This window comes from Stigmatopora nigra, chromosome 5 (assembly GCF_051989575.1).
Source record: "Stigmatopora nigra isolate UIUO_SnigA chromosome 5, RoL_Snig_1.1, whole genome shotgun sequence".
Taxonomy (NCBI): domain Eukaryota; kingdom Metazoa; phylum Chordata; class Actinopteri; order Syngnathiformes; family Syngnathidae; genus Stigmatopora; species Stigmatopora nigra.
The window spans coordinates 9,548,689-9,661,535 of NC_135512.1; the positions used below are offsets into that span (position 1 = coordinate 9,548,689).

The window sequence follows — 112,847 nt, forward strand, 5'->3', positions numbered from 1 at the left end:
TGCAATTTTATTACATTGTTTTTGGAACAATCAAACCTGACATTAAATAGATAAAATAATCCATAGAAAATATTTTTCTGTGGTTTTCAACATTAGAAGGATTTGAAGCAATGATTGATAGTGTTTTACTGACGGGGTCATAATGTCTGTAGGTACCAAATATATTCCTTCTGAAAGAAAATACTTTTTCATCATTGTAATTCTGCATTTGTGTCATGCCTAGAATGGAGCTGTCTTAAATATAAAACCCTGCCTATGCATTCATGCCATGTCACAGTTCAGCTTGTCTGTAGCTTTACAATAACATTCGGGGTCATTTGTGGTCTTACAGTTGCGGTTTGACTGATGTCCCCAGTAAATTCGACTGTTTTTCTTAGATCAATTTAGGAGGAAAATGAATTCACTTTTGTTCCCAGTAGGATTCAGCATTGAGCCCATTATTCATTTTTGTTACAAACTCATTGGCCTTCACTTGTGCCGTTGATTCATTTCAAGTACAAGTGAGAGATGGTAATTATTTTCCCTAATATTTATGTATCAATATCTAGTTACTGCAGTTTGTCTCTTGCTTAAACACAAAACTGTCATAGAGAAAATCTCTTAAAGTGTACAGGTTTGGCCAAATGGAAAGTGTTCCATGTACAAATATTAAGGAGACTTAAGTCCTTCCGACCTTAACATCTCATGGTCTGTCATTGATTGACAGAGAAGGAAACTTCCTTCCTGAGAGGTCATTGATTGCTTTGCTCTCCACACCACCAGCTAATCCTCTTTGTGTTGCACTCTCATCAGCAAAAGGCCTGTTTCTCACCGCAGTTCACCTCTTGACTTTCGCAGAACCAAACCCGTCGCACCACTCAACTCAGCCAACTAGACACAGTAATTCACTTTTAGTGAGTTGTATACATTGTGAACATGAACCATATCCTCTAGTTTACTTGCAAAAAAAGTTCAAGTTATACTATCAATTCCTTTAATATGGCTGGCTCTTTGGGGCGATTGTGCTCCTATCATGAAGGTCCACTGGAGATTGATTAGACTAGTACAAACTAATTTCTGGTGAAATCTATTACCATTTGTGCTTAAGTGTTTTTTTTTAAGCATGGAATGGGACCATAGAAGACGCAAAATGCAAATTGCAAAATTTACATTGAAAACAAGACGACTAACAACATATGTGGTTGGGCTCTTCATTACGTAGAACACAATGTTTTTCTATAAAATATAATATCCAGCTCTTACACCAACCAGGAGATTTTATGAATCGCAATATAATGTTGAAAACCAGACAACACCATAATTTGGAAAATCTGGAGGTCACTTTATCATGTTTTTTTCCTCCGTATAATCAACTCCGATGAAATGATGTTTTCCATCCAATTCTGCCTGTTTACTTGTGCAGTTAATCATGCGTGTTCTGCTTGCAAAAAAAAAATTGGCCCTTTAGCGCAAAATGTGCTGCAGCCAAGAATATATGTACATTTTTTAATCTGCCTAATCTAATGTTGTGGTTATTGAATTTTATTTGATAGACAGGTTTGAATGCTACACAAGGATCCATTAAAAAGTCTAATGTGTTTCGGGATCAGCAGTTGGAGCTTTACAGAAATCAAAACACCTCGCACAAATATGCTCACTTTTTTTAAATACAAGTTGGATTATAAGAGAATTGATTTTCAACATTCCTGTGTACAAGTCGCTTGATCATTAGAAGTAATTCCTATCCAAGTCACAATGTGCAGGTTCACTTTAGCACCCAACTGAATGATCGTGTGTGTGTGTGAAAGACCTTAAAATAATGTGTAAGTTTAAAAATACAAAGAGCAGAGTAGAAAATTCATCTGGGAGAAAAAGTTAATTATTCGATGCTCTAACTACATGGAAAAGCATTAAAGTAGATCTATGTTATTTTAAAGAAAATGGTCCCCCAGTTTTTAGAGTGGGCGACTCTTCATTCGGATCAGTCTTGCGTGTAATTGCTCGCAGTTTGGACAACGTGACTGTGACAGAGCACAGAAGTGTTGCCGTGCCGACGCCATAGTTCTTCACCAGGACTTAACAAATTTGAACAAAGGTGAAAAAACCAATGGTTGGCTTTGCTTCTATGGGCAGCTACCACAGCTGTTTCTAATCGTTACTTGGAATTTGGAGTGAAGTGATGTTTACATAACTTGCAGCATATATCAGCGACACAAGGAAAAGTTGTTTTGTAAAAAATAAGAAAGAGAAAGAAAAACCAAAGAGGAGGAAAAAAAGCAGTAAAAGGATATTTTACTTTGGCACATATTGTGTAGAAACGGCTAGAGATGTTGCCAGAGAAATTCCAACAGTCATAACAAGGTTTTATGACAAGGCCTCAAAAGCCCTCCTCACTTGATCATTTCCAGTGCGAGTATTGCTATGGAGGATGTGTTTTGAGTTCGTATTTGTGACAGATCAAAGCGCGCAAACACAGTGATTGTAATCTTTTGGCAGGAGTAACTCGAGCTCTCATTTACACTAACAAAGTCACAAAAAAATGAGGCCATCAGCTACACTCTAAATGTTGAAATCGAAGCTCAAAGTGATGATAATAAATAGGACATTTGTTCTGCTAGGCTTTCTGGATGACAAGCCTCTATCCCAAAGATACGTGAGGAAAATGAGTAACAAGTGTAGGTCACCACCAGCCCATGAACAATGTGCTTGAAAAAACTAAGATCTCAAAACTCGTCCCTCTTATTAATCTTTATGTCATGAGGGGCCATTATTTTGTTATAGGATTGATAGCCAGATTAATTTAAGTGTAGTAATACCTTCGTATTTTGGTTGTTTTGTTGAAGAATATCTACATGCGTCACCACCTCTGCTCATTACGTTCTTAGCATGTACTGCCAAGTGAGTCTTCTGCTCCGCAGGGTGCTGGGTCTGCACTATTACACTCAGAGGCTAGTGAAATGTCAGAATTAGTTATAGCCACAAACCCAAAGTCAGTGCATGGTCATAATTTCTGGAAGCTCTGGCGATCGGATAATGACTTGACGGATGTGTACTATTTTTGGTGTCAAACCGGTTTGCCAACAGTCCGATCTGAAAAGTAGATTAAATAAATACAGCACTCTATAATTTCTGGCAAATGTATTTTTGAAGGATTTTTTTACAGCTTATCTGACTTAGTTTACTGTTAGTATTTGACGGGGGAACCCTTCCAGAGTTGTGTACTTGGTGCATGCCAAGCTGATTTATAAGAGTAATAAATCAGAGCACAGAAAATTAGAGGAATGAAGAGAAAATATAGAGGTCATGGGCTGAATTGTAATGAGCTACTTTTCAAGGCTGTATGTGCTCAAATAAAATTGATCAAAAGTGACGACGTTGCTTCAGTTGCATATTGAAACTTTTTATGCATGACTCGTCTTAAAATTGTTTTTTTCTGCTCTTTTACAGACATTTTTTCCACTTGAGCACAGAACACAGTAGAAGTGCTGTATTGTGGATTCATCTAAACCTCTTGACAAACATCTACGGTTTGGGTAATCATTTCTATTCAAGCATCCATTTTCTGTCATTGAACTTCCATAATAAGACTAAATATAGGGGTGGGGGTTGACTTATGTATTTTATGTTTTCTCTCTCATTATTTGGATTAGCACACATTTAAGAACAATAATTGGGTGTGGCATTTCATTTTCTCCACCTAAGATAGCAAAATGATACAGCTCTGTGTAAATTTCATCATGGAAACCTGACATAGTATTGTTTTGGCAGGATAGTGTGCATGAATGCCGAGTAGATTTTCAGAATGAACACTCCGTTGCAGAAAGTGCCCATGGATGGAACTATCACTGTGATTAAATGTAATGATTGGGGCTGGAAATGGATGTTTGGGGCCTTGTACAGAGGATGAGGACCACGCCAGCCCAATCTAGAGGGGCCACCCGACGTATGCGGGCCAAAACCGGCTTGTGTAATCTTCCCCATGTGTAGTATGCTCGGCCATATCCCATGGGGCACTGCACACACAGGAGGCCACTTGAAAGCCTATCTGAAAGTAGCAGCAATCAGAGTCAGAACAAGCACACAGGGGAGTAATCTGTTCCAGCTTTTGGAGCGTGCCAGGGTTCGGTGGTAACACGGATAGTATGTGTTGAGGCGGACAGAAGGAGTGGCTTATGGTTTCATTTGGGCAAGGTCATGGTTAGTCAGATGGCAAAAGCTTGAATACCCTCACACATACAAAAGTCCCACATTCCTAAAAGATGTGTAATTGAAAGCAGTCTGTGGTACATCTTTTGAAACCTATTGAGGAATTGAGTTGCAGGTAATTTTTGCACCAATTAAAAATAACAATGTGCAGTGACAACTTGCAAATTGTCCTGCCCAAGCAGTGTTGATTCATTTTCAGGCTATAATTGTTCGGAAAACAGTTTATAAATTTTAAAATGGGATTCAGTTAATAGAGCAATAATAAATTTGAATATTTTGTTCATAAAAAAAACAACTGAGTAGTGACTTTACAACCGCCTCAGCAAGATTGGACACTTCACATCAGTGTCATGACATCCCCACTTGTACAAGTTGATGGAGACGAAAGAAATGGGTGGAAGGGAAAAAAAGTAGGAATAATCAGTAGGCGATGACCCAGAGGAGGTCATGCTGAGCCTTTGGGAGTTGACTAATGAAAAGTCCAATCAGCACAGCAGAGGACAAGAAGAGGGAGCCCCAGGCTGCAGTGGAGCAATACTGGTGGCACCAAGGAAAAGATAATGAATGCATAAAAGAAGACAATAAGTTTGTCACAAATCAAGAAATGTAAGTTTTGCTTCTTGATGCATTCGTTTTTTAAAACCGATTTATGAGTGTAAATCTCAGATGATTTCCAAGGGATTTTTGCCCCGGCAAATATGCCATTTGAATTCCCTTGTTAACTGACTCCCTTCATCCTTAGGTTTTCGTCTAGTCTGGGGACTCAAAAGTAGCTTTCTTCCGTTCATGAAACTGTTTCAAAATATCACTGGGCTACTTACTGCCTCATAAATCTGTCTGCATCAGAGCAGCTGGAAAACATATCATGTTCAGGAAGAACAGTCTCCTTCAAACTCAGGACTATCCTACTGTATTTGATATGTACAATAAATTATCTCTAACTACCAGTATCACATTTTGTTTTTTCATGTAGCTGTGGTTTGACCATCATTCAAGAACAGCAACTTATAATATTTATAGCCAAATTATTGCAAATGTCTCATTGTACGACCTGTCAGTCGACATAAGGCAACTTAACTCAAACTCCATTCATGCAATCAGATTATTGTCGAGCTAACGAATTGATGGACAAATTATAGGAATAAAATAATGTATTAAGAAATAAGAATGAATCCATGGCTTGACTTCATTTCAATTTAACACACTCTAAAGACAGTTAAGTGTTGTGTTGATACGCACGGCAATTTTGCACAGGTTGTGGTATTCTTTGTTCTGGGATCCATGCATGTTTGCCATTCTTATGCCTTTGTTAAGTCATTGGGTTTCTGAGGAATGCACCGCTCAAGGCAACCACTACTCAACTGTGAGCTCTATCTTTCACTCGGCTGCTCTCTGTCGAAGGGCTGGTGTTGGTATTGATTAGAGCAGCGTCTTTTTGTCTTATGCCAGCATTTTCCACAGCTCCTTGTGAGTGCAGAGGAAGTGGTAAGACTAAGGGAAATGTATGAATATGCTGAATGAATGCAGACGACAGATCAAGCAATTCCCAGGATGCACTGCCAAACAGCCTGCCAGCCAGGAAGACATGCAGCTTCCCTCTCAAAGCCACATGGTTGGCATCGAGTCAAGCCTATTGCCTCTGCCCTTTGCAGTTTTAACTACTCCTGGCTACTGATTTACTTGGACCCACCCTACAGTGTCATTTGACTTGATGCCCGAGCGTACATGATGGTAGTAAGCAATGGCAAAACATCTGTAACAATAAAGGCAAGTTAATATGGTCATCTTGGGACTGGTAACATCTGGAGAGACATTTGGAACTGTCAGGACTCCGTTACCTAGTCATTTTTCATCTTCAATTATTCTCCCAATTTCCTGACTCTTTTTGATTATAATTATCTACATTTTTTACCCACTAAGTGTCAAAGCATTGCATACCAGATCTTAATGTATATTTTTCTTCTTTTGCATCATTCCTCAATTTTCCAACCATCTGTTTCTTGTGTTATTGCTTTCCCCCCCACCCATTTAGAAACATCATATATGTATATATATCTATAGCACCCCATGAACCTTGTGAGGAGAAGCAGCTCGTAAAATGAAATAATGAATGGACACATGCACACACCCGACACATACATATACGCGTGTGTCGGTGTACGTGTGTGTGTGTTGATTCATTAATTCATTTTTTGAGCTGCTCATCCTCACAAGGTTCGTGGGGGGCTGGAATGTATCCCATCCAATTTTGGACTGCAGGCGGAGGAAACCCTGAATTGGATGACAGCCAACCGCAGGGCACAAGAAGAAGAAAAAAAAACATTCACTCTCACACTTTTCACGAGAGACAAGTCAGAGTGTTCAAAAAACCTTCCATGCATGTATTTTGAGATGTGGGAGGAAACCCAAGTACCTGGAGAAAAATCCATGCAGGCATGGGCATACATGCACAATTCACACAGCAAGGAACCAGGGATTGAACAGAACTGTGAGGTTAACGTATCATCAGCGAGTGTGTGTGTCTGTGTAACATTTGTATTAGCACTTATGAGTCTATGGGATTTAATATGGAAGCAAAATACACATAACAAGGGGACTCAATGAAAAGAAGATCACGGACAATAACATTTATGATTAATCACTTTCAAATAACAGGAATGGATGCCACGAAGCAAAAATAGTCAGGTTAGCACCAAAGAAGATGGTGTTCCGTGTGCATGGGTTACGATTATGGTCATCTGAAAAACACCCTCAAGTCTTGGATGACAGATGGTGAATGCCCACAGTATATTCTACTTTAAAAACACTGCCCGAGGCAAGAGTTTTACACACACTTTGTTCACAAACCACAGATGCAGAATAACCAATATTTAAAAAGAACTTGCTGACAGCGCTCAATGAATAACATGGTGTGTTTGACATGGTAATGCTTTTGATCTTCCCTTTGCCAATGCTTTTTTCCACTAGTGCTGGTTTGTTTGTCAACATAACAGAAAACGTAAAAATTAAAGGTTAGCCCAAAGAACACATGATTGGGTTTCAGTAATAAAATTAGTGTAAAAATCAAGATCATAATCAAAAACAGCAGCCATTGCAAGGCATTCTGTCCAGATGACTTCATTACCTTATTTTGTTCCTATAAATGGAACGGAGCAACAGTACTACTCTGACGGTCTGCAGATTGTGTCAAAATACTAGGACTGAATGAAAATTGACCTGTAAATTTGTTCTTTGCTTCAGCTTTTTCATCTTATTACAGACTGGTGCAGAGTCTGCTCAATTCTAGGCTCACTTGTGAACAAAAGAATACTTGAGATCATTCATGTGGACAGAATTGTGAGAAATTCATGATTCCCCCTCAGGATCATGGTATCAGACCTGGAACTGTTAATTCTCATTTCAACAGCTTTGCAGAATGTGGCCTGATTAGACCAGCAGAACCTCATGATAAACAAACAGTAGAGACACTATACTACGTTGCACAGATTGAAACCTCAATGCCTCAGGTAAGGTTCAAAATAATATAGATAAAAGTTATGAATTCACTGTTCTGTAACATAACCATCGCTTTGCGACCTTGAGCAAAAGTAACTGAAGAGACAAAGGATGAATGGAAACTGTTGTTTGAAAAAAGCTTTGATATTGCTCAATACAATAATTTCTGATGGGGTTGTCTAGGAGACGTTTCATGTCAAGAATGTCAAGACTCTTGTGTTTTTATTGAGTGAAGCCGATCACTGCTAGAGCCAAAAGGTCAATGTGATCCTACTCCTAAAAAGGCTGTATATTCAGCATGACTATGGTGCAAACAAGTAGACTTTTATGCAAAGCTGTCATGTTAATTCGAAGTGTGTCCAATTTTAAGGGAAAAAAATTACACATGAAACAAAATGTGGTTAATTTGCTATGTTTTACCTCTCTTTGTTTTTCATAAGTATGTGTTTTTTTCTTATTTCATGGCCTAAGGCCTTGCAGAATGAAAAGTAAAGTACATGGCTTTGATAAAAGTTTTTAAAGGGAATAACTCTTAAAGAAAAAATCAACCAAAGTTTTGTTAAATGGGTGGGATTGACTGCAAAACAGTCATCAGCAAGAGTAATAAATTACATTTTAGGAGTGGGCAAGAGTTAACTGTGCTTGATTTTTAGAGCATTAGAATTGACCTGGGGGAAAAAATGGGAGATTTGTCAATCTAAAGTAGAGCGTAACACTTAAATTGGATTTAATTGCGCGATCTAAGGCCTAGTAATTAGCAGAAGAGATCTTATTCCACAGGACTCCACTTAATTAGCCGATTCAATTAAAAGACACTTGTACTATACACATATTTCAGCTACAAATGACTCACTCACTCTCTCTCTAATTACATGATTAATACACTCAATCCAGGGAATAATTAAAAAAGCCAATTTATTCCAGTAAATAGAATTTGGTGAAAACAATCAAATAACCGTAAACAATCACATGGGCACACTGGGGTGGGTTCTGACTGAGGTCATTAGATGTGGAGCTATCCATCAAAGTGGCAAAAAAGATAAAAACAATGCTATTTCTGTCACAGAGAGAGCGAGACAGAGAAAGTAAAAAAAATAGCATCAGGCTATTTCAATAATATTTGAATATGTATCATATATTAGGTATGTATAAGTGTATATGAACATCGCAAACGATTACAATGCTTTATTTTCATGGTTCATACTAAAACCATGTTATGGTAGGACCTCGCTCATTCCAAAACACACCCATGTGCAGTAAAATGATCCTATCAATAACATTGGTAATTAACCATGTAAGGACAAAGACAGAATGAGAACCAGCCGTTTTGGTGACCCTGCTGTGACCTTCTTCAAACCTCAACATGGCATCATGCTTCAGTCGCCCTTAGGCGAGTGAGATAGACTTGCTTCTCTTTCCACAGGCTAACAAGCATCAGTCAAAATCCCATAGTGGCATGTGCTTGATTAGACCTTTGTTGTAACAAGAGGTGATCTGAGACTGAATTGTTTGACATAATAGAGGGAGCAAAGCGAGCGATACAGAGAGAAACCGAGAGAGCAAGACCAAAAGAGAGGGAGGGAGATCGGTAAAAAGAAGATAACCAACAAATACTGGGTCTTCCAGTTTGTAATATCTATCAAGAAAAGGCAAAATAAATTCTGAAAAAAGTTGTGAAGATAAGTGTTACAGATAATCGATGAATGGATGATGAAATTACAGATGAAACAAATATCGACAAAAACATTAGGACATCTGGCCAATGCAGTCCAGCTGGAACATATGGCATTCCCCAATCTGTTCCCATAACGTTTCAGCCACAGAATTGTGCAAAATGTCTTTGTCATACGAGAGAAATACTCTACATTGTATTCAGTGTCATCTGTCTGCATTTTTCCCTGCCAATATTTCAGTGTGTGTACACAGTTAAAAGGAGTACAGTTTAGTTTGGATGATATCCAAATTTCACATGATCTTAAAAATGGTCTCACATCATTTCCTCTAGTCTCAATTGGAAGATGCCCAATGGAAGACATCACGTACTAAACTTTCGACTTGTTCCATGAGGGGCCGGCAAAGTGAATCAACTATTGCCATTTAACTCGGTCCTTTGTACCAACCTTCCCTACACCAGCTATTTTCATATCTTCCCTCACTACATACATGTATCATCTCATCATCACCACTGTTATTAATTGATATACATGTATCCTTAAAATAGTACAATTGATGTCTACTCGTAAATCGTACAATCAAATATATACTGTATTTTATAGTACCTACCTAAAATTGCAACAGAGAGTAAGAGTGTAAAACATACAATACAAAGACTAAAAATATTGTTAAATTATTCTGAAAAGAGATGTGAAGGAGTCTTTTGAAAAATCCAAATATAATTATCAGCAATTTTAGGACAATCATCAGTCATCTCATCTCTTATAAAAAGTTAAACCGATAATAAATTGATGTGAATTAAACTATACCTCAAGAACTTATCATCCAAAAACTACAGCCTCGTGTGTATGAGTGTGTGAATAATTGGGCCCGAGGTGCAATTTTCAACATTATTTTTAGACAAGATAACTCTGCTCGTCAAATTTCCCTAGTTGTTCACTCCCAAATGACATTCTTTATTCAGCTGACTCTCCTCTGAACTTCCTCCATCTTCTCAAGAGAGCAAAACTCAAGAGAAGTCAATGGACAATCGCCTCACTTTGATTTGCATGGTATTAGATGGAGAGAGTTTTTGGGTACTGAAGTGTCTTTTGAAAAGTTCAGTGAAATTGCAATGCCCTGCATCCACCAATTAGTCCCCTTAGCATAATTTTCACCCGATCTGAAATAAATTTGAGGGAAGAATCTGAAACATAACAATTAGTATAATTTGGCATTCAAAATCCACCCCAGGGCTTAATATCTAGCCACCAACTTGACATTGATTTATGATGTATCAATTGTGAGAATGAATTCACGTCTAATTCGGGGTTTTTTCTCCAATCTTTTTGAGTTGTGGCACACTTATTCCATTGAAAAGTTTTTAAGGCCCACCACCATATGAAAATCTTACAATTTAAAACTATATAGCCTATATCTCAAGGTTTCATCAATAAATAAATCAAATAATATATAGTTTACATGTTAACTGAGAAATATCTATGTGTTTCTAATACTGGTGCAGACAAGTGTGACAAAGACAGTTTGATTTCAAATGAGTTGTAAGTTTGTGGCAAACATATTTAAGTAAAGATATAAGGATTATTAGAGTCTGAATTACTGCAATTTAGTTCTGGTCTTTTGTATGTAGCAGATGTTACATGGTTTCCATAAAAAAGGATTTGAAACACAAGGTGCAGTTATTTCTTATGCATAGTGTCTTGATCACTGGATGGTTAGACAAAGGCTTTGATGCAGATGGATTGGATCTTAGCTGATTTAAAGGCGCAATAATGGTGCTCATGGTTAACAGATGTAATGTAGCTTCCTAAAGTGGATCTGATACAATTGAAGTTAGCATTCTTTTTTTTTTTGATATGTAAAACTAAGAGCATTATGCAAAGTAAAAGAAGTTCTAAAGAGATTTGAACACTTTGATTTTAAGGCCAAAAATGTATTCATGAAAATACATAAACGAATATTGTGTTTTGGACACCTCAGTAAATTTGTCATTTATCAAATTTAATTAAATAAATGTTCATGCAGTATGACTGAAAGAAGCAGGGTCAAAGGTTATTGCATAAGTTTTTAAATGCCTTTTCTCATTGGAAATAGGTGGTCTGCATATTTGTGGTTCCCTCGAGGGAAAGAAAAAAACTAACATTAACTAACCACACTAAAGAGTCTATGAATTTTAAGATGAACATATTATTGTCTACACACATGGTTCCCCTCCCTGACTGCAGGGTGATTTACAATGAAATCCAAAGTTCATCCTAAAATGATCTGTCAAGAACATAGACGATGGGAATATTTACATTAAATCCCACTGGGTATGAACCGGAGAAAAGAGGTGGGATTTTTTTTTTCTCATTGTCTGTGGTGTGTTCTCCAAACTGTCGGCACATTTTTCTTTTAGCCCTTCCTTTCTGCATCACCTCCATCCTCGACTCTACAGGGTCGACGTGTTATGAGAAAATGTAGTCACTGGGAAGTGTCACATCTGCATGGGGGAGACTGAGTATGCAAAGACGTGGGAGCGAGGGTTTTAGGGAGTCAGAAGATCTGTAATTTAATCTAAAACTCTGGAGAGGACTGTTATGGCTCACTCCCTGGGATGGGGCAGAATTCTGATCTAATTCAAAGTAAGGGGGATGGGGAAACACTGAGGGGAGATGATGACATTGCCACCACACAAACACAGTAGTAGGAATTCTAATCTAGATAAAATATACTATTCCTATGGTTCTTTATGCTATGCTCCCCCCCCCCCCCAAGTTATGTTTTTTAAACAAGGCCTCTATCAAAACTTGAATACATTTAAAAATTCTAACAATAATATTTCAAGCTACCCAATGGTCTAGTGGTAAATTCGCCTGACTTTGGTGCATGCAGTTTTCGGTCGATTCCCACTCTGTAGCTGTGTGATTGTGAGTGCGATTGGTTGTCTCTATGTGTGCCCTACGACTTCCTAGTGACCAGTCTAGGGTATAGTTCACATTTCGCCCAAAGTAAGCTGGAATAGGCAGCATATAATATACTATGTGAATGCCATACAATGCCAATTTAGGTAAAACCCTGATATTCCTTCATTCAACATACATTTTGGGGTCATACTGTAAACACTTAACCTACAACAGTCCTCAGATATTTTTCTTTTTATATTTCAGGACAGTTTTTCCCCCAAATGGAATGGTGAATGTACTCTATCATAAAATGGTTCCCTTTAAGTAAAGTTTTTCACTTCAGTATAATCAAACCTAATATGACTAAATAATATACTTTTGGTAGTTTTTGGTACGATTTATTCATTCTTTCAGCTTTGACTTTTTTTTACACATCTAGCCATCTTTAACATCTAGCCATGAAAATATGTGGCTTTCCTTGTATGTTGTAGGTGAATATACAATATACAGTTTTTACAACAATAGACTAGCAGTGTGTGTGTGTGTGTGTGTGTGTGTGTGTGTGTGTGTGTGTGTGTGTGTGTGTGTGTGTGTGAGAGAGAGAGAGAGAGAGAGAGAGAGCAAATGCATCCTTGAGTAATGAGCATTTGTTTTTTGATGGGCAAACTAAATTGATATCTCCTTTATATAAGAGCAATTTGAGGCTGAAAGCAACATTTTTGCAAGTAAGGCAACGCCAAAAGATCACATTTTGAGGGTCCTCTGACTTTGTGCATTGCAATTAAATCTGGTTCCACTTCTATACATCTGCAAAACACATTTCTTCAAACAAGGCCAAAAGATGAAAGGAGGTTAGGCACAGTATCAAATTTTGCAATGGGTTTAAGGCCTGGATTCAGAAAATTCATGAAATAAACATGCAAAAAATGCATCAATGTAATCATAACCCATGCTTACATACCATCTATTTTGTAGTTTATTTTGGTCAAAGCCATTGCAGAGCTGGATCTGGCTGTGGCTTGGTACACTGATAGGTCTCCAACTAATCAGCACATTGACAATCATTTGGTCACATTCACAGCTGTGTCTAATTTAGTCACAGCTTGTGCCCTAAAGTTGAGTAAAGAACAAAATAAATAAATAAATGAACACAGCACTCATCTGATATTAAAACAGTGTTGAAACTAAACATTACAATAGCTTAATAAATTATTGATTCATCTGTTTATTGTTTTTGAAATTGTAATTTATTTATTTTTATTTCATATTAAACAGACAGTACAAAAAATGCATTTCCAAAACACTAATGCAGTTTGGTATATCTTGTGAAGCTTTTCTGATGGCCCACAAAATTATTAAAATATTTCCTGTTTGGCCCACAAAATTATTAAAATATTTCCTGTTGAAAGGCTGTTTTTCATGGTTTTGACAAGGTATTTAATGATTATTTATTTGTTTGCTGTTATTTGTGAAGATTTAAATCTCACTATACTAGTATAATGACAATACAAGCATTCATTTCAATTCAATAAAAGAGGTCGAGTTTCAACAATAAGTGGCGGCCCGGGGGCAAAATCTGGCCCGCTGCATCATTTTGTGCGGCGTGAGAAAGTAAATGGGGAGTGCTGACTTTCTGCTTGAGGATCAAATTAAAATGAAGAATATAGATGTATATTAAAATGCCTGATTTCCTCCTTTTAAATCAATAATTGTCATTTTTTAATATATATTAGTTCTGCTACATATTCTAAACATATTTTGGAACTATGACCAGCCGATCGCAGGGCACAAGTAGATGGACATCCATGCACACTCACACCCATACCTAGGGGCAATTTAGAGTGTCCAATCAGCCTACCATGCATGTTTTTGGAATGTGGGAGGAAACCAGAGTACCTGGAGGTAACCCACGCAGGCCTGGGGAGAACATGCAAACTGCACACAGATGAACATGACCTGGATTTGAACCTAGGACCCCAGAGCTGTGAGGCGGACACGCTAACCACTCGTTCCACCGGGCGCCCGTTGTTGCAAAATAAATTAAGTAATGTTTGAGTTTGTGCTCACCTCCCTTTTTTTCCACTGTCTCGAGGGCATTGACAACAATGTGTTGGAAAAGCGGCCGCACCCCTAAACAGTTTAATTTTTTCCTCGTGCCTATAGGTCTTGTTGCAGATGATTATAATATTAAATCATAACACTGAGAAAAGACCACTAACACATCCTTTAAATATTAATTCATTCACACAGAAGGGTCGTATCGGTCTCTGGGGACCAGGCGTGTCACATCTTGAATTGGTTGCCAGCCAATCGTTGGGCACAACCATTCAAACATAAACCTAGGGGAAATTTAGAGTGCTTAACTAGCCTATCAACCATTTTTTGTACCAAGAGAAAAGCCACACAGAGAGATCACGCAAACTCTGTAAGAGGCGGACGTACTAACCACTCCTTGAAATGCATCTAGAAATTATTATCTTTCTATAAAGTGATGGCACACACACCAAAAAAGCATATTCATTGTTGTCTTGCCTCAGATGTCCATGTAGAAAGTTTATGCAACTATCATACCCTTTTGTGACTTAACTTTTGCGTCACTTTTGGAGATTCACATGCTGTAGATCAGTGGTTCCTAACTTTTCTCACCAATTATTTTATTTCTCTCGCAGCCTGGGGGTGGGGTGTTGATGGAAGAGTAGAGTGAACGATGGCCAAAGGCAGACCATGGCCCAAATGGGAATGTATTCTTTTGTCATTATTGCACAAGAAAGCCATTACTTTTATTATTTGGATTGTGTTTCAGAGGAAAAACGCAACATGACGGCAAATCAAAGTCCAAGCACGAATGTATTTGTTTTTCATTGTTGCACATAAAGGTGTTCATTATTTCAAGGAAGAGGGCCACATTAAAAGGGTTAAGTTTTGTGAGAACGTGCTGTGAAGCCAATTTCAAGAATGTATTTATTGTGGAATGGCCCAAGTGGCAAACACAATGAATGCATTACCATAATGCAAGCTGCACACTCTTATAGCTCGCTTGAAAACGCCTTTTCCCTAATGCACACGGCACCATCGGCATTGCATCATCCCAACAGTGTGCCGATGGTTCCCGAGGGCCTATTCAACTCATGCCAAGTGCTGTTGGCACTGATAAGAAAACTGTTTCTCAATTGCAAGTTAAAACATGAGAATTGTCTTAGAAGTATCAGTGGCATGCAGATTTTACTTTTAATTGTGCAACTTGTTCATTCCATGGTTAAATAAACCTGTCAAGAGTTTTTCCCCCTTTTTTATCCATTTGCTTACATTTGAAATATCATCAAATTTTATAATGTGTTACCTCATTTGATTAGAAACCATCAAAAAAGCAGTTTGCTGACTACAATGAGTTAAGACACTCACTGCATAGACAGTGACGCTATGCAATGACGTGGTGTGTTTCTGCTGATGTTGGCAGAAAAATGTCGAGCATAGGTGTATGCTTGTTTGTGGAGTTTGACATAATCTTGTGGAAGCCGTAGAGGGCAAAAAATGGTGTTCTGTTAAGATCAAAGTGTGTGCGTGTTTAAATATTTAAAGTGGACAAAGATGCAACAGATATGGTCAACTCTACAATGTCTTCCCAGGGGGACCTTGAATTTGTCCCCTCACTCAATCTTCTTAAGGGATTTGGATGTCATCACCCACACTGATGGGATATTGGGACTGTTATGGCTGTCAGCCTGGACACACACTATGTAGGAGGGTGTGTGATTTCTACAGGTGCAAGGAGCTGTGGCTCCACCCCTGTGACCAAGCCCTGCCCAGGCCAACACAGCTGTGACTACTTCCCCATCAGCCCCCCTCCAATCAATGGGTTGCATAGGGGGACTTGAGATAAGTTTAGACACCCCAAGGTATACATATAGTTTGTGCATTTAGACACGTAGATATTCCCCTGTCATATATCCAAGAAGATGGAGACGTGCTGCATCTGTATGGATGTTTAATTTAAAACACAGAGCTCTTTACATGTTTAGGAAATTAAAACAAAGCTTTTAGAGTCGTCAGCAATTTTTTTCTAAACCATGGCTTATTTTTTATGTCTATTTCTTTCGTTCTGTGATTATACAGTAAGAACTGAGAGTCTCTAAAGTATTATTTGTGTGTCTGCAGGTTTGTAGACAAGCATCAAGGCTAAGCCTCCCAAAGCACAAAATGACAGCCACTGATTAAGCCACAGTGTACAGAGAAACAGGCCTCATCATCATTGGTGTGTACTTTAAGATTTTCTTTACTTGCTTTTTAAGCTCTCCCCTGTTCCTTTGTCAATATTCACGTGACGCATCTCAATATAAAGCTTCATTTACATCCTCGGTCCAGAAGCTCTAAACAAAAAATATATATATTATGGTTACTCGTTAAGACAATTTTTTTTCAGAGCCAAAGGTAAATTTGATTTAGTCCTACTACTCAATTGAATCATCATTCGTTATCATAAAAAAAATCCATCACATCACAATATTTCCTCATAATAAAGTACAAGAGATATGGTTTACATATTTTAAATACTTATTCAGAAAGCAGCTGGTTGTCTTGTATCCTTATCTGTGTTGTGAATGCCAATTTTCTGTGGCATGAAAAAACGCGGATGCCAGGTGTGGTCAGGTCAAATTCATCTCGCATATTTCCCCCGATCCCTGGCCCTAACACACGCACACACACACACACATTATCCCTATCTTTTTTTCATAGTATGTATAAATTAGCCACAAACTCATTCCATCACCAACTCTAATGACTTAAGCTTGAGTCGCCATCCTTCTCATTAGCTACAACTCGGATTTGTGGATGCAGTAAACACCACTAGTCATTAAACACTGTAAACAGCAGACATGGAATGGCAAATAAGACCAATAAAAGAGCTTGAAGTGTGCCAATAAGCCTATTTAATTACTTTAGCTTCCTGCATGGATGTCTCCAACAAATCATCAGACCCATAGGACTAATTTGTACAAAGACAACAATTTAAGCCATAGAGTATATCGAAAGAATAAAATGTCATCTCAACAAGTGCAATTGTACTCTATCGTAATTTAGGATGCTCAGCAATTACAATGGTTGTCAGATTAATAATTTATCTCTCTTTTATGTTTCCAGCCAATAAACAAAAACATTCAAAAACATGCTTTTGGAAGATTATGTATTTGGGATTTCTAATGAAGTATATGAATTACACATGTAAAATGGTCCAAATATTCACTGTCTTTGCCTAACAGCTTGCTCTGATCTTTTTGCTTTTTTAAAAAATGTATTACATGAAGGGCTATCTATCAAGACAGAATGAATGAATAAGTCAATTAATTAAAAAATAGACCATAAAATGGTGATGAGAAAGCCCAAAAGAGATTGAAATGTAAGTAAATAATTAACAACGACCAAGAGTGGGAATTATACATGAAGGAAATATGGATTTAATAATGAATCTACAGTGTAAGCATTAGCCATTTTAAATAAATTCTCAATCTTTAACCGTGAATTTAGCCTGCAGGCTTCTTTGAGAAAATTAACACAACAGTAAGCTGCAGTACTTTAACAGGTGAAGTTTTTATTGGAAGCATGAAGCAGCAATAGAAGATGCAACACACTCCTTTACCGAAAACTACCGTGCAGGCTCACTTTTGAATTGACTTCAATATATATTTGAGGACTTAAAAATATAATGGTGGTATTTTGCAGTTAAAAGTATATCCAAAAACATTCACAATGGCAAAAAGAAGCTGAAAAGAGGTCAACAAACTGGGAAGTACATCAAAGCAGAAAATGACTATCAAAAGAATTGCACAATAAACAACAATAATAATAATAAATAAATGACAATAACTGTAGCTTCTCTTCTAGACATGTCTATCTGGAACATTTGGGTATTTTTTTTTAACTCGTTGAACATGAGAAGAGTGGCTTAATATATATATTTGCCTGCATGGTTTCAATAAAGCATCAGTCAACGAAATAAATCAAAAGTTTTCTTCAGAGATATAGGCTTACTATGGGGTGAAAAATGACCTAGGCTATAAAATATGTTCAAAGTTAGGGAAGGACAATGGGCTAATGTTCCAGAATTTTCCATCACATCACCCACTAAAAGACCTGCCCTGCCTCTTAAAGAACTGGGTGACATACTGCCAAGGCTTATGATTTTTTTATGTATTTATTTATTTATTTTAGAATTTGTTCTACTCCATATCTACTTACTGTAAAGCAAAGGTTAGTGAGAAGTCATTTTTACCCCAATGAATTTGAAATATAAGTATGTAAACATCTGTCTGTAATATTATATGTGATTGAATGTTACTTCCAAGCCATCTCTATATTCAATCATTTCAAGTGACATTATTGAAGTGTTTTAGTGTGTGATCTTGTTCTGATTAAACTATTTATATAGGCAATTCCAAACATTTCTAAGTAGGACACCAACTAATCAAGATTTTTAATAATTGATCTCCAGCTCACTCTCTTCCATGTGAAGGATTGCACTTTGGTTATTTTGCTTGACAAAGCAACCAATAATAGATCAAATAATGTTGTTATGGGAAATAGAAGCTGATGAAAACTGATTGCGGTTATTTTGCACAATTGACAAAAACTATGGTAAATAAAAAATGACTTGAGAATAAAATGTGGTTTTAAGCAAACGTAAAATATTTTCGTGGTGTCAGAATGATGTTGCCTTAATTCGGTCATTGACGGCATGGCATGCAGGAAGTTCAGCCAGACTATTTAACTTGGAACATTGAAGCCTTATAAAATGGCTGGATTACTCGAGGAAACGGTTCGCCTCACCTAGGTCCTCATAAATTTTCACTTTCTTTTCTTCACATTTTAACCACATACTGTGGAGATTAAATTTAGAGGAGAAAACTGTTACTTAATTCAGTAGTTTGTATTTTTAATGCCCGTCATGCATACGATACTGAAAACTGACAACGCAAGCCAGTACTTTTACTGTCAAAATGTCTGTCTTTTTCCTGCATTGCCAACATAGCACCTTTTCCACTTCTAGATGTTTCCTGTATCCAGACTGTAAAATATGAGTAGCATTTTAAAATCCATAACTGTGGCATAAACCACTGGTGATATGATGAAATAAACAAAGACATCCAATTGGGAAAAAAATACTTCTGTTTCAACATACATCAGGTAAGTGAATCTAACATTTTGTGAAAAGAGCACTTGTGTGAGCCTGATAGGCAATTAATTGTGACTAGCACAAAGTTCAAGGACATTTTGTTGTTGTTTTTTCCCCTGTCTTTTTCCAATCGAGAAGCTCAGTTGAAAGCACACCCAGGGGGGTATTTATAGTAAATGTTGTCCTGAGTCATAAGACAAACAAGCTATCTCCCTAAGGAAAAAAAATGCTGCTATACTGAAATTAAATGGGATAGCATATGGCGAAAGATGGAGAGTTTAAAGCTCAGACCATTTCTGAGTCAAACTTCAATTTGTTGATTGACAGGTGGCCATTGTTTGACCTTATGATCTTGTTAGGAAGAGAGAGAACCAAATGATTTGAAAGCGGGAAACAAAACTAAAAAAATCCATTATAGAAAGGTTAAAGAACACAAATTTCATAGAGTGCTTTTTAAATTTCAGAGTTTGGCCCTATTTCTTTAAATTGCACTTTGGCCTAAGGAAATGTAAAGGATTAGTTAAACTCAGGAAGAAAGCAGGTATTTTTTCCCCCTGGTGACATCACACAAACTGTCCAAGGACACAGATGTGTTTGTAGCCTCATATAAAAAAGAATATTGCACAACATGCAAATACCAACCTTTTAGTTTTGAATTCCCAAACAAATAAAAAAAGATAAATATATTTACAAAGCTACAAAAACATTTCTGGGACGAATTAATTCTATAAGTAGAGCTAACACAGTATATACGTTTTAAGGGAATTAGAAAACAAACATTTCAAAGAACAATAGCTAAGAATTGAAATATGTAGAAAGTAATAACTGCTAAACTCGGATTCCACTAGTTTATGACAAATACATTTTGGAATGCGACCTGTACGACAGCGAGAATAAACCTTTTCTCTACAATAAAATCCCTTTTGATGAGCAGAAACCACAGCCGGGTTCGTGACAGTTCACGTTCCAAAACCACAAAAACTGAGTCCAATGAAAAAGAATGCATAACAATGCAAGGAACAGTTCCCAAGCATTTTTTTTTACAAATGATTCCAAACCATTGCACTCTCTTTGGTCTAAGCAGAACTTTGTTCAGCTGAGAGGAGTGGTAGAAACCAAGTGCACCAGGCGATAGGGGATTCCAGTTTCATGTGGTAACCATAAAACTTGTGCTAAGTACCATAAAATATTTTGCACTGAGTTTCACCCGCAAATTTTTCTGTGAAATGCTTAGCAAGGGACATTTACAAACGTTCTACGGCTGTGTGCATAAGGGGGTTGTTAGAAGTCAGTTTGTGTGATTGTGATATATTGTGATTATTCAAGACACTACTGGGATGCAATGCAAACTCAGGAAAACTGTGAAGTATGTCAAGAGTACACTATTAGATGATCCACTTATACAAAGTCTGGCATAAAAACACATGCATTCAAAATAAATAGAAAACATTGACAGTAGCACTGTCTTGAAAGTGCCTCACTTGATCTTCAATGCAACTCATCGAATAAACAACAAGGTCACATAGGATAATCTAATCACTCGCTTATCATATTTCCTTGCCAGAGGTTCATGCACAGATTATTGATTCCTGTGTGAAAATCAGAAAATCAATGTATATACTGCTTGTTGACATATTCCTAAGTGCATTAAATACCCAGGTAACCCCTTACAAGTATGATATAATTATTGCATGTACTGTGAGATGATTCCATATTTGTTCCTGGCAATGCTCTGAGTCCTAAACTTAGCCAAAACCTTCTTAAAAACATGTATGTGATGCTTTGTTTTGGCTTGGTAAAATCTGATGAAAAATAACCATCTGTTTTGAAGTTTAAATTTGATATGATCAAGTTATAAAATTGATCTCTCTTGATGATTTAAACATATGTGCACCACTACAATCATATTTAAGTATGTTTTGCCAATAAATCACAACATTAATCTGTACGAACTCTAACCATATGCGGACCAGCTACTTTGAAAATCTTTTGGACACAGTTCACCTGTATATAATATTTTTGTTTTGACCGAGGTAGACATATAACACAGTGCACATAACATTAAAGTTAAAAAAATGTTGGGAATTCATTTCACATGTTTCATCAAGATTGTTTGTTAGTTTGAAAGGTTTTCATGTACATATTTTTCTTTAGTTGGCCAGCAAAAGTTAGACCGTCACGATAAAGGTGGTGTCAACTTTTGTGGTACCCTAAAACACACATGTAAGCTTTTGTTTCCATGATGCAGCAGATGCCAAGACTGTGGGAGAGTGTAGCTTCATTGTGCTACAGAGCCAGCCATGACACTTTTTTTTCAGCTTGGTCAGTCTGTTGTGGCCTCTGAAGCCAGGTCCCTAGGGCCTGGCGGTGAAATAGTAATATGGACCATCTGACACCTGTCAAAACAGCCCTGTTAGTTGAGCGTCAAGCCCTGTCAGTTTGGAGAAGAAATTGCTATGCAGCCCTCTCAATTCCCCTCTTTTCTAGACTTCCCTCACTTCGTCCCGCTCCTCTTCATCCATCCTGCGTTGGCTCCATCTGCATTACTTTCACATTGTCATGTCACATATTCTCTTCTTATTTCAGCCCATCTATCTCCATTTCCCCTTTCTTCAAACTCCGACAATCATGTATCTTCATCTTTTTCATCCTTTGAATGAAGTGAAAATGAACACAATTTTCACTTATTCATCTTTCATGCCTTTATTAATGCTGAAGTGTGAATTTCTGCTTATTTTATTGCAATCATATTGGCTTTCTTCACATTGCATCTCTCAATCTCAACATTTGTTGTAGATATATATATTTTTTTAAGTGATTCAACTCTGTTAATCAATGAACAGTCCTGTGGGTTTTCTTCAGGTAGTCTGGTTTCCACCTAGATCACAAAGTAGGCTGGTTGAAGCTCTAAATTGCCCCTAGTTTTGAGTGTGCATGTGTGTATGTGCATATATAGAGAGAGGTATGAGTGAGGGTGTGCATGTGTGTGTGCAAAGTCCAGATTCTCGGAAAATTAGTTTTGTCTCATGCTTTTCTTTAACTTGCCTCAGAGTGAATTTTACCTGACATTTTTCTCCGCCTCTATTGATCCAAAGATGCACAAGAAAACAAAAAAAAAAAGAGTGTAGCGAGTATGTCTTGGCATGGTTTATGTCAGTTCAGTCCAATTTAATTACACTATTCTCAGGACTATTTGTTTCGAATGTAAATCTCTCTCACTTTCCTTGTGTAGAACAGGAAACATCCGTTTGTTTTGTGACTGAAGGCTTTATGGATGATCTGGTAGACTTTTTTTTAATTAGATATGGATAAATCAATAGAAGAATCACATCCTCGTATGTATTTAGGACTAACCATAAAACTCTATCGATCACATAAGTTTCAACTGTCCACTTTGTTGTAAATGTGTGTCTGCGTATGCGTCATTGTATGTGTGTGTGAGGGTGAGGTTGGGGTTGTGGGGGGTATGCTAACTTCTAACGGGGTGATGACTTGGTGCAATTCTTTGTATTTATCCCTCTACGCAAACCTGCACCTAGTGAGTACATAATTTATCTGCCTTCAGTCAGTCACAGTCATTTTTCAGACATGGAACTGACTTTTAGATATTTAATATAACTACTTTGTCCATTTAAATGGCACAGTAGGACCACCAATGGACTGTAGTAAAATGCTTCTAGTAGTATAGAATCATCATTATGTGCAATGAATCTTGTCAGAGTGAAATGTCCTTTGTCCTTTCTAAAGTAGTCTTCTTCCAGGCATGTGGTGACGACTATAGCCAACAATACAAAGGAGAGCTTCTGGATATGAATTTCAGCAAATTCAATATTTCGACAAATTCCACCACCAAGGAGTAATACAAGTATTATTGACCTTCTATTGTTTGACCTACACTGTCTTTGAGAAAAATGTTATGGATTCCTCTGCTGATCGTTACTTACATGAGGCCTGCAAAGGAGGGTTTCTGTCACAAATTCAAATTTTGCCCAACGGATGAGTACTGTTTCTCTCTTCTTTTCCCTATACTGTTTATCGTGACATATAAGTCCCAATTAATTCTGCAAATATTTTAACATGGATCGATGGATGGTGCTAGACCAACATTTATCAGATGAATTAACTAAGATTTTTCTTTATGTTGTATTGGGTCCATTGAGACATCAGCATTCACACAAACATGTTTAGAAAAAAACACTAGAACTTTTTCTTGCCTTTGACTAACACATTAAACAGTGTATAGATAATCCAAGCACAGTAAAAGAAATATTACTTTGCCAACTTTGGCAGAATGCTCCTTCATTATAAGGAGTTGAAACAGAACACGATAAAGGAAGAGGATTTCTGCTCTGGAGACCTCCATACTTCAGTTGCCAACCATCATGGCTAATTAAGGGTATGGAAACCTTTGGTCTCAGTACCAGTCCGATGCTCCTTCTTACCATCACAAGTCCTGCTATCTTAAAAGCCATGGGGCTATATGGTGGTTGGGTGTCACTAGACAACTGTGTATAGCATTCTGAGGGCTTCACTGTTATGAAAGCAACTGAGCTTCATCTTTTTATCTTTTCCAGCAACAGGGTCTGGTGGTCACACAAATTAAGGGCCAATTAAGGCAGTTAAAAGACAGTGTGCTCCAAGTTGAATACTGAAAGTGCAATACTCTGGAGCGTTAAATCATTTTTTAAAAACCATTACATTGGCTGACTATCTCTTCTCTACTTTACTGACTGAAATATAAAGAACAATTGATATAAAAAAATAGCCTGGTCATCCATCCTCGATATTCCATTCATTTCTCCCAATTTCCGAACCGATTTATCCTCATTAAGGTCATGGGGGTGCTGGAGCCTATTCCATCTGACCCTGAATTGGTGGCCAGCCAATCGCAGGGCATAAGGAGACGGACAACCATGGACAGTCACACCCACTTTAGAGTGTCCAATCAGCCTACCGCGCATGATTTTTTAAATGTGGGAGGAAACCGAAGTTATTCCATCCATAGCATTATTATTTTTGCATTGTGTTTATATGATCTCATTCATAAACCCTGTAAAATAGACTTTATCTTAAGAACATACATGATAAATGGAAGAGGAATTGTGTTCCTGCAAATTTCTATCAATGGATGAAGAAATTTAAAAAGAAAATCAAGACCAATCAGTCTTACTTTGTGACCATCATGGGCTAGTAAGACAATTTCACATCAAGATTTATAGATTACACTTTAATTTGTAAGGGTTAGGGAAAATATAGAGAACAATGAAACACTTAAACACAGAGAACAAACAAACACATTGTTTGAATCAGTGTAGCTATCAGTTATTTGGAGATGGGCCTGAAGCCTCTAGGGAGTAACAGCATTGGGTAATTTGTTTGTTTATTAGTTTGTGTAACACAATCTTCCTGATGGCAGTGATCCTATTTACTGTGAATCAAACTATGCCTTCAAAGAAGCCAGCTACAACTGTGTATCAGAATACATTCATACTAATGAAATTGACTTTTTGAAAAAGATCTGGCCTCTTAGTTAATGTTTGCTAAGTCGACAAGATTTGTGATTAAATTGGCACAAGCGATTGCAGGCGGATGCAAACTAGTGTTTCAATTTTGGAGGAATACCAACAACAAGCCAGACCACAGAGGATGGCTGAGAACAACAAGGCCAATTTTCTGTCGTGGCGGAAGAGAAAGGAGATACTCTCTGATTAAATGGCATTAGATGACACGTGAAGCCCTGTCTTTTTTGGTCGATGTTTACCAAACTACCCTTTGTGAACTATCGTTTGTAGTGAAGCTAAAAAGAAAAGCCTATCCTATCCTTTACCTCTACTTGCCTTTTGTAAAATTCTCAAAACATTGATGGCATCAAGCATTGGATGCACCCTTCACCAGCAATAAAAACCTCAAAGTGCCGGCCGGTTGAAAATGGCTAATATGGATGGAGCCTTACTCATCTATAAAATCCAGTTGTTGAAACGCCTGGCAGGATTTGCAGCTGTGGTGTCTAACATTCAATGCACTTGAGATGTCCCACATTTTATGATTTATCTTCAATCGTTTTTTTTTTTTTTTAGGCACTAAAGTTTTTCTCTTGACGATTAGTTACTATTTACCTGAAAATGGGTTGTCATTTCACTAAGTGGAGTTTTTGGAACACTAACACAAAGCAAAGAGTGAATTTACATTTCACTTTCTTCTGATTTGTTGAATCTTCTTTGGTGTCTTCTTTTTTTTTTCTTCAGGGGTTGATGGTAGTTGGCAAGCCAACCTAATGGTGTGTTACCGCCTCCTTCTACTTGTCTAATTAGCAAGCATCAACTGTGAAATAACCTAAAGTACAAAATAGCTTTTGCTATATTTACTTGGACTTGACTCACAAATGAATATTCATAGAAGAAATATGGGCACTTCATGGCATGTTATTTTTTCTCTTTGAAATGTATCCGTCTCAAAATGGCAAAAGAGTTAAGTTAGTCCAGGTAATAGTTTTTCAACTGTTTTCTATTGAAATGAAATTAATCGCATAATAAAATTATTTTTAAATAAAACAAATGTTACATATTATATAAAGTTTGGTGGTGCCCCAGAATTCTTCGGAACAGCTAATTGGGATTATCACAACATTCCTAGTGGTTGGATTTGATGCAGTTCTGCATGAGAGTTTATCGAGAAAGTTGCTTTCCGTTTGTCCAAATCTATATAGTGAACACACATTTTGCATGTTCCTCACCTGCAAACTTCACTAGACATCTGAACTAAACTTGAATGATGCCTTTAAAGGAATAAATAAGAGAGAATTATTGTGATTCATAGGTTAGAATATAAATAATTCAAAGGGTGTGATGAAAAACTGCAGAGCGGTATCCTTAAACAGGTAACCTCTAACCCCCGGTGATATTTTATTGATTGGAATTTCACAGTGAATGTGGCACTGACCATAAATTAGCACCAGTTGATTTGCAGCCCTGATCCTGTTTTAGAATGAAATTGACACATGCTAAATAACAACAGAGCAAAGAGTGCTACCTGGGAATGGCCAACATACTATATTAATATTCAAGTGGCAAAGGGGAGATTCTCTGATGCAATTTTGGTATTTTTAATGTAGTCATATTTGCAGCGCTTGGAATAAATATGTTATGTATGTATGTATGTTTTATAAGTATGCCATTGGAGACATTTGACTTGTCCAACACTGTGGTTAAGAGTGATTAGGTGGAATTGAAAACTTCTAGTTTTTTTTCAAACTTATTCACCAACAGGAAAATGGCATACAAACAATGTTGTACTGGTGTAATCAGTAAAGTGTTGGGTCAGTCTGAAAGATACCATACTATAACAATTTTCTGGGACGTCAAGACAGCAAGTAGATCTTCCAGTATGTTCCACAACACCCCTCCCTGTCTGTATCACATGCCTATCCATCTCATTGACAGCTCAGTGGCGTCAAGAGCTGGGGTATGTGACATAGCTGACACGAAAGCGTACCCTACACATTTACACACATTACACATTTCTGAAGTTCCAAGATGCCCCCAAAAAGCACATCTGGAGGAGGGGGTTTGGTGTGGAAGGGAATGAGGGCAGAACTTGATCTGTGTCCACATCTTGGGGGGTCGTAAAGGGAAGAAGGAAGAGGGAGGGAGGACTTTCACTGCAGCAAATCTTTTCCATATATGTCTGTGTTATAGACTGTATGTTAGAACGTTGGTTTGGTTTCACTAGATCTGCATGGTTATGATTACCACATAGGTATTGAGTCCAAACCAATTTGTATGCAGTGGAGTGTAAATATGTTTGTTGGGGTTGTGCCATGATTTAACTCCTGTTTCCTGCATAGTGGCTAGGGATGTGTATTCACTCATCTGCAGAGCACCAGGCATTAATTAGGGGCATGCCTCAGTATATAGAAAACGGGATACTGTATATCAATATCTTTGGCTGTGGCTGCCGTTATGTTGTAATATTTAAAAAGAAAATATCCATATGTGTTCCATTCTGAATAATTTCAATTACAGGATGCAATAGTTTTGAGGAACAGCCTCTATAAAGAGTGTAGTGCGTAAGTTATATAAGGGTACCCAACAGTCCTATTCATGTTTTCGGAGACAGTCTAAAACCTATCTCTTAAATAAATGTTAGATATAGAAATAAACAAAACACATTTGAATTCCACTGCCATAGCACAGATAACAGCGCGAAAGGCAGTGTTGTAGCAGATTGTGGGAATCTTTTATCCATTCATTCATTATTCCTGCAGCTTATATTCACAAGGGACCATATCGTAGTTAACTATGGATATAGGCGCCGGTAACCGACTTGGTAGCCAGCCAATCCCAGCACACAAGAGGGAGACAACAATTCACGCTCATACTCATACCCACGGGCAATTTAGAGTGTCCAACCAGCCTACCATGCATGTCTTTGTGATGTGGGAGGATTGCTCTTTTTTTAGAGGTTTGTTGTATCACATGGAATGCAATTCATCAACAAATTCCACAGAGTTTTTCATCAAGTCTAACACATTTTTTTGGCTTGGTACAAATAGGGCCAAAAGGTTTTGCACAAAATTGCACGCAATGTTGTGTTTGTCCTATAAAGAGTGTGGATTTATCAACTTGTCCAACTTGGTTTGTTCCTCACTAAAGCTGGGGAGCTTTCAGGTCAAGGCACTAGGGGTGACGGCATTTGTTTTCTTTTTAAGATACATTTTTTTTAGGGACTGTTGATGTAAATATTCATGTGTGTGGGTTGTGGTGAAACCTAAAACAACTTGTGAAGCCTCATCTATCCACGTCGTGGGGAGGCTACTGCAACATGTGAGCTTCTTTGACTTGACTTGTTGATGAAAATTGCAGATGGAGCTAAGCTGACATGGTTGCCACTCCCTATTTTGCTGCTCATCCTGCAGTGAAAGGCCACTCACACAAAATGCAAAGCCCTTGGAGAAACAAAATGACAAATGTTTCTATCCGCCCACCCTTTCCTCTCAGGAGCTCTAGTGACAGGCTGAAGTGTTTAAGCCAGCACTTTTCTAAAACAATGGTAACTTCTCATAGCTCATCTCTCAGTCACCCGAATGTTATTTGAGCCATTGTTACCGTGCATTTTAAGTCAAGCCACTTTTATCATAGTGTTCCCTCAGTCTCAAAAAAGGTATTTTAAAAAAGATCTGTTGCCTACTGTGAATATTAGCTAAAAGTGTTCACCTATGACTAGTAATAATTATTATCATTATTGCAATATACATAGCTGACTTTAATTCCAAACATTAACTACAACTGCAGACCTAAACAAAAGTATGTTCTACCAAAAAATGTTCATTCAACACAACCTTTCATTTACAAGGCTAAATAAAATGGTTCCGAACAGCATTGTATTTGAGGATCCATCTTTCTCACTTGACAGCTTCTTTTTTTCTTGTCTCGATTGCAAGCACATTATGCTGTTGGCACAGGATGGTGATGACGGAATGGGAGAGATCTTTAATAGATTTGTCTGGGACGACACAATGGAGGGGGAATCGTTGTTAACATTATAACATATCGATCGCTTCGACTCCATTTCTCAGGGTCTTGTCAGACAGTACCCATTATTCAAAGCAGTCACGACAGACGCACACAAACACACACACCGAAGCACATTGACAGTATCTGACATCACGTTTCATGATCATGTTTTCTAAATAACTTGTTTGTTTCCTCTGTCTCTGTGATTTGGTAGCCATTACTTTTGCTCACCTGCTTCAACAGGTGCTCCTAGTGTGAAAAATTTTATGGCTCCCTCCTTGAGCTGGCTTCATGTGTAGGCTTCTAGCCTGAATGCCAGAAGTGGCTGGAGCTTTTCTGGTGTAGCTATTTAAAGCGGTGTGTCCTAGTGAATCAGTGGCCCAGCATACCTTTGTGTGAGCCTTTGTATGTTTATGAGGGAACGATCTCAGAGAATTATGAGGCAAACAACAGCATTGGACACCTATGAACATTTATAGTTTTAGTCATTGGAAGCTCTCTGTAAATAGTGGAGAAAGATATAACTACACAGTGTATAGTCTTATGTTGATGTGACATTTATATCATACAAAAGTCTCACTGAAAGCTATGCAAGAGGCTGTTAAACAGCAGTCGGTATTTAAAGTCAAATTTCCAGCTCAAAACATTATACGTGAGTTCCTGTTATGTACATACAAAATGTATCCTCCCTACAGTTGGCCACTTGTCGTGAATGTTTTGGGCTGTGATTAGGTAAATTTTACATGCTGTGAAAAATAGTTAGTTTCCGGATTATGTCTTTTATTTTATAATAGTTTATGAAAAGCCCCTAAGTGGGATGCATTGGTCTAATCAGCCTATCATGCATGTTTTTGAAATGTGGCAGGAAAACGGAGTACCCGAAGGAAACCCACGCAGGATTTTTCTTTTATTCATTACAATGTAATGTCCTATATTGCTGTCCTTTTATTTTGCTACAGCCAGCTACCAGCAGTGGATCCATCATGTCTGGTGAATCCAATTGACTTGACCTTTACTGTCTCAGCCCATTTAGTGACCCGGCGATGAATAGTGAGCAAAATGTCCAGGGTCAGGAGAGACACTGTCTGTTCCCCACCACAATCATAGTGCAAGGTTGTCTATAATCTTCCAAGTGAATCCTGTCTTTTCTCTTCTACTGATTTCCCATGTTGAATGATGTTATGGCAAATTAAGGATGAGGCTAGATACTTAAATATCAATTTTCCAAATGGTCACACGACATTTGGAGGTTATACAACTCCTGTTCTTCTCAAGAAATGGGAAATATCACAGCACCATTAGTCAGGAAGGGCTATTCTGCATTCCAACATATAGTCCCAAAATATATGGTTTGCATAGAGCCGAAATTGCCAAAAGACATTTAATGTAATTGTAATTTAATACATAAAATTATTAGTTCTGTTTGAAGAGGATACAGTATAAGATCCCAGAATGTGGCACTGTGTAGTACTGAAGCTTCTGCATGTTCAAGGGACCCAGATAAATGTTGTTTATGTGAATTTAACAACAAAGAGAATCATGCAACAGGCATTTAGACATTTTTTCATGCATTATTTATTTAGTTGCACTCTACACCAGTGAAGTGAAAATGATACTACATAACCGGTACAACAACAAAGCACTGCAAACTCCCAAAAAATGTTGACCAAAGCTCACTGCTTGGTTCTAATTGGGTTGTATTGAATTCTACCTTTCCAATCTATCAGCTTCACTGCACACAGGAGGCTGCTGTTGTCCTTGAACTAGAGGGGGTGGGTGTCTCAAGAAATTAATTTGTTGTCTGATTTCCAGGCTACCCAACCCTGCCAGTGGCCTTGACCCTGCACGATATGTGGTGAATTTTAATCAGGGGTAAAGCTCCTGTTAAATAATGGTAAGGGTTTGCACGTGAGCATGTGGCATAAATGTCTGCCAAGACATGAAGGACAGTGAGTGAGTGCCCTCCATCTCATCCCGATGCTGCCAGGTCTGACTGTACCATTAAAGTCACCTCAGGGTATACTTTAATGATTTCGATAGATTGATCTTTACTGAGCTACAACCTATAGTCCTTTTTATTTGTAAAATAAACCAAATAAGTGCAAAACACAGTTTGACACCTGAGTCGGTAACCGAAAGTGATGCATGTGTAAATGGAGCATTTTTGGATGCAGAGCCCTCATCTGTGTAGTTTCATAGTTAGAGTGTGCAGGGTGTTATTATGTTGTTTGATCCTAATATTGCACTGAAAACTGGTTTCAACAAGTGACAAATGATGTGTTTTCAATCAAGATCTGTTGACAATAATACAGCTTCAACTATTGGTTGTACAGGTCACCAATTTTAATTAAATATACAAAATTGTGGAATATAACAGTACAATGTAATTAAATCTGGAATAATTATTTAAACAAAAGAAGCTAGGTGCATAAATTTGGTTATCCCAAGAGAAATCTAAACTCAACATTTAGTAGTTCCCCTTCTTGCCAAATATACCAGCCTTTAAATTCTACAATTACCAACAAGGGTCTGAATTCTGGAACAATTTCTCTTCACAAAACATCTTGTTCATCCTTTATGTCAAAATTGATTATGTCAATCGTGGACAGCCCATTTCAAATCACACCAAAGGTATTCAATAATATTCATTTTTTGTGACTTTTTTAATATTGTTTCTTAGTATCAGATATATTTCTCATTTCTGATACTAACTGAAATCCATGTGTAATTTAACTTTAACAAGATTACAAGCACCTGCATGACACACAACCCCACAGCATGATGGAAGCCCACCATATGTTATTGGGGGTAGCACGTGTTTATTTTGGAATGCTGTGTTCCTCATCCTCTATGCAGACCACCCCTTTTTATGTCTATTTCATAAATGCTCTGTACCTTATTTCAAAATTAAACTTGCCTGTCCAAATGTACCTTAGCATTACCACAAATGAGTGTCAGAGGAATGCATGTGGCATTACTCTTCCTTATAGCACCTCCTTCTGCAAAGTGCGCTGAATAGTTAAACCAAGTAAAATGACACCATCTTCCACTGGTGGTAGGTAGGTCTTTAGAGTTAGTCTGCGGGGAAGTTTTTGCTTCGTCTGTCACTCCGGACCTTAACTAAAGCTGTGCTTATTGTTTCTCATTCAAACACAACTTAAGCTTGCTTTTTCCATCGTTCCGATAAATAATAATGTTCGAAGATCTCTGTTTTTAGGTAAAAAAGCAGTTAATGTATATATGCAAAACTTTCGACCACAAGGGTCGGATGGGGTGCTGTACTCTATTCCAGTCTAATGTTGGCAGTCCGTGTGGGACACCCCAAAACATTCTCACTCATTAGTAACAAACTTCACACAGAAAGAGCCCGTACTGAACCCATGCTCTCAGAGCAGTGATTAGGATATCAAAGTCATATTGCAAAATATATGGAAACACCTGATAAATTATCCCTTACGCTTACAGTCTGATTGTAATGTCCAACAAACTCCATTTTTTTCCTTTTTCCATCCGTTCAGTTGAGCCTCCCTCCCCTAAACACTACATCGGAGCTGTGCTTGAGTGAAGCATTATAATAGCTCAAGGAAATGGCCCTTCTTGAGAAACTTTCAGGGAGCTGTCGAATGGGGAAGATTAATGCCTGCCCAGTCTCTCTCCAGGGGACTGGGACCCCCCTTTCTTCCCTCACTTACCCTTTTCTTTTACCCCCACAAATCCCCCCAAAAAAACCTTACACCATCCCCTCACAGCCAACAATGATATGTCTCATGTAAACGCAAGCTCCTGTGGCTGAATGGCTCTAAATGCCAGTTTATTCTCACTTCTGTGGCAGAAAATGGCTATTTGGCTATTTTCTCTTGGGACAACAAATTTCTTTGAGGACAAAGGAGCATTGAGAGGCTCATTATGATCTGTTCAGGGTGCATATATTCTCCCACTGGACATGATGGTGCACACAAACGTTTAGATTTCACATCGTCCTGGATGTCAGTTTAAAGAAAACAAGCATCCTGTGATTGTCTTACACAGGTATCTCATTTGTGAGCTTCCATGTTTTATTATACAAAGATAATGAATTTAGATACCCTCCCATAAATTACTCAATTATTGCATTTCAACAAAACTTTACTTTTTGCTATTAGTAATGGTGACATGGAGGCCTCATCTCATTTTCCTGGATTGGCATTCCCTTTATGCTTCTCTTATCATATCTCTCCTTCTTTCCTTTGTCTCCATTATTCCATCAATCCTCAAACTGTCAGCCTCTTGTCAATTCTACCTGAATACTAAATTGTACTAGACACTTGAACTGTTTCATTCCTTGGGCTCAATTTCTGCTTGCACTCCTCTCTACTCTAGAGCTTCTTTAAGAAGAGAGAAAACATGGGAATTGAGTTTGCATGGCAACACACAGTAAAATAGTAGAATGTACACGTTTTACATGTCATCACTATTTACCTTAAAAATGTGAAAATGATGCTGACATGCATGTTTTTCAAGGGTCATAGTGCATGCAGTGGTTTAATGTGGTATATCAGTCATGAAATGGTATACCTTGTGTTAATCTAGTAAGTGAGACGTTTTATCACAACTTCAGAAATGAGAACCAAGTCTTTAATTTGAGGAATTGCACATAGATTGCAACCATTCATTCATCTTCTGAACCATTTATCCTCACAAAGTGGTGCTGGAGCCTATCCTGACTAACATATACAGTCAAATGCATTTACTGTAAGGTTAGTATGAGAGGTCATCTATGGCTAACCAAATCTCAGCTTGCTATCACCATAACTAACATGTTCGATAACAAGATGGCATTGTAAGAGGTGCTAGACAACAACTGAATCAGCCACAATCAGTTCATTATTTATCCTAATAATAGTAGTGTAAGTCAGACTGTTTTGACCAAAAAAAAGAGTGAGGATACATATTTAACCCCTAAAACACTAGCCATTGTTCTGACCTTGTGTCATCCTGTGAGTCAGGTAATGATCCAGGATGGTTGGGCTAACTGCATATTATTTTTTGCCATTTTCAAAAGTAAAATTGTAGGCATAACAGAGGTGTAATGCCTTAAGTGTGTAATGAGCCCTGTCCTGCTGTACAGCTGTTAAGAAGATGGGAAGATGTTCAACTACTCAAACATTCCTTTACATTCACTTTCTCACTAGTACTACTCCCTACTTTCCCCTTATTCTACAGTTTTCATAACCGCATGGGAAGTCTCAGTGGGATATCCTCTCTCTCAGCTCAGTTGTGGTTTCAGCCATACTCCTTTGGGGATGTGGAGGGGGTGCTTACTTATGTTTGAAGTTTTTTAATCAGAATATATAATGATTCAGCAAAAATAGAGAAGATGTAGCCATATGAGTTTTGCATGACACGGACCACCAAGAAGGATCATGCATACCGCATAATGCCTAACCCCCAGAAGTGTGGGTGCAAAGTTTGTTAACTTAGACAAGCATTTAAATCATTTACATAACCAAAGCAGCATAAACATCTGTGCTATTTGTGTGGCATCACTTTATAAATCCACACATCCCTTTGGTTAAATGCACTGTAAGAGAATTGGACCCTTGGGCGACTTGAGGGTTTTCAGCTGTAGACCCTGTGACTAAAGAAAGCAGACTGATACCATCCTTACTGAGATATTACGAGCCACAAAATTTTTTCTAGCCTAATTTGCTGCTGTACATTTCTGTTGGAGCAGTTGCAGTGACTGTGCAACAGGGATGACAGAGCTAATTACCCAACACGGAAAATGTACACGATGAAACGAAAAGTATCATGTTTTGGTGGATACAGCGATGAAACAGACAGCCGGTGGCACTGACCTCAATATCACACTGTATTTATTCGCCAGCGCCTTTGAGCTGATTTTATGCCACAGGGGCTCGTCTGCATTTCTGTGTTCCTGCTGTTTCTCTACTCTGCAAACACCGACTTGATACAAATAGCACATTCCTATATAGTGGTATGGAATATGCTTGCCCATAATATGGAATGTGAAAAACTATGGCATTAGGGCTTCTTGGAGTAATGATGGAGAATATGATTACATTATATTATATTTTACATTATGGTACACTGGTAGAACATTCTAAATTGTCTCTAGGTAAAAAAGTGAATGATTGTTTGTCTCCGTGTGCCCTGTGTTTGGCTGGCTACCAATTCAGATTGTGCCCTGTCTACTGCGAACAGTTAGCCAGAATCGGCTCTAGCACCCCCTCTATGCTTGTGAGTATAAGCAGAATGGAAAATGAATGAATATCATTATAATATTGATTCAAATAAACTGAGTCTTGGCTTTGAATTTACAATTTGATGATGGTTTCAGTAGAAACTAATAGCAGTTTCTCGCTGATATGTTTTTGAAAGGCATTGTTTCCACTGAGAAACATATTTAAGATTTAATCCATGTCCTACATTTTTCCCCTTAAAACTTTTACTTTGGAGAATTATAAAATACCCTCTCCTTTTAGGATCAACAAAGGTTCTCAGACATCTTTCTGATTGTTCCTCCCACGGATAAAGCAATTAAGCTTGTTGTGCTTCTTCTAGCTGTTCCATATTGTTATCTATAGCAGCTAAGCCTGAGCTCCCCAACACAGCTGTGCTCCCGTTAGCCTGCGGGGTCACAGCTTACCTCTCCTTGTGACCGGTGGGGTTCACAGGGGAGAGGTCAAAAGATCAAGTCCATTTTCAGAGCAGCCACAGTTTTGGAAGATAAGTGTGGTTAATACATTGATAGGATTATGATGCTAATAATCAAGCTGTTGTGTTGCTCTAAAAACATTACATGGCATTTTTCCCCAATTTATAGTATGTATTTAAAAATAAAATCAGCTTGAGGTTTATATTTAAACTTTATTGTCACCCTTCCGAGACCAATAGATTATATTGTATAAGCATTTGAGGAATGTTAAACTTCCTATTTAATAATAGTATTAATATTTAGAATACAAAATCATTTAAAATTGTATATGAAAACTAACTGTAGTGAAGTACATCGCAGTATTGTGAATTTTGTGCCTTACAGGTGCAAAGAAAGAGGAAAAAATGCATCTTTTCTGTTCAAAGAAATAAACCATAACATGCCAGAGTCCTCATATTGTTTAGATACAAATCAATTACTATGTGGGCACAATTTCAAATCATTTATATTATTCTGGGGAAACCAGAAATGTGTAAGAGAATACCCTTCTGAAAGAAATGTGACAATTACGGGCATAATGTTTATTCTCTATCATCCACATTTGGTTTGCGCATTTTACTTGATGGACTATAAAGCTTTCCAGCAACAGCTGTGAACATTAAATTGGTGTCAAAAAGGACACTTTGAACGGCAATTGCCTGTGAGAACATCCTGGTGTAAACATTATTTTCACAGACTAGGTGTAATAGGGTTCAAATACTCCCACACGCAAAGAAATTGTCAAAGAAAGTAATACATGTTGGACAATTTGCTGTGTGGAATTTGATTCTTATTTTATTTTCCTAACTTTTAGTTCTTCTTCATATAATACTACCTCCCATCAGCTTTTGTCTGCTTTTGTTTTACTTTTCCTCCGGAAATTAGTTCTAAATTTATTAGAGATAAAGGTTTCTTTGAAGTAAATTGCGTGTTATTGAAATTAATGTTTTTCCTGGTAACGTGCAATATCATCTGTTTCCGTAGCCTCTGCGATATTTTTGTATTTCCAGTTTGGGCATGTGTGACTCCTTAATGCCAAACAAAAATGGAGGACTCAATTATTCAGTAAAAAAACATGAAAAAATATATATACTACACGTATAAAATTACGGCTTTAAAAAATTTTGATAAAGAAGAATAATCTAATTAATCCAAATCCAGTATCTCACTGATACACCCATCATGAGATGAACAATCCCGAAACTCAGCACAAATAAATGTATAAATTAATAAATATACCACATTCTTACTAACAAACCTAAAAAAAATAAGTAAATGACAAATACAATCTCACTTTTGCCAACACATCCTATGATAGGTGTTAGGGTTATTCTGGGAAACTATTATAAAGGTCATTAAAGGAGAAGATCATCTCACTTTAAATAAAAATGGAGCAATGACTGACTGTGGATGTCCCAAGGGCAGATGATAATGTATTGGCAATAATGAGGTTAGTTTATGAAAAATGCATTGAGGTTAAGTAAAGTGGGATCAGACGCAAAGGTTCAAACTGTCACCTCAGGCTGAACACATTCTGTTGCTGAGTGAACACATGAGAACACACAGATACTCGTTCGTATCTGCCATACTGCTCCTCTTTCTGTCATCTCGTCACTTCCAGCAATCTCAGAGGGGGCGTTATTGCCTCTGTACACCAAATCCAAACACACACTCACTAATCTCTTTTCTGCATTGATCATCACTTGCCGCAACTTTCCACAAAATAAGAAGAGCACACACCACCTGTCCCCATTCCACACTGAATGGGCCGCTGGGTCCACCACCTCCCTACTAGCCGCCAAAAGGGGCTTCCAGGATGTTACTCAGAAAGGGTGGCAATGAGCTTTATCTGTGTCAGGAATAAAGTGTTAACGAGGTTGTGTCTGATCCTTTGAAATGCAAAGTATAATATTATGATGTAAGGGTAGTAATGTATTTTTTTCTTACTTTCAAATCTACATGTTGGTGTGAACATTTTTAAGGATTACTATAGCAGCTCCAGTCATGGGATTGTTCTTAGTCTTGGCGGCCTGGAGGAATGGCATGACTTTGAAGTGAGTGTGTACACACTTTCATAAGCACTTGTACAGAATCTCAAAGAAGAAATTCATTACTAAAATGTCACTCTTTTATGCTAAACACTGTATGAAGAGTTCTTAAATGTAGGACTTGTTCACCTCCATTATTTCTTGCCTCATGTTCATCTATTTTTTTCAAATTCCAAGTCTTCTCCACTGTATGACAAAATATTGTGGAACTGTTGAAAAACTTACCATTGTTGACTGATTTTACAAGGGAAAAAAGTGTCTGGAATGCATAGCCTTGATGTGAGAAATAAGCACAAATGGCTTGGTGTTGCAGATTTTACAATAGCAGACATCTTTTGTACTGTGAACCAGACTGAGAGAGTGAGTGTGTGTGTGGCCCTTTTAAAACTTTGGCGACAGATGACCCAGGAAGTGTTAGGTGCTTGGTCAAAAGGGCATCCTGTGTGAGGCATTCTCAAAGGGTCATTGGCCAAGGTGTTTATGAATGGTCCCAATGAAGAAAATCTAGGAGAAAAAAAAACATCTGAGCATTATTAAAATGAAAGTTTCTATTCTATATCTTTTTTTTTCACTCACAATGCTAGCAGTTTGAAGCAATCCTGTCAGGAATGTTTATTAATTTTCTCGTAAAATGTTTGTTTGTGTTTTTCTAATGTTGAAGCTGTTTTTTGAATATCTGGTGTCCCAAGATGCATTTTGCAGTACAGTGAATTCAACCAGACCACCAAAATGCATGTATTTGAATCTTTTAGAGGCATAAAAAGAAGTCTTGTAGCCTAAACCAGAGCCGCCTTAAAAAATGAATTATGAATAACTGCAAAGAAAATAAGCCCATCTCCAATCCTTGCATATCTGCTGAAAAAGCACTAGTTTTATGCATGGGGAATCAAAATGTATGTTAATTTGTATCTCTTCTTATAGAGGCCTGTAAGAAAAAATTGTTTTGCATGTCAATAACAAATCCACACTGAGCTTTCTTCATTCAGACATTTATATCTATAGCTGGCATTTCATTTGTTGTTTTCATCTACTCTACCTGGGTTTTTTTTTTTTTTTGCATTTGACTGATGTGTATTCTAAATTGAAGTGGTTTCATCATTGGAATGGATGGGAATTTTACATACATAAAACCTCTCCATGGTATTGGCTTCTGAATATCCTAAATGACATATGCCTTTATTGATTTTAACGGCTGTGTATAATATAATTAAATGTATACAATTTAAAGCAATAGGTGAAGAAATGTTGAAAAGTCATTCACAACAATAGGCAAGCATCTTAACATTCCTTTAACAGTGGCATGTTTGTTACCTCAGATCGTCCTCTACCTTAAGGAAGGAGAAACTGTTTTTCTCATTTGTAGTTTGACACACGATTGAGAGGAGAAAGTATGATCACTCCTACCAGGCACATCACATAATAATTTTACATAACATAAGATAATTTTAGGAATTTACTTTGCGTAGATACAATTTATAAATAGGCCCCCTGTTGAGGTAGTTGTTCAATCACCTGACTTTGTTGCGGGAACGAATAGGCGGTATGATTGTCAGTCTGAATGGTCACCTGTCATTCTATGTGCCCTTCGGCTGACTGGCGACCAGTCTTGGGTGTAGTCTGCCTTTCGTCCGAAGTCAGCTGGGATAGGCTCCAACCCTTACGAGAATCTGCAGTACGGATGATGAATGAATGAAAATGTAAGAAGATACATTTGAACCTTTTCAAGGACAGAGACCATTACAGTGGTAGTGAGAGAGGGAAACTAATACTAAAGACACCAATTAATGGCGGTTGACATTCAATGTACTTCAACTGGGAGAGGCTGGAACCGACGATTCAATTGAACTAAAGAGTTCAACAATTGCGATGTCAATGATTCAGCAGGTTCATTGCACACTTCAAGTATTTATGATTATTTGTTCTTGTGACAATGATGCTGCGAATCTTGTAGGCTTTGCCTCATGCGTAAGACCAGAGATCTACCCTGTGATACAACGTAAACATCCTCTTTGGTAGTAAAGTAAAAATCCACAAAATTGTTATTGCCATGTCCACAAGGACACACCCTTGCTGTATTGGTACGTCAATCTTGCCACAGACTGGTCTATATAATTTGAAAATGCGCAGTAAAGCCTGTGCTGCCATAAAAATACAATTGAGCACAATTTTGTGCTTAAGCAAATTACATAATTTTGACCCATATTTTTTTTTTTATAATCTAAGTGTATGAAATCATTTTTACTACTTTATCCGACATTAACACGGCCTGACCACTCTAGTTTTTATTTTGGTATTTCTGGTTTGCTTTGCGTATTTATTATTGACTGTGGTTCCTTGTAGTTGTACTGCATTCACATATACTATATTTCCCATGCTTATTGGACTCAAATAGACATTTGGATGAACTTCAAGTCAGATCGGAGGATATCCAATTTAATGTTTTTTTTTCCCTCTCTCTTCCTCTCTCTCTCTCTCACTCTCTCACTCTCTCTCTCTTTCCATAATATTATGGTGCATGGATGTATTGCAGCACTTTAAAGAAAAAAGAATTGGAACCATTTCACATGAACCATGCAATGCAATTCCTGGGTAAATGCAAGCTCACCACAAAGTATAAACATTAAAGTGGTCAATGTTAAATTATCTTCAAATTGTGTTTGGTTAGGGTTATTCAGACATAGGAGAAGCTGCAACAATCTGTGACCGAAAGCTACATGATTCTATTATGATGCCCTTCTACTAATGATGTAATTTAAGAACCCTATTTTTTTCTAAGACCACAACAAACATTTGAGGAATTATAAACAATGCTGGAAACTGATATCTCATTTCAATTATCATTTTTCAACAAGTCATACAATGTGAACAGTTGATGTTCACTGCTGTTCCCTAAAAAAATGTCACAGTTTGGCTCCAGAATACACAAGGTTATTCACAAAACTACAAGTGCAAGTACCAAAAGGCGTGGAAAAAAAAGACACAATGTGACAAAGTAAAACTCTTGTACTACATTTAAGGAGGAAAGACAGACTCAGTCTACTTTTTAAGGTGACTTAAAAAAAATACTGACTAGGACTGAAAACAAGTAGAGAAGGAAATACAAAGAAAGTGATATGTCACTTATAAATGCTGCAATTGAATATAAAGTCAGCAAAATGTTAGGGAAAGTACCAAAATGTCACTCATGTATTGAAATGAGTTTGGAGCGTAAAAAAATGCCTTCCAGCATATCATATCATCACATGCATTACTAAACTGATGAGTAACATATGATCACATGGGAAAATAAAATAAATACATGTAAAAAGCAAAACCGCTATTTAGTTAAAGAAACAATCCACCGCATTGCAGTCAAATCAACCGCCTTAGAATGATTATGCGGGAGATAAGAATGTTAGGAAAGTAAGAGACATGAAAGCGTAAATAGTGGAACATGAGAATAGAATCCCCTAACAATCTACTGGCTGGCTGCCCTAGTATTGAATCCAGTGTGTGTTTGATATTTAGTTTATACATGGGCCATACATCTGGCCTGACATCCCATTTTGTCTTAAAAAAAATATATATACATTTATATATATTTTGTGCCTGCCCAAAATCATTAAAAAACAGGCTTTTCTTATAGATAAAACATTAATAAAAGGTTGGAAGACATAGGATTGAAGCTTATGGTGTAAAACCTCGTTTATTTATTCCACATTTGATGCATCAAAGGCTATATGCCACACCTTTACCCCTATGGCTTTGAGAGAACACCTTACCATTTGCCAGATTACCTCCCCCACTGTAATTCTAGTATGTTCTACAGAGGGTCAATGGGACTCTAAAACAATAAAATCAGCATTCTTTTCTTCAAGCATTCCCCATCTCCCGAGTCGTATTAGCTAATTGACCTTTCCTCTTTTGGCCAATTTAATTCCACCTAATTTTGTGCCTTCAACAACTCCAATGTTCTGCTGGAAACATGAGAAAAAGACTTCCTCCTAAAGAATGCTCTGAAAAAAAGCTAAATACTGGTAATTATGGATTGGCTGGGATAACGCTCTAACACTTACATACTACAGTACAGACTATTTTTTTTTTTATTCTGCACACACTTTTATTAGCTGACATTTGTTCAACCAACTCTGTTTATAAAACCATTTATTTCCTAACTAATATTTATCAGTCAATACATACTCTACCCTAATTGTGAACAATTCCAGCCTTTCCCAGTTAATTTTCTGAGTGCACTAGGACTCATTGCCAGCTATTTACAGAAAGCATATATACAAAATACCCTTTATTCATCACAGTCATGTATTATACATTAAATACTTTTCGGTAGAAAATATTGTTTGGATATTAAATAAAATTTGTCACCAATCCAGGAACTTTTCTGGCACATTTTATGTCTAATTATTTTTTCTTTGTCCAAGGAAGCGTAACAAATTCCAACAACTCCAGAAAAAAACAATTTTAATTCATTTATTTCATAGCCATTGATAATCAAGTGTGACGGACTAGAGCATAAATTTTGGAGAGGAAATAAGAAACACCATGTACCTTTATTCTTGTCCTTCAGGGCTTGTAAAATGACACACAAGCACACTGAGAGAAGAAAGCGACATTACCTTCCTCACAGCACGTGTTTCACTGCAGGAAAGGATGTGGCCTTTCCTTTTCAGGAAGGAACACATTTGTGACCCGAGATGATTCATGACAGTGTTAGTCAAGGGATTCTGCTGTTTACTTTTGAACAACAATTGTGGTTTAGGGTTATTTGGCTATGTTTTGTTTTGCATTGGTTTTACATACAGATGCAACCAACTTTCATATGCTGCCTTCAGCTGAAATTATCGGGGCTAATTTAGGTTCCTGAAATGGAATGTTTCATTTGAAGCTAATCTTAAACATCTGATTGTCAATCAATTTCTTTGTACTTAACTATGACCTATACACATGTTATATTGTCCTAATCAAGGTGTTTAAGTAGAAATGATTGAATAAGATATAATTTCTTAGTTAACACTACTGTTTACTTCCCTTTACAAAGCTCTCACCACCTGCAGGTCTTCATCAATATAATACAAATAGATTTTTCTATAATATAATACATTTGAGTGAGGAATTTGGGATAAAAGTACAATTTCCTGAAGAAATATCATTGGGATTACTCTCAGTAGCATTCAGAGTAACATTCCAATGTTTTTAGGATGTTTGGATGTGAGCCAGAGGCCCAATAAAAAATAAAAATAAATTCCCACATTTCATTTCTTTGTTTGAAACCTTTAAAAAATAGTTTTAGCCGACCAACAGTCCAGTGATTATGATCTGCTAGTCCCTAATGGTCAGTTGAGGAAGTGGAAACAATGAAGTTGCAAACTGTGAGCCTCTTCTATCTTGAGCAGTTATGTCCATTATTTGGCTATGCTATCTTCTAAACTTTAAGTCCAAACACCAATGTCTTTCCTCAAATAAACCAACAGACTGCCTTAAAACACAAAGCCCCACCCTAGGCATTCATCCCTTGACTCCTAACCAGTCATCCAGACCTCTGACTTTTCTTTTAAACAACGTAAAAAAGGCCCATGATGAATTAAGAAGAAGCTGGAAAGAGACGGAAGGAAGGATGTTTAAAGCTTCCTGAGCGGCAGCTGACAGAAGACACATTGTCAGTAGGGTGTGAAATTCCTGCTGAGATGGGACCTCTATCTGCTAAATGGCTTAAAGCACAAAAAGTGGAGGAACCGCGTCACTCTGTCTGCTTATACTTGCCCCTTGAGTCTCCTTGTCATGCCCTGGAAGAGCAAAGATGCTTTTTTCCCTCCCTATTGATGTGTATACTGGCAACCAACATTAATAAAACTAGCTTACAAAATTGCAAAGAAAACACCTACCTTTTCTTATATCACCTTAAAAGTTTTGCAAGATTTGACCTCAATTGGCCACGACAGATGAAGTAATCCATTAATTGTCTCAGCATTTTAGATGGATTTAAAGTTTGGTAAATGTATGCAATATTATGAAGGGCTACATACAGCATATTGTATAATAATATATAATATTGAGAATTCGCTACATACAGAGTATGCTTCATTGTAGTTTATCCTTAGGAACAAGGAGAAACTATGCCCTTTTTGACCGGGTCATAATACTCTATTTGACCTAACCTCAAATTTGATGACACATTTCTCCAATTAAAGCCCAGTAATTAGTTTAGTACATTACACAGTTCAGAGGTGGGACAATTCTTTGCCTGGAGCTGGCCACCCCCATCTCAGATGGATATATGCATGCAAATCTGTTTGTTTCCTCAACTGTGAATTCAATTTACAATTTTACTTTTTAATCTAGAGCACCTTTGCCGCCAGCAAATAGGAGGACACCATGGTGCTTCAAATTTGCCAAAGTTTTATGAACAACAGAGAAGGAAAGGGTAAAAAAAAAAATTTAAAAAAAGTTAAACTTTTCCAATAGCACATGCAAACACCCAACACTTGATAGCAATGACCAGTATGTCAAATGTGAAGTGAAAAATGTTTTGGACCTTAATAAGCTATAATGATATTAAGTGGAGCAGGAACCGCTAACGATGTTGAACCGTTAACAAAATTGGTAATAAAATATATTTGCCATCTGTTAGTAAAAAATACAGCAAAGGGATAATTAACAATCCCCAATCTATCGCTTGCTCAATTCTACTATTTGATATCATTTATAAAAACAGCAGCTATATAATATTAAAATAAAATGTAGAAGTATCAATATATCAAACACTTAATACAATAATTTTATTGTTAACCTTTGCCTCTCTGAACACAAACCTATCTTAACTTTCAAAGTGCCCTTGACAAAACTCCAAAAGACCCTGTGTTAACTAACAACAGAAAGAAAATAAGTTTCCCTGTTCTCTCTCTATGAAAATATGAACAAACATTCTCCCATTCACACAGATATGACTAACACTCATTCAATCCACGCAGGAATCACAACATTACATTCTCAGTGAAAGAAACCCATCATTATGGTGTCAAGAGTGCTCACAGTACTTAACAATGGCAGTGTGGAGATGAATGCTGATACCATATTTTTGTAGTTAAATGAATTTTTGTTCATTGTCCAAATGATCTACTCAGACGTTCCAATTACCCATTTATACTGACATTCACTCAATATCGTGACTATTTTGACAGTTAAAGACAGGACTCGATTTGTGTTGACCAAAATCAGGTGTAATTATAGCCAAAAATATTCAATCTGAGTTGTGTAAAAATAACTAAAGACCTAATTTCCAAGGTAGTAATTTGTTTTGTCCTTGACTAAATGAATGAAAAGAAGCTGACTTGGATGAATGTGTAAAATGGAATGTGTTTATGAATCCAAAAGCGCTTCTTGACTTTCAACCAATGAGGCCACCGACAGGTTTGAAAGGGTGTGGGCCAGGAAGTGTCAGTTTGCACTGATGACAGACGGCCAGTGTTCTCTCTTCTCCAGTGTTAAAGATGAGGCATGCAGTAGCATGACAGACTGTTATCACATGAATGTGAATCGGCCCCAAAAGCAACAGACCACAAATCACAACACTGACAGCAACATGACCACATTTTCCATTTTAGTGAGACATATGTGTGATGAGTAAAAGGATCCCTGGGCCAACTGGTGATGCTGACTCTGTGGTATTTCTTCTTATCTTCCGTTTTTACAACAACTGTTATTACATTTATATATTTGCTTATAAAGGCTAAATTGGATCAACTGAATATTACAAAATATTCAAAACATTTCAATGTTTCAACTTTGCAGGAAAAAGGAGATGCTTTAATGTTAATTCGTGACCGCCATGCACTGATTTTTTTTTAATGTGGGACAACTTAACTGGCTCACAGAGATGTCCTTTCCTTATTGCTACAAAAACATGTTTTTATATATATAAACTTGCTTTTATATATTATCGGCCCATGAGTACATTGATATATACAAATTTAACAATTATCGGAGTGAAAATGATTTAAAGTAAAACAGTACTTTGCTAAATTGTGAATTGAGCTTAAATAAGTGTATTCTTTTTTATATTTGTTCTTTACTTACACATTTAGTTTAAACACTGGATATAACCTATGAGCTAATGTGTGACCCAAATTTTTTTTACGCATTCTTAGAACGAAGGTTTGGGATCTGGCACATCTCTGGCTAACTATTCTGATGGAAAGTCCAAAAAGCTCACTGAAACACAGAGAAGGTCTTGACACACACCACTGTAATGCAGGGCAGATGAATCACAGTAATCCTACCATATACTATTACATTGCCCACAGACTTGTGTGTGTGTGTGTGTAGGGTGAGGGGGTGGTATGTGTGTACTAAACATTTGTTGTGTGAATACACCGACTACTATAAGGTTTGAAGCTGCAGCATTTGAATACATGTGCAAATAAATGTGTGACGTGCGATGTGTGGGCCTGCTGGCCTGTCTCACCCATGTACTTACGTCCAATGATAGGCTTGGTAGTGAAAAGAGGCGAGTGCAACAGCCTTCTTATGTGGAAGTCTACATAAAACTGAGCAGTTTTGCCCCAACAAGGGCATGAAAAAAAGTCTACTTTGAAATACCAGGTGCTCATTTGGCAAATCCAGGCAACTGGTGTGTTTACATTTCAGCAACTGAGAGGGGAAAAAGACCAGATGCCCCCTTGTACACCTCAACAGCGTCCATACAGGGATCACTCACATCACTATGGGTGACAGACCTGTGTGTGTGTGTGTTTGTGCCAGTCCGGAGGGATGTAAGGAACACTGGGTAAAGTCACTAAACACCCAATGATTACTTTCAGCAGGGAAACATAAAATAATGCAACATGGGGAAAATAAGTGACTGCCCATGTTTGTTTAGTTGCACAGGCGCCAGTGTTTTGTATGATTTTTTTCTAAATAACATGTGCGCAATAAAATGGAACATTTGCTCTTTTCACTATGGTTACTTTGATTCAAAAACAAACTAGCCAAACAGCTGTTTTTGTAAATGGCGATGATATGTACCCGCCTCTTAAAATAATGAGCTTGACAATGAACTATCTCCACACAGAAACGGCACTCCCAAAACGGACATTCTCAATGTCAACATAAACAGACAAGAGTATAAGAATGTTGTTGTTGGGCATAGCCAATAAAATGCCCAATTGGTGGGCAGGTAAAAATTGTTGTTGGCATACAAAACCGATTTTCAGTTGGCATTATTATACTTTTTTTTCCATCACTGTCGCAATGGGGCACATTTTGCAACGTTTCAATCATTAGATTGTTTCTCAGAAGCAAATGTGGCTCAAGTTTCCTTGCTTTTATATGTCCCTTTGATGTGCTGTGTGAAAAGACTATTGTTCTTACAGAACTTGACACAGAGAAGTTGTATTATTTGTTGCTGTTTTTGTTTTGTCTGTTCTCAACAATTTGCATAAACTACTGAGATGAATATCACAAGACATAGTAGAGATGTTCATTAAATTTTAGTGCAGAATCGGGTTGCAGCAATACATGGTTGTTATGACCAAAGGCAGGAGATAGGGTATGCATATCTTCTAGTCGGTGATTTAATTGGAATTATTTGGGCTTGTCTGTAAAACTGAGTGGCATTCGAAATTAATCATGTCTGCTGCCACCTTAACAATTACTCGATAAAATTCTGAACATGTCATTCTTACGGCGCACCATTGGAATAAATGTGTTTCCTTGCTGTTGGGTCAGGATACATTTGTTTAAAGTAATTGTAATCTTGTTTGATTGCATCCCAGGAGAAGATTCTTGTTTAATAATTTGAAAAATTAGGGAATTTAATTTACTGCTCTCTAATAATGGAGAAAACATTAAAAAGTAGACAGCAGTAGAGAAAATAGAAAAAACTAAAATGTTCAGATCCTTTGAGCAAACATCTTTCTTATGAAAGTCTACCTTTATACTAAGTTATGCGAACACCACACAAACTTGTCCTAACATGAGTGAGCATTCATGAAGTATGACCTTCCCTAACAGGGCTGCCACCTTAAAAGTGTTTACAGCTTGCAAGGTTAAAGAAATTGAGACATACTGAAACAAAAATAAAGGAATAAAATATAAATTATAGAATAAAAAATAACTTCAATATTGTAGTCTCTGCAACGGCTACTTTGTCACATATCGCAATGCTATAATGTTTGAATACAAATCACCAGTATTTAAACTTGATTACACATGTGATACTAAGGGTTCTAGACTTTTTGTGAGTTTCATCTTTACAATACAAGCTCAACTTGTTTCCTCAAACACCAATGATGTCATGATTTGTAATGCATAGACATGTCAGAGCCCTCCAGAAAAATAATGACATAGTTCATTCTATCTCCTTGAAGTTAAGCATCGTCGGGTGGCAAATCAAGATTATATATGTATATATACATATATATTTTTTTATAAACAGCTGGGGAAAACCTGCTTCTTTGAAAATGTTTGTAACAGTCCTGCCCTGTTTTAATGAGGGTCAGTTTCTCAAATACTATCACACAGCATCATCTGGTATCGAGAAAGAATCTAATAGGGACAGCACACACGCAACACAAAGCCAAGGTAATAATAAGCGCTTTGGTGCATTACACATACTCTTAGTAATAAAGACTTTGCATGCAAGCACACACGCTACACTACACTTTCAACTGCACACACTCACACAGGTAATAAGGACTTGGCACTCAAATATAAAAACACACGCATGTTGAATGACCTCTTGCCAGGTGTCCGCGCATACACTTGCTGAACTATGTCACTATCTCATTTGGATGCCTTTTGTTTTGGCGTTCACAGCAGTTGTTAGCTATTCATCCTGAGAAATGGGAGACATTTCAATATTTGTGTGTGTTTATTCGGGGTGATGTGGGGGTAAATGTACTCTGCTCCCCATTATACAACATTTGGTTGGTGGCATGTTGCACCAGATAGCAAAGTGGCAGATGGGATGCATGTTAAATGGCAGCCATTGCAAAACTGAAGCCATTTTATTTTAAAGTTAGCATGTTTGTCACAAATAATCATCTCTGGGAGAATTGGCGGTGATAGGGGACTTGAACCCATTTGAAACTGACTGCCAGTATTTACAGGTAACATTTGTTGCTGAAAATTTATCCTCATAAGATGGGGATACCAAAGCATTGACCTGCACTTAACTGAGTATGCCCAAATAAGTCTCCCATACGAGACATGATATTACCAATAAGCATAGTCCCACAGTGGTCAATGGTTGTTACAAGAGCCATAAATTTCTACACAGTTGTTTCATCAGTGATTTTGTTTGTGTTTTTGAAGGGATACTGACAGAGAAATGCACTGACCTACAGTAAACAGCATGGGCCACCATTTGCCACTGTTGCCTGCCCTCGGGGTTACACAGACTGCAGGGAGCGTTGTATTTTGCAGCTGAACATGCTGAACGGTCAAAGGGCAACATACGATTTCTGGGTGCACATAGCGAATAGGGGCCCCACATGGGAGACAGTGTGTTGACATTATGTTTGAACACTTTGAGCAATGTTATCTCAGACAGTATGGGGGTGAGGGACAATCAATCATTATGTTATTGGACCAGCACCAGCGATTATTCATCCTAGACCTTTGATTCTGAGCAAAAGCTTAAAGCATCTTGCGTGAACCACTTTCCTTCATATTGGAGTCCATCCCTCCATCCATTTTGCATGACGTTTATCCGTTCCAGTATTACAGGGAGAGCTGGATCTGATCCCAGCTCAACCAGAACAAGAGGCCAACATGGGCCAATCCTTAATCAATCACTACAAGATGGATGACAGTTGAGAAATCGATCCTAGGCCAACTACAGTATGTCGGTGTTTTTGGAAGAAAGAAAATTCAACTTAATATAAAACATACAAAGTGTGTAAAAAGGAGATTTGCATTGCATCAACATGGTGATAAAATAAATGAATTTATAGTCTACAAATCTCAGTTGTGTCCTCAATAAATTTAAAAAATATTTTCATAATTATTCATTGTTGAGCAATTCATAGACTCCAAACTTCTTTGGATAATGGCTATGTGGTTTGTAGTGCATTCCGAAAACTACTTTTGGATGTGAATCCTTTTATATAGACCTTGTATTTATTGTATATAATGGCCATTATGCCTTAAACAGAATGCCTGCAGATGTGTTCAACAACTTTGTATTGTGCAGATCGTGGCTGAAAGTATATGAACTTAAATACCTTTTTTTGACACTCAGAAGTCTAGCCAAGAATGTGTAATTCCAAGTATCGTCGCCAATGAAAAGCCTCCTGTTCACCAAGGGCCTCCACTTTCCACATCACTTTTGTTTAAATGGCATGTTGGACTAGGTTTGACGTCTAAATTAGTTTGGATGGCATAGATCTACTTCATACTCACACCCTTAATTTTTCATTATTTTTAAGGCTGTACATTTTTGTGCCAAAGTCTGCACATACATCATGAGCAGTCAAGTTTTTTTTTCTAACAAACTGGTACTTCAAATGTTCACCTCGTTTTCCTTTTTATGAACTCAACTTCAGGCCACCCTTCACACTGTTTAGTGTCTTTTCTGGAGTAAATCCCTTACAAACACATCATTTTTATGGAATCAAAATGGCTGGTTGACAAGGTAAAGAACAGATTTTAGTCTTTCAAAACTCTCTCAGGATAAAAGAAAGTTAAATCACTGCTGAACACGTCTTGGAACGGAAATAACTGCATGCCATTTGAGTTGGAAGAGAATGTAATCACTTGTCTGCCACCTCATCCGCAACACTCCCATTTCCCATACAAGTAGCGTGCAGACAACTGACTGTTTCTTCCAATGTTCCTCATATAATCCTGTGGTAGTGATGAAAGATTGATTCCTTCATTGCTGGTTCCCCAGTATGGGTAATTATTTGAGGCACAGACTATTTCTTATGCATACAATATGTGATAAGCATACAATATACTGTATGAGAGACTATGGCTGTGTATCTGTCAGTCAGACTGTCACTGTGACTGGATGATGAATCATACAGCCTCATTCATTTTAGAAAATTACTTTTTGGAGAAAGTGCTTAAGGTTAGGTCTATACCCTACAATAGATTAAAACACACATTGCAAAAGTCAATTGTTCACAAAGAATGAAGAGTGAAGTGAACATTGCCATTTACATTTTACATTGAAAAAATATTTTTTGTACTGTACAGAATTCTATTGGACAGTTTTTTCTTAAATAATAATGGAGTATAAAGTCTAAAAAATTTAGATCAGTGTATGCCCTGTCGGATACTTTGTTTTTTGTTGACAATTTAAGGGGTAGTGATCCATTTATAAGAGATTGTACATATAATAAACAAAACAAGATCCGCATATTTGGAAAAAAATATCTGTTCTGTTTGTCTACTATTCAATATTTGCACTTTTTTGTTTTTACATTATCATTATAACTCTTTAGTGGCCTAATGTTGTGTTGGTATAATTTCAATATATTTACTTAGCCGACATCTCCGAGTGATAGTAATGGAGTCTTGTTTCTACCACATTGTACTGTGGTGAACAAAATGGAATGTGCCATTTGCCGGAAACACGCTTCAGTCACCAATGCTGGACAGCAGCTAGTTTCTGCAAACTTTGTAGTCTTGCAGACGAAAACGAGCGTTGGGCAGTTAGCACAGAGGTGCTGATTTGCAATTTGGTGACTGGAACAAGAGGTGAGACCTGGAAAGTTCATGTGGTGTTCGGTGTTTGTTTGCGTGCATGTTCGCGGTGCTGTGTTTAGAGGAGGCTGGTTTGTTTGTGGCAGTCCTCTTGGGGGTTCAGCTGGAACTGCATTTGTGATCCTGTGTTAAGTGCTCGGTCAGTGGTGAAGGCCTCAAGGATTAGGCTAACCCCCACCCTACCCCCACTTAGCTGCAAAACTTCTGTGAACCCCGCTCCCACCCCCGGCACATGCACATATTGAGATTCTCCAGAACCACCCACCACCCTTTCCTCCTCCACCAGTACTACTACTACCAGCAGCACTCAACGCCTGTTCACACTCACACATGCAAACCAACACACTCAGCAAGCACACACACACACTCAAATACACACTCAGGTCAAAAGACACTCTAACATAACCAACAGTACCATTCCCTTAATATTGCTGGAGTAAAGCGATCCGCTCACACTCACATCACATTAGTACTGCTATTAGACCAAACCCAGACATAAGTAAGAGCTACAGTGGGTGTGTGTCTGCAAAGGTTTTTTTTTTTTTACATAATAGAAATGGGGTTAATGTGTGTGATTGTGTCGGAGCTTAACCATATGATTTGTAAAGGTGGCAGAAAAGTACAAGTTTACTGCGTGTTAATAGAAGGTCCGTGGTGTTTTTGTCAGTGTATGTGAAATAGAAAACGCATAGAGAGACTGATATCCTGGCAAAAGATGAGTGGGAGGAAGGACGGATGATGTTTCTGAGTGTCTGCTGAGGGCCCAGTAGGTGTAAGCATGAAAAATTTCCATATGGCAGTAAAATGTCGTCCACTTTGCGAACTGTGCTTCTAATATGCGCCAGGTGCCGTGTACTGTTCTCTGCATCACGTAATGCACTCAAATATCTGCATATGTGTCCATATGCTGTTTAAACATTTATATTGAGGCATGCAATACAAACTGAATCAAATCAAAATTGATTTGTTATGGGACTAATACAATTTTAGAAGAGGTATTGTTCTTGCAGTTAGACGATTGGATGGAAGGTTCTGAATAATGGATTATAATAATTTGCTCATGTGCCTGCGGTAGTAATGAACTTTCCATGTGCGACAGCTATTAACCAAGGGAAATGTAGAACATTTTATTATTGCAATTTACAATATTTTAGGAAAATCTTTCACAGGCCCATAGTTATACACTCTATCAAAGGAAAACTAAAACTACACTAAATGTATCATAGTAGAAATAAGAAATGTCAACTTAATTATATGGATTTTCGAAAATAGTTGCTGGAAAGTACAGCCCAATATCCAGTGTGCTTTATATTTTCTTTCACTCTACATTATGGAATTTCGCTTGACGTCATAAAGCAGTGGTGTATTTCTGGCTTGTCTAAAACTAATCCTGAAAACAAAACAAAAGGTTTGGAATTTAAAGCTAGATTTTTTAGGCGTTTTTGTAGCTTCTTTGTTACATGTCAATGCAGTTAGAATCGTGTTGTGAAGAAAGCTGTGGCAGTTGTAATCCTGGCCTCTTATGGCAACAAGGCAGCTGAGACGAATCTTCAACGTTGCATGGTGTGCTTTGGAAGCAGCTACATATCGTTTTACTAATCAGACACTTTGGGATAAAAGATTGTACCACTCCCTATCTTTTAACTATATAATAGGAAGCCTTGTAAAAAAACAAGGCATTACATATTGTAAATCAACGAAAAAAAACAGTTTGGTTATTAAAGTGCTGCACTTATTTTTTTTGATTTAGCAATAGAACATAAATCAATGGAATTAGTGGATGCGGAAATAAAACTTTAATAAACAACATTGGTGTTAATTGTTCTGATACACGAAACAGTTGGATAATACCTTAAGAATTATTATGCTCCTTAGTATTGCCATCATAACTTTAAAAAATGTTACCATTTAGTTGCAGAAAGCAAGTACACATACCAAAGCCCATTTTTAGCTTGTGTATGTGAGAACGTTTTGACATGAAATTATCTTTCATGATTCTTTTCTCGATAATAAAACGTAAAAATGTGTTTTTCCTTTAAAATATTGGGCACCATCCAGCAGTCAGTGTTAAGGGCAGCCATGCACGAGACAAACAACAGACCACATGGTTACATCTGTCTGCTTGCACCTCCCAGGAAATGACATCCAATCGCCTTTCAACTTTACAGTCATTTGGCGTCGCTGCAACATTTCACAAGTCTTATTTCCTCACAAATGCCAGAACTTTGGATATTCCTTTCTTGAAATTCCTTCAAGGAAATGCATTCCCTTGAATTGACACCCTGCTGTTTCATATCAATAAAATAACTAAATAGCAAAAGTGTCCTGCAAACTGTAATATGCCTGAATCAACATTGACATCTTAATGCACAAAATGTAGTAGTTTATTGTCCACTTCATACTTATTTTCACATAGAACAGAAAACAAAAGATAATTAGTAATGAAGGCAGCTTTTGCAAAAGCTCATTATTAATGATACTGTTCCAGGTTAAGCCCAGCTCTGCTATAAATTCCTTTTGTGACATGACGACATCACCAAATGACTGAAAGAAAATACAAGGGTAAAAATATGGCTTATAGAACTACAAACTATAATATAACTTTTCCACTTTTAAGAATGGGCCCCGAGCGCTTAGTGATACAATAAAGCAATTGTAAAGGCAAAAGGGAGTGAGTAAAATGCCTATAAAGTTCAGGCAGTAACAGAAGCCCTCTGTTTTGTTATTTGAATCCCTGAAACCCCTCCCCACCCCAATAAAAACAATAATAATAATAATCGGAGCGTAATTTAAAAGTATTAGAATGAAAATGTATTTATATTATATATTATGACAGTGAAAATGTGGCACTTTGATGAAACTAAACTAAATTTACCATATTTTGACCAGATAAAAGTCTCCCTCTCCTCTTCCTTTCTGTATTTCTTTCTATTTCTCGCTCCCCCCTCTCTCTCTCTTTCACTCTCTGTCTATTGCGATCCGCAGGGGGCGCTGTGTGTCCGTGCCTGCGCCTCAGAGCGCTTGTGAGCTCGAATTTGAATCCCATACAGTAAAGAAAAATCGCCTGGATAAATGGTTTAACCACAACAAAAGAGCCATCCACCAAATTAACATAAAACCCTGCTATACAGTGCTGTAATTTTCTTTAATGCCAACCTTTTGCATTTTATACCTTTATATATATTATATTATTTATAAACTAATATATATATATATATATATATATATATATATATATATATATATATATATATATATATATATATATATATATATATATATATATATATATATATATACATACATACATACTAAGGTATACAAATATAAATAATTTATTTTATTTATTTATTTAGTTTTTAAATAGAGGACAACATGTGGAGGTAGTGGTGGAGTGTAAACATTTGTCACATTTGTCCCTACTCTCTCTCTCTCTCTCTCTCTCTCTCTCTCTCTCTCTCTCTCTCTCTCTCTCTCTCTCTCTCTCTCTCTCTCTCTCTCTCTCTCTCTCTCTCTTCTCTCGCTCTCTCTTCTCTCGCTCTCTCTTCTCATTCTCTCTCCCTTTCTCCCTCTCCTTATGCCTCCAACTGTATGCTTCATTCCAGTGCACAGAGCAAGCCAGGCGGCACAGAGAAGCAGTCAGCGTTGATCAATGATCAATCTGACTAAAGAATAAATGCTGTACCCCTTGAAAACCACCTCCTGGAGTATCGTTTATCCGTGGATGCAAGTGGACTGACACATTTTCTTTTCATAAATCTTCTTTTTCCATTTTTTTCTATTTTTTTTGTTGTTGTTGTGGACTACGCGCAATATGGTGGTTTCACAAGTGCGTCTTTTTCCCCTGTTGTGACCAACCTGAAATTGTTTGGGGGGATATTCCACGCAGAAGTGTGTGGTTATTTTTTTCGACTGTTCAGAAGGAAAATCGTGATTGTGGAACTATAGTGTCCCGATGGTGTGGTCTCGGACTGGGCTTCCTTCTCGGAGCTGACCCGCTCCGTGCGTTGAGAAGGGGGAATTCTGGTGTCAGTTCTTCTGGTTCTATTCAAAAAGCGCACTGGAAATAAGAAGAGAATAAAGCGCATAGTGTTTTAAAGCACTAAATGGTGACGTTCTTTCCCCAAATACACGAACCTTGCAGTGTTTTGGTGAATGATTCCGTGCCTTTGACGCACGGTTGGGACTTAAAGAAGCGGACTGTGCGTGGATTGTGAACAGACCGGGATTATATTCGGTCTCGGTCGTGGGTCTGTTTATATGAGCGCACTATGACAATGGATTACATTCTGCTTTTGTGCAGTTTCTTGCTGCCCGTGGGCAGTGCTGTGGAAGGTAAGAAATTGCTCTTTCTTAAAAAAAAGAAAAAGAAAAAGAAAAAAAGAAAAACATGTTTGAACTCGTTTTCAAATGAATCAGAAACAACAAAAGGCAAATTAATTGTCAATATGCTATCCGTTTCTGATTCAAAGAAAGGATGAATGAAAAGGAAAAAAAGGGGGATCTGCTTTAAGGGCAGGAGGTGCAGTTTTCAGGGTGCGATTGTTATGCACCACAATGGGAGTTGTTGATTCTCTTATTTTGCCCCCCAACATTAGACAACGCCTAGTGCTGCTTTTTTGGGGGTCTTTTAGAGGAAATTAGTGCGACACTGTGTCTCACCAGGGTGTCGAGGTGCTGGCAGTGGTGGTCGTGAGATCCCCTTATGTTTTCCCTTGTAAAAATAACACATTTTCTATAGGTTTAACAGTGAATCTTTTAAGGTTGCGTGGCCTTTTGACACTGTCACAAATCAAGTGGTCAATGAATTTAACAGAAAGTGGAAAAACAACAAGAAGCGTTTGTCTATATTCCAAAAAAAAATAAAATTAAAACTTGCTTTTCCAACGATTTGAATTATTAGCATTATTTGGATTATAATTGAATTTAAGAAAAAAAACTGGTTATAGAATAAGTTTTATGACTTTTATTTTTGTGAAAAGTTACCTGAAATATAATAGTTTTTAACTGTGCTCAAAAATTATGCAAATAAGAATAAAATGAGAAAAAATAGAGCCCTAAAGCATGAATTTAGTGCCTCGTGGTATTGTTGAAAGTGGGGCATTAATTGGACCACCAGCGAGTGCGCTTGTGTCTTCATGTTTATGTTTGTGTGTACAATTGTCATCTTACTTTATTCATTCATTCATTTTACAAACATTTAAAATTAAAAAAATAAACAAAAATATGTAAAATGCACATACAAGTATTTAAAGTTTATTTATTTGCTATTCAGAATTGTAAATGATTGGAAATCTTTTCATTTATTTCTGCTGGCAATGAGATTTTTGTCATGTGGTGTGAAAAGTGGGAAAAAAGTACCACCACAATTTGCATATAGGTTATGAAAGTGAAATAATACCACTCTTATCTGATAAGACTTGTTCTTTGTGATAAGAACGCTGTGCTGTCGAACTATGCGTTAAGCTATAAATTAAATTGAACACACCAAAAACAAGAGTTATTTCCGATGTTTTCAAATATAAGCGTCATTTGAGACAACAAATGAGTTTTAAATCTCCTATATTTCCAAATGACTCATTTATTTTCAATCGACCTTCTTTGGGTGATCCAATAAAGGTCAGCGGACACCAGTTGGACCCCGTTGCCTTCAAACCGTAGAACACATGGTTTCAATGGATAAATCGGGGCTTGCTGTGTTCAAGTTAGCTCCAGATGTAGACAGAATGAGGCTGAAATGATCTCCAATAGGATTTTTTTCCCTGACAACAGCAAAGAGTGGGTTATGTTTCTGCTTTGCAAACGGATGGATTTCACTAAACAATATATTTTGTCACAAAAGTGATGTCATAAATTGTATCCCGCCGACCCGGCCTAGGGTTTACCAAGAAGCTTTTAATACAGCTAGTGATTTATAGTGAACACTCCGACTCTGGTTGGTCGTTGTTAAAGAAAAAAAAAAAAAAAAAGGGACAGGCCTTGCGGGGGAAGTTCAGTCGGCCCCACTGCAAGACTCCCCGGGTCCCGAGGTCATGCAGCCCGGGGAATAATTAATGGATTCATCTCTCTCTCTTTCTTTCTCGCTCGCTCTCTTTCTATCTCTCGTTCTTTCGTAGAGTAACTTCCATTTAAGGTTTTAAATTTCACATTGTCTTGTGGTCTTCCCGGCACACATGCAGCTAAAAAATAATTTACATCCACTCTAAGGTTTGGCCTAATTCGGGGTGGCTAATTTTTAGTTACCCCTGTTTTTAAACGAGGAGTGGGTTTGATATTTTATGCGAAGGGTAAAAGTCGGTATATTTAGAGATTCAGTCAAATTAGGGATATGTCAAACCAGCTATGTTTCATGCATTTTATATTTTTGGATATATTTAGGAGAACAATTATAATGAGATACTTTCAGTTGCGATTTCAATAGGGTGTCAAAATATTGAGTATATTTAATATTTAAGTGTTAAATTGTTTAGATTTGATGTCTTTAAATCAAAATTGTAAACACTATATATATATATATATATATATATATATATATATATATATATATATATATATATATATATATATATATATATATATATATATATATATATATATATATATATATGCAACATATAACAACTACATAAGTAAATAAACTTTAAACCAGTGAAAAGTGAATCCAGATGACTATAAGTGTCTCTCTTATATCCACATAATCTTGAGTTTGCGGGTGAAAAAGACATCCAACGTTTTAAACCCCTCTAATTTACAGTAGCAGTGGTATTCATGTTCATGTTTATTACATGTGCATTTATTTAATTATAATGGTCCTAGTGGGATGCGATGTCGCTTCTTCCAAGCAGCCTTCAACTAAAGAGGTGGCTATTAATCATATTTGCTAAAATGCATTTCCCATTCAAATAAACAAAACAAACGGGGGTTCAGTTGTCCTATGTGGAATCGAAGTGCTATTTGGGGCGCAAAATTGGGTGATTATGCACAAATGAGGAGCTTGGATACTCACGGTTAAGTGTTTACGTGGGTGAGATCACACCTCCACGGGAGCCTTCCTGGGCCCGTTTACACTTGGCCAGTGATTTATACTGCGCGTTTGTGTGCATGACAGCGGGGGTCCTTGTCAGTGTCATCATTTTTATGTTATTACAATTATCTCAGTTTGTGCCAAGAGTGAGCAATGGTGCTAAATCATATTTCCGAGCATTTGAATTAAGTAAAAACTATCAAAATTATGATGGGTGATTATATCATGGATTGGATTTGACATCAGGCATTTAATGATAAATATGTAATTATGAAATTAAAAGTCAAATGACAGCCGTATGATATGTAACACTGTCTCGTATTTAACATGACAATGAAAGGCCGACTACGAAATTAGAAAATACATTTTATCGGCAATAAATAAATAATTAAATAAAATTTGAAAAAAATACTTATCCAACTATCCATCTGTCCACCCATCTCTAAGAGCATCAAAGTGTTGGCACGGGTGTAATTGTCACATGGAAGCTTCTCCAAAGTGTCAATTGATGTGCTCCGTATCGATTGAGTGGATCGATGCTGTACAGCCCTTTAAAAAGACAGAATTAGATGTGAGGCAGCAAGGAGACTTTCTTGCAGTGCTCTTCCAAGGAGCAATTACCAATTCATAAGGCTATTTATCACTTGCCCCTAATCAATTGGAGGCACACTTTGGCCTCTTTGTTCAGTAGCTCTTCAAAAAGGAAAATATTAGTTACCACCCGACATTCACTCAACAACAATAAAATGTATGTAAAATACTTTTCTTCATCAAGGTTCTACTAATAGCAATAATAATAAGAAGAATTGGAAGAATAATAAATGCTATATTTATTTATTTATAGGGCTGTCACAATAATGGTAACATTTGTTCTGGTGGCTATCTAACGGTGATTGTTTGCATTGCTGTTGGTTTGTTAGCAAAAAAGTCCTTGTAATTCGAACTAGAATCTGTACATTTACCAAAAAAGAATTTGTTTAAAACTGACGTTAAATGGTATGAATTACTGTTAATCAGAATTTCACAATGTTTTATTTATTATTAATTTTTACATTTCTCAATGTCTTTCCTGAATCAAAATCCCAATTTAATAAAGACGACATTTTGACTTTTACCTGCATTGGATGAGGATTTTTAGTCATTTTCATTGCCATTTCAGTTGTTATTTTTCTCTTGTTTAATTATATTTGTATCTACGATTCTCTTAAGTACTGACCAGGATATTGGAGAAATAGAAAACTCAGCCGTGGGAGTGCGGACCTTCTACGTGTTGTTCATTTTTCTGACTTGAACTCCATTGAACTTATGTATAGTGATTTAGATTCGGACGGGCATTAGACACCCAGAAAAAAGGAACGGGAAAAGCCAGGAGCAATGGGTTTTGCATAGTATGGTGATTTGCGTGGAATTGAACCATGAATCAACACAGTTGACCTGTTTAATGCTATCTGGTAATGTCCACGTGTACAGAGCTGGACAATATTTTCGAGAGTTAGATTTTTACAAGTAGGCAGGCAACGGCCGTCTTTAACCAGCTGGTTTTGTTCACACACTGCGCTAGAATACAGACAGAGCACACTATTTTGATGCTCAATGAACATTTGCTTACTAAATTAGTTTATCACCTTTACCACAAATACAACACGATCGGTAGCATACAAAAGTTGTAGCAATATTATATTGTTTGGTAATCAAACTTGATTCATTATATAAATAAACTATTGTGTGGACTGTCATCACCCCATATAAATATTATATATATTCGTAGATTTTTTTTAAATGTAGATGCCAGTGACTCATCTTATCAAACGTAATATTTATTCTGATTATCAAAAGAGTGTCACAGGTAAGTTGAGGGTCATATATCACACTGAGTGGGATGTAGAGAAGACACGGACTGGTTTTGAACTGATGTTGCAGGGGAAGAACACGAAAATAGACTGTAAATAGTTAGGAAATAGCTAAAATCAAGTAACTAGATGTAGGAAACTTACAAGTACACATTTTCTTGATGTCGGTGGTGTAATTTGGGCTTATCCCCTCATGGGTCAAACATAATATAACAAAGGTGGTACATTTATAGAGTAGTTGCAATATGGGTTGGCAATTAAATATGCTATGCTGGTATATTTCAGTGTAATAAAACCGGTAAAGTTGAAACAAACTATTATTGTTGCAACTTAATTACAGAAATAGTCGAGTGCACATCAAACTCCACAGATGTTAGAATAATTGTCATATGTACTGTAGTCCTCCCTAAACGGCATTGAACTTTCTTTTTCGACTTACTTTTTCTCTCTCTTTGCGGTTAAAAATACATCACTTTATTCGCATGGCTGTTGTATCTAATGTCGAGCTTGTGATTCATAATAGCAAACCACACACAGTCTGCAGTTCAAGCAATGTCTTTTTTGAGGCCATTCACAAAAATAATTTATTATGATAATTATTTTCCATGGCAGCCTGTATGTCTGTACATGTGTGCTTGCATGCCTGCTTTGGGCTATCATGCTGGCACCGAATGGTACCCAGGAGCCTTGTGGGATGGCATGTCTTTAAACGCCCAAGCTACGGAGGGCAAATTTGTCTGGGCATGCCTACCACTGCTGCCATCTTGAGTCACTATAGCAGAACAAGATATTAACAGTCAGTGGAGTTTTTGTTTTCGATGTGGTCAAGTATGAATGAAAAAATGTTTCCCTGCTGTACGTGTCAAAAAAAAATCTCATTTAGACAAAGTTTAGTACACGCTGTGCTTCCCCCTTACTTAATATCCTTGTCTTGTGACACTTCAGCTGTTTTTACGAGGGGTTCATGTTCGGACCCTTTCTAGAGGAGCTATTCAATTCAATAAAATACAATGAAAGATTCTACATTCTGTTATTTTTTTAAATATAATTGCTGTAAAAATACACATCATTAACCCAGATAACCCCAAAAAAATAACCATCTATGTAGTTATTGTACCTCACTGGTTGCCATTGCTTTTATTTCACTTCTCATGCTTGCTGTGAAAACCATGCATCACTTCTATTCGAAAAAAAGTTCACAAACTAATGGAGGGCTTAACTTATATTACATATTCAGATAACCTTCATGTTGGAGGACAAATATAGTTTTATATAGTTTGCATTTTGAGCAGCGCAACTTGTTTTCTAACACATCTTTAATGCTCACTCTCACACATTTCAGTTGAAGCAGCACCATTCACTTGTGACCTTTTGTCATGATATTTACATAATCCCCATGGTCCCATGGAGATGTCTCCCGCCGACACGGCCAGCTGCGGCAGCATTTATTTAACCTTACTTTAAGGTATTCTCGAGTCTCCCAGACACAGTGACTTTAATGTTTAAGGGAGTGCAATACTAAGGGGACAATAAAAAGACCAAATAGCCTAAATAGCCAGTTAAATCACGCACACTTAGTGGGCAGTCAAGCAAATGTAGAGGTGCCGACTGGTTTCCCTTTGGGTGTTTAATGACTCCAACAGCCCTGACACCGGTCCTTTTGGTAAAATAACTGGCCAATTGTGAAACAGAAGGTGTTGTTTGAGTTGTTTGGATAGAAACATACTCGGGATTTTTTAATACATGTTCATGTCTAAATGATATATCAGTGTTGCATATGTATGTGTGTGTGTGTGTGTGTGTATATATATATATATATATATATATATATATATATATATATATATATATATATATATATATATATATATATATATATATATATATATATATATATATATATATATATATATATATATATATATATATATATATATATATATATATATATATATATATATATATATATATATATATATATATATATATATATATATATATATATATATATATATATATATATATATATATATATATATATATATATATATATATATATATATATATATATATATATATATATATATATATATATATATATATATATATATATATATATATATATATATATATATATATATATATATATATATATATATATATATATATATATATATATATATATATATATATATATATATATATATATATATATATATATATATACATATATACATATATACATATATACATATATACATATATATATATATATATATATATATATATATATATATATATATATATATATATATATATATATATATATACATATACATATACATATACATATACATATACATATATATATATATATATATATATATATATATATATATATATATATATATATATATATATATATATATATATATATATATATATATATATATATATATATATATATATATATACTGAATAAATACAAAAATAAATTACTGCATTTTTAAAATTGTCATTTGCGTTTGTCATTTAATTTTTATTGTTTGTAAAGACATCAACCGCATATATCCTGAGTCGGAATTCTTAATTACTCACATCGTGTTAATAAAGCATACTTCAACTATTCTATATCCATGCTTGTGACATGGAGGTTGTTAGCACAGATTTTAACAAGGCTTGGACAATGAGTGCTGTGAAGCCTAATTGCAGTAGACCAGATAAAAGCGCTGCACAATACAGTCTGACCCCTGCCTCTGCGCCAAGTCAAGCCACAGACAGCTTCCTTTTCTCCTCTCACACCCCACCAAAATCCCTTATAACCTCTCATTTCCCTCTAACACACACATTTTCACAAAGCAAGAAGTGACAGTTGCCTAATAGGAAGGCCATCCACATGTGCACATTACCTCCACTCACTGCACACACAGCAACTACTCTCCAAATTCAGATTCGCTTGCTCTTGGGGTCACAGTCTGCATCTACCTCCACTCATTCTACCACTAATGAATCAATCAGCTGCTACCATTCGTTTCATTGCTGTCAGACTCCATCGATCAGTCTATTCCTCACAGTCTCAACAGAGCAGCAGGGGAGTGCCGAGATTGAGAGTGAGGAAGGAGCTTGAAATATGCAGACAGTTCAAAGACTCAGAGTTTCTTATCTGCTGTACTCCTCCTGAATTATGGCATTTGAGATGTTGGGTTGCTACGGATGTGTGAGTGTGCGCGTGTTTGAAATTGAAGAGTGAAAAGATTGAAGAAAAAAAAAGATCAAGAAGTCAACTTGCCTCCACCTAGAGTTTTTTTTTCATGATGTCTGACCTTGCATTTTTAGCTTAAGAAGAGTAGTATGTTCACACTTTCAACTCAATGGGCTAAAAGAAAAAGTGGAAGGAAAATAACAGTTTTTGGAGTGAACCTTCTTTTTACAAAATACATTCATTCATGGTTTTTCATTTCATTTTTTTTTTGCATTACGCTTAAATAACTTTTTTTTTTAACATTGACTGCCCGTTGTTCAAAATTTTTGAAAGTGACAATAATTTGATGTTAAATAGACCCTTAGAGCTCATCTAAAAATATTTTGAATAACATAGAAAACCCAATTTGTTTGGTAGTTCTATAAAAAAAAAATACAGTAATCCAAATAGAGTGTAATTTTGGACAAAAGCATTACCAAACAGCTTTCAATTAGATGTACATATTTACTATAGAAAGATGAATTAATGAAAGATCTCCACAATTTTACCATTGCAGAGATGCACCACTGTAGAATTATATATTTTTCACTCATTAACTGACCGTCTCTTCCTTATATCCTTTTCCTGGAATGAATTCTTGCATCAACCCCAGAGGGAAATTTTCTGATTTTGATAGAATTTAGGAAAATTAGTCTTTGTATGTATGACAGTTTGAAAACATGAACTGTGATACTATTAAAATGTGGCAGAATTTGGGAGGTAAATAATTCAAGTTGAACAAGTGGTTAGAAGGGAGAGTGCAAACATGAATCTCATTTGAGGTGTGATTGCGTGTCTAGCATTATTGTAGGTTCTATTCAATATGCAAATACTCAATTTTCCAAATATCAAAGCTGTGTTAAACAAAGGTGAAAAACATGGTTTTCTTTAATGTGGGATTATGTTAAATTGGGAGGCGGTGTTGTCCTTTGGTTGATGTGCAGCATTCAGAATATTAATAGCATATCAAGAATAAAACTTTAATTTGCTTTACCTTTCCATTCCATGAATTATATATTTCTTCTATTTCTCCCAGATTTTCACCAAGCTTAAAGGTCTTCTTATTATGTGTTGATTTGCACACACATCTCAGTCATTTTCTCACAAATAACATAAGTGTAGTATTATTGTACTTTCCCTGTTATCATTTGTCTGTTTAATATAAAACACTATTGAACAGGTGCTGTTTAGTGTATAGAGAGGCTTACCCTGATAAGATAATGGTTATCATTTCCCATTTTATTGGCTGAGAAGCCTATCATGAAACATTGAATCCAAGTGCAATCTGCAAAACTCCTATTAAATTTTTTTCTAGCATCTTAGCATGTGCAGGTTTTCTTACTCTGGTTTCCCACTGTTTACAAAAACGTCCATTATGGGTCGGTCAGACATTCAAAAATGTCAATAAGTGTGACTGTGAGGGTGAAATACATGTTTGATGTCTCTCAGCATGAGCAAAGAAAATTTTGACTAAGTGGGGTGTAATGCAAAAAGAATGCACTTCAACACAGCAGGATGCAGAGTGAGTGGTATAATGCGTCAAAGTTTTAAATTCCTCCAAGATAAAGTGTGAAAACAGGCAGAAGAAAAACAGAAGAAAGTGTAAAGGGGAACTCACACCCACAGGTGTCCAATAACCCCTAGCCAGATGAAGGGAGAGTGTGGGGGTCAAGTGAGGGGAGTTTGGGGTGTGGTCAGGGAGAGTTGTAGGGAATTATAAAGTTTAAGCCTCCGGTGTCAGGAAAAGGATACAAAAGCATTACCTCCATTGGCACTTTTGGCCTCTCTCAATCCCCAGTGGTGGCGGGGACTAAAAGGCTGGTGATGATTAGCGATTCAATTTGGTTTACCATCAATCAATGCCTCGAAGATAGACAGCATTGCTGCCGATATCCCATCCCCGCAAGCAGATTGGGTCAGCCCCTCTTGAGATTCATAAACTTTTTTTTCAACACGTTGTTAATTAGGCAGCCACACTGCCCTTGCATTTACTTATTTATGAATCAAGGCTTCGACCGGGACTTCAGAATCTTTTGGTCTTTCCCCTAATTAGACCATTACTAATGGTGTTGCTTTCAGCTAATCTATACAATCTGAGAAACGATGTGGAAAAGACCACTCTGTGACCTTGAAGTTGCATTAAACAACGTCTGGCATGCGTTACGAAAATGTATATAAGAAGTGCCTTTCATGAGGAAACACTTAAAACATAAATAAATCCAAACGATTGCTCACCTATTCATTAATCTATTAATAGAGCAGCTCAAGTTAGACTTCACAGTCATTAAAAATGGATGTAAACCTGGAGGTACAGGATAGCAGACTTGGTGTTTGTAAAATATTAACACTTTCCCATAGCAACTCTAGCGCTGAAAAAGTAACTCGCTGGACTGGTTGGTTATTTGCAACTCTGCAGTTTTTTGTTTTCTTTTAGAAACATATTGAAATGCCACTCCAATCCAACAGTCATAGCATTCTCTATAAAGAAAATTCACAAATTAGCTGCAAGATTTAAAACAACAATTACTTTTATAGCACAGTGATCAACACTTTGAAATGTGTTGAAACACTTTCAATGCCATTATAAATAAATAATATTTATTCATGACTGTAGTGTAATGGTATTTTCATATACCTAATGTCTCTCAATACTATCTTAAAGAATGTTTGTTTTCCCAAAAGGGTATTGCAGACACAAGACAAAATTGATTGCTAACACCTCTTATCAATCGTTTGCTGTACAAATTGAACATTTGACAAGTAGTGTGGGGTACAAATAACAGATAAGGTAAATAATCGATCTGATGACGAGGCTGAGTTGGTTACTGGTTTACATTGGAGCTTGATGGTGATGGTCTCTGCTCCACCTTTCTACCCTTGGAACCATTCAACATTGACACACAACCATTCACACATCCAGCCCCAAAGTTCGCCTCAGTGAGGCCACAAACTCAGAGTTTTGCAGAGCGGTTGTGCTATTTTGGTTGTAAAAGTGAACTCAACATCAAAATGTTTCAAATGCACTCATTTGATTGCAGTTCCCTTGACGACCTAAATGATTTTAATACAATTTAGAATAAAAACAGTCTGCCTCAAATGCTTTTTTCCTGTCTTTAAATGGTGATTTTACTGCCCCGGGCCAGTTGGTCCAATCTGTTGTATCCTTGGTCTAGTGAAAGGAGAATCCCATTAACACTAGTCCCAAGTCAGATTTACTGACAAGCATCCCTGGGGAGCCATTTTTAAGATCCCTACTTTGATTGGTTCAGTGTCAGGGCCAATGACTAATCGGGTCACTGCTGATCCAAAAACAGGAGTGGGGCCTTGCAGACTCCACCGAACTTACCTAGACCTCCACGAGGTCAGGATTATGCTGCGTCTTTGTCATCCATGATGTATTGAATATTCACTGAGAAGAATTATTGAGAAATCTTATTTTTATTTATTTCAGTTTGAGAGAAAGTAAAGGTAATTTTTGGTTCATCCTCGTTGGCTTGTCCCATTGAACACTAACACTAATGACCTGGTTTAGGCATAAACAGATAGATGGTTAATTTTTAACTTACTTTTTGTGTGTTTTACGGACTAGCACTGGCAGGAGGTGACAAAAACATATTAGTGACTAATTAAGTTAGGAAAGTAAATCATTATCTTTTAAAACATTTTCTCTTATGTGAGAATTTGAACTTGCAACACAATCAAATCAACTGAAATTCATAACTTTTGGTCGTTCAAATTACCTACTTGTTTTGATTGAAACATTTAACAATAATTTAAATTTAAATCTTAAACATATTTCAAAATTTGTTTTGCATGTAATATTGTATAAAATAAACAAGACACTCTTTTTAAAAGTATAACTGATAAAATTATGTTTATAAGCAAATATTGATGTGTGTTTAAACGATACATAAAAATGTGTGGAAATGACATGTATGTGCAATAACATCCATTGTATGCTCTGTAAATCAATCAGTCAAAGCCTGTTGGCCTTGTGTGCATGTGTGCGTGTGGAGATAGATGAAGTGTGTGGGTGATGGGTGACATCCGTCTGCTTGTGAGTTGCCAGCTGTAGTAACACGTCATTGGATGGTGAATAATGCATTGGCCCGCACGCAGTCTAGCCCACATAGTGTTCTTGCCTTATCCCAAAAGAATGGTCAGATAGATGGCTGACTACTTGAAAAAAAAAACATGGCGTATTTTTAGGGCAAAGAGGTTCATCCCAAAGGCCCTTTAAGGATACAGGAACTGACAGATTTTTAAAGTTTCACAGCTTGTAATTTTTCTGCTAAGGTGTGAAATTTCAACACACGTCACTTCCTATTCACTCCATGCTGTCCTGCATAGTTTCACATTGCTGTGTAAACAGCTTCCCTGGCTGAGATTTATGCTTCCACAAGAGGCGTTTGAGGACAACAGGACACCTCCAGGTAAAGGGCCATAAGGCAGACAAACTTATGGTCGGTTGGCTGGTTTGAGTCTAATCGGGTCGCTATACACTTATCGGATTCTTGTGCATGGTTCAATGGTGCAAGGGGTTCTGTATTCATGATGTGGTTAGTTAGATATCCATCTTTCGAGGAAAAAGACATGGGTTTGTCTCTGGGCACAGTTATGAATGATGTGTGCGTGTGTGCAGTATGCAAAGTCTGGCTACGTTTGAAAATATACACATTTTAAATGTGTGCAGTTGTGTGTAAACCGATGGATTTTTCTTCTGTTGCTGGGCCTTGCGTGTGTCATGCCATTGCACTGAGGTCTTTACGTAATTGAAGCGGGCCTCTGAAAGCCCCCTTGCCATATGGACCCCAGAAGAGTTAGATGTCTGTCCATCCATCAATTTCTTTTAATTGCCCAGAGCGAGTGCCCGGGCTATCTATCCAGTGGCTTCTCCAAGGCTTAAATACATTAATATCTAATAAGCATTGGGACCACACCACTCCCTGACCAAAAGACTGACCAGATAATGTGGTCTAACTCAAAATGTTACATGTTGCGCTCTCCTTCATTAGTTTCATAGGTTCCTTCACATCATCCAATTTAATAGTACTATTGAGTATTAACATTTTCTCATGTACCAAGCAACATGAAATGATGTAACTGGGTCACTTTAGTTTCCAATTGTTTGCTACATTAAGTCAGTCAGGATCAGGATGAACTTATTGTCCCCTCTGGCAACTTGTCTAGAACAACAGTGAATCAACGACAGTCACTATCACTATACATACACTCTTCTGCACAAAATCCTAGAAATAGAAAATGTGCACGTACATATCTATAACATGAGGAAAGTTTACACATGCTCAAATTGTCCTCATACAATGAGACGTTAATGGGCTTCTTATAATCTTGGCCATCTGCCCTCTTCTCTTTAAAGCCATGTGTGTTGTTTACCCACATCGCACCCCATGGAATACATGTATAAAACAATAAATGTGTTTGTAATTGTCTATATTTAAGTTCTTGTGTTAGCACAAACAATACCTTATAAATTCAGTTCACAATTAAAATAAATAAATTCACAAGCGCTGACCTCACGTGGACTACTTATTTATTGATTTATTGGTCCGTCTACTGTTATTTATGCACCATGTGGTGAAAGATTTGAAATGTCATTATACTTGTATAATCAAAATTTAAAAGAATTCAATTCAATGTTGGAAGTGTACACCTAGCCTGCGTCTATAGTGAAATTATAGTTGCCAATCAATTGGTTCAGTTAAAACTGAAATAAGATCACAATATTGCAGTGTGAAATACCATCCAACTAGATAATTTCCCTTTTTCTTTTCATAAACTGCACACATTTCCTGCACTAGGAATTAAAACGGCAAAATGTTCTATAAATGGATTTAAAAATCTATCATATGAGTGACCTTTTTTTATTACTGCTCTTTTTGCTCTCACTCTCTCCAGCTATGCCGCTTCATTAGCGTTCCCTTTAACTGTCCAAGAGGTGATATTCATTCATATAGTAGAGGTCTAACAAGTCAAGTTATTATAGCATCTAAGTGTTGGATTAATTAAGTTGGTGGCGATCTTGCAGTAGAAAGAGAAATGAGAGAAAGAGAGAGCCTCAATGTGCCAGCATTTTTTTTTTTTTACTCAAACATTTATGGTAATCGAAAAACAAATTATCCATTAATGATGATTATTTTTTTGTTTACATATGTTAAACAAAGGATATTTATGTGCCACAAAATACTGCAAGCAAGCGACTTCAATCCTGACATAATTACACGATCCCCTTTTATATCCTGCTTCTTTGTCATAATGGGCCATAAACCAATGCTTAAGTGTAATCAACAAACACAAGCAGACTGAAATCAGGCTTTATCCGTCTTTTAACAGTGGATCATGCTGCCGGCAGGGTTTTGTTGCATAGACACTCCTTTACCCCAAAGCTTGGAAGCAGAAGCATCTTTACAATGTGAAAACAAAAGAAAGGATTTATGGGGCAAAAATAAAGGACTAACGCAGAATGTGTTTCCTATAAATAGCTGTTGTTAAGGTGTATGTTTTGAGTTTTTTCCAGATTGCATCTGAAGCATTTGACATGGAGGTGTCCACTGGTTTAAGCAACACTCTTTGGTTATTTAATATGATCTTGATGGTTGTGATTTTGCATGCCTTTACTAGAAAAGGCTTTTGTATGTTGCTCCTTGTCAGACATACACACCCTCAGAGCCTGGACTTGCCAGGTTGCATTCCACACTTAAACTACACCGACCATCCTTTTGTACTTGCAGTTTTTGACCTGCCTGCCTAATTACTGGGCATGCAGGTAAGAAGGAAACATTTTTTTAAATGAGCTTCTGTGAAATGCTGGACTTTACTTTAGACTTTGTTTCCCGCCCCTTAATTTTGTCTTCATATGAGTGATAGCAAAGAAGGTGCAGCATAATTAATCATTTGATAAATTCCCCTTTTGCAATTTATTCCTATTTTAATTTGCCTTACATTTCATAAGGGTATACCTGTAAAATTAAGATAATGGACATGATAATTACCGTACAACATCACACTAAATCACCACATGAATAGTTAAAAGACATAATTTTTTAATGTCCAGTTTGCACAAATTGGTGTATATTTAGTTCTGTTTTGTTAATGTTATCCATACAATCAGAAGGAAAAAAGACATAAGCAAACCTCAAAGACTTTTGGTTTTTACCACCGCAATGTTTTTTAAACTGTGTTAAAGTCATTGGAAGCCACTGGTATGTGGAACATGCCAACCGCACCGGGGTTTTACCCCTTATTTCAGACTCACAGGCAGCTGTTCCGGGTGTAACAGGAAGTGGACATCTTTAATTAGATTCAACATGATCATTACTTGATGCTATGGGAGTGTATTGTATAGTGATCTGATACCATGTCCGATGACTGACGGTATATTAGGAAAAACGGCATGAAGGCAAAATGTCGAAAGAGAAAAAACTATTGACACAAAGAGACATGATGCTCAGCCTTTTTCTTGTCGTGTTAAGCCATTCAAAAAGCTGATGCTTTCGTTCAATAGCTTGGTTCCAGCTCTTTCTAGAATTCAGCTCAATGAATAAACAGAATTTCTCTATGTCCATGTGCTAAAGAGAAGGTGAGAGAGAAAAAGAGGGAGATGACCCACAGCTTTTCTAAAATTGGCTTTTGGAACTGTATGGTGAGAACTAGCACATGACTACTTTATCAGGCATCTCAGTAGCCAAACCTCCTATTATTAAAAGTGTTTCCGAGAACCTTCATATACTTAAGGCGAGCTAGACTTGGACAAAGGAGCAAACAATATTACATTCACATCCATTCTAGTGATTGGATTTACACAAATACAGAAGCGACAAATTGTTTATACAGAAATTCCAGCTAAGCTCTCCTCAGAACATTTTCCTTCTTTTGTTCCATTTTCTAATGCACTGTGGGTTGCTGGATCTATAAAGTGTTATGATTGTAAATTCTAATACAGCCACATAAACTGAGAGCAAACAAAAAATACCATAGGGATGAGGCTGGTAGCGGCGTCAATGATGGCTCCCTTGGCTACAGTAATGCAAAGAAAAAAAATCAGGCACCGTCAGGCTACATGTGAGAGACAGACACTTGAGGGAACACACAACACATTGTAGATGTCTGAGCACAAACACTGCAACTCTCTGAAGGCCAGTCTATGTCAGTATGCCAAAAACACTGTAGCAATGAAAGCAGAGCTGGTGCTTTAGGGAATAGGAAAGAGTTGAACACCTTTTTCCTTTTCTTCTCATATGTCTCCTTTGTTACCTGTACACCTACCTTTGCCTTCCATGTCTATTATCTGCATTCCATCACTCTCCTTCTTTGTTCCGCCTTGGAACATCTCATTTCTCCCACTCTTCAAAAATAAATGTTATGGGTTTGAAATGCAGCCTCTCTTTGCAGTTATAGCCTTTAAATATTTTATCAGTTCTGTATGGCAGGATGTTAAAACTGCATGTTGTGGTTGAGCAGAATCCTTAGTTGTTTTTTAAACCCGAGGCAAAATAAATGCAAGATATAATTTCCACTATTGATCAATAATGTTCAGTGGTAACAGGACAACTGTAGCAGGTGACTTTTCTCCTTCCTAAAAGACATGCAGAAAATATCTTGATAGCTTTACAGTATGTTTTATGAATAGGAAGAGTTGAATGTTGGTAATGATTATGTTGGGAGTTTGGATGAATGTATCCTGCTTGTTATTTTGGTTTGTTTCAAGTCTTTTTATAGAAGTCCAAGATGTGCTCTGCCTGTGCGTGTGTGTTTGCCTCTCATCTCTATGACAATCTCATAAATCAATCAGAGCTTGCTGAGGTTGCACTCACTCCATATTGGGGTTCAAATGTGAGTCGTATTGCAGGTAATACAGCCTCCCTAGGGGCCTTTGGTGAAATGGAATTAAATTACCAGCTGTAGATTTACAAAAAAACAAATATGCACACAAAGTCTAGATTACCCAGTCTCGCTTCCCCTCTCACGCTGACTAATACAAGCTCTCGCACGCGAACACCCACGGAATTTGACAATCAAGATTGCTATTTCCATATGCAGTTCTGCAGGGTGAAGGCAAACATGCTCCCTGCTCGCTTGTTTGCATTTTTCAATCGCAGCTGACTGAGTCATTCACCAGAAAATCAGGTGATGACATCAAGGCAGCTCACACATTGATGGAAATCTGTTCAAGTCTGTGTGTGTTTGGTCTTAAGAATCCAATTTCAGAGTGAAACTGTATTTACAGTTAGCTCTTTGTGTCACTAGAGCTTGGAGCGGAAAACGGATAAGTAAATATAGAAAATGAAAAATACAAGTGTAGAAATTACCCCAAGGATAAAAACTGGTTGATTTTGGCAGAGGTCGGATTGTATCTCATGTAAAAACTGCATCTCCACTGAGAAATCTGGGCTCGTGCCAAATCCTGCATGTGGTTAAAAACATACTTGTTGCCGGTAACATTTTCAAATGAGTTAGGCAGCTTTCCAAAGCACGTAGAAATTTTCATTCTTGGAAGCAAAACATTGGATAACATTATGGGATCTAATTTATTGTCCAACATTTGTTGACATTAATGTCTAGAGAAATCCAAATAGGTGAATAATGAGTTTGAACTCAGTTTAAATATGACATTAGCATCAGACATGTGACAGCATGATTTGTATCTTACCAGAAATCGTAAGTCTAGGCAATGACCTGACTAAATGTCAGACAGCCTTGGATGAATCAGCAGCGGTCTGATGACTACTACCGAGACCATTTTACAGTAAAGCCTGGCTGCCTTACTAGGCAGAATAAAAAAAAATATCAATGAAATCAGCACATGACAACTGTTAAGTCACAAATGAACATTCTTGTGAGTGTAACACATGCATGAAGATAACAAAACGCACGTTCAATGACGAGGCACTTCAAGACAGAAAGATAAATGGGTAATGTTCAGGCTGGAAAACAAAACTTATCAGATCTGAAATGATTTTGTCGTGTTCTTAACAGGAACTAAAAAGTTAAAGGTTCCAAGATATCAAACACATAAGTGGGCTGTAACCGCAGTTTCATTAGTACTTGGAAAATACCAAAACATTCCTAAATGGGACAACACAGAAATAAATCACATGATCCCTTTCTGGAATTTGAATTTGAAGGCATTCTATCAATAGCTCAATGAATGAAGGCGGGTGTGGCAAACCCTTAAAACAAGAAAATTTGTCTACCATTGTGTGCATCAGTTGCTGTTACACTACATTTTATGAGTGGAACTGGTTAACCAGCCTATTTCCACATAATTTATTACAAGACACAATTAATACTTATTATAATGACTTTTGCATTTTGATATGAGCCCTGTTTCATCTTGTAACTGGCATGAGTCAATTGGAAACATTTTGTTAGTTTCATCAGAGGTGTCCCATTTTGGTCTGCTTCTGTTTGTATTGAGCAAAAACTTCTAATGAGTAAACACATTGTGAGTTCCCAGCCTTGCATATGATACATGCCCAAGTTGTACTCACAAATTCAAGGAGAGGCACACCTGGTTTACAGACATCTGGCCCTGGGGCTACCTGTTTCGTCAGATCCTCTTTGCTTTGTAATTAGGGAGTTAGTGAGAGAAGACGGCGGAGAAGGCAACTAACAGCGGGCTTAGGGGGAAAGAGATGAAGGATGGGGGAGGAGACAAAGACAAAGAGGCCCATTCCATCAGCTTTACAGGATCTAGGCTTTTCCTTCATTAGTCTCACAAAAAGGCAATCGAAGGAGCGGTTGTAATAGAATACAAATACTACGTAAGAATGTAATGTGCAATGTCCAGTTTGTTACGAATTATCTCTGTTAACTCGCACATTTCAATTCAAAAGTGAGACCGATACTGTTGGGACTCAAGCAGAGCTGAGCTTGACAAGGAAGAAAATAATTGAGGACAAAAACCTTGTGACAAATGTAGAGGGCAAAGACAGTTCATCAGACTTCTGAGAGTAATGATGCGCAAGGAAGACAGAGACAGCAAGGTAAGCAGAAGGCTTATTTGCTTGGCTTCAGGAGTGTAACCCTATTAGACACAAACAGACCGCAAACGTCTTGTATGACAGCCATTGTGGCCTGACTGACACAGAGTGCTAGTGGGTTGAGGTATGGGGGTGTGGGTGTGCATGTGTGTGAAGGAGGGTGGACAGAACACAGGAGAAGGAGGGCATTTGTCATGGGAGGCAAGTCCGTTCAGGAATTCCACGGAGGAATCATCTCTTTGCCCCGTATATCTCACAGCAACCAATTACCGTCCTTCCGTGTGTGTGTGTTTGTCTTAAAGGGGAGGTTGTGCAGAGAACTATTTAAAAAAAAGTGGGGGATGGACTTCTTCTAATCATGGCTCTCTGGCCCCGTACAAAGGCAAAATGAACAATTTGAATTTCAATAGAGCCTCTCCTCCTGGTCTCTTTTTGTCCCTCCTCTTCCTCTTTCTATGCCACAGCTTCTCTGTGGACGACAAAAGCCGAGCCAACAAAGATAGTAAGCAAAGCAATCATGCTAATAGCACTAATAAGTTGAGCTTGGGGTCCTCACACTTCATGTTGACACATTTCACTGTTTCTGTGGCTAAACAGAGGCTTAAGTGTTTGCCAACCAGACGCCTTCGTATTTTAATGGAGTGGCCACCCCATCCTTAGTTGCCATGTGCTCGCCGTGTTTGACTGTGGAACAACGAAACAAAAGCAATTCGGAGAAAAAGGTCAGGGGAAGATAATTAAGCTATGAAGGAGGAGGCCTAAAGGTAAAGATTTCAGGGAGTCATTATTGGCGTAAATGACCTTCATATGACATTTTTACTTATCTTGCAACTTTCATGTTTGACTAAATATATCAGGCTAAATGAGGGAAGTCATATTGTTGGGCCCTGCAAAAGTAGTCATTAAAATTATTTATTTCTAAAAGGGCACTTTGGAGATCATAAGCCTCCTCAAAGGCAGAAAATGTGTGTTTTTTAAATGTACTAATATATTTTTTAAACATTTTTGTTAGTCCACATGCTACTTTTAAAAACATATTTGTGTGCTTTTCTGATCAAAAGACAGACAGTGTTTCATGACTTGAATAATTGTTGTGTCTGCAACTTTAAACCGGATACAGAGGTATTCAAGATAGCACATTCACCTGTCCACAGAGACAACACAACATTCCTTTCCCACAATTATGGTCTTTCGATTCTTTACGTCGGTAGTCTCCTGTTAAAGAAATATTTTAAAAGGCTTTGTAATCTCAAGGGCTTTCTCTAAATTTGTGTCTGTGTGAGTGTGGATGGGGCCATAGCGATGAATGCTTCAGTGCCCTCCCACATTATTATCCCAGCCCTGTCATTACAAGATGAAAGAAAGGATGATGGGGTGATTTGCATGTACCTTTACCTTTTGTGTGTGTGTGCCACTTTTATGGGATATTTCCAATTATTTTTCCTGCATTTTTTCCTTTAAATAATTTGTAGCAAGGAAAATGCTACTGAAATTGTATGGCAATCTCAGGTACCTTTGACCTAAATCATTAATCATGCTTTACTAAAGCATTCCAAGGTTGCGCAAGCAGTGACGTGCTAATTGAATAGACTCTGCAAGCAGATGGAGCTTGAAAAACATTTCTATGTACTGTATGCAGCAAGTCACATCTGTCACACAAGAACACGCATTGATGCCGCTCGTCTTAGAAGAACCAGTAAAAAAGGTTGTGTCAGACAAAATAATCAACGGATGACAAGATAAGAAGCTCCCGTGTGTTTGATCTTTCACATCCAACATTATGCATGTTCATTCGCCTGATTTACTTTGTTTGGTTTTCCATTTTACGCTAAGCTTCAATCACTCCACATCTGAATGCACATGCATCCTGGAATGGAACAAGTTTAATGAAATGATGTTATTGTGGAAACATACATTGCAGTATGTCCTGTGTACTAGTAGGGTCTTCATTTTGAGTTTGGTCTATTTTTCATCTCAACCTTTCCTTCTCATCAAATCATTCACCAAACAAAGAAATTAACAAATAACAAATATTTTTCTGTATTTTATTTATGGATCTTAAAATTGAATTATATATATGAGTCTCATCAGTCTGCATGGATATCATTCAAACCAACACAGTATAATTATATACAGACCTGACGAATAGGGACAGAGCAGGTGAGAGAGGGGTCATCCAGGGTTTTTGCTTTGGCCTATTGACTCAGAATGCATGCTCCACTTTGGGCACAATACAGGGCTTTGCACCAAACACACACTCACACACACAAAACACCCGCACATACACTTTGGGATGGATGCAAGCACAGGCTTGGTGAGATTCAACAATGCAGATGCTTCAGGAAAGGCTTCGTGTTGTATGCATGTTGTTTCTGCATTCTTGAATGGTCAAAACTCCAAAGTCAAATTGGCCAGGTGTATGCTTTGCATGTCTCCTTTTCATTTTCCAACCACTCATTCTTCCTCCCTCATTGTTACGTCCTTTTCATTTCGAACTGTACTGCAGTGGGCGTCTTTCTCAGCAAGGTCAGCTTTAATGATAAGTCCGGTCAATGTACTTACAGCTCATGCGTAATAACGACAATAATAATAATGATAATAATATAACACAACAGTTCGGGTAGGTGTATCATTTCTAAAAGACAACACACTTACTTCCTACATAGTTATCAAAAGCAGACCTCAAATCATTCATTGTTATGACATGAGTCATTCTGCAACTTCATTGGCATGCTTTGTGAGATGAAAACCAAAGCCTGCGCTTGCTTGGGGGAAAATGGTGGGGTCATACAAAAAAGGGCGCAACAACAAAAGTACAAGCCTTTGTTATTTGTCTTTTCTAAAGTTTTTTCAGCATCAGCACAGAGGCACTGAATGGTTGACAAAGTAAGCCGGCTTTGACTTTGTACAGCTGCGTGTACATTCTATTTGCTTCAGCTCTCAGAGCCACTCCCATAGGCACAGTTATGACTGGCTTCAACGTTCTAGGCCATTATGCCGGCGGTGAGAAAGCTAAAGTTACTTGTAACATAGACACTCAGATTCGATGTTTCGTTTTGTCATGAACTTTGTTCACTTTTGTGTCGGCAGGGCTACAGTCATACATCCATGTACAAAACATTAACTCACAATTCATGTAATAAACCACAAATATCCTAAGTAGTGAGTGCATAATCCTGCTGACCAAGAAAATCTGCAGGCCTCCATAGATCATGGATATTAACCCTATTAAACAAATCTGGGTTTAACTCAAACATGCCGAAAATCAGTGACCTCTGACCAGTGCATAGGTTTATCCATATCGTGTAATTTATTGGCAACCAATGTCACTCTGGGAGGAGACATACAATGGGGAGGCAAGATAAGTAATTCCATTCTTCTACTGATGACCAGAAGGAATACAAGCCTTCTAACCAGCCCTGCCCTTTCATCATTTTAGGCTATCTTGTCTCATGGCACAGTGGTAGAAATAATAACATTGGCTTCATGTTGTGCCTCAAGCTCCAGGTAATAAAAGACTCCACATTTATTTTCCTCTTTCCCTGCTAGCACTAAGTTGGCAGCATAGAAGAAGAAAAGCAGGTTCCTAGTAGAAAAGACGATTTGCAGCAGTCTGCATTGTCCACTATATTGTGTATGAAGCGCAAACCTTAAGCCTTTATTTGCAAGTTAAGAGCTAAGTGTGTCATTTTGATTAAAGTGAAACCAATTGAAGTGTGTTAACCTTTGTTGAAGACTAGAACTATTCCTTTATCACTTATTCTTTAGGACTTCTGTCGGCTTATATATCATGTCAGATTTTACTGCCTGTTACTGTGTGTGTGTGTGTGTTTGTTTGTGTGACAGCTCTGTGTGAAGCAAAGCCTTAGTTATAGATAGGTGCTACCCATACAGTGGTTTGTTTTTCTCCCCCCTTCTTCCTGTGTACAGCCAGGTTTAATTAAAGCTAATTAGTTTAACAAGCAGATGCCATAAAATGGTCCATATCACTTCACTTTTATGCCATTGGGATTCCTGTCTGGATATGTTCCGCTTATACTCAAACAAGGATTCTTTGTCTAATCTGCAATACTGCAGATCTAAAAATGACATCATTATATTTTAAATGTTTGCTCTTACCATTTACAACACTATAATATTCTTTGTTTTATGACAATGATTGTGAGGCTAGTGAATGTTTTCTATCTAGATGACTGATTGTAAATTTTGAAATTGCTTGATTCTTTGCTTTTTCTCTGACCTGGATCTTTTGCTCATCTTTCCAGAAACACTGATGGACACAAAGTGGGCCACTACAGAATTAGCCTGGACTGCACAACCTGAGACTGGGGTGAGTTTTTATGCAGCCTGTTTGAAGTGACATCACACACTTTTGCTATCACTGTGCATGAAATTAGATACATATCAAGGTGACCCTATATATTTTAGGGTGATTATGATCACAGCACCAAGCTATTCACTGAGCTTTGTGAAGTACTAAACTACTAGTGCTCCGAGTGTAAATTGCAGTCAGCCAATGTACTAGAAATCCGATATGGACATTCAAAGCAAAAACAATTTTAAATGTGGTGTTGATTTGAAAATGTTTCATTTGTTACATGCAATGAACCATCACTAATGCAATACATTCCCAGAGGTAATGATTACTATGCTATTTTATTTATTATTTAAAGGGGACGGTGGAATATTAATTTTTGATAGGTTTGTAAAGTCATCAAATTAGCCCAGGTTACCTACCTGGTAGATGAATAAGTCAAAATGTAATTTTAATGAACCTATGTCCTGACTTTAGGGTACATTTGCCTTTTGTGACATAAATTTAATGTGTATGTACATGGCCCTTTCCTCAAGAGTATGCTCATGTATTCAAATAGATAGACAATACAATATATGTATCATGTTTACCTCCATCTTTCCTCATGGGTTAGCCCATCTTTCGACATTGACCTTTTGCACCCACTGGAATCTACCACACACAAACTACCAGTGACACTTTCATTTTGTTTTCCCATGAGGTTTTCACATTTTGTGAAGTAGGAGGCCAGAAAAGAGTCTTGACCTCCTCAACTACACTTTAAAGCCCACCAGCACTCCTCCCAGTGCTTTGTCCAGAGGGACCTCTCACTGTGGCCCTTTTGCCCTGAAAGGTGGCACCCCCATCTTTATACTTTGTTTACACCCCCAGCGCACTGACAAGGAAATTCCACCCCAACTGTTCTAAGTCACCCACTCTTCTTAGTCAAATTGTTCCTATTATTTTGCTATAAGTAACTCATCCTTAATGGAGCCAGAGCTCCTCGCTGCAACAATCGAAGGAACAAACCATCAACATAGCCTATGTCTCATCAATGATGTCTATCTTCTTTTCCCGCTCTGTGACCCCTTCCCAATCATAATTATATGTGGATTCAAATTCTTAATTCAATACAGCATGTAACTTAAAAATGCCCTCCTCTTCAATTGATGGACAGTCTAAAGCAGGGGTCACCAACTCCAGTCCTCAAGGGCACCTGTCCTGTCTGTCTTCCATGTCTCGCTCCTCCAACACACCAGAATCAAATAATCAGGATCATTATCGGGCTTCTGGACAGCTTGCTGATGAGTTGATCATTTGATTCAGGTGTGGTGGAGGAGGGAGATATGGAAAACAGACTGGAGTTGAACCTTGGTATGAAGTGAGCCTCCATATTTAAAAAAAAAAGGCTTAGCTAGTGTCAGTCATACCTGAAAGCCTATTATGAAATACTGAGATCAAGTAGAGAGATAGAGAAAACCAGTAGAGAAAACCAGCCTTCACAACTCTAACAAAAAAAAAATAAGAAAATAAAGTATACCCACTTACAGACAGGCAACCAGTCAGACACTCTATACTGAGACCAATCTTCGTTTGATACTGAGACCATTTAATTGTGGTGTCTGCATTCATGACGGAAAATTGCCTTACTATAATACAATTTTCTTATAGCAGGGTTGCGTTCACTCACCAAAAGTTAAGAAAATTTAACCTAGTTCAATCCTTTGTAATTGATGCTTTGATCACTTTAATTAAAGTATCATTGGCAAAGAAGCTATATGTATGTCTCCACTATTCAGGTAACTGGATTTGCTTAATCTGCACTGGAGTCTGTCTTAAAATGTGTCAGGCTGCCTGCCGTCAGTGTGATGAATTTGCAGTGCTCGCTTTTTTTTACAATAACTAAGGACACACAATCAGTCACTGTCAATTTCATTAGATACACTCCTACAAACAAATTACACTCCATATAAAAAAGATGGATGGATGCTGTCTTTGTGATTAGCTTTGATAGGCAATACATAGTAATAACCCGCAATAGTTTCTGCAATATTTATCCCCTTTCAATTTGCTGTTTAGATAAATCTAAATATCTTTGTATCTGTTTCTTTCTAGTGGGAAGAAGTGAGTGGCTATGATGATGCAATGAATCCCATCCGGACTTATCAAGTTTGTAATGTAAGGGAGCTCAACCAGAATAATTGGCTACGCAGTGACTTCATCGCAAGAAAGGATGTGCTGCGTGTATATGTGGAGATGAAATTCACAGTCCGTGATTGCAACAGCATCCCAAACATCCCAGGCTCTTGCAAAGAGACGTTCAACCTCTTCTACTACGAGTCTGACTCTGATTCAGCCACAGCAACCAGTCCATTCTGGATGGAAAATCCATATGTCAAAGTGGACACCATTGCCCCCGATACTAGCTTTTCCAAACTAGATGCTGGACTGGTTAATACTAAAGTCAGAAGCTTTGGGCCTTTGTCTAAAGCTGGGTTCTACTTGGCCTTCCAGGACCTTGGGGCTTGCATGTCACTGATCTCAGTGAGAGTTTTTTATAAGAAGTGCTCGACCACCATTGCAAACTTTGCAGTTTTTCCAGAGACAGCAACTGGAGCTGAGGCAACGTCTTTGGTGATTGCACCTGGAACCTGTGTCCCAAATGCCTTGGAAGTGTCTGTGCCACTTAAACTTTACTGCAATGGAGATGGAGAATGGATGGTTCCTGTGGGTGCTTGTACTTGCTCGGCTGGTTTTGAACCAGCCATGAAGGATACACAATGCCAAGGTGAGTAATGAGGAGAACTGTATTGTGTAATAATGTTCTAAAAGAAAAAGGCATGTTAAACAGCAGATGGAAAAAAAGAAGGATAAAAAAATCAAAGTCTCACTTTCTGTCCCAAAGACCATGTATTGTTATTATGTTAGTGCATGTTATTCAGCTGCTTAGGCTTTTTGGGCACCAGAAACTGTGTGCTGAGGTGTTTGCAACATCAATCTAATGTATGATGATGTCAGCAAGAGTTACCCTTTTGAACTTAATTTTGGGGAGGCACCTGGTTCAGAAAAAAGTTTAAATACATGAGGTATTTATGAAAGCAGGGAAGTCCCCAATCGTTGTTTCAATGCAGATGGAGAACACAGGGAGTTCACAGAGGTTGAGAGCAAGGTCAATATAGTCATGCAAGGTCTTGTCTGAAATAGAGTGCAGGCGACAGCAGGAAACAAAAGGATGAATATAGATTGTATGCTGAATGATATGGCGGAGTAAAATTAGGATCAGGTTCTTTAAGACAAATAATTACAGTAGAATGAGATATAAGAGGAGGTAGGAAAGTCACTGATGAGCAGATGCGATAAGAAGTGACAAAGTGAATGCATATTTTGTGCATGTCCAAAGACTTCCGCTTGCCATTACGGTTCAAGAAGACTCCTTTAAACATGCAAGTCTAATGTTAAGACTTTTTAACTTTCTTATTGGATCTCATGTAAAGAAAAAAAAAGGATGTACCTTTTTGTGCGGATTTATTTTATGCAAATTTTTAAAACCTCGTTATTTTGCCAATGTGTCAAGGCCGTGATGAGGAGAAATTTACTATTTCCATCTGGTCTAAAGAGACAGTGTCTACTTGATCTTCTCAAATTGACAAAATTGACTTCCATCTAACTGTTATTATCCTTGTTGCTTGTTCTATTCTAATCTAAAGGCCATTTCATTAATACACCATTCGATTGAAAGTAAGGACAAGTGCATTGCTATTAATCGATTTCTTTCTGCTCATTTGCCTTGCTATTTTTTTTTCTCTTCATTGCCACACTTTCCAATTTCACCATTCATTTTAATCATCTTCCTAAGCTCTATGTTCTGCATGAGAGGATAAAACACAGGAGAGTGAGAGGAAAGGAAGAAAGCTAGTGGATTAACATTTTCACTGCCTCCACATCTTTTCCCTCTCCCTCCCTTCTTTCTGCCCCCTTGTCTCTTTCTTTCTCATTCTTTGGTTGATTCCTTGGGGGTAAAATGGATGAAAGGGGGAGGACGACCTCTTTACTCGCAAGAAGTGATTGATCAGCACTTTTATTACGCGGAGAAAAAGCTTAATATAATAGGAACACTTCCTCAATTCTTTCATTTGGCTAACATGGTTAAAATTATATTTTTTAACTCCCGGGAGTTGGGCAATTGCCTTTCGTTTTCTTTGTATTGAGTTGAACTAAATGAAACTGTATGAACCTGGTGGCAATGCAAGAAGCCGCCTGCTATATGTCAAGGTCAGTTTTATGTGTTTATCTAGTGCTACTTCCTTTTAGCCAGCGGTGTGGATAACTCTGATTAATGGTTCAAGAACAAACACACCCAGTGCTAATGTACACGACTCAGCCAACTGGCGGCCATGTGCTAATATTGGGTTTTGGTGAATAAGAACACAGCAGCAGAGCAATAAGTGGTCTGCTGTAGTGACCTCCCACCTTTTAAACAGGAAGTCTAAACCAAAGTAAATCAAACTAGGAGGCCATGGTGAGAGACGTTTTTATATAGCTGGATTCATTGCCATTATGAGTAACACTGAGCCAACTTTTCTTCTTTCTTTATTACTTATAATTCTGATAAAGATCATCTTATCTTAATGACACATTTCTTCAAAGATCCAGAGCCGCCAGTTCTCACGTCAAGTTTACCTGCATGTCTTCAATACCTCAATTGATTAAAAAAATATATAACAACATACGCAAAACACAATCATGAAACATAGGAAAAAAAACAATCACCTGTTTAATTAAAGTTTTTCTCAAGTTTTTCAAAACTCAGTCAGGTCTTATCTACAAAAAAAAATGGGAGGGTGGCGAAAGAGAAGCAGTCAGGCTGAAGGAAAGCTTTGTTAGAATATATCTTATTTGTATTTATTTATATTATATTTATATGTATGTCAAATTAATGCATGTGAATTGGTGCAAATAGCTTATATTCTAGGTTGTTCTGGCTCGAAACACTACTACCTCTCTACATTATAATTCCTTGCTTGGGTGTGACTTCTTGTGCGAAAAGTTGTGTGAATTTTCTCCACTGGAGATTAACAAACATTAGCATAGTCAATTAGAAAAGTAATTCAACATAGGACAGTATTTCCTACAAACGCCTGATGACTTTGTTATGCAGTTGAGTGTCACAAATAATTTTAAAATCTTATTTGGTCTTGGAAAAAAAAACATGAACCACAAATGTCATGTTATACTGTAATGAAAATTCAAATGAATTCAATCTTGTCGAATTCTAATTCCTTGCTGAATGATTGAATCCTCTTTCGTTCCATATTAGCTTGCAGTCCTGGTACTTTTAAGTACAAGCAAGGAGAAGGTTTCTGCTTGCCTTGTCCCGCAAACAGTCGTGCTACTGCAGGAGCAGCAAGCGTTTGTTCCTGTCGAAATGGATACTACCGCTCAGACACAGACCCACCTGACTCCCAATGCACAAGTAAGTAAATATTTAGTTATTTATTTTATATTCATCACTTTTCTTCTTGTCCTACTAAACAGACTTGTCACATTTGGCTTTGTGGTTAGAATTGACCTGACAGATCAATTATTGTTTAAATTATGTTTGTAAGTCCCAAACTTCCCTTCAGGGATTTGGGCCCATCAATAAGTGTTATCACCACTTGGAACAGGAGTTTGTTCCCATCCGTGCCCACAGAAGGCAAACACTTCTGCTTGCTTTCCCAAAGTTATCACTAACGTTATCATACTGGCCCAGCTGCCATCAAAGACAAGTCTCTCTTCTCTTTATTTTTTTATAGAGTAACCGTCGTGGTTTTATTAAATGCAAACATGTGGACACAGGAGTCGACATGTTCATTGACGAATGGTAGAGACTTTATATTTCCTGCCTGTTGCTGAGGTGGATTGGTTATTCAGATGGTGAATGTGGCTAAGTGTCCCCCGGTGTAATGAGCGATAAGGTTCCAGTAATTGGATAAGAATTGTCTCTGCCAATAAATATTATCACCTGCCCTCCTACCCAAATCATTTGCTCACAACACTCACAGGTAGTAGATGCACGAAAACAACCATGCACTGAATTTAGCATGGAATTTAAATTTGAAACTTTTTCTTCTTCGAGCCAAGGCAAAACAAACGCATTAAGAGGAAAAGACAACCTATTCTAATCAATGCTATAAAACAAGAAGATATGGCTAAAAAATGTGTAAATATGATTGAATGCATATTAAATCAAAGTATGATAATCCAAATTTGACTTTTATAGTATTGTACATGACTGCACAGTCGAAAAGATAAATTTTGATACACCTATTATAGACAGATGTAATTCCGACTCATTCGCAATCTAAATTCCTCATCCCATCATGTCGTTTGCAGCTGTTCCCTCTGCACCACGTAATGTCATCTCCATTGTGAATGAAACCTCACTTGTCCTGGAGTGGAGTGAACCGCGGGATCTGGGGGGACGTGATGACACCTTCTACAGCGTCATCTGTAAGAAGTGCCTGCCTGAAAGAGGAATGTGTTCCCGCTGTGATGACAACGTGGATATCTCGCCGCGCCACCTGGGTTTGACCCAGCGCAGAGTGACAGTGCGCAACCTTCAAGCCCATACACAATACAGCTTTGAAATCCAGGCAGTCAATGGAGTTTCCAACAAGAGCCCCTACACACCTCAGTTTTCTGCTGTAAACATCACCACTAATCAGGCTGGTATGTCCAACTACGCAGTAATGATATTATTTGCTTCATATACATAACTATATATAAATTACATTAACATTTACAGGATCGTATCACGGCCTAAGTATTTATTCCCCACCCTGAGCTTGCTTTGTTTTACCATCAATACTAGCAAGATGGTGTGTTTTCAAAATGATGAACCCTCAATATTCTAGCATCTAACTGTTCCAAACCAAGTGTTCCACCAGCCTTCGGCAACACCAGCAACTAGGTCAATGTAATCAGTTGTTCATTTTTAGATTTTTTTTTGTAAATAGAAGATTACCAGATTATATTTTACTGTGATATTTTATTTTGATAACTTTTTTGAAGTGTTTTTTTGATTGAGAAATCTAACTTGGTAGCCATAAAGGTGACAGGTCTATGAAAATATTTTTTCCGTTTTTTTATGTCTTTGCTTTGGTTTTCTTTGACCTCTTAAATTCAATTTTGTATATATTAGGTCTTTTTGTTAAATGGGCTCTTTTGGTAGGCTCAGACAACTCAGAGGATTATTTGTTGGCCACCACATACACACACCCATCATCTTCTCTATGGCCTTGTTCTTTACACTTGAGGCTTTACTCTTCGTAAAGATGCTGTAGGAGAGCCTCTTCTTTTTGGATCTTGGACCAAAAGACTCCTTTGTCTCTTATGATAGGCGTTCAGTGTTTTATGATGGGCACTGCACTAGAAGGACAGAACCCATTGTCTATTCATGGGAAGCCTAGGTCAGATCAGAGGAGGGGGAGAGGAAAAAGGGGGCAAGGGTGCATCAGATGGGATTAGATTTTTGCTGGTGTAGTCTCTAGACCTTCTCCAACTTTAAGAACCAAAATAAATACACGGCTAGTGATAAGCCCTGGAGGCCACCTCCATGGTTACTACATCTGCCCCTCCAGGACAGAGCCTAATCCCTCGGCAGGAGTTAGCATGGGATCTACTCTGGAAGCATTGTCTTTTGAGAAAGAAAGATGTGTGTGTGTGGTAGAGGTCTGGGATAAGGTGGGCTTGCATGGGAGTGAGGTAGAAAAAAAGGCTTTAGAGAGCAATAGAGGGGGGAGAGGAAACAAATAGATGCCCAGCCCAAGACACAAAATGGATTTGCAGTAAAAAAAATGGGAGGGGTGTGGGATTTAGAAAAAAAAAAACTGTTTTCATTCTTAGTAAATGGGAAGCCTTGTATGTTGCGGAAGAAAAGGAGAAAGCTTAAGAAAAAACAGTCTATATATATGGTCCTACGGTAATGCAATTTGCATTTCGAACAATACAACTGTAAACTAATATATCAAAACAAATGGAACAGAACTATAACTATTACTTTACCAAGTCATGGCCCATATTGTGTCTACTATTAGGTTTTGTTATAATACACCTGACATTTCACCCATAATAATAGTAATTAGTTTTACAAAATATAACACTGCTTCTGAAGAACCACACAGCCCGGAACCCTAATTTTTACCAAAAATATGCTCCTTGCACCCCGTCTAGCTCCGTCTGCAGTACCCACAGTTCACCTGATGGCGGCCACAGCGAGCACGATGAGTTTGTCCTGGCTGCCTCCAGAAAAACCCAACGGAATCATCTTGGATTATGAGATTAAGTACCATGAGAAGGTAAACATAAATGTAAATCCTCTAATTCAATCCAATTTCACTGACACTCGTGGTCACCATGTCATCTGTGCATTTGTAAATAAACAAAACAATGCCACTCCTGATAAACACATGGTTGCAGGAAAATGAGTCACCAATCTTTGTTTGAGTAATCCTCCCCAAATTATATCCCTCTTTTATTCTCTCCCCATTTGTGTAGTCACTATTATCACCATTCTGCTCTGGCTTTCTGCAAACTTCCGAAACTTCTTCTCCATCCACATCATCCCTAGTCTTCTTTCCATCCTTCCATTAGAAAATATTTTTTCAGGCGTGAACAGAACTGTGACTGGAAGTGCCTCTGGGAGTAAACAAAGGCATTCAGTGTATATCTGCTGTTTGTTGTCTTGCACTCTTCCCAATGGATTAGCAAGACAGCTATAACATGTCTCACTATATCCGCCTCTTATGCTTCCAATCCCTTTTCACCAGTTAACAAAGTGAAATTGGTCAGCCGTGTTAGGAACAGCAACAAGAGTGAGATGAGGATTAATTAAACAACCCAGGGATTTTGTATGACACGTTTTTTTGTTGTTGTAACTTTCATCATTCGATATGTTTCTCTGTAGGATCAGGGGGAAGCCATCGCTCATACAATGACGGCCCAACGGAGCAACGCCCGCATTGAAGGTCTCAAGGCTGGCACACCTTATGTGGTGCAGGTCCGTGCACGAACAGTGGCTGGCTATGGTCGTTATAGCAGCCCAGCTGACTTCAGCACCAACCTTCAAAGTATGTCACTATCATATCCATTTCATTATTCATGGTTATATGTATGGGGCATATCAGTGAAACCTCTATGGTAGTTACAGTAGCTCTATAGCAGAAATGGGTCACTTGAGTCACTTGTCTTGAATCAAATCCAATTTGAGTCATATGTCACTGATTTCAGGATTTGCTAGGCTAAAATATATGCAAGACTTCACAGTGACCTTACTTTCATGAGACTCCACTTCACTTGAACTATGTATGACTTGATAGGTCATGCTATGAATATTTGAAAATATGAAATTTCAATATTATGTTCCTTTTGTTTGAAGTGTTATTCATGAGTCAGTGTGACATAAACCTGGCAATATGAATTGAAATGAGGGGTGAAGGGCATGACACCATGTCTCAGACGCTGTAGGCGTGTTTGGTTTACTGCTTAAACTAAGCACCACTCAAGTGCTTCAAGTCTATTTTCTACCATAGCTTGCTTGTTACAGTGTGGATACTATTTTGTTTAGAAATTTCTCATATACACTGAACTCATTTTCTATGCCACTAAGGCTTTTTGAGCGTGGGGAGAAACATCTCTCTTTTCAACGGAGCTTTTCGAGAGTGAAGCAGCCGCAGTAAACAGCAACTCAGGACGCCCGCAGGGCCAGAGTTGCCTTCAGCTTAATGCCGAAGTAAATCACAAAGATGCACTTGTACTTAGAGGTGTAAACATACCCTTGATTATTAAAAAGAAATATTTAAAAAATCACTCAATGACACCCTTATACTTAGGCTGAGTATTCTCTGACATGTCTTATGTCTGGTTGAAATCAGGCTTAGATGATACTCAAAGTTTACAATTTTGGACATACTGTTGAGATGAACAAATATGTGACTTACATTTCTTAGCCTTTCATATTGATGGTTGCTACGAGGCTTTTAAAAGTTCAGCATACTGCACACATTTTGTACTGACTATACAAAGCTTATATTGCTTATAAAAATCCCTAGTTGGAATCACAACTGTTCTTTCTCTTTAACCCTCAAGCTGACCCACCCAAATTATGGCAGGAGCAACTTCCACTCATTGTAGGATCAGCCACTGCAGTATTTGTTTTCATCATTGCTGTTGTGGTCATCGCCATTGTTTGCCTCAGGTAAGAATGTAATTCCTTTTTAATAATATAATTTTGATAAAAAATGATAAAACAGTGGATGAATTGATTACCAATTAAAACATAATTAGTTGTTGATCTTACAACAAACACACAAAACTTGGTCCCACTGTTACATCTCTTGCATTAAATTATTGGACTTCAATTTGAGGAAACCAAGGTAACTTCAAGTGTCAACTTTGTTTCCATGTCTTACAACTTAAACCAGAACTGTGTCAATGAATTGCAATGTGCCTCCTTTAATGTCACTGAAAACACAGACAGCCTTATGATGCTGTGTATTGTAAACATATTTAGATAAAACATCCATTTACACTTCGAACACCGCATGGTGGAGCAGCTGCAAGATGAGATGTGCAGTGTTCCGACCCTAAAAAAACCCTCCTGTGTCCTTTTCTCCAGGGTCATTTTAGTGGGGAGCATGTAAAGAAAATGCTGCCATTCACACCCTTTACAAAATGTGTTTATACTTACACAATTTATTTGTCAAGCAGACAGCAACGTGTGATTAAATAATCATATATGTGAAAAGATTGGCACCCATCACCGCTAGGCGCCCACTCTGTTTCCTTCTCAAGCCTGCTCAGGCAGTGCCTGACAAGCGTGGGTATCGGTCATGCTACAATGCATAATAATCTCCCTGGCTCCTCCTCCTCTTACCCCTCCTGCATCTCCATTCTCTTCTATTTTCACACCATTTCATTGTGTATTTCGGAGAGTCTCAGATTGACTACTTCTTCGACTGCCATAAAAGAAAGCAGAAAAAAATAATTATACAAAACGCTAGGCTTAAGCATATTCCGAAACCAACTTAGAAATTGAAATAAGATGCAAATCACATCTGGGTATTATAGCCCTGGTAACTGGTTATACAACAAAGGAAGTCCATAAACATGTAATTTAAAAAATAAAAAAAACCTGCTCCCTCGCTACACCATAATATTTACTGATTGGGGAAAAATAGTGGATAATACAAAGAAAGAGAATGGGCGGGGTAACACATTAAAATTAGGGAGCGAATTAAGAACACAGCATGAGAGCAAGAATTTGAGCAAACTAAATTCAGCCATTTGATGTAAGACATAAAAAACATTTGAGTCAGTTTTTCTCTCAGCTTCTCTAGTTATGCAGAAATGGAAGTTTTACTTACTGTTTTGACACCAGTCAGAAAGGATGAAATCTGTATTTCACCATACTTTCACTGTTACAGCTTTGTTATGTTGCTCTAGACACCAATAGTGATCTGTAGCTGCACTGTTGCCACATTTTTACCATGTGTTTGACCAGATTCTTTTTTTTCTAAACAGAAAACAAAGAAATGGCTCAGAGTCAGAATACACAGAGAAACTTCAGCAGTATAGTAAGTATCTTAGTTGGCATGTTTGTATTACCTACTAAAAAGATCAGGTTTTCCCAAAATGTTTTCAGTTTTTTACCTCAGCATTCTCGCATTTGTTTTCAGTTGTGGTCAAATATTTTTATTTTAGTGAATCCCAAATTGTTATTGCTAAAAAGTACACCTTACTTTTGTGAAACACCAAAATTACTGATTGATGCACTGCCATTTTCTGTGGCACCTTACCTAAAGGCATGGATACACTGCAATGCTTATTTCAATTCCAGATAACTCCATTTTGCCTATGGATGTGATGTAATCCCAATATTGATCAGGTGTTCTGAGAATCCTACTAAGCTAAATTGACCAGTGATTCTAAATGTTGACATACTGTATAGTAAGTGATCTGGACCATAGCAACATAGATTCACTCTCCTGTTCTTGCCACTGAATCCCCTATAGTCACTCCGGGAATGAAAGTCTACATTGACCCCTTCACCTATGAGGATCCTAACGAAGCTGTGAGGGAGTTTGCCAAAGAGATTGACGTCTCCTGTGTGAAGATCGAGGAGGTCATCGGCGCAGGTAACCCACCAAAGCTCCTGAGCTACAGGGGGAAGACTGCTAGTCACCTCCAGGCCATACCGTTAGAGGACTTCACACCAAGCGGTACTTTCACTCAATTCATCGGTATGCCCTTCCCCCCTTTCCCTATCTGACTTGTCACCTCTTAGAAATTCCTCTCTGGTCTCACACATTTCTCCAGCCAAATCTGATTATTTTCAATTAGACGTGATTATCAGAGGCACCTGATCACCACCCTTTATTAGGGTTAGATGTGACACTCCTGTGTTAGATGATTGTTTTCCCCGTGTGAAATGTTGAGCCCTTCTTAGGACTGGTTTCACAAAGGACCTTCATATTCACACCCAACAGTTTATTAATCACTGTGAAATAATTCATGAAAGCTTTAAACTATGATACTGCAAGTGGGAATGAAGTAAAATTTAAAGCCCACAAAAACTGAAAACATTCAGTCACATTAACACTGAGCTCTGAATCAGAGTTCAAATACGTTCGCCATTGCAAAGCAACAAAAATAGATTAAAAGCTAAAGTACATTGCACCTATTTAGATTTGTGTATAGTTTCAAGTATATGTATATATAGGCAGCCAAGTGGTTATCTAGTTAGCTCTGGGGTCGAGGGTTCGATCCCAGATTTGTTGTTTTGATGTAATCCCCAGGCTTGCGTGGGTTTTCTCAGTCTACTTCGGTTTCCTCCCACATCCCACAATGCAGTGTAGGCTGGTTGAACACTACATCTCTCCTAGTTGTGATTGTGAATAGTTGTCCATCTCATTGTGCCCTGTGATTGGCTGGCCACTGATTTACCTACCTGTTACCCATAGTTAGCTGGGATAGGCTCCAGCACCCCTTGTGGACCTTGTGAGGATGCGCGGTTCAGAAAATGAATGACTCAATATACGTATGGTTGTATTTAGGTATTTAAAATGGCAGTAACTTTTGGATGAATGCTATTTTTTTGTCAGTTTATTTGGGCTTGATGCACTTGGAGTGCCTTCAGAAAAGGAACCGGTGAATAGGTGATCAGGTTTAAAAAGTGGAGGAGGGCAGAGAGTGGTTGAAGACATTTGAGCTTTGATGACTATTATCTTTGTGAAACCATTCCACATAACCAGAAATAAGTTATGCAAGGATAAAAATATTGTTTTTTTATTAAGGTTTAGAGTCTGCTTCTTCTGGTTTGGTAATCATGTCAGAAATTCTTTTAGGCATTTTCTGGGGCAAATTCTGTCTAGAAGCTTGTTACCTAAACTTCACACTTAAATTGTTAAATTGACTTAATATTTTTAACCAGATTAGCCTGCAGCAAGACACATTTTTTCCATTTTTAAAAACAATTACAGTGAGCCCTCTGCTAACATTGGTCAGCATTCACTGAAGCATTTTTTTTAAATATTTTCACCCAAACTAGATTTTGCAAACAATCCTTGCACAAAATATTGCTTCTGGTTAGTTCTTCCCTTTAAAAATAATCCCTGATATTTTTTTATTTTTGGAAATATTTTCAAAGTAGTCTTTATATTCTGTCTTTTCTATATATATATGACATTATTATATTTTATATTTTATTTCCTATATAGTTGGTAAAATATGCCATCAAGACAGTAATTATTCTTGTTATTGTACCTGAGACAAAATATAGAAGGCGTTGTGATGGCAGAGAAGGAAGTCCCTACTACTACTTCTGCTTCTACCATTACTTCTGCTTCTACTACTACTACTTCGGCAGCCCGTCTGCTCCTGAGGCTACTACTTGAAACCTGTTGCTTCCCAGCATTTGCAGTGACAACCCCATGTCCTCTTCCTCCCCTTTATTCCCTTCCTCCATCCATACATTCCTGCCTCCGTTCCCCACACCTCACACTTTGCCACTTGTTGACGCCTGTTAATACACATTACTATGGCCATCCCGCTTGGTGTAGATTCAAAATATACACCGTCCACCACCCCCAGAACCCACAAACTTCTATCTCCACCTATCTCCTCCTCCTGTGCCTACTTCTCCGACCCATCCAAAACTTAGCTCAACAACCCCAGTAATTTTTACCCCCTCCCTAATCACTCCGTCATCCACTCCTGTCGCCATCACATGCCATCATTTATGTTTCTGCATTGGCTTAAATTTGCATAAATGCTTATAGTTTATTGGTACATCATCGTTTTGTATTCTCCTCCATCATCACCGTCCTTTGACTATGGCCTAGAGTCCTGGCTTTCTCATGGAGTTGCCCCTGTCCCGCACTTGTTGCCCTTCCCTGGCTCCTTTGTTCTAACCAGTTGATTGTCCTTCTCCCTTCTTCTCCCCCACTTTCCTCCACTTTTCCATCATACATCTCTCCCCAACCCTTTGTATTTCTCTCTTTCCATCGCCCCTTTCCTTCTTTGCTGTTTTCTATCTGGCTGTCACCACCTGGGCTCTCACAGGAGAGTTTGGTGAAGTTTGCCGCGGTCGTCTCAAGCTGCCCGGCCGCCGTGAGATCATTGTTGCCATCAAGACCCTCAAAGTGGGCTACACTGACCGACAAAGGAGAGACTTCCTCTCAGAGGCATCCATCATGGGCCAGTTTGACCATCCCAATATTATCCGCTTGGAAGGGGTGGTCACCAAGAGTCGACCAGTGATGATTGTCACTGAATTCATGGAAAATGGAGCTCTGGATTCATTCCTAAGGGTGAGAACAAACTTAACGTGCTCAGTTTTTGTATCAAATTTGTGAAATACTCCGCTAAGGCAATGATTTTAGACTTTCGCGCAAAGACACCAAACTAAGATTATTTTGGGGGAGTTACGTTTTTGTTTTGATTTCTGTAATTATTTCTACATTCCTTAATATTGTTCATTGTGCTTTCTGGTAACTGGTGACAATAACAAGAGAAATTAGTAGTAGTATGAAATATCCAAAGAATTAGGATGTCAAACAGACTCTGCAGAAGACTGTTGTGGGTGCAGATTGTCATAGCAGACCCCTAAGTGTAGATTGCATTTTTTAATAGTGTACAATAAATCATTTTTTAAATATTTTCTTCTTTTTGCAGCTCAATGATGGACAATTCACAGTTATTCAGCTCGTTGGCATGTTGCGTGGTATTGCAGCAGGCATGAAGTACTTGTCAGATATGAATTACGTACACAGAGACCTGGCTGCCCGCAACATTCTGGTCAACAGCAACCTGGTATGCAAAGTGTCTGATTTTGGGCTATCTCGCTTCCTTGAGGATGACCCTACAGACCCTACCTACACAAGCTCATTGGTAAGCTGCTAACAATCTTTGTGTGTGTGTGCCTGCATGCATTTTTTTGTGTGTGAGTTGCATCTAACATTTTTACATAATAAATAAAGCATGTATTCTTAAATGAATGATACATCTAAGATGAATTCTCGAAAGGAGCCTATGAGACAGTAGTAGGTCTGTCTATTTCCCATTTCACAACTCCAACATGTCTTTCTTCGGTGATGTAGGGACGGGTTTTCTATCCCAATTTGGAATCAAAAGAGGCTATGTATTTGTGTTATATTACTTTGCATTTTAACATAACACTTTAGCATATGCCAATGTCCTTTGCAATAAATTCTACACAATTGGGTAACATATTTTTTTCTGGTTGTATGTGACCCTAAAAAAATAAAATATGAATCAAAACTCTGATCCTTTGGACTTGTCAGTATAAACATTTTCAAACATGGATACATTTTATATGAATTGTTTAAATCAAAACGTCATATGTTTCTACATCATTGTTTTGTAATCATGCTACTAACCTTGTGTCTTGTACGTCCTGCACCCACTCTTGTGCATAAATGTTTCCTGAGAATGCATTTATCTCACCTTCTTTTTCCCCTTGTATGTGTGTGATTCTGTGTTTGTGCTCCATCCCTCCAGTATTTCATGCTCACCTACTCATTCGCATATCCACAGGGAGGGAAAATCCCTATTCGATGGACAGCACCAGAGGCAATTGCCTACAGGAAGTTCACCTCAGCAAGCGACGTGTGGAGCTACGGCATTGTCATGTGGGAAGTAATGTCATATGGAGAGCGGCCGTATTGGGACATGAGCAATCAAGATGTAAGTCCGATAAACATTACTTAACACTTGTCAATTGTTTTCAGTTTAAATGTTTAGTTTGCTTTCTGTTTCTCCATTTTGGCGTGTTTACCTTTTTCTCTGCAACTTAACCGACAACGGCCATTCTGCATCTACTACAAATTAATTTTCATTAATTGGTTTACTTTTCATACATCTAAAAAGTGTTAAAGTGACATAACTGTTACTTTTTTTTAATCATTGTACAGGTAATAAATGCAGTGGAGCAGGACTATCGACTGCCCCCACCAATGGACTGCCCCACAGCACTGCACCAGCTCATGTTAGACTGTTGGGTGAAAGAGCGCAACTTGCGACCCAAATTCACCCAAATTGTTGCTACCCTGGATAAACTAATTCGTAATGCCGCCAGTCTCAAAGTTGTCACCAACAGCACACAGTCAACTGGGTGAGTAGCAGGATTAATAAAGAGAGCGAAAATGAATGTTTGCTTTGAAAGTTTCCTTAGAGCATTGATGTCCAAATCGGTCGTTAAAGGGCCGCTTTGGGTGCATGCTTTCATTCCAACTGATGAAGAGGATACATTTTCACCGATTTGTTGTCTTAAGTCTGTAATTAGTTAATAGCCTTCGGCTGCTGCTGGTTTCAGAAGAACCCTCATTGTATGGTAAACTGTCGGTCATGGATCAGTTGGAAGAAAACCCTTCACCCACTGTGGCCCTTTGTCAAATCATTCAGACACCCCTGCCTCACAGTCTTAGCTTTTTCCTCATCATTCTGACATGCAACTCATTCATATATTCATTTTCTGAACTGCTTTTTCCTCATTTGGGTTGTACTACCGTTTAGACATTATTCATAAGATGTTTCTTGGAAAGGGTTTGAAAGATAGAAGGCGGAAAAGTTTGAGTGATTGGGATCGAGGAGAGAATGACCTACCTATGTGTCCCTGCATCAGGGCCCTTTTGTCCTGTGGGAGGTCTGCAGACAATACAGGGTTGTGCTCATGGGGAAAACTAAGGTCTCGGTTGGCCACTGTAGTGCCGTTCTTAGAAGATTAAGCTTGTGGCTAATTAGCTCGATTAAGGCGATGCAAAAAAAAAAAGTAGGCAGCGTCTTTTAATTAGCCACTAACAAGATTTAAAAAGGGCCAGCAGAGAGATGGTGTCCTGGCGACAAATCTGCGATAGGGAGAGATGGTCGTCCTGTTTGGCATTGAAGGCTAGCTGGGGGCTTTCATTTTGGCATAAAGTTATATTAAAAATGTAAGTTTAACATATTTGACATCATTATAGACGACACCATGCAAGGTCAGTGTGAATGAGCAATAAGATTTTCTAATACTAGTCTTGTGGCATCCACCGTATTTGGTGAATAATGACTTTTTCTTTAATAGTTGCTTTTTTCTTTTGATTTATAAACAGAATTGCCTTGCACCCACTCATTGTCAGTTTTAAAAAAAATAATGACCAAAATTCAAAAGATATTTTAGTTGTGGCTCGTGTCATTGCCATTGGAGAGACTCAGACATTAGCTACAGTGGTCCTACTGGTTGCTTACATGTGGGCAGCAGGATTCTGTATCTTTTTGAAGCTTAACCTTAAAGAAGGCACACCAACAATATCCCATTAAAAAGAGCCCTGGTCTGACTTTAATGACAGCCTGGGGCCTTGAGCGCTGAAGCATAGCTCATATTAAAAATCACTCAATCTACACTAGTCAATGGAGCCTCTGTATCACAGTTATTAGCCCAAGTTCTTTGCCTGTTCTCTTTTTTCAACCGTTCTTCATTCCTTTTTTAATTGTTAATGAATTTAATGCCATCAAAAAGGATGACAGGGATCAACAGAGCAGAAAGGAGGGGAGACAGTAGCATTCATTCTCTCTGGCTGCTCAGGTCTTTCTCCGTCCAAACTCTTTCCCTCAACACTGCTGCCTCTAACTCATCTCCTCCCTCGTTTTCATCTGCTCCACTTTCCTCTGAGCTGTTACAGTTTTATTAAACTTCCAAGGTGGGCTCTATCTTGGGCACAGATCAGCAAAATGGCCCTAGAGTTGGTCTCTAAAAAGGAGATCTTTGTCACCTGGTGGAGTGTTTGTAAAGCATTATGCAAAAGACTACATTTATAAAACACTTGTGTAGAAAATATTCAGTTACCACTTCCTTGTTGCTTACAAAGTCCCACGGTACTTTTACAGTAAAGATTAGTGTTGTAACACAAACCACATCACACCACAAGGAGATGATTACCTATGAAAATACAATTGCTATGGATTCGGCTCAAATTTTATGGCAATGGTTAATTCGGGCAAAGATTGGAGCCTATCCCAGCTTTCTATGGGCACTAAGCAAGGTACACCCTGATTTGATTGCCACCCAGTCGCAGGGGACAAAGTAACATTCACACATTCATGACTCAGGACAGTTTAGAATTTTATTCAGCCCAATGTGCATGTTTTTTGTGATGCAAACTGGAGAACCTGGACAAATCTCACTCAGGCACAGGTAGAACACTTAAACTTCCTGCAGGAAGGCCCAAAATTTATCATAATTGAGACCCCACATAAACATACAAGATATAATTTGTGAACATACACCTCCACTTATCAGTTACAGCCCCAGCGACCACCAGCCAAACCTCCAGCTAGTCTCTCCACTTAATATAGTGATACCACCATCCCCCACACACATGCATACCTTCATACATGTGGCGGAGAGGAGAGAGCAGGAGAGTTGGTGAGGTGGCGCTCAGTGGGGAGACATTATAGGGTTGCTTGGTTGGCTGATAGAGGCAATGGTGTAACCACCTTAACCCTCTCTCTCTTTCTCTCTCCTCCTTACCTGCCTTCCACAACACAGGGTATCCCAACCCTTGCTTGACCGCTGCGTGCCAGACTATACAACTTTTACCACTGTGGGAGACTGGCTGGATGCCATCAAGATGAGCCGCTACCATGAAAATTTCATCAATGCCGGATTTGCATCCTTTGACCTGGTTGCCCAGATGACAGCAGAGTGAGTGGAGTCACCCTAGCTAATCAGGCCCAAAGCAACTGATTTGTGGTTGAGAGATTTGATTTGCCAGAATTAAAAAAGTTTATATTAATCATTATGGGGTGGTGGTGACAGTAAAGAAGGCGCAATGTATAACACGGACAAATGGTGAGGATTCAAAAGAAAATAGATTCAACAACACAATAGGAATTATTTCATTATCTTCCATCTAAAAATGTTGTTTTTAAGACTTACTAATTTGTTGAATTTAGATTCATATTGTATTTAAGTCTTTTCCCAAAGCATCACATTGCTGACCTTGACTATTTACCAACAAAAAAAAACTATGTAATGGAAACCAAGAAAAAAAAAACAGGCCAATGATGATCAAGTAAAAGAATTAGGATTGTAATGATATATAAATCCTCATCATTAGCTGCGTAATAGGCTTAAAAGGTGGGGGTAATTTATTTCAATTTGGTCAGGCTGACAGGTGTGGTGTAATGTGCCTTTCTGTTGCCCCAAATGGCCAGTAATTCCTCTAATGGTGCCCATTTATTATAATTTAATTGTCTGTCACTGGGCTGATGGGCATGAAAATATATGAAAAAACACAAACCTTAATTTATTTAGGCAGAATTGTAGTGATATGCCCACACTGAGATGATGAGCAGTTCTGTGCTCAGAGAAACAATCCATTTGCATGTTTGGGTTCTGGATGTGTCTCACAGAGTAGAGTGCTTAGTGTTAGGTATCTAAGTGTAATATTAGATTATCCACTATTTGTGTTTGATTGAACAGAGAAGACGTAGACTAAGACAGAGCCCCAACAATAAACTAATCGTTTCTCCAGACGGTTTGGATTAGATTTAGACCCTATTAAGTAATGAAGACGATGCACTCTCCTAGGTATTTTAAATGAGAGAATTTACCTGCATGGAAACATCTATCTGTCAATTTAAACCAAGTAATTGATCAGAAAACCATACAAAATCTATCATGGTTTAAAGTGGAGTTCGCTTGATATAGATTTAGCTAAACATAACATTGTTTCCTTTACAGAAACAGAGTCGACGACCAAAAAAATGCAATATAATTGATGGTTTTCTTTTCCCCCCCTTATTTTTTGGCCCGATCGTTCTATAGAATAGTTCAACAAATTATGTATTATATTACCCTTTATGACTTTTAACAAAGAGGGCATTCTTTTGTATTCTTCAGTAACTGTAATCCTTAGAAACAGAAGCTTTCAGCTATGTCAACTGCCATCAGTAGCCACGAATGCTATTTAATCATTACCTCTCACCCTTTTTGCAGTTTAACTTGCCACCTGCCGAGCTACAGAAACATGTTTCCTTGTTGTCTGTTTTGTTGACTTTAACTGGGGGTGGCATTTTATGGTTGATGATTTTACAGCCTGGATGAGGGAGATAAAAATGAATACTCAGACCATGAAGTTTCACTTCCGATGGCTCAAGTTTTTCCAAATGTACAGAAATTTTTCTAAAGCACATATACAAGAACAAAAAAACTAGTAAATCATAATGAATACGTACCTTTCTAAAGTTGTTTTCTTTGGGAAACAAAAAAATCCTCATATACTGTTATAACTATAACTGTTTACCATTTGAATACAATTTTTAACCTATTTTTATAAAACTCGTTTTTAATATTTAACAGAGGTTTTTAATTGATATTTTTAACTTTCAAAGTTATCAATTTTACCAATCATAGGGCATGTTCACAGTATCTCAATGTCCAGTGGATCATCATTGTTCATTCTTCTGTTTACTTGAGCCTGAAATAAGTAACGTCTGTCATGTGTAGTTTGTCTGGTTTGATTTTTTATGACCTTCTGCCTCTTTTATTCTTTTCACCATTCAGGGACTTGCTGCGGATAGGTGTTACATTGGCTGGCCACCAGAAGAAAATTCTAGGTAGCATTCAGGACATGAGACTACAGATGAACCAAACACTTCCTGTCCAGGTGTGAAGAAAGAGACATCTATAGTGATGCAGTTGCAAGACAACAAATTTGAAGAAAAGGGGGAGAAATTGTACCCTGACACGCCATTGGAAATATCCAAGCTGCCTAAGCCAGCTTCCTTCAATTAGACACAACAAACTGATTTGCAGTGCCTCAAACTTTGTTTACTTTCTGTTTTTCACCACTATGACTATCCGTTTTATGTTATTCATCATGTACGCGTATAAATTCAACCATTTGTGTGTGCCTGAAAGCGTATACCCATCAGTATACCCATCCCATTTGAGCCTTACCAGCTCTGCTGAAGGCTGACTTTGCATGATCGTGTGTTCAAGGAACCTCAGCTCTGGTAGATGAAATGTCACAGTAATCCTGATGGAGAGAGTCCACTTCCTTCAACCCCACAACCCAGGCTATGTTGCACATAGCAAAGAGCAAATAATGAGCATTCTGCAAGACAAGAAAAACTAAAAGAAAATAGAGGACAATTCTTTCCCTAGAGTTCATTCACTGTGCAAATGTTCTCCATCTTCATATTGAAGGTGCGTTATCTAAAAGGCACTTGCTGGAGAAGGGTGAGGTCTTATGGTGGACTAAAGTACAAAATCTGGAACATTTAGACTCTTTCTTACCCGAAGGAAGCTTTTTATTAGATCGGGATTATCAACCGCTTCATTTTTAATGTTATTTTTGTGAGTCAAACATGTTCTTTCTTTTTGACCTCTTACAATTTAGAGAGATTTTTTGGTTTTCAAGATGGCTGGTCAAACTGAAACATCCCAAGTGGACACTTGCTGAGCGATGGGGACACAAGGACTGTGGCAACAGAACAGACCACTAGGCCTTTTTAGTGTGCCTGCGCGTGTGTGGGGGTGTACATGTGTGTGCAGGCGTGTGTGTGTGTGTGTAATTAAGCGTGTGTGGATGTGTAGGTGTGTCACATTGGACACAACTATACTGTACAATACAGCTTCCGCTATTTGCCACTGTGGAGAATTAAAGCATGAACTGAACCGTGACAAAGAGCAAGTATATCTGGAACAATTATGCTAGATTCTGTGGACAATTTAAAAAAAAAAATCCTTTTTTTATGGAATCACAAAGTCAACTTTGGAGAAACCTATATATGCATATAAGGTATGCAGAGAAGCCAATTGTGGTCAAGTTTCTACTTACTAGTACTTGGATTCAGAAATAATCAAAATTATTGTTTTAATTTGTCGACATCCTTCCCTATGTATTTATTTGTGCCCTTTCCCCTCTTCCACACTTCCCTACCACCACTTCTCAGATGTATGATTAAAACATTTGGGAGAGTGAACTTGAAACAATCAGATGGAAACATTAAAAGGATTCAACTGATGAATTGATGATTAAACAAAATAAATGACATATACAGTACATTGAATATTGTATTTTGTTGACTAATGCCAAAACAGATCATGCATGGGTGACAATATCATTTTAATCATGTTCAATATTTACAAAATTTCAATGTGCATGGGAGTGCTGACTACTACCAAACTACGACTGATTTGAGTATACTAAAATATGTGTTACCTGATGTCATAATTTCTGTGAATGGTCTCTCTAGATCAGACGTTTTTTCCAAAGTGGGCTTGGATAACACATTTCCACTTTTTGTCCTTTCTGAAACTATCGGGAACCTTTGGGTGAGTGTATCATTCATCTTCATTTGCTCATCACATGGATTTCTGCTTCTATTTTGGTGGTGGAAAATCATCTGGAGAAAGAAAAGTAAAGTGCAGTGTTGGTCTGATTGTTGTTGAAGAACACTGTAAACAGTACAGGCCAAATTGTCAAATGTCGGATTATCTATCAAATACATATTATATTTTCAGATTTGAAAACCTTTTGGGGGTACAAGGTCTGGCCTTTTGAATCTATGCCATTAAACTAAATTGATTGTTCGAATGCAAGAAGTGGTTGAAAAACAGTTGGTTTACTTTTGAATTAAATTATTTTTTTCCCAAATAATATTAAGCAATTTATTTGATTTAACCTTTTAGCAGGTAGGTTGAACTAATGTACATTTTATCAACTACCCTGAAATAGAGTTCCAAGCAAGAAGCAGTAAACTTACTTACATGATGATCTTCATCAAAGAATTTAGCCCTGTCAGAAGAGAAACCAATTGGTCTTGTCTGTCAGGTCCATTAATGCTTCTAACCGGTCTGGCTTTGCTGGAACACAGTAAACACAGACATATGGCAGGCTGACCTATCATTATCTCTCTTCATTTCCTGTCTGGACTGCAATCATCCTGTCTCAGCTCGCTCTTCTGCAAATCAAAATCCCTGGGATGCACACGACCAAACCTACAGGTTCCATCTTACTAAATAATTGCATTACTTTCTTACAGGCTGTTTGGGGTGTCATATTTGGCAACTTCCTGACTGTTCTAGTATGTACAATGTGTCTATTGATTTGACATCGTGATGTTTTTGGTTAAACATACAGTACACGAAATCCACCTAGACTGTATTTTGAAAGCCAATACCATCCAACAGGCAAACATCAACCTTTTTTTTAATCCACACACTTCTACTTGAGCACTTTAGTAATGTTATTTCCATGATATAAGCAAAATCACATTTCTATACATGTTTCAAATGAACTTTCATCCTAAAGAGCAGTTGTTTAAGAAGGCTGAGGTCTAATTATGGACTAGAGTAACACATCAAGAAAGCCATGGACCTCCATTTGTAAAATGACGAAGAGTAAGTTAAAGATTAACTCGTGCTACTATTAATGGCGATACACGTTTACTCCATTTGAACAGTTAAAAATATATTGGATGTTTACTATTGACAATTTCATTTAAAAAGATGAAGAGGAAATAATATGAAATTATACAAGCCATCCTGGCTGCTGAATTAAACGTATTCAGTCTGTATGTTTTCTACATATTGTGTACCGAGAAGTTATCCAACATTATCAGTATACCATTGGTTCATACTCTGACTACGGCAACATACCATTGTTTCTTCACTGTATAATGAATTTAATACACACTGTTAGTGTCCCAGACATTTCTGCTTTCCATTTTTCTCTTGGTTTCATTTTTTTGTTCTAAAAACACGGTATATCTTGTTACTCTTTTGTTCTTCATTGACGTCATTTCACACATCTTTTTTTTAGATGGAAATAAAAATTTGCTAAAAAGCATGTGAAGATGGGATATATAATGGAATTAATGCAGCATCGATGAAACAATGGAGGGGATGAAGTTTCTCTCTGAAAAGTTTTAAAATTAGTTTGATGTTGCAGACAAAAGAAAAATTAATACATATGCAATATAGTATCTTAAGAAACATGACCCACATTTTTGTCTGCTGTTTGTTTAAAAATAAGATACTAGGGTTTATTTTTTTAAGATTTGATTTGAAATAAAAGACTGCATGTGCAACACTATAGGCTCCTTGTGAGGGGGTATTGATCATTAGCAGAACAGATTTAACAGCACATTGATAGATTCCTAGCTGGGTGGCTGAATGGATGGATGAATGTGCCAGTAAAAATTTAAAAATACTCTTAGAAGATGGCACAATAATGGCATGCCTTCTAGATATTTTGCGATGAATTTGAAAAAAAATGTTTAAATCTACTGTGTGCCAGTAATGTGCAGCACAGTTTTTTGTCTGTATCCTACCCACCAATTAATAAGAGTTAGTCTCTGAGGGCATTGAGCCAACGGTTTTGTTTCTCAGCTAATAAGGGAAGATTCTCAGATCATAGATTCTACCTCATCCAAACATTGCCATGTCCCTAGGCTCCTGTCTTTCTCCTCCCCCAGTCCAATTACAGAAAATCAAGAGGCTTGCATTTGTGGTCTCTGTCTGGATATCTGCTGCTATTTGGAACATACTCCACTCCTTGATGTACAGTATAATGTAAATTTGCATTATATATGACTTTTTATTGTATGTGTGTGTGTGTCCATTGGTAGATGGAAAAATCTCGTATTTAGGAATTTCATTCTATTTAAATCTAAACATGTTGAATTCTACTCAACTTAAGAAGGGATGAAACTAGCAGTTATAAGTGAACATAATATTACAGAGAGAATAATTTTGCTAACTACCATATTGCATCATGACAGACAGGCCATATCATCCACATTGAGTTATTTGGTAAGTACTCCATCCGTGGTTTCTAATATACCACTCTGGAGTAAATGTATTGCAAGACAAACTAGTGCACTGTAAACATTCCTTCATCTATTGATATACTGTCACAAGCCTCAATACACAGTAAGATGAAAATTATTGATTTTTTGCAGACCTGTTTTTAGCAAAATATGTCACATACTTTAATGCTGGGTTAATTGATTAGCATGTCAATAAAGATTAATGTTAATTTCCAAACTCACTGGGTCAGCGGTACAGTATTAAAATAAATATCAGCGTGTATTAAAAATGCCTAAACCACATGTCGGTCAGGATGATGATCGATGCAAAGCCCAGGCTGACAGTATAAATAAATACAAACCACTACACACTTCTAATCATTTCTCAACTGACTATCACACACCTCACTCCCCTCTTTCAAGCTTCCCACAACACCCTACTTTGTCTTCCCTTCTTTGCGCTTCTGCTGTAATCCTTCGCTTTCATTCAAGCTGGGCACAGCTAATTGGTCACGTCTGTACGGTGACACAGAGACCCGACATAATTGCCAGACAAATAGCAAGGTGTTTAGTGGCCGGACCTCTCGCAGCTGAGCTGTGCACAGACGCCAGTCAACCGGAAAACCCAATTACTGCTCGAACTACACAATTTGCTAATTGGTATGAAGTCCCCACAAAGATTTACTCAGAGTGTTTCTTTGATTTTATCCATTATTAACCCACTGCAACACACAAAAAAGAAAAAGAGCAATGCAATGAATAACAATTCATAAAAATCACACGCGCACATTGCAATGTAAAGTTGGAAACACACACTGCATTCATTAAAGTAATATTAAATGCCAAGAAAGCAAAATGTTTTCAGCTATCCTGGCCTTATTGTTATTGTAAACAAGGCTTACATAACGCTTACTTGGGTGCTCTCTAATTACTCTTTTTAATTTTGGATGCTCCCTCTTTGGGGTTCAAAGCCTTTGAATTTATTTTTCAATAACTTAATTTAAGTTTGTTGAGGTTTTTTTTTATATGGGAGTAAAAAAAACAAAACAAAAGATCAATCTCCTCCCCAAAAAAATTAATACTCTGTCATTCGTCACTCAATTTTGTTGGCTGAAGCACTTCAACTATTTGTTTAATGGACTCTTTGTTAGTTTACTGCATATATTTGTTACACACAATATCTTTTATAATTTTTAAAATAAAGATGTAGTTCTGTTTATTAAAATAGGCCTCATAATAATACACCATGTAGGTATCGCTTACGTGTGCCTCTATCTAATAATTATTCCCATACCTCCACCTTCAATAAGGGTACCCGGCTTTTGTTGGATTACATAAGCTTCCTGTAGACACTTAGTGTGCAGCTGCATGTTCTTCTGTAAGATAGTTGATAGTGGCTGCCAAGGCAAGGGGAAAAACGTCAAAATGTAATAAAGCACATACCAAGCAGTTGACTGACCTGATGTTTATGGTTGAAGCTCGACAGGTGGTGAGAATGTGTTACGATATCAGTGTATGGATTGGATGTCTATCACCTCTTGGTAGAGTGGGACAGATCAACAAACACTCAAGTGATGCTGTTGGTAGTAGATGAGACATCCTTCGAGAGTAGTGTCCTGTTCAATGTAAACAAGGTGTAAAAGAAATTATGTGCATGACTAATAAATAATTTGGCCTAACATGGAAACTAACTGACAAACAGCACATAAGTGATGTAGTAAACAAATACTTTGTTGTAATTTCAAAAGATTGGACACATCATTATGTAATTGTTATGTAAAATATCTTAAATAAATGTTTGAATTTTATATGTCAAGATTGTTGCCTCAAAATCGGGGGAAGGGAGCCATTACCATCAGTTTAATTTGTCTTACATTTATCAAAGAAAAGCTGAATTACAAACATATTTTTTTTATTTATTCACAGAGGTCGAGGGGGAGCTGGAGCCTCTCCCAGCCAATAACCGGCAGTAGGCACAGTACACCTTGCTTTGGTTGCCAGCCAATCTCAAGGTACAAGGAGACAAACGACCATGCACACACACACATGCATACCTTGGGAAAATTTGAAGTGCTCAATCAGCATCAATTTTTTGTAAACTGAACCACCTGACAAAAACCCATCCAAATAAATTATTTATGCATATATATGAGGTGAACAAAGAATATAACTTCAAAATTGACCTAAAAAGAGTATGATCCCTAAATAAATGTTACCCAAAAAAAATTCAAACACTTATGCTATAGTCTGTTCATTTATCCTTTCTTTTTTTTTAATAATCCATTTTAATGAAAACAAATTGCTTTGACTACGGACACTTTGGAAGGACAATGGGGACACTACCATCTCAAGGTCAGTTTTCCTCTCCATTGGTGCCTTTGGTAGGCATGAAGGTAAGGGCCTTGTTCCTGCCTGACATCTCATTAACTGCTCGTCGATATTTATCAGTCTTAATCAGAGCTGTGGCAGCTCTGCTGTGATTACTTCCTGGGTGGGAAAGCAATCATACCTCGTCCTCCCTGCTGTCCTTGATTTATGGTGGGTAAAACAGTCTAACATGGTTGGAATATGTTGTGGGCACCATGCAAAATGAGTGTAGCTTCGACAGGGGGGTTTCTACAGGACTTTCGGATGAACAGACAGATGGGCACACAAACAGACAGATCTCAGTGCTCAAATTGATGTTCACACATAACCTGGCAGTGCATAGCTTTCTTTAGGTGCCCTATTTTACCCCTTGACCTTACTAAAGAGCTCTAACAAGGCCAAGGAAGAGCAGCCTAATGTCAAGTGGCAGCCAAACAAAGGTGCATCCATGGGGGGCATTGTCTAATGTGTTAACATTCTTCTGGGCCTCACAGCTAGTATGTGGATTCGGAAGATGGGGTCATTTTTTCACCAGGTGTCAGCTCATTATAGTCTCAACCTCACTTTCGAGCCAGCACTGAGGTGGAACTACTATTTGATTGAACTTGTTATAAGACAAAAGCAGTGGATAAAAATAAGTGAGGAAAACAAAGCAACAAACATGCATTCCAAAAACTAGGGCATATTTCATTTTCACGATGTATATATATTTATATAGATGTATAGTTTTGATTTTATCTTATTTACAATCAGCAGAGCGCATGCATCTAGCACCCTGTCCAATCCGATCATTGGGGGTCAGACCATCAACCACTCACAGCCATTTGGACACAGAAGAGACTTTTGATTGGAGAAAACCAAGACCCCGCCCGCCGTCAGATGTTGACATCGTGGTGGATGGGGTCATACTCAGGCCATATCGTGAAGCATCTTGGGTAACATGTACTCTTTTTCCAGGGAGGATGAGTATAGTTCTGAAAAAGAATGGGGCTGCTGGTAAACAGATAAGTCATCATTCTAACAAACTGAGGGTCATATTTAAATAATCTAATCAGATGTTTACAGGAAAATGATGCTCTTGGCCTCATACTACAGTAGTGAGTTGTGTACTTAAAGAGTATAGTGGGATGAGCCTATTTACAGAAGCTCACATAGCGTAGATTTACAAAGAATTGCACCAAGCCTAATTTAGCAGAGTGCACTATCATATCGATACTGTATTGTTTATCATTGTGTTAAAGTGCTCTGTTATCACACTTATGGGTCAGACCTCATACTAACTTGAGGGCAGATGAAGACTATCGACATGGCGAGTTATATAAAGAGTAACAGCCATCTCGCATGCCCTTTTGTCTGAACCTTCTAAACTGGTTTGAACTGCCGACCCTCTGTTGAACAGCTCAATTCCATCATTCTTAACTTGCCACTGTGTAGATGCCATCATGTGGTTGTGTTTACTGGCAGGGGTTCTTTTCTTTCCTCGGGCATACATCCTCTTGATGGCCTGGTGATTATCTTCAGACTTTATTGACTTTGCCTAGGAACATCATTGTCACACACAGACACACATAAGTAAACACACACTTACACAAGCAAACACAAGATTTGCAGTTAAAATAGTGAATGCCTAAGAACATGATACCCATCGATCCTTTTTAGAGACTTTGAGAAACATGCAAGGCATTTAGAATTTTTTTGTGGATGTAGAGATAAACTGATTATGATCATTATTCTGTACGCTAATGAATGAAACATTTATGATTGATCACTCAAAGAGGTGGTAAACTCTTTGGTTTGCCTTCGTGCTTGACACACTGCATGTTTCCTCCCCCAGAACCAATTAGTGAATGTAACTCCATTTACCTATCGTCTTTCCTGTGAGGGTCAAAGAGAGGTCATGTTCTATAGGCATGACCACATTTATTCATTCATTCAATTTTGTGAACCACTTATCATCAATTGGTTTACCGAGGGTGCCTATCCCACCTAACTATGGGCACCAGATAGGGGACACTAAAGCCAATCGCAGGGTATATTCACGTTCACACTCATACCTAAGGGCAATTTAGAGTGTTCAACCAGGTTAGCCTGCATGTTTCAGGGATGTTGGAGGAAACCAAAGTATTAAAACATGGGGAAAACATACAAATGTCACAAACCCACTGAGGTTTGAAACCTCCAACTCTGGACTGTGAGTTATGCCAACTATAATTTCAATTATTTTTTGTCAATAAAATGTAGATAAATAAATAAAAGTAGAGTGGCTCATTATTATTGTTCTCTGGCTATCCAAATATATCGTATAAATTGTACACTAAGCAATTTAAATAAGGCTATCAAATCACGAATGATTCAAACAAAAAATATACAGCAGCATTATTGCCATTAGTATTCATCACTATTATTTCAAATGTGTTAAGTGCATTAAAAATTCACTCTGGGCTTTAAGGCTCTTTACACATCCTCTGAGGTATAGCACAGAAGGGAGGATAGGTCTGACTCTGATAAATACTTTCAATCAAGCTGCAAAATGGGTTCAGACACCTTTGGGATAAAGTTTAGTCAGGTAATTGCCATTAGCAAGAAAGGGTACTTAGGTTTCTTTGTGAAGAAATAATTTAAATTTAATAAGATCCAGCGTTCCTATACATAAAAAACCTTAACCTTGTAAAAGATTAAATGTCTCTTTGAACATACTTATAAATGATTTATTCACAAGAACAACTTTGGAGGAAGCAAAGCTTAATTTGTGTGAGATCCCCAAATTGTTGGGGTTAAGGAGAATTGCTGACAAAAAAATTTGGCAACAAGAACGTTTAACATAAATCTATAGAATTTAATCAAAGTAAAATGATGTTACAGCACCATTAATTTTATTACAACATTGTATCAAGAATCAATAACATTTATGAGACAATGGTGTCACTTTGAACAGTATTGTCTGGATTTATAGAAAGACAACAAATCAGATAATAGCAATTTGTGAGCAATATTCTAGTGCATGTAGCAAAATATGCAATTAGTCACATTTTTTTAATAGATGCATACGAGAAACCATCTGGTTTGTTTAACGAAGTCCTTCTGAGATTATTTTATTTTACGCCAAGTCAGGGTTATGGCTCCAAACAGTACGTTTTGAAGTGCATACATTTTGAAAGCAGCATTTTAAGCATTATACAACAACTGGTTGGGACCTGTGCTCAGTCTTTAGCACAGCAACAGCAGAGAACCCAGACTAACAAAGATAAAATGATGCAAAGAGGAAGAAGAATGGCTTTGCAGCCACATTGGGCAGTGTATCTTTACAAATACTATGAGTGAAATGCTGTGATCAGATGCAAATCCTGAATTATTTGAAATGTATTATATACACAATGTCGAATAACCCTAGTAATAGGAGCTTGGCAACACAGATGTGTTTAGAGATCTGATCCTATTTGCATTGTTTATCGGTCATCAAAGCCACATTAGCTAACCACATCAGTCCAAATGCTTGTGTCGGTAAATTTCCCCCCGTACAGACATTTTGTGACCAATTTACTGAAGGTAGGGTGTCATTTACCAGACATCTGTTCAGGCAATAGTGGGGGGAGTGTTCAATTCCCACTCCTCTCTATGTGCTCTGTGATTGACTGGTGACCATTCTAGGGTGTAATCCGCCTTTTGCCCAAAGTCCGTTGGGACAGGGTCTAACCCCCGTGACCTTGAACAGGATAAGCGCTATAGAAAATGGCTGGACGGATTTTGTGACCAACACAAATCCCAGATTGTAAGCTTGGCTCAGGCACAGGTGTAGAGTGTAAGTGTGACGAACGGTTTTTAACAACGAAAACGACACAGGTGTTGTTCGTCACGCTAAACTTCAAAGCACTGCTGCAGCCTTTGATGTCAAGGCGTGCCGATACCTGGGCGCAGAACACAGACGGAAATCCCATTTGCCAATATTCCCTCCTTTTCATACATCCAACATCAGTCAAATAGGAGGAGAAGAAAAGATAGAAATACAAAACAAAATGTGTTAAGTGGATTCTTTCGTCGTCCGTAATCTCCTCCTGCGCCTGTGGAAATCAGCAGTGAGGTCGGACAATAACAATGTCCTTTTCAGCAGCCGATGAAAGTGTTCCAAGTCATTCCCTATTCTGTTGGGGCCTTTGTGCTACTTATCCACTTATTCAAATCTGTATAAATGGCAACGTGTCCTATTAGCAAGCTGAGAAAATGAGCTGAGAATGCTTTGATATGTCCGGTGACAAAGTAAAAAAATAAAAGAGCAGAGAAAACACTGTGAACACAGAGGCCCAGTCTTCTTGATTTGTTCTACTTTGAGGCTTTCTTTCCAGTCTTCCATGAATCTGTCACTGTTCACGTGAGCAAGTATTGCAGTACACATTGATCAGAATTGAAAAAATAACTGAGATGAGTATTAAAAGAAATTTTGTTCACACTACATATAAGCATGCTAAACCAATGAGTTACACGATTTTACTTACTGATTATATAATTGTAGCAATCTGTATAAGTCAAGAATTCAAACAATTTAAATGTGGAAACAAAGATAGTGAATCAGCATTTGGAGCGTTATAAAACAGGAACTCTAAAGAAAATTAGAATTATTTTCCTTGGTCAATCTGATCTCTGTGTATTCAGGACCAATTGCTTGGAAAGCCGTTTAGAACTGGCCCTCCTGAGTAGAATTTACATGTTCTCCTCATGTTTACCTGGGTTTCCTAAATGCAATCTAGCACACTTGTGCATTCCAACATCATACATGTATGGCTGTAAAGGTCTCATTATGGATGGTTGATTGTCTATATCCCCTGTGATTAACTGAACACTTTCTCTTTGTCCAGATAGAAGGAAAGGAACGTTTGCAGCATTTGTGAGTCTGAAAGTAGCTCAAATAGACATGGTAGATAAAGACTGAGAAATGATACAGTTGAGACACAGTTGACCTACCCAGTTAGAGGGCAGAATCAAGAATATTTGCTTGTCAGCACAATTATACTATGCCATCCCCATATATTAGAAAATAAAAAACACCAAAAAACTATGAAGCATAATTGCTTATTAGGCAAGGTCTAATTGAACCCTGAGCATTTTGCGGTCTTCCTGGTGGTGCCCTTCCACCCACCCACACAATAAAGCCCAAGCTGTCCTTTGACTCCACTGAAGATAACTGCCTCTAATCACTGCCAATCTGTTCTATCATTTGGGTGAAGAAAAAAACAAAGGAGGGGGACTATGTGGGGGAATCGGGAGATAAGCCATTCAGAGGTCTTAGAATGTTACTAAACAAGATTAGAATTGGTCAGAATAGGGGTAAAAAGTAGCATACTACATGGGGGGGGCAATGGGATAGAGTTTGCTTGAAGGGACTGGGAAAGGAAGACAATAGTTAGATAAGCCATCTGCAGGGGTTCTGGTGCCTGCTAGCATTAAATGGCTTAGGGCCCCACACTACCACCAGACACCATCCTCTCCACCCATAATTTAAGCCGTTTTATATTTGTGCACAGACGCTTGAGTGGCATGTTGTGGTACGATGTTGTCTGATGAAACTGATACCAAACATTGAAACACCAAGACGTAAGTGAACATGCATTGTATTTTACATGCTTCTCTTGTACACAAGCCATCCAGCACACATCGATTTTGTATAACTTCCCCATGCCACCAGTACCCTCCCCCCCACCTCTGGCATCACCATAGTCCCAATTCAGGGACACACAGTTTGATGTGTTCTTTGTCTGTCTTTTTGTTGTTGGGAAGATCAGGAATTTTGCATATCCATGCATGCTGCTTAGAGGAGACACATGGCCAGTACTGGGATTTGATTCAAGTATTTTAGCTCTTCTCTGTGCAAGGAGGGGAGGTAGGAGAACAAAGAGGGTAAGGGATTCACTTCATATAGAGCATTAATGATTTTTTTTGTATGGTTACTTTTTCCCAAGCCAAACTATTTGTTATCCTGGTCAAGTATACACTGTGGTGTGTGTTGATTATCATTCCATTCATATATTTTCTCAACTCTGTATTTTGGACTCACATTCGTGTAAAAAAACAGGAATGCATTTCCCATATAAAAAGGAAGATAAAAATAAATTTTACATGAATGGTAATTATCTATGCAATACCTTGGATGTAAAAACTCTCAATCCACATTCATTTTAGCCAGAATGAATGTTAAAAGTCAGGGGAGGAGGAGGAAATGAATGCATTGTAATGTTATTATATTCAGGCTGATTTACAAAGACCAATGTTAAATGGTACCAAATTCATCGAGTTTAAAATTGACCCATTTTCATATATTTGCTGACTAACGACAACAAATTTTTCATCCATCA

At 37.7% G+C, this 112,847-nt stretch overlaps 1 protein-coding gene and 1 long non-coding RNA gene across 12 annotated transcripts; one reads left to right on the plus strand and one right to left on the minus strand.

Moving 5' to 3' along the window:
• Positions 1–410: 410 nt before the first annotated feature.
• On the minus strand, positions 411–37,991 carry LOC144196960 (uncharacterized). The gene is made up of 3 exons (XR_013326432.1): positions 37,890–37,991; positions 13,201–13,349; positions 411–870 (listed from the first exon to the last, which is right to left on the minus strand). It is a non-coding gene; the product is annotated as an uncharacterized LOC144196960 (long non-coding RNA).
• A 16,957-nt stretch (positions 37,992–54,948) lies between these two features.
• On the plus strand, positions 54,949–101,387 carry ephb3b (eph receptor B3b). 11 transcript variants are annotated; one of them, XM_077716197.1, is made up of 16 exons: positions 54,949–55,703; positions 78,752–78,816; positions 80,896–81,568; positions 84,098–84,253; positions 85,156–85,491; positions 86,995–87,119; positions 87,728–87,890; positions 88,909–89,017; positions 90,343–90,395; positions 90,822–91,061; positions 93,382–93,629; positions 93,994–94,209; positions 94,840–95,025; positions 95,253–95,452; positions 97,865–98,020; positions 99,884–101,387. In XM_077716197.1, exons 1-16 carry the CDS (start codon positions 55,640–55,642, stop codon positions 99,990–99,992), a joined length of 3,099 nt encoding a protein of 1,032 aa, XP_077572323.1. In that variant the 5' UTR covers positions 54,949–55,639; the 3' UTR covers positions 99,993–101,387. The 11 variants fall into 11 exon arrangements, with proteins under 11 accessions (XP_077572323.1, XP_077572326.1, XP_077572325.1 ...); XM_077716200.1 differs by having other exon boundaries at positions 94,876–95,025; XM_077716199.1 differs by having other exon boundaries at positions 90,822–91,040.
• The last annotated feature ends 11,460 nt before the right edge of the window (positions 101,388–112,847 follow it).

Bases quoted from the DNA above. Each gene is read 5' to 3' on its own strand.
- ephb3b (XM_077716197.1), top strand. From the start codon at position 55,640: ATGACAATGGATTACATTCTGCTTTTGTGCAGTTTCTTGCTGCCCGTG. The intron at 55,704-78,751 runs GTAAGAAATTGC...TCATCTTTCCAG, and splicing joins CGTGGGCAGTGCTGTGGAAG to AAACACTGATGGACACAAAG. The intron at 81,569-84,097 runs GTGAGTAATGAG...GTTCCATATTAG, and splicing joins GAAGGATACACAATGCCAAG to CTTGCAGTCCTGGTACTTTT.